Source organism: Ranitomeya imitator, chromosome 4 (genome assembly GCF_032444005.1).
Source record: "Ranitomeya imitator isolate aRanImi1 chromosome 4, aRanImi1.pri, whole genome shotgun sequence".
Classification (NCBI taxonomy): Eukaryota; Metazoa; Chordata; class Amphibia; order Anura; family Dendrobatidae; genus Ranitomeya; species Ranitomeya imitator.
This window is the reverse complement of record NC_091285.1, coordinates 645,080,147-645,224,325: the sequence shown is the minus strand read 5'-3', so window position 1 is coordinate 645,224,325 and position 144,179 is coordinate 645,080,147. Positions and strand designations below refer to the sequence as shown.

General features: G+C 44.8%; 2 protein-coding genes across 4 annotated transcripts in view; one reads left to right on the top strand and one right to left on the bottom strand.

The window, feature by feature from the left end:
• C4H8orf58 (chromosome 4 C8orf58 homolog) overlaps positions 1–2,556 on the top strand; it is a 17,086-nt gene extending 14,530 nt beyond the window's left edge. Inside the window, exons 6-7 of one of the 3 annotated variants that reach the window (XM_069766960.1) lie at positions 602–705; positions 797–2,556. In XM_069766960.1, coding sequence (XP_069623061.1) covers positions 602–705; positions 797–896 — 204 coding nt within the window. In that variant the 3' untranslated portion in view covers positions 897–2,556. The remainder of the gene's footprint in view (positions 1–601; positions 706–796) is intronic. The other 2 variants (XM_069766959.1, XM_069766962.1) reach the window with 2 other exon arrangements.
• Positions 2,557–75,382: 72,826 nt separating this feature from the next.
• On the bottom strand, positions 75,383–143,400 carry BIN3 (bridging integrator 3). Its single transcript, XM_069766958.1, has 9 exons — positions 143,334–143,400; positions 105,530–105,575; positions 98,929–98,969; positions 98,772–98,833; positions 98,544–98,680; positions 97,325–97,365; positions 86,513–86,654; positions 84,381–84,515; positions 75,383–79,167 (listed from the first exon to the last, which is right to left on the bottom strand). The coding sequence occupies exons 1-9, from the start codon at positions 143,339–143,341 to the stop codon at positions 79,021–79,023; spliced, it is 759 nt and encodes a 252-aa protein (XP_069623059.1). The 5' UTR covers positions 143,342–143,400; the 3' UTR covers positions 75,383–79,020.
• Between the last annotated feature and the right edge of the window lie 779 nt (positions 143,401–144,179).

Genomic DNA, 144,179 nt, shown 5'->3' with positions numbered 1-144,179 from the left:
TAAATGAGCCCCTTGCAGAACAACTATATATATACCTTAAATAGAGTTTCACAGACTTTTTATCGGTGGGTGACCCTAAATGGCGCCTGCATTTTCCTACTGTTTATATTCCTATAGGAATGACCACTTTTGATGTTGTGGTTTTGCAACCTGTGGCTTTCTAATGATTATAAAGTTACAACTCCCTGCAAGTTCTTATAACCTAGATCTGTTTGAGCATGCTGGGAGTTGTAGTTTTACAACATTTTGGAGAGTCACCGTTTGGAGATCGCCACACAAGCTCTGTAATACTCAAGGTTTCGGAAGAATGCTAACTCTAAAACTGGGGTTTTGGCTTGAGGAGTCACCAGTATAAAGGAAAATGGCATGAGTTGGATGAGACATAATAGGGGGGTCTTATACTACGGTTCCTGCAAGAATTTGAAACAATCCATGTGGTCTTTCCTAAATTTGTAGCCAGCGGGAATGATAGATGCTTTTACTTGGGTGCAAAGAATATTTTTTTCAGCAAGTCTTCTAGTAGTCCTGGTACTGTCGCGAATAAGAAAAACTCCTATATACAGATATGAATCGTAACAATGAACTTTCTTGTTCTCCGCAGACTGAAGCTTCGCAGTGGTATAAACTAAAAGATATGCTTTCTAAGTTAGCAAAGAAAGGTGCAGGATCAGTTCATGGGAGCGGCAAGACCGTAGAACCACACAGGTACAGTAATATACCATCGCATGAAAAAGTGATCAATATAGGCACCGGATGGCACCAGTTTTTCGATATCTAATCGTCCCTTCTTCCGTAGGACACAGACGATGTTAGAAGGAAATCCACAACATCCGAGAAGATTGTTCCTGCCTGGATTGGTCATCAGACCCCGCAACCATGGCCGACAGTTTCACTGAGTTTTCTGTCTTTCTGGGGGAAGAGACTGATCAAGTCGATTGCACCGTAGAAGAATGATTCACTATCAGTGTCCTGCTGAGAAGAGTCTAGAAGAAACGCACCAGTATCTGGGAAGAATAAAATTGGCACTAAGTGTCAGCAAGGGGAGATATCCTTGCCCCCATGGTCATACCATGCTTTGTACAATTCATCGATAATGCCTGGCTTCACATATATCCTGCCGAGGACATCACTACCTAGAAATCCTAGCCCCCATGGTCATCCCATGCTTTGCACCAGTCATCGATAATGCCTGGTGCCAGATATATCCTGCCGAGGACATCACTACCTAGAAATCCTTGCCCCCATGGTCATACAATGCTTTGTACAATTCATCGATAATGCCTTGGCGACATGTTTATCCTGCCGAGGACATCACTACCTAGAAATCCTTGCCCCCATGGTCATACCATGCTTTGTACAAGTCATCGATAATGCCTGGCGTCACATATATCCTGCCGAGGACATCACTACCTAGAAATCCTAGCCCCCATGGTCATCCCATGCTTTGTACAAATCATCGATAATGCCTGGCATCACATATATAATGCCGAGGACATCACTACCTAGAAATCCTTGCCCCCATGGTCATACCATGCTTTGTACAATTCATTGATAATGCCTGGCGTCACATATATAATGTCGAGGACATCACTACCTAGAAATCCTTGCCCCCATGGTCAAACCATGCTTTGTACAAGTCTTCGATAATGTCTAGCGCCAGATATATCCTGCCGAGGACATCACTACCTAGAAATCCTAGCCCCCATGGTCATACCAAGCTTTGTACAAGTCATCGATAATGACTGGTGCCAGATATATCCTGCCGAGGACATCACTACCTAGAAATCCTTGCCCCCATGGTCATGCCATGCTTTGTAAAAGTCTTCGATAATGTCTGGCGCCAGATATATCCTGTTGAGGACATCACTACCTAGAAATCCTTGCCCCCCCATGGTCATACCATGCTTTATACAAGACATCGATAATGACTGGCACCAGAAAAACCTGCCGAGGACATCACTACCCAACTATTGAGGACGTATAGACATTATTATCATGCTTAGAGGCGCAGAAGATGTATTTATACTGTATGTATATATGGGAAAAGATAAATTATAAATGCATGAAATATCGAAAGGAAAACATTAAGGTTATTTTTATGGATGTTGCTTTTATATGTAAATAAAATAATGATATTTTACTTGTGTAATGCACAGGTATTCATTGTGGAGGATGGTGCCCGACTTAGATTACTTATTTGGCGCCAATTACAAAGGTTCAACTTGGCACTTGCTGCCAGTTATGAGTTCCCAGCTCTGGTACCAGTACAACTCAGCACAGGTAGAAAGCATGGGTGTAGCTAGGGGGTGTCTGCTGGCGTATATACCATAGGGGGAGAGGTGACAACAGGCTGTAATCAAGCCATGGTGATTGAATACAGGGCAAGGGCAGCAAACTTAAGGAAAGTCCAGCTATGATTTTTATCACTGTAATCTCAATACTACTGGTATAACATTTCATGTAAGGAGCTCCCCTTAGTAGTGGAAGTCACAGGCATAAAAATTATTGAATTATTTAAAAGGTTTATTCCCACAATCACATTTCTTTTTTCACAAAGCACAGTAAATGCATACTTATTGTTACTATACAGAGTAAGCCCAACATAAAGATTATTTCTTGTACCATTGTATCATTTTTTTTGCATTGCTATCTGCCGTTCTCGGTTCCCAGCTTCACGTAGATGAATGGCCAGTCTTCTTCTTATCTGCTAAAACTACATTTCCCAGCAGCAATTGCTTCTCCTCAGTGCTGCAGTGCTCCTGACTCACCCCACCTCTCTGAATTATAATCAAGCTAAGTGTAAAATTCACCTTCTGCTCCTGTACAGTACGCTGAACAGCAAATTTTATCTTCTGCCATCTACATTAGTATAACTGTGTGATTTTTCATAATTCTTAGCAGTTTTCTAGCAGAGCTCAATTCTGCTGCACTCATCCACAACGGAGCTTATAATAGGTAGTCAGTGCAGAGTTGCATTTGTTGCTCTCTGATGAGAGATCAGTGATGTGAAACTGCAAATGCTTCTCTATTGATTCATATGGTAAAAGATTATCTTTTGCCATATGCATCAGCAGAGCAGCAGTTGCAGTTTCACATCGATAATCTGTAGCAGTAGACAACAAACACAGCTCAGCTCTGTGCGGCCTAGTAATTACAATCGCTTATGCGAAAGAGTGCAGGAAAGTTGATCTGTGCTAAAAACCAGCTAACAATCATCTAAAACCACATAGACAGCTATACTAATGAAGATGGAAGAAGGTAAAATCAGGTTGGCATAGTACTGTACAGGAGCAGAGAGTGTAGAGGAGAAGAGAGTGTAGAGGAGAAGAGAGTGTAGAGGAGCAGAGTGTGTACAGGAGCATAGAGTGTTTTCTAAAGTTAAAATACAGAGGTGGAGGTAAAGCAGTGTAATGGTAGCAGGAAGCCAGACGAGAGAGGCTGCACTGAGCATGATCGACCAGGAACACTGGGACTACTACAAGCAACTGGAGAATAGCTAGAGGCTGAAAGGGCATCTCTTGGGGGTGATATGTGCAAAATGGGGCAGATTTAAAAAATGAGTTATATTGGTACAGATGAATAAATATATGTCACAGGGCTACCACGACAGAGAGGTTCCAGAGAACCGCAGCACTCTGGGCCTCGTTCACACACAGTGAACAGAAGCTCTTCTCCTGAATTCTGACCTGGCTGCTTTGTGCCAGAAGTGCAGGAGTTAACCTTGTTGCTGAGTGGCTGAGAGCTGGGTCTCTCAGCTGAAGTTGATTTTGTAATCTCATCCTCTATATAGACCCAGCCTTGACTACAACTGTTGTCAGTGATCAGTTCAGCTGCCTGGCTTGGAGTGTGAAGGAGCGTGGTATTAGGAGCTTGGAGGTTTTTCTATTGAGATTGTTGTCTGCTTATTTGGTTGCATGTTAAACCTGTTTCCTCTCCTTAGTTGTTGTTCTCCTTTTTCCTACTCAGTGTTCCCTCTGTGGTTGTGTGAGCTTTTGGGGTATTTGCTATTTAAGCTACCTTGTCTGTATTCCCTGTCGTTTTGCTATTTTTGTGCAATCCACCTTCCTGGGGGAGAGGGGGCCACTGACAGGGTCTGATCAGGAGACAGGGATACGCTGGCGGCTCAGGCCTCCTAACCATTATAGGTACCCCTGAGATAAGGGCAAGTCAGGGTTCCTTTATAGAGTCAGGGACAGGAGCAGGTCCCAGTACGCCGTCCTGCCCCGTTATCGCCGTTTACGGCGTGACAATATATGTGTATATTAATATAAGACCATATTGTGATTTTGGGAATAACCCTTTACATGTGTGGCTTCTTCACCATAGCTGTGTTGTTACTGCACTATAGGCCATTTTCACACATCAGAGACCATCTGTGGGTCTCCTATGAAGCTGTCGCGTTTGGGTCAGGATAACTACACCCCAGTCCGTTCATCGTGTTCTGTACTTGCAAACCTAGATTTGTGAAAGCAGACTAAACGTTACCTTCACCTCTGCAGGGAGGAAATCTACATCTAAATTATTGTTTAAAGTCCCATCAATGCTTGTAACATCCGCTCTGTCCTATTTTCAAGTTAAGGTGAAAAAAACAAATTGCCCTGGAGGTCATTGACTTCTACAGGTAACACATTACTGTTTTACCTGATGTCCAGGGTGTATTGCCACTCGACATATCAGTACGAGAACAGATCAGGAAGCGTTTTATTGTCAATTGAGTAACGAAGTCCCAGCAATAAAACACTGCTGAGATGGAAATCGCCTGTCCTACACTCAGCCGTAGGGTGTGACCATTTATGCAATTCCCCAATTAGAGGAGATCATAGAATAATGAGACGTCATTTATAAAGCAGAGCAGGTGGAAGTGTCATTACCGACACACAAGAACATCCTCAGGGACTGAAAAATCCATGGGAAAAATGTCAACACCTGCAACTGTTCCTGGAAATTAAGGAAATTACAGGTACAGATCACTATAATTGAGGCATGAGTCACAGATATGATGGCCTCATACCAGGAGGATGCATTGTCAGGAACGTGCCTCATGCCTCAGTCATCTCCTTGCTTTTCAATGAATGGAGAAGTACATTGTTACAGGCCACCTCATAGACGAGCAGCGTGCAATGTGCTGCGGCACGGGTGCACGTACACTCTGCAGCACAGAAGAGAAGGTGCGCTCACTCTCCGTATCATCAGTGTCTTACCGGGTGAGAATGAGACCAGAGATACATTGTCCTAGAATTCATACAATTATGATTTCGTCACAAAATCCAAAAACATGGCTGCTTTCTCCCAAAAACAACTTGACCGAGACTGAACTGCAATACCCCACATAACCTGAGGAGAAGAGTGGCGCTGCAGCCCTGCTTTTTTAATGTCATACAAAACAATTAAAGGGTTGTCTTATTAGGACAATGGACAACCCCTTTAATTCTTCTTCTGAGGAGATAAAGGTGCCTCCACGGATAATGCAAGGAACTTCTTTAATTAAAAAGTCTTTAAAACAACGCGAGGGCTCGCCCTTCTTCCTCAAATGAAAAGACAAGACAAAAGGTTTGCAGTGTTTAGATAAAGCCAAAAAAAATGCAGCCAAAGTTACGTATACTCTATATAAAGCATCAAAAACATGACATCGCAATAATTGTAATTCAGCAAATGAATCTTACACAGAAGATTAATGAAAGCAATGAGGTAAAAACAAGATTCATTTAATAAATGAGTAAATAAATATATATAAAAAACACCTAGATATAAATGAACATTAGTGTACACCACTGGTCTAGCCAGGTGTGCTACCTAAATATTGGAGGTCACATTCACACTTGAGGGAATAGATGATGAAACTGGTCATACAGTTTAAGAATTTTGCTATATTGGAGACTTCAGTGGTCACTTTGCTAGTGACCGTGGTGATGTGATGCTTGATATTCATACATTTATGACAGTTACAGTATTCCATAGAATTCTATGAGCACCAATTGTCATATCTAAATAATGGGAAAATCTGTATTCACCTAGGGCATAATTTACTTGTGAACTAAAGATTTGGTGATTATTGAGTTAATTTCTTCCGTGACATCTAGATCCAAAAACTCAATACTTTTTCCAGAGTTAGAGTTAGTTATTATTAAAATATTTTACAAACTCAACAGTCTCCGGTGACGCACCTTTCCATAGCAGAATTAGGTCATCGATAAAGCATTTACATAACACAATATCATCAGACCATGTGTGTGTAGACAAATTGTGTGCCTTTTCAAAGGCAAAAGATTAGCAAAGGCGGGAGTAAAATGTGTGCCCATGGCGGTGCCTTTTTTTCTGGGAGGTCAGATTTTTCTTCAATCGTCAAGGTTTTGTGCTTTAAAGTTCATACTATCAAAAATGAATTTATTTTTTATAACTGGAAATAGTTTGTCCCTCTGGAGAAATCTTGCTATGGATTTTCTACTGCTGTATAATGTTGTACTGTATAGGCGGGGACACCTAAAGTCACCTCTCGAAAGGATGGATGCCAATTGTATGTATTCAAGATATTAATCAGATTTGTGGTGTCCTGAAGGTAAGAATCAAGATTTACTACAACTTTTTGCAGCTGCACATTGGGATAGATTGTAGGTGAGAGCTTGTACTCCAGCGATGATGGGTCCCTTTGGTGGGTTCAAGGAATCTTTATAAACTTTTGGCAGCTGATCGTATTTTTTTAATATTCAAATATTCTCTTTCTAATCTAGAAGGGTGTAAAAAAGGGTTGTCTGGTCTTAAACTACAAGTCTGAAGTCACTCTATGTGACTGCAGGCTTGTGAATCCTTTTATTGAGCGTGGTCCTGGCCATATAGTCGGATTGTGGCCAGGAGCATGCATATCGCAAACTTGCGGCCAGTTTGGCTGCTGACATCTTTCTGAATTCCATCTATCAGCCCTTTTTGTCACTTCCAGTTTGCATTTCATTGATGCATTCCATGTTTTACTCGGGGCCCTCAAAACCTGGAGCCGGCCCTGATCGTACCACTGAACACATTCTCTTTTCCCGCAAAAAGCAAGCTACCATACAGCTCCATCAGAAGAAAAATAAAAAAAGTGATAGCTCTCAGAATAAAGCGATGCAAAAATAATAATTTTTTTCTATAAAATAGTTTTTATGGTGTAAAAGCATCAAAACATTAAAAAAAATATATAAAATTGGGTATCTCTGTAATCATACTAACCCGAAGAATAAATCTGCCTTTCCAATTTTACCACACGCGAAACGATATAAAAAAACAAAAACAAATATCAATTCCTGAATTGCTGGTTTTTGTTCATTCTGTCTCCCAAAAATCGGAATAGAAAGCGATCAAAAAATGTCATGTGCCCGAAAATGGTACCAATTAAAAACGTCAACACGTCCTGCAAAAAACAAGCTGCAGGTTGTTGTTTGCAAAAAAAAAAATATATATATATATCTTCTGAAAGATATTTAACCAGGAATGTATGTGCTCAGCATCACACATTTTTTAAAAAAGGGGTTTATATAGGGCTAGAAACATAACATGCCCTACAATAACATGCTGATTCTAAATTGAAAAATTATGCGAAAAACACATTGAATACGGATGATGTGTGAGAAAAAATTGCATGGACTTTTCGAGACCAACATCAGACCGATTTTCTAAATGCAGATGAGTTTCAGCCCTCAGCCTGAGCTTATTGCTATTATTGCAATTTATTAAATCTGTAATTAATAATTAATAATTTTAATTGAACGTTGTGTTTAACATATGGTGTTAGGCAATAAAGACAGGCCAGGAGTTAACCACGTAAATGTTGTCCTGGTTATGATGATTTACTACATGCCGTCTTTTGTATGAGATATAATCCCATGGGAAAATGCTATGATTGTATATTTATATGCAACATGGGATTTGAAGTTTTATTTTTATTATGTGAAGGGTATAAAGGAGACATAATAATTAATTAACATCTAAAAATATAAATTCTTTTTCTGGAAATGGAAGAACAGGACCAAGCCTTATGATGTTCCACCAGATGCTGCTGCTGAAATCGCAAAGAAAGAAACATGCAACGATTCACCAAGTGAATTGGAACAAATTGAGGTGGATCTGATTGAGAAGTTGCCCCGACAGTCAGGAAGGGAAGACCTATAAAGATGACAAAACAACCTTCTAAGACTGTAAAAAGGAGATTCATGGATTTTTTTTTTTAGGGAAAAGCCTGGATCAGCAAAGCTTCATCCACCAGTCCCCAAATACAAAACCGTTGGGACCCAAGTAAGTGAGGAGGACCTCAGTGACATCCAAGTGGCCTCCAAAAGTGCGAGCACTGATCCTGTAATTAAAGTCTTGGTAGCCACACAAGTAGAGACAAGAGACCTAGAAATCATCTCGTGGATGTCACATCCGAGTGTCACCTGTAAAAATAACATATCCATCCTTCCATCAATAGAAACACCAACACTCAAAAGAGAGCTCTGCGTCTCTAAACCGCTGCCACCAATCAGTCGTCTTATTGTCGTAAAAGAAGCGAAAGCTTCTAACAAAGTGGCGAACATCTGAACATCTAGAATTGAAAAACATCAACAGCAAAAGTAATAACATCAAAAATAATCATCATACTTTTTTTGTCCATTAACTTCTGAGGATGTAAATGTGATCTTGGGTCACTTCACACATAAGAAAAGGACCTTACTCCTACCTCTACTCCTACCTCTGTAGTGCAGCAAGCTGCCACCTTTAATGCTCATTTTATCCCAAACTGTCACTTATGGTGATTTCAGCATTTCAGATGCCAACATGAAGAGATCCATGCAAATCCTGGAAATTAAGTTTTTGGCAAAATCCCTAAATGTGGGTTGTGGCCCACAGAATACGTCAGTGATTTGAAGCCAGAACCCCTGGGTCTGTCCATTGTATTCCTATTTAGGCCAGGGCACCATGTCACCTTCACTAGATATCAAAAATTAATAATTTTGGTGCAGGAGTGTTTTGTGCACTGGGACATTCACCAAGAAGTCTATCGCCATCACTTTTGAAAAGAGAGTGCCTGGGAAAAAGTCACGCAGAAGATACATTAGCAAGAGTGGACTTTGGCAAGAGCCAACTATCAAAACGGCAGAAGGGACTATAACTTAATTCCTCCATGTTTGTATCATTGTAAGTGTCTTAAGTTATCTCTTTGTTATTATCAAGAAATATTGAATTTGAGACCATAAATTGTTCAACACATATTTACTAAAATGTCCCTTTCCATCACAGGCTGCTACTAACGCAGCAGGTGCCGACTGTGTCATGTAGCCGGCATCTGGTTGTAACTGCTCTGGCTAAAGCGTGCTCCGATCACTGCAGTTCAACCATTTTACTACTGCTGTCGATCACTTACAGCAGCGTAGAAGTTACACATGCGCCGACATCCTATCCAGTCGGGGTTCTGCTGAAAGCTCCTGTGGCTGTCATCTTAGTGCTCCAAGGAAGCTCAACTATAGACTAAGCTTCATAAGAGAACATCATTTTTACTATTTACTTCAAAACAAAAGTATTTCAGTATATAGTGTAAGTGATCAGAAGATCGCACACCAAAAAAGACACCTCCCCCCCAAAAAATAAATAAATAAACCTGTCACCTGTACCCTGAGCATTAAAAAGGTGGTCTAAAGGCAAAGCATTTTTCCCTATTTAGTCCCATAAGCTAAGCTATTTTCAAACATATGTAACACTCCAGGGTCCTGGTTGTTACAGTGGCATTGCTTTCCTCATGGGGAGAGTGATGTCATGCTTGGAAGCAAGGGAAGATCTTTTCTATCAGGTAAACACAAACATGCAACATGTTCACCCTCCAAGCCAGAAGGGGGAGCTCTAAACCCGGTTCAAGGGGAACTTCCCTAGATATATATTCTGGCTTGGAGGGAAAGCAGTTAGTCTGTCAGGAGGACAGAGAAGAGGGTAAGGGTAGTCAGACAGTGAGTGTCGGAAGGACTGAAGGGGCCATGCAGCCAAAGGTGCTGCAGCGCCTGGGGAAAGAGAATACAGAAAGAAAGAACAGATAGTAGAGAGCGTGCAGGAGAGCGAAGCACAGGAGAGTGACACCAGGGGAGTACAGCAGCGTTTGGGCTACCTCCCTGCAGAGCGCAGATTCTGGTAGCCAGACAACATGCAACATGGCGGAGGGAGCTGAGCGGACACTGGAGTGTGGGGTGGAGCAGGAGGACTCCCCCAGCCATAACCTGCGAGAGCTGTACCCGTCACCGATGATGGATCCGGATCTCCTTTGGAGAGAGGTGGAAGAACTCACCTGGCAGCACATGAAGATGCAGCAGGAGACTGTGGCCAGGTGAAGGGAGGCCTTTATTGGAAGTATTGCCGGACAACTGCCAGCTACCCCGACCAGCACAGAGCAGAAAAGGAGATCCACTGCTCCAGAAGCAGAGGTAAGGGGCATGACCCTGACCCCGGCAGCGGAAGACCCAATGGATATTCCTGATTCCCCTCCACCGCTATATACACCTGATCAGGGTTTCGAGGCCCTCGATGAAATGCCACCGTACGCCGAGGGTTCCCTGGCCCCCAGCTCTGCGCAACCCCTGGGCTCGATGACACCCTGGTGGGTCCCCTTCCAACCCCACCGACTCCAAACGCCCGGAGGGGTACCTTACTGGCTACCTCAGAACCGGGAGGACAGTGGCCTGGCCCGGGTCAGATGGCAGCCCCACTTATTCCAACTTGTGGAACCCAGGCTATCTCTTCGGAACAAATGGTGTTCACAGAGGGACCCGCGGAGGAGGACATAATTGCGCTCCAGGGGGAGATCCCCATGATCACCTGGCGGGAGCATTGCAGGCGTCGGGAGGAGAGGGAGAGACAGGAATCCCTGGCCCGCAGAGCAGCTTTTGAGGAGAGGAATCTAGCAGGGAAGGCCCGGATGGCAAAATCCCTCGGGCAGAAAGGGGACCACTGCGGCAGGGGGAAGTAGTGGTCTTCAACCAGCGGAGAGGCTGAGGCTTCATCACAGAGACCGGTATGATTAATAAGATCTTTGTCAACCGGAGGGATGTGGAATCCCATCTCATGGAAGGACACCCTGACAGAGACCTAAACCCCGGTGACAGGGTGACCTAAAGCCGCCACATCAGTGAAAAAGGGTGGTACGCTCTGGACTGCAAAAGACATGTACCAACTTCGGTCCCTGCAGGCGCAGCAGGCCAGGCCAACTACCAAACGCCACCAATCCACCCAGACACCAGTGGTGGACCAGCAAGTAGGCACTGGTATGACGTCCCAGTGGAACGTTATGATCCATAATTTTCCCGGTCAGGAAGTAGCAGCCGCTCAGAGCTACCTTGGCAAAGGAGATAAACAGTTTATTCATTTTGAATATGACTAAAAAGAGTTAAGTTAACCCTGTTGGGATGTGTTATTGCTGTTCCAGTTTAGAGAACAGCGGAATCATGAACTAAGCATGATGAAAAATTTCTTGTACATAGCTTTCTACTGGTTTTACAAAGAACCGTTAAAGAAACAGTTGCTAATGTTGCTTACATTTTGATTTGGTTACAGACCTGAAGAAAAACCCATTTGGTGTGGCCGAAGACAGGGTCAGGATACTAAGCCTTGTAGCCCGCCCAAGACCTATGTTGGGGGTTTATGAAATGGGCAGGGCCGTATTTGCCACTAGGCACTCGAGGGCACGTGCCTAGGGCGGCGCGATGCAGGGGGGCAGCACCTGAGCAGGGTTTTTCTTTTTTTATTTTATTTACCTTAAGACAGCACAACCCCCCCCCCCCAGTTGCCGCTTATGACTCCGTGCTGGCACAGCCCCCATCGAAGACGTGACTGTCTGTCTGTCTCATACTCACCTCACCTGCTCCAGCGGTGCCGGCTGGTCTGCTCTGTGTGAGCGGTCACATGGTGCCGCCTCATTAAGGTGATGAATATCTGGGAAACCTGTGAAACACACATTCGCCAGAAGACTCGCTACACTCATCAGGAGGGCGTTAAACTAGAAGAAGAGGGGACGGGAAGAAAAACATTAGATTTGAACAAAGAAGACCCAGGAAAACATACTCAGATGGGAGGTAAGAGCATTTCTAAAACAATCCACAGCAAGGAGATTGGAACAAAACAAAATCCTCTAAACTGCATGCTCGCAAACGCCAGAAGCCTGACAAACAAGATGGAAGAACTAGAAGCAGAAATATCTACAGGTAACTTTGACATAGTGGGAATAACCGAGACATGGTTAGATGAAAGCTATGACTGGGCAATTAACTTACAGGGTTACAGTCTGTTTAGAAAGGATCGTAAAAATCGGAGAGGAGGAGGGGTTTGTCTTTATGTAAAGTCTTGTCTAAAGTCCACTTTAAGGGAGGATATTAGCGAAGGAAATGAGGATGTCGAGTCCATATGGGTCGAAATTCATGGAGGGAAAAATGGTAACAAAATTCTCATTGGGGTCTGTTACAAACCCCCAAATATAACAGAAAGCATGGAAAGTCTACTTCTAAAGCAGATAGATGAAGCTGCAACCCATAATGAGGTCCTGGTTATGGGGGACTTTAACTACCCGGATATTAACTGGGAAACAGAAACCTGTGAAACCCATAAAGGCAACAGGTTTCTGCTAATAACCAAGAAAAATTATCTTTCACAATTGGTGCAGAATCCAACCAGAGGAGCAGCACTTTTAGACCTAATACTATCTAATAGACCTGACAGAATAACAAATCTGCAGGTGGTTGGGCATCTAGGAAATAGCGACCACAATATTGTGCAGTTTCACCTGTCTTTCACTAGGGGGAGTTGTCAGGGAGTCACAAAAACACTGAACTTTAGGAAGGCAAAGTTTGACCAGCTTAGAGATGCCCTTAATCTGGTAGACTGGGACAATATCCTCAGAAATAAGAATACAGATAATAAATGGGAAATGTTTAAGAACATCCTAAATAGGCACTGTAAGCGGTTTATACCTTGTGGGAATAAAAGGACTAGAAATAGGAAAAACCCAATGTGGCTAAACAAAGAAGTAAGACAGGCAATTAACAGTAAAAAGAAAGCATTTGCACTATTAAAGCAGGATGGCACCATTGAAGCTCTAAAAAACTATAGGGAGAAAAATACTTTATCTAAAAAATTAATTAAAGCTGCCAAAAAGGAAACAGAGAAGCACATTGCTAAGGAGAGTAAAACTAATCCCAAACTGTTCTTCAACTATATCAATAGTAAAAGAATAAAAACTGAAAATGTAGGCCCCTTAAAAAATAGTGAGGAAAGAATGGTTGTAGATGACGAGGAAAAAGCTAACATATTAAACACCTTCTTCTCCACGGTATTCACGGTGGAAAATGAAATGCTAGGTGAAATCCCAAGAAACAATGAAAACCCTATATTAAGGGTCACCAATCTAACCCAAGAAGAGGTGCGAAACCGGCTAAATAAGATTAAAATAGATAAATCTCCGGGTCCGGATGGCATACACCCACGAGTACTAAGAGAACTAAGTAATGTAATAGATAAACCATTATTTCTTATTTTTAGGGACTCTATAGCGACAGGGTCTGTTCCACAGGACTGGTGCATAGCAAATGTGGTGCCAATATTCAAAAAGGGCTCTAAAAGTGAACCTGGAAATTATAGGCCAGTAAGTCTAACCTCTATTGTTGGTAAAATATTTGAAGGGTTTCTGAGGGATGTTATTCTGGATTATCTCAATGAGAATAACTGTTTAACTCCATATCAGCATGGGTTTATGAGAAATCGCTCCTGTCAAACCAATCTAATCAGTTTTTATGAAGAGGTAAGCTATAGGCTGGACCACGGTGAGTCATTGGACGTGGTATATCTCGATTTTTCCAAAGCGTTTGATACCGTGCCGCACAAGAGGTTGGTACACAAAATGAGAATGCTTGGTCTGGGGGAAATTGTGTGTAAATGGGTTAGTAACTGGCTTAGTGATAGAAAGCAGAGGGTGGTTATAAATGGTATAGTCTCTAACTGGGTCGCTGTGACCAGTGGGGTACCGCAGGGGTCAGTATTGGGACCTGTTCTCTTCAACATATTCATTAATGATCTGGTAGAAGGTTTACACAGTAAAATATCGATATTTGCAGATGATACAAAACTATGTAAAGCAGTTAATACAAGAGAAGATAGTATTCTGCTACAGATGGATCTGGATAAGTTGGAAACTTGGGCTGAAAGGTGGCAGATGAGGTTTAACAATGATAAATGTAAGGTTATACACATGGGAAGAAGGAATCAATATCACCATTACACACTGAATGGGAAACCACTGGGTAAATCTGACAGGGAGAAGGACTTGGGGATCCTAGTTAATGATAAACTTACCTGGAGCAGCCAGTGCCAGGCAGCAGCTGCCAAGGCAAACAGGATCATGGGGTGCATTAAAAGAGGTCTGGATACACATGATAAGAGCATTATACTGCCTCTGTACAAATCCCTAGTTAGACCGCACATGGAGTACTGTGTCCAGTTTTGGGCACCGGTGCTCATGAAGGATATAATGGAACTAGAGAGAGTACAAAGGAGGGCAACAAAATTAATAAAGGGGATGGGAGAACTACAATACCCAGATAGATTAGCGAAATTAGGATTATTTAGTCTAGAAAAAAGACGACTGAGGGGCGATCTAATAACCATGTATAAGTATATAAGGGGACAATACAAATATCTCGCTGAGGATCTGTTTATACCAAGGAAGGTGACGGGCACAAGGGGGCATTCTTTGCGCCTGGAGGAGAGAAGGTTTTTCCACCAACATAGAAGAGGATTCTTTACTGTTAGGGCAGTGAGAATCTGGAATTGCTTGCCTGAGGAGGTGGTGATGGCGAACTCAGTCGAGGGGTTCAAGAGAGGCCTGGATGTCTTCCTGGAGCAGAACAATATTGTATCATACAATTATTAGGTTCTGTAGAAGGACGTAGATCTGGGGATTTATTATGATGGAATATAGGCTGAACTGGATGGACAAATGTCTTTTTTCGGCCTTACTAACTATGTTACTATGTTAATATGCATGCATATTCATCACCTTAAATGAGCGTTACCACCTGACCTGACCGCGGCGCTCACACAGGACGACGAGGACGGTGCTGCGCAGGGACAGAGCGAGGTGGAGGAATTTCCGAGGATTTCGTTCTTCTGCTGCATGGTGTGTGAGGTGACACAGGTGACCGTGAGTATGATGACAGCCAGGGAGGACGGGGGGGGGGGAAGGGGGCCGGGGAGGATGTAGGAGGTCCGCGGTGGATGGGGAGCCATGATACAGGATGGGACTGGGAGCATCGGGGAGCCGGCGATGAGCCACGTATACAGCCAGACAGGCCCAGGACGGGAGATGAGCCACGCATACGGTGGTGGCGGGGGAGAGATGAGCCACGCATACGGCGGCGGGGGGGAGATGAGCCACGCATACGGCGGCGGGGGGGTTGAGATGAGCCACGCATACGGCGGGGGGGGGGAGATGGAAGATGAGCCAGTGCCTGAGCCAGCCATGCATGGGAGGGGGAGATGAGCCACGCATACAGGGGGGGATGGAAGATGAGCCAGTGCCTGCACCAGCCATGCATGGGAGGGGGAGATGAGCCACGCATACAAGGGGGGGGATGGAAGATGAGCCAGTGCCTGAGCCAGCCATGCATGGGAGGGGGAGATGAGCCACGCATACAGGGGGGGGGATGGAAGATGAGCCAGTGCCTGAGCCAGCCATGCATGGGAGGGGGAGATGAGCCACGCATACAGGGGGGGGGATGGAAGATGAGCCAGTGCCTGAGCCAGCCATGCATGGGAGGGGGAGATGAGCCACGCATACAGGGGGGGGGGAATGGAAGATGAGCCAGTGCCTGAGCCAGCCATGCATGGGAGGGGAAAAGTTGAGCCACGCATACAGGGGGGGGGGATGGGAGTTGAGCCAGTGCCTGAGCCAGCCATGCATGGGAGGGGGAGATGGAGCACTGTGTGGCCATTATACAGTATGGAGCATCATGTGTGGCCATTATACAGTATGGAGCATCATGTGTGGCCATTATAAAGTATGGAGCATCGTGTGTGGCAATTATACAGTATGTAGCCTCATGTGCGGTCATTATAAAGTATAGAGCATCATGTGTGGCCATTATACAGTATTGAGCATCATGTGTGGCCATTATAAAGTATGGAGCATCATTTGCAGCCATTATACAGTATTGAGCATCGTGTGTGGCCATTATAAAGTATGGAGCATCATGTGCGGCCATTATACAGTATTGAGCATCGTGTGTGGCCATTTGTTGTGAATTCTGTGGCTGAATTCACTCCTGTGGTCACAAGTGGTACTGCAGCTTCTGAGCTTCCTCCCTCAGGTGTTCTGGTGAGCTCGTTAACTGCTTCATTACTTAACTCCGCCTGATGCTGCTATCCTTGCTCCTTGTCAATGTTTCAGTGTTGGATCTGAGCTTCTCCTGATTGTTCCTGTGACCTGCTGCTCTGTATAGCTAAGTGCTTTTTGCTTTTTTGTTGCTTTTTTTCTGTCCAGCTTGTCTTTTGTTTTGCTGGAAGCTCTGAGACGCAAAGGGTGTACCGCCGTGCCGTTAGTTCGGCACGGTGGGTTTTTTTTGCCCCCTTTGCGTGGTTTTGCTTTAGGGTTTTTTGTAGACTGCAAAGTTCGCTTTACTGTCCTCGCTCTGTCCTAGAATATCGGGCCCCACTTTGCTGAATCTATTTCATCCCTACGTTTTGTCTTTTCATCTTACTCACAGTCATTATATGTGGGGGGCTGCCTTTTTCCTTTGGGGAATTTCTCTGGGGCAAGTCAGGCCTATTTTTCTATCTTCAGGCTAGCTAGTTTCTTAGGCTGTGCCGAGTTGCCTAGGTAGTTGTTAGGCGCAATCCACAGCCGCTTTTACTTGTGTTTAGGATAGGATCAGGTGTGCAGTCTACAGAGTTTCCACGTCTCAGAGCTCGTTCTTGTATTTTTGGGTATTTGTCAGATCACTGTGTGCGCTCTGATCGCTAAGCACACTGTGTTTCTGGATTGCCTTCATAACACCTGTCATTAGCATACATAACAGTAAAAAAAACCACCGTGCCGAACTAACGGCACGGCGGTACACCCTTTGCGTCTCAGAGCTTCCAGCAAAACAAAAGACAAGCTGGACAGAAAAAAAGCAACAAAAAAGCAAAAAGCACTTAGCTATACAGAGCAGCAGGTCACAGGAACAATCAGGAGAAGCTCAGATCCAACACTGAAACATTGACAAGGAGCAAGGATAGCAGCATCAGGCGGAGTTAAGTAATGAAGCAGTTAACGAGCTCACCAGAACACCTGAGGGAGGAAGCTCAGAAGCTGCAGTACCACTTGTGACCACAGGAGTGAATTCAGCCACAGAATTCACAACAGTACCCCCCCCTTGAGGAGGGGTCACCGAACCCTCACCAGAGCCCCCAGGCCGACCAGGATGAGCCGCATGAAAGGCACGAACAAGATCGGAAGCATGAACATCAGAGGCAAAAACCCAGGAATTATCTTCCTGAGCATAACCCTTCCATTTAACCAGATACTGGAGTTTCCGTCTAGAAACACGAGAATATCCATTGAAGAGCACAGACCCTGAATATCCATGTCCACACCTGTGTCCAGAATCACCCAAATGTCTAGGGGAAAAAAAAAGTGAACACAGAGCAGAAAAAAAAAAAATGATGTCAGAACTTTTTCTTTCCCTCTATTGAGAATCATTAGTTAGGCTCCTTGTACTGTTATGTATGCTAATGACAGGTGTTATGAAGGCAATCCAGAAACACAGTGTGCTTAGCGATCAGAGCGCACACAGTGATCTGACAAATACCCAAAAATACAAGAACGAGCTCTGAGACGTGGAAACTCTGTATAGACTGCACACCTGATCCTATCCTAAACACAACTAAAAGCGGCTGTGGATTGCGCCTAACAACTACCTAGGCAACTCGGCACAGCCTAAGAAACTAGCTAGCCTGAAGATAGAAAAATAGGCCTGACTTGCCCCAGAGAAATTCCCCAAAGGAAAAAGGCAGCCCCCCACATATAATGACTGTGAGTAAGATGAAAAGACAAAACGTAGGGATGAAATAGATTCAGCAAAGTGGGGCCCGATATTCTAGGACAGAGCGAGGACAGTAAAGCGAACTTTGCAGTCTACAAAAAACCCTAAAGCAAAACCACGCAAAGGGGGCAAAAAAAACCCACCGTGCCGAACTAACGGCACGGCGGTACACCCTTTGCGTCTCAGAGCTTCCAGCAAAACAAAAGACAAGCTGGACAGAAAAAAAGCAACAAAAAAGCAAAAAGCACTTAGCTATACAGAGCAGCAGGTCACAGGAACAATCAGGAGAAGCTCAGATCCAACACTGAAACATTGACAAGGAGCAAGGATAGCAGCATCAGGCGGAGTTAAGTAATGAAGCAGTTAACGAGCTCACCAGAACACCTGAGGGAGGAAGCTCAGAAGCTGCAGTACCACTTGTGACCACAGGAGTGAATTCAGCCACAGAATTCACAACAGCCATTATACAGTATGGAGCATCATGTGTGGCCATTATACAGTATGGAGCATCTTGTGTGGCCATTATACAGTATGGAGCATCATGTGTGGCCATTATACAGTATGGAGCATCATGTGTGGTGCAGCGCCCCAGAGACCTGGTCGTTGCAGTATGGCACTCTGCCGCTAAGGGGAGTGGCGGTACGTCTGATGGCACTAAGGAGTTCTCCTGACCAGGTATCACCAGAACACATTACACTTCACACTCCGGCCACTAGAGGAAGAAAAAGGCTTTATTTATTGGGCCACTCCTCACATTGGTAAAACTAGGGGCTGGGGAGGAAGTTAGTCAGAAGCTGACTGGGTTGGATTCAGGCAACATCCCGTGGCAGGGGGTGTTGCAGGGAGAAGGCACAGGGGGGTCCCTGTCAGGCGTGGGAACCTGGCAGGTGCCTAGCGAACAGAACAGAACGTAACGGAACTGCGCCTGCACACCCTGCGGCGGTATCCTAAGAAAGAGACACGAAGGGAAGGATATTGTGGAACAGTGTAAACGAGATCAAGCACAAAGGAGAGCCAGTAGGAGTCGTGCCGAGAGACAGAGGCAACATCTTACTGAGGCGCGTAGTCGGTGGCCGGAACACCGCAGGAGTAACTGACTTCAGGCCTTACTTCAAACTCTGCCGGACAGTTAATTATAGGTTGGCTGTCTACCTTACTACACCTACAAAGACATAGGGGGCAACGCGTGGAGAGGGGCGTCTCTAGGGTCCCGGAAGAGCTCCGAGCCTTCCCGTCATACGGGTGGCATCCTAGCCATAACATACCTGGGGGACGTTAGAAACTAGTAACATCTGGAACCAAAGAACGAGAGAGCTGTAGAGAACGAACGAGAACCGCAGTTGTGAGGACTATTCCGAATGCTCAGCAGGGTAGGACTACAACACACAGGCGCTAGTGGTAGGCAATGATTTCCATCTGCAAAGGAAACCCTGGATGTGCCCATCGGACCGGCCGGTCTCAGAGAGCCCTGTTAAACGTACTCTGGATTGAGGACCCTGAAGCCTTCAGTAAAGAGGTAAAGAGACTGCAACCTTGTGTCCTCGTTATTGCCTGCACCTCACACCATCACCATCCACCTTACTGGGAAGCCCTGGGGACATACTTCACCTGTGGGAAGTTATACCATCCAGCTGCCATTCCATCACCCCATCGGACCCCACAGCAGCGTCGGTCACCCTGACCGATCACCACAGGTGGCGTCACGAACCCCTGACAGACTGTACCACCTTTATTGGACGCCCCTTAGCAGGGTCGCGGACCAGGTCTAGCCACCATGGCAGCCTCAGCACCGAACCAGAGAGGCCCGGTACCGAGAACTCGTGGCCCTGTGTCTGGGGGCGCTCCATGTGGCAATTATACAGTATGGAGCATCATGTGGGGTCATTATACAGTATGGAGCATCATGTGTGGCTATTATACAGTATGGAGCATCATGTGTGGCCATTATACCGTATGGAGCATCATGTGTGACCATTATACAGTATGGAGCACTGTGTGGCCATATTTTTTTGGGTTATAATTATTGTATATGAAACAGTGTGATCAGCAGTGCTAAATGGGTGTGGTTGGGACTTGGATATAGATGTGACTAGTTGTGAAATGGGTGTGGTCAGAGGCGTGGCCTAAAATTTCCCTTCAATAGTTGGGAGGTATAGTACCGCATTTGCCAGATCACAGCAAGTGCCGCAAATCCCACAGGGAATGAATGAAGCCAAACGCAGTGTTGCTGTAAGTGATCCGTTACGCGGCAGATGCGAAAAAACTGCCCGATCTGCTGCAAAAGGCTATTTTCACAACAGCGATTCTTGCCAAAGTCACTGCCGATAGTGTCATACTCACCAATGGGGGAGTCAGCGCTAAAAGTGCCTAGGGCAGCAGAAACTCTAAATACAGCCCTGGAAATGGGTCCCCCTCATTGTTGTTGTTGTTGTTATTAATGGACTTGAATATTGGTTGCACAATCTAATACACTACCTCAATATAGAAAATGTTGAATATATTGCACTTTGAGATAGTGAAAACGTTTGGTATTGCTAGAAGAGAAATTTTATGCAGATAGTGTTGAGAAAGTATAGTAAGAGTTAGTAGATTAAAGTAAAGCTAATGTTTGTTTCTGCACTTTGATCAAAGGAAGCCTTAAAGTAGTTTGCCCATAAGGGTAGTCACTATTTCATAGTAAACAATCTATTTTTGAAAGTTATTTATATTTTTGTAAATATGTTTTTGTAACGTTAAAGCATCAATTACCTCCCATAAAGGAAAGCCTGTTAAACCTGTTTACAAGCATTTAAAAATATTTTTGTATGTCTTTTGTTCAAACCTGTATTAATGTTCTTCTTTTCCCAGTCCGGGAGTACTGGATTTAATGGGGGAGGGGGCACAGCAGAAAGCGGGACAGCTGGACTACATGTAACCTGTCCGCCCTAATACCCAGGAGACACAGTGGCGCATAGAGCCCGGGTCATGATAGAGACCCTGTAAAAAGGCTCGAGCCACCTTTACATGGGCGCCCAGAGTCACGGACTGGGTCGCCGCCACCGTGACTCATCCCCTTAAGTACCGGAACCGGTACTGAGTATCCCCAGGCCCTTCCGCTCCCTAACTACACTATCTAACTACTATTGTATTGTTTTTTCTCTACTTCCTATTTCTTTGAGTATCCCCAGTGCATGCTGGGATACTCAAAACATCCCTGGGGGGGCAGTGGCTGCAGTCATTGCCACGGCCCCTTCCCTCCTCATTGAAACAAAATGTCATCAGAGGGCAGAGCCTGTGGCTATTGTCACAGCCCCTTCCCCGCTCGCTGAAACAAAATGCCATCAGGGGCAGAGGCTGCGGTCAATGTCACAGTCCCTTCTCCCTCGCTGAAACAAAACATCATCAGGAGGCAGAGGCTACTGTCATTGTCACAGCCCCCTTCCTGAAACAAAGCATCATCAATACTGCTCGTTTCAGAGGCTGGTCCTTGAGTGTCTCCCTGGAGCAGTGTCTGTTCAACGCTCTGTGTGATGAGCGCGGCATCCGGTCTGCTATCTTAGATTAATATTAAAAAGGCGGCAGCAGAGCGGTGTCATTATACCCAGAAAAGATAACGAGGCTGAAGTTGGTTTCTTATTCGTTCAGTTTCTTATTTGGAGCTGAAGTTGGTTTCTTATTCGTTGGTTTCTAATTCGGCATTTTTTTCTTTTCTGTTTTTTATAGGTTTAACAACAAAAAAAAATCATTACAATAATAAAAGACAATGCAGCGAGGAGCCCTGATGTGAATACACTTAAAAACAGCTACAAAAACAATAAAACTGGTACAAAAATGGGCATCAAAGTGGGCACCAAAGAGCGCTGAAGAAAGGGTTAAATGCCTTTGGGCCACTGATCTCACACTGCAGACATATAGAACAGGGCGCCCCACATCAAAACCATTTTTTTCCACCCTGGCCCAAATGGGTTCTGGGCATCAGAACTGGCATCAAAGTGGGCAGACAGTCAATTTTGGCCATTTGAATAAGTAGCTGATGTTTTTAAGGGGTTAAATGCCTTTGGGCCACAGATATGACACTTACAATACACAGAAAGTGATTCCCTGCATCAAACCCAGGTCCCTTCAGCCTGGCCCAAATGGGTTCTGGGCACCAGAACTGGCATCAAAGTGGGCAAACAGCCCATTTTCACAGATTTGAATAAGTAACTGATGTTTTAAGGGGTTAAATGCCTTTGGGTCACTGATATGACACATAAAATTCACAGAAAGTGATGCCCTGCATCAAACCCAGGTCCCTCCAGCTTGGCCCAAATGGGTTCTGGGCACCAGAATTGGCATCAAAGTGGGCAAACAGTCCATTTTCACAGATTTGAATAAGTAACTGATGTTTTTAAGGGGTTAAATGCCTTTGGGCCACTGTTATGACACTTACAATACACAGAAAGTGATGCTCTGCATCAAACCCAGGTCCCTTCAGCCTGGCCCAAATGGGTTCTGGGCACCAGAACTGGCATCAAAGTGAGCAAACAGCCCATTTTCACAGATTTGAATAAGTAACTGATGTTTTTAAAGGGTTAAATGCCTTTGTGCCACTGATACCATAGTGCATACATATAGAACAGGGGCCCCACATCAAAAACTGGTCCCTTCAGCCTGGCCCAAATGGGTTCTGGGCACCGGAACTGGCATCAAATTGGACAAACAGCTCATTTTCACAGATTTAAAGAAGTAACTGATGTTTTTAAAGGGTTAAATGCCTTTGGGCCGCAGATCTGACACTTAAAATACACAAACAGTGATGCCCTGCATCACTCCCAGCTCCCTCCAGCCTGACTCAAATGGGTTCTCGGCATCAGAACTGGCATCAAAGTGGGCAAACAGCCCATTTTCACAAATTTGAATAAGTAACTGATGTTTTGAAGGGGTTAAATGCCTTTGGGCCACTGATATGCTGATATGACACTTACAATACACAGAAAGTGATGCCCTGCATCAAACCCAGGTCCCTTCAGCCTGGCCCAAATGGGTTCTGGGCACCAGAACTGGCATCAAAGTGGGCAAACAGCCCATTTTCACAGATTTGAATAAGTAACTGATGTTTTTAAGGGGTTAAATGCCTTTGGGCCACTGATATGACACTTACAATACACAGAAAGTGATGCCCTGCATCAAACCCAGGTCCCTTCAGCCTGGCCCAAATGGGCTCTGGGCACCAGAACTGGCATCTAAGTGGCAAACAGCCCATTTTCACAGATTTGAATAAGTAACTGATGTTTTTAAGGGGTTAAATGCCTTTGGGCCACAGATATGACACGTAAAATTCACAGACAGTGATGCCCTGCATCAAAGCCAGGTCCCTACAGCCTGGCCCAAATGGGTTTTGGGCACCAGAATTGGCATCTAAGTGGCAAACAGCCCATTTCCACAGATTTGAATAAGTAACTGATGTTTTAAGGGGTTAAATGCCTTTTGGGCCACTGATATGACACTTAAAATACACAGAAAGTGATGCCCTGCATCAAACCCAGCTCCCTCCAGCCTGGCCCAAATGGGTTCTCGGCATCAGAACTAGCATCAAAGTGGGCAAACAGCCCATTTTCACAGATTTGAATAAGTAACTGATGTTTTTAAGGGGTTAAATGCCTTTGGGCCACTGATACGACACTTATAATAAACAGACAGTGATGCCCTGCACCAAACCCAGATCCCTTCAGCCTGGCCCAAATGGGTTCTGGGCACCAGAACTGGCATCAAAATGGGCAAGCAGCCCATTTATACAGATTTGAATAAGTAACTGATGTTTTAAGGGGTTAAATGCCTTTGGGCCACTGATACCATAGTGCATACATGTAGAACAGGGAGCCCCACATCAAAAACTGGTCCCTTCAGCCTGGCCCAAAAAGGTTCTGGGCACCAGAACTGGCATCAAATTGGGCAAACAGCCCATTTTCACAGATTTGAAGAAGTAACTGATGTTTTTAAAGGGTTAAATGTCTTTGGGCCGCAGATCTGACACTTAAAATACACAAACAGTGATGCCCTGCATCAAACCCAGCTCCCTCCAGCCTGGCCCAAATGGGTTCTCGGCATCAGAACTGGTATCAAAGTGGGCAAACAGCCCATTTTCGCAGATTTGAATAAGTAACTGATGTTTTTAAGGGGGTTAAATGCCTTTGAGCCACTGATACCACAGTGCATATGTCAGGAAATAGGATGAAGTCCTGATTACTTCAATTACACATACAGCACTCTGAGCTGCAATTTCCTGTGCCTGCCCACACAAAGCTGGAATTCTAAGCCACTCTTTCTCCCTCCCCCCTCTATACAGCCGTAATGTAAGACGAGCCTGCCAGCGTCATTGAGAATTTATATGGCCCTGTGCTGCTGTCACGATAATGCCAAAAATTGTCATATTGTGAGTGTAGTTTAAGAAGGACATGGCTAACCACACACACACTCACAATGCAGCTGCGACCCCTTGCACTTCCCCCCACTCAGCTTCACTCCTACCCGAAACAAAGCCTATGATAGAGACTGGGCAACCTGATACTAATGGTGGGCAGGGTGTGGCTTTAAACTGCAGGTGACCAATCCGGCAAAGCCACCCGTTGTCCCTCCCCTCTCACTCAGGAATGCCTTTGTCTGAGACCTTGGAATAAGGTAAAGAACTATCCGATCAGTGCATATCATTAACCAGCCCTTTAGTGATGTCACAAGCTCAGAAGTATAAGTCACTATACTCTTAGTCCAGCCATCAGTCTTGGCCGGGAAGCAATCTAACACAGCTTGGCAAAGCTGTTCCATGCATCTGCATGTATTTATCCTCCTAAGCCACAGGCCAGCCAAGATAATAACGTTGTCTGCAGGATGTATTTTTTCCCCATAGACTAACATTACAGACGCATTGCCACACGTCGCAACCGTCGTGCGACGGTTGTGCCGTGTTGTGACAATGCTGCCTGCTATGTACTGGCTATTGGGCACACTGCAGCGAGGGCGATATAACTACTCCCACACAGGCGGGAACAATAATTATCAACGCTGCCATCGCTGCAAAGATTCCCAATCGCACAGAACAAAGTATGCTGCCACCAACTCCGATTAACGGGTCCGGAGCCAACCCAATCAGTAGCGCAATTCACTTCAGAGGACACAGTTCATTATAGAGCAGAAGAGACAAGCTAGCAATTAAATATTTTACACCATGAAAAATTAGGCAGTGTTTACAAAGTATAAAAAGATATTAGAAAGGAGACAATTCATATACAGTTAGGTCCATATATATTTGGACAGAGACAACATTTTTCTAATTTTTGTTATAGACATTACCACAATGAATTTTAAGCAAAACAATTCAGATGCAGTTGAAGTTCAGACTTTCAGCTTTCATTTGAGGGTATCCACATTAAAATTGGATGAAGGGTTTAGGAGTTTCAGCTCCTTAACATGTGCCACCCTGTTTTTAAAGGGACCAAAAGTAATTGGACAGATTAAATAATTTTAACCCCTTCAAGACCCAGCCTATTTTGACCTTAAAGACCTTGCCGTTTTTTGCAATTCTGACCAGTGTCCCTTTATGAGGTAATAACTCAGGAACGCTTCAACGGATCCTAGCGGTTCTGAGATTGTTTTTTCGTGACATATTGGGCTTCATGTTAGTGGTAAATTTAGGTCAATAAATTCTGCATTTATTTGTGATAAACACGGAAATTTGGCGAAAATTTTGAAAATTTCGCAATTTTCACATTTTGAATTTTTATTCTGTTAAACCAGAGAGATATGTGACACAAAATAGTTAATAAATAACATTTCCCACACGTCTACTTTACATCAGCACAATTTTGGAAACAAAATTTTTTTTTGTTAGGAAGTTATAAGGGTTAAAATTCGACCAGCGATTTGTCATTTTTACAACGAAATTTACAAAACCATTTTTTTTAGGGACCACCTCACATTTGAAGTCAGTTTGAGGGGTCTATTTGGCTGAAAATACCCAAAAGTGACACCATTCTAAAAACTGCACCCCTCAAGGTACTCAAAACCACATTCAAGAAGTTTATTAACCCTTCAGGTGCTTCACAGCAGCAGAAGCAACATGGAAGGAAAAAATGAACATTTAACTTTTTAGTCACAAAAATTATCTTTTAGCAACAATTTTTTTATTTTCCCAATGGTAAAAGGAGAAACTGAACCACGAAAGTTGTTGTCCAATTTGTTCTGAGTACGCTGATACCTCATATGTGGGGGTAAACCACTGTTTTGGCGCACGGCAGGGCTTGGAAGGGAAGGAGCGCCATTTGACTTTTTGAATCAAAAATTGGCTCCACTCTTTAGCGGACACCATGTCACGTTTGGAGAGCCCCCGTGTGCCTAAAAATTGGAGCTCCCCCACAAGTGACCCCATTTTGGAAACTAGACGCCCCAAGGAACTTATCTAGATGCATAGTGAGCACTTTGAACCCCCAGGTGCTTCACAAATTGATCCGTAAAAATGAAAAAGTACTTTTTTTTCACAAAAAAATTCTTTTAGCCTCAATTTTTTCATTTTCACATGGGCAACAGGATAAAATGGATCCTAAAATGTGTTGGGCAATTTCTCCTGAGTACACCAATACCTCACATGTGGAGGTAAACCACTGTTTGGGCACATGGTAAGGCTCGGAAGGGAAGGAGCGCCATTTGACTTTTTGAATGAAAAATTATTTCCATCGTTAGCGGACACCATGTCGCGTTTGGATAGCTCCTGTGTGCCTAAACATTGGAGATCCCCCACAAGTGACCCCATTTTGGAAACTAGACCCCCCAAGGAACTAATTTAGATGCCTAGTGAGCACTTTAAACCCTCAGGTGCTTCACAAATTGATCTGTAAAAATGAAAAAGTAATTTTTTTTCACAAAAAAATTATTTTCGCCTCAATTTTTTCATTTTCACATGGGCAGTAGGATAAAATGGATCATAAAATTTGTTGGGCAATTTCTCCCGAGTACGCCGATACCTCATATGTGGGGGTAAACCACTGTTTGGGCACTCGGCAGGGCTCGGAAGAGAAGGCGCGCCATTTGACTTTTTGAATGGAAAATTAGCTCCAATTGTTAGCGGACACCATGTCGCGTTTGGAGAGCCCCTGTGTGCCTAAACATTGGAGCTCCCGCACAAGTGACCCCATTTTGGAAACTAGACCCCCCAGGGAACTTATCTAGATGCATATTGAGCACTTTAAACCCCCAGGTGCTTCACAGAAGTTTATAACGCAGAGCCATGAAAATAAAAAATAATTTTTCTTTCCTCAAAAATGATTTTTTAGCCTGGAATTTCCTATTTTGCCAAGGATAATAGGAGAAATTGGACCCCAAATATTGTTGTCCAGTTTGTCCTGAGTACGCTGATACCCCATATGTGGGGGTAAACCACTGTTTGGGCGCACGGCAGGGCTCGGAAGGGATGGCACGCCATTTGGCTTTTTAAATGGAAAATTAGCTCCAATCATTAGCGGACACCATGTCACGTTTGGAGAGCCCCTGTGTGCCTAAACATTGGAGATCCCCCAGAAATGACACCATTTTAGAAACTAGACCCCCAAAGGAACTAATCTAGATGTGTGGTGAGGACTTTGAACCCCCAAGTGCTTCACAGAAGTTTATAACGCAGAGCCATGAAAATAAAAAAAAAAATTATTTTCTCAAAAATGATCTTTTAGCCTGCAATTTTTTATTTTCCCAAGGGTAACAGGAGAAATTTGACCCCAAAAGTTGTTGTCCAGTTTCTCCTGAGTACGCTGATACCCCATATGTGGGGGTAAATCACTGTTTGGGCACATGCCGGGGCTCGGAAGTGAAGTAGTGACGTTTTGAAATGCAGACTTTGATGGAATGCTCTGTGGGCGTCACGTTGCGTTTGCAGAGCCCCTGATGTGGCTTAACAGTAGAAACCCCCCACAAGTGACCCAATTTTGGAAACTAGACCCCCCAAAGGAACTTATCTAGATGTGTGGTGAGCACTTTGAACCCCCAAGTGCTTCATAGAAGTTTATAATGCAGAGCCGTGAAAATAATAAATACGTTTTCTTTCCTCAAAAATAATTATTTAGCCCAGAATTTTTTATTTTCCCAAGGGTAACAGGAGAAATTTGACCCCAATATTTGTTGTCCAGTTTCTCCTGAGTACGGTGATACCCCATATGTGGGGGTAAACTACTGTTTGGGCACATGCCGGGGCTTGGAATTGAAGTAGTGACGTTTTGAAATGCAGACTTTGATGGAATGCTCTGCGGGCGTCACGTTGCGTTTGCAGAGCCCCTGATGTGCCTAAACAGTAGAAACCCCCCACAAGTGACCCCATTTTGGAAACTAGACCCTGAAAGGAACTTATCTAGATGTGTGGTGAGCACTTTGAACCCCCAAGTGCTTCATAGAAGTTTATAATGCAGAGCCGTGAAAATAATAAATACGTTTTCTTTCCTCAAAAATAATTATTTAGCCCAGAATTTTTTATTTTTCCAAGGGTTACAGGAGAAATTGGACCCCAAAAGTTGTTGTCCAGTTTCTCCTGAGTACGCTGATACCCCATATGTGGGGGTAAACCACTGTTTGGGCACACGTCGGGGTTCAGAAGGGAAGTAGTGACTTTTGAAATGCAGACTTTGATGGAATGGTCTGCGGGTGTCACGTTGCGTTTGCAGAGCCCCTGGTGTGCCTAAACAGTAGAAACCCCCCACAAGTGAACCCATTTTAGAAACTAGACCCCCCAAGGAACTTATCTAGATATGTGGTGAGCACTTTGAACCCCCAAGTGCTTCACAGACGTTTACAACGCAGAGCCGTGAAAATAAAAAATCATTTTTCTTTCCTCAAAAATTATGTTTTAGCAAGCATTTTTTTAGATTCACAAGGGTAACAGGAGAAATTGGACCCCAGTAATTGTTGCGCAGTTTGTCCTGAGTATGCTGGTACCCCATATGTGGGGGTAAACCACTGTTTGGGCACACGTCAGGGCTCGGAAGTGAGGGAGCACCATTTGACTTTTTGAATACGAGATTGGCTGGAATCAATGGTGGCGCCATGTTGCGTTTGGAGACCCCTGATGTGCCTAAACAGTGGTAACCCCTCAATTCTAACTCCAACACTAACCCCAACACACCCCTAACCCTAATCCCAACTGTAGCCATAATCCTAATCACAACCCTAACCCCAACACACCCCTAACCACAACACTAACCCCAACACACCCCTAACCCTAACCACAACCCTAATTCCAACCCTAACCCTAAGGCTATGTGCCCACGTTGCGGATTCGTGTGAGATATTTCCGCACCATTTTTGAAAAATCTGCGGGTAAAAGGCACTGTGTTTTACCTGCGGATTTTCCGCGGATTTCCAGTGTTTTTTGTGCGGATTTCACCTGCGGATTCCTATTGAGGAACAGGTGTAAAACGCTGCGGAATCCGCACAAAGAATTGACATGCTGCGGAAAATACAACGCAGCGTTTCAGCGCTGTATTTTCCGCACCATGGGCACAGCGGATTTGGTTTTTCATATGTTTACATGGTACTGTAAACCTGATGGAACACTGCTGCGAATCCGCAGCCAAATCAGCACCGTGTGCACATAGCCTAATTCTAAAGGTATGTGCACACGCTGCGGAAAACGCTGCGGATCCGCAGCAGTTTCCCATGAGTGTACAGTTCAATGTAAACCTATGGGAAACAAAAATCGCTGTACACATGCTGCGGAAAAACTGCACAGAAACGCAGCGGTTTACATTCCGCAGCATGTCACTTCTTTGTGCGGATTCCGCAGCGGTTTTACAACTGCTCCAATAGAAAATCGCAATTGTAAAACCGCAGTGAAATGCGCAGAAAAAAACGCGGTAAATCCGCCATAAATCCGCAGCGGTTTAGCACTGCGGATTTATCAAATCCGCAGCGGAAAAATCCGCAGAGGACCAGAATACGTGTGCACATTCCTAACCCTAACCCTAACCCTAGCCCTAACCCTAGCCCTAACCCTACCCCTAACCCTAACCCTACCCCTAACCCTACCCCTAACCCTACCCCTAACCCTAACCCTACCCCTAACCCTACCCCTAACCCTACCCCTAACCCTAACCCTATTCTAACATTAGTGGAAAAAAAAAAATTTCTTTATTTTTTTATTGTCCCTACCTATGGGGGTGACAAAGGGGGGGGGTCATTTATTATTTTTTTTATTTTGATCACTGAGATAGATTATATCTCAGTGATCAAAATGCACTTTGGAACGAATCTGCCGGCCGGCAGATTCGGCGGGCGCACTGCGCATGCGCCCGCCATTTTGGAAGATGGCGGCGCCCGGGAGAAGACGGACGGGACCACGGCTGGATCGGTAAGTATGATAGGGTGGGGGGGGACCACGGGGGGGGGGGGGATCGGAGCACGGGGGGGGGAATCGGAGCGCGGGAGGGGTGGAACGGAGCGCGGGGGGCGTGGAACGGAGCACGGGGGGGCTGGAACGGAGCACGGGGGGGTGGAACGGAGCACGGGGGGGGTGGATCGGAGTGCAGGGGGGGTGATTGGAGCACGGGGGGGTGATTGGAGCACGGGGGGAGCGGACACGAGCACGGGGGGGAGCGGAGCACTGGACGGAGGGGAGCCGGAGCAGTGTACCGGCCAGATCGGGGGGGTGGGGGGGCGATCGGAGGGGTGGGGTGGGGGCACACTAGTATTTCCAGCCATGGCCGATGATATTGCAGCATCGGCCATGGCTGGATTGTAATATTTCACCCGTTATAATGGGTGAAATATTACAAATCGCTCTGATTGGCAGTTTCACTTTCAACAGCCAATCAGAGCGATCGTAGCCACGAGGGGGTGAAGCCACCCCCCCTGGGCTAAACTACCACTCCCCCTGTCCCTGCAGATCGGGTGAAATGGGAGTTAACCCTTTCACCCGGTCTGCAGGGACGCGATCTTTCCATGACGCCGCATAGGCGTCATGGGTCGGATTGGCACCGACTTTCATGACGCCTACGTGGCGTCAAAGGTCGGGAAGGGGTTAAATAAAATGTTCATTTCTAGTACTTGGTTGAAAACCCTTTGTTGGCAATGACTGCCTGAAGTCTTGAACTCATGGACATCACCAGACACAGTGTTTCCTCCTTTTTGATGCTCCTCCAGGCCTCCACTGCAGTGGTTTTCAGTTGCTGTTTGTTTGTGGCCTTTCTGTCTGAAGTTTAGTCTTTAACAAGTGAAATGCTGCTCAATTGGGTTGAGATCAGGTGATTGACTTGGCCATTCAAGAATATTCCACTTCTTTGCTTTAATAAACTCCTGGGTTGCTTTGGCTTTATGTTTTGGGTCATTGTCCATCTGTAGTATGAAATGACGACCAATCAGTTTGGCTGCATTTGGCTGGATCTGAGCACACAGTATGTCTCTGAATACCTCAGACTTCATTCGGCTGCTTCTGTCCTGTGTCACATCATCAATAAACACTAGTGACCCAGTGCCACTGGCAGCCATGCATGCCCAAGCCATCACACTGCCTCCGCCGTGTTTTACAGATGATGTGGTATGTTTTTGATCATGAGCTGTACCACGCCTTCACCATACTTTTCTCTTTCCATCATTCTGGTAGAGGTTGTTCTTGGTTTCATCTGTCCAAAGAATGTTCTTCCAGAACTGTGCTGGCTTTTTTAGATGTTTTTTAGCAAAGTCCAGTCGATCCTTTTTATTCTTGATGCTTATGAGTGGCTTGCAGCGTGCAGTGAACCCTCTGTATTTACTTTTGTGCAGTCTTCTCTTTATGGTAGATTTGGATATTGATAGGCCGACCTCCTGGAGAGAGTTGTTCACTTGGTTGGCTGTTGTGAAGGGGTTTCTCTTCACCATGGAGATTATTCTGCGATCATCCACCACTGTTGTCTTCCGTGGGCGCCCAGGTCTTTGTGCATTGATGAGTTGACCAGTGCTTTCTTTCTTTCTCAGGATGTACCAAACTGTAGATTTTACCACTCCTAATATTGTAGCAATTTCTCGGATGGGTTTTTTCTGTTTTCACAGCTTAAGGATGGCTTGTTTCACCTGCATGGAGAGCTCCTTTAACCGCATGTTTACTTCACAGCAAAACCTTCCAAATGCAAGCACCACACCTCAAATCAACTCCAGGCCTTTTATCTGCTTAATTGAGAATGACATAACAAAGGGATTGCCCACACCTGTCCATGAAATAGCCCTGGAGTCAATTGTCCAATTACTTTTGGTCCCATTAAAAACAGGGTGGCACATGTTAAGGAGCTGAAACTCTTAAACCCTTCATCCAATTTTAATGTGGATACCCTCAAATGAAAGCTGAAAGTCTGAACTTCAACTGCATCTGAATTGTTGTGTTTAAAATTCATTGTGGTAATGTCTGTAACCAAAATTAGAAAAATGTTGTCTCTGTCCAAATATATATGGACCTAACTGTATACCGTATTTTCTGGTGTATAAGACGACTGGGCATATAAGACAACCCCCAACTTTTCCATATAAAATATGGAGTTTGGGATATATTCACTGTATAAGATGAGGGTCATCTTATACGCCCAGTCATCTTATACAGCATGTGCGGTGCGGATGGTTCCCAGGGTCTGGAGGAGAGGAGACTCTCCTTCAGGCCCTGGGATCCATATTCATGTAAAAAAAGAATAAAAATAAAAAATATGGGATATGCTTACCCTCTGACGGCCCGCGGCTCTCAGTGGCGCAAGCGGCGACCTCCGTTCCTAAGGATGCATTTAACGAAGGACCTTTAATGACGTCGCGGTCGTGTGACTGGTCGGGTGACCGTGATGTCACCGAAGGTCCTTCGCTCAATGCTGTTGTGAATTCTGGTCTTGGGTTCCCTCCAGCTCAGCTGTCAATTCAGCAAAGATAAGTGTCTGGTTTTTGTTTCTGTGGCACACATGCAGTGTGCTTATATTCTGTGCTATTCATTTGTTTTTCTCTTGTCCAGCTTAGACTGTGTCAGTGTTTTCTCGGTCTTGTTGGATTCTCTGGAGATGCAGATATACGCTCCACATCTTTAGTTAGATGGTGGAGTTTTTGTATTTTCTGCTGTGGATATTTTTGGAAGGATTTTTAATACTGACCGCTTAGTATCCTGTCCTATCCTTTCCTATTTAGCTAGTGTGTGCCTCATTTGCTAAATCATGTTTTCTGCCTACGTGTGTCTTTTCCTCTACTACTCACAGTCAATATTTGTAGGGGGCTGCCTATCCTTTGGGGTTCTGCTCTGAGGCAAGGTAGAAATTCCTATTTCCATCTATAGGGGTATTTAGTCCTCCGGCTGTGTCGAGGTGTCTAGGTTTTGTTAGGCACACCCCACGGCTACTTCTAGTTGCAGTGATAAGATCAGGGTTTGCGGTCAGCATAGTTACCACCTACTCCAGTGAAAGTTTTCATGCTGCTCCAAGGTCACCTGAACATAACAAATGCATCCTTAGGATCGGAGGCCGGCCCTTGCACCGATGAGAGCCGCGGGCCGTCGAAGGATAAGTATATCCCATTTTTTTTTTTTTTATTCTTTTGTTTTACATGAATATGGACCCCAGGGCCTGAAGGAGAGTCTCCTCTCCTTTAGATCCTGGGAACCATACAGGACCGCTCCCTGCACATGCCGTACCTGGCATATAAGGACGACCCCTGACTTTTGAGATGCTTTGCAGGGGTTAAAAAGTCGTCTTATACGCCGGAAAATACGGTACATTACAGATTACAAAATTAAAAAGGATTAACGTTGAAAAGAGAACTTACAGGTTATGTCATGGTATCATCTTTGCTGGCCTGTGGCTTAGGCTACTTTCACATTAGCGTCGGGCTCGACCCGTCGCAGAGCGTCGGGCCCAGGTACCGACGCATGCTGTGGAAGCGCCGCACAACGGGGTCAGCGGATGCATTTTTTCCACGCATCCGCTGCCCCATTGTGAGTTGCGGGGAGGAGGGGGCTGAGCTTCGGCCACGAATGTGCGGCCGAAAATGGCGGACACAATGCACAAAAAAAGTTACATTGAACGTTTTTTAGTGCTGGCGGTCCACCACAACACGGCACAACCGTCGCACGACTGTTGCGACATGTGGCAATACGTCGGTAATGTTAGTCTATGGGGAAAAAACGCATCCTGCAGACAACTTTGCAGAATGCGTTTTTTCTCCAAAATGACGCTAGTGTGAAAGGAGCCTTAGGAGGATAAATACATCCAGATGCATGGAACAGCTTTGCCAAGCTGTGTTAGATCGCTTCCCGGCCAAGACTGATGGCTGGACTAAGAGTATAGCGACTTATACTTCTGAGCTTGTGACATCACTAAAGGGCTGGTTAATGATATGCACTGATCGGACAGTTCTTTACCTTATTCCAAGGTCTCAGACAAAGGCATTCCTGAGTGAGAGGGGAGGGACAACGGGTGGCTTTGCCAGATTGGTCACCTGCAGTTTAAAGCCACACCCTGCCCACCATTAGTATCAGGTTGCCCAGTCTCTATCATAGGCTTTGTTTCGGGTAGGAGTGAAGCTGAGGGGTGGGGGGGAAGAGAAAGGGGTCACAGCTGCGTTGTGAGTGTGTGTGTGTAGTTAGCCATGTCCTTCTGAAACTACACTCACAATAAGACATTTTTTGGCATTATCGTGACAGCAGCACAGGGCCATATAAATTCTTCAATGACGCTGGCAGGCTCGTCGTACATTACGGCCGTATAGCGGGAGGAGGGAGAAAGAGTGGCTTAGAATTCCAGCCTTGTGCGAGCAGGCAGAGGAAATTGCAGCTCAGAGCGCTGTATGTGTAATTGAAGTAATCAGGACTTCTTCCTGTTTCCTGACATATGCACTGTGATATCAGTGGCTCAAAGGCATTTAACCCCTTCAAAACATCAGTTAGTTATTAATATCTGTAAAAAAGGGACGTTTGCCCACTTTGATGCCAGATGTGGTGCCCAGAACCCATTTGGGCCAGGCTGGAGGGACCTGGGTTTGATGCAGGGCATCACTTTCTGTGTATTTTAAGTGTCATATCAGTGGCCCAAATGCATTTAACCCCTTAAAAACATCAGTTACTTATTCAAATCTGTGAAAATGGGCTGTTTGCCCACTTTGATGTCAGTTCTGGTGCCCAGAACCCATTTGGGCCAGGCTGAAAGGACCTGGGTTTGATGCAGGGTATCACTATTTGTGTATTTTACGTGTCGTATCAGTGGCCCAAAGGCATTTAACCCCTTAAAAACATCAGTTACTTATTCAAATCTGTGAAAATGGGCTGCTTGCCCACTTTGATGCCAGTTCTGGTGCCCAGAACCCATTTGGGCCAGGCTGAAGGGACCTGGGTTTGGTGCAGGGCATCACTTTCTGTGTATTGTAAGTGTCATATCAGTGGCCCAAAGGCATTTAACCCCTTAAAAACATCAGTTACTTATTCAAATCTGTGAAAATGGGCTGCTTGTCCACTTTGATGCCAGTTCTGGTGCCCAGAACCCATTTATTTGGGCCAGGCTGAAAGGACCTGTGTTTGATGCAGGGCATCACTATCTGTGTATTTTAAGTGTCGTATCTGTGGCCCAAAGGAATTTAACCCCTTAAAAACATCAGTTACTTATTCAAATCTGTGAAAATGGGCTGTTTGCCCACTTTAATGCCAGTTCTAGTGCCCAGAAACCATTTGGGCCAGGCTGAAGGGACCTGGGTTTGATGCAGGGCATCACTATCTGTGTATTTTATGTGTCGTATCAGTGGCCCAAAGGCATTTAACCCCTTAAAAACATCACTTATTCAAATCTGTGAAAATGGTCTGTTTGCCCACTTTCATGCCAGTTCTGGTGCCCAGAACCCATTTGGGCCAGGCTGAAGGGACCTGGGTTTGATGCAGGGCATCACTTTCTGTGTATTGTAAGTGTCATATCAGTGGCCCAAAGGCATTTAACCCCTTAAAAACATCAGTTACTTATTCAAATCTGTGCAAATGGGCTGTTTGCCCACTTTCATGCCAGTTCTGGTGCCCAGAACCCATTTGGGCCAGGCTGAAGGGACCTGGGTTTGGTGCAGGGCATCACTGTCTGTGAATTTTAGGCATCAGATCAGTGGCCCAAAGGCATTTAACCCCTTAAAAACATCAGTTACTTATTCAAATCTGTGAAAATAGGCTGTTTGCCCACTTTGATGCCAGTTCTGATGCCCAGAACCCATTTGGGCCAGGTTGGAAAAAACTGGTTTTGATGTGGGGCTCCCTGTTCTATATGTCTGCAGTGTGAGGTCAGTGGCCCAAAGGCATTTAACCCTTTCTTCAGCGCTCTTTGGTGCCCACTTTGATGCCCATTTTTGTGCCAGTTTTATTGTTTTTGTAGCCGTTTTTAAGTGTATTCACATCAGGGCTCCTCGCTGCATAGTCTTTTATTATTGTGATGATTATTTTTTGTTGTTAAACCTATAAAAAACAGAAAAGAAAAAATTGCCAAATAAGAAACCGACGAATAAGAAACCAACTTCAGCTCCGAATAAGAAACTGAACGAATAAGAAACCAACTTCAGCTTCGTGAAAAGATAAGTGATGACAACTGCAGGTGCAGCCCTAGTCCTCCTGCACCCAAGGTATAGCGACACCGCTCTGCTGACGGCTTATTACTATTCAGCTAAGCCGACAACAGACCGGACGCCATGCTCATCGTTGCGCAGGGTGCTGGGAGAGACACTGCACAAAGGAGACATTCCGGAACAGAGCAGGGACATGTCCCTGAAACGAGTATCACTGATCATGGGGGGGCAGGGGCTGTAACAATGACCGCAGCCTCTGTCCCTGATGATGCTTTGAGTATCCCCGCATGCACTGGGGATACTCAAAAAAATCATCATCAGACATGAAGTAGAGAGAAAAAAGCAAAAGTAGTTGAATAGGGCAGTTAGGGAACGGAAAGGAATTTTTAAAGCAAGTATATAAGAAAATAGCTTTGATTATGGGACTAAATAGATAGGGAAAAATGCTTTGCCTTCGGATAACCCCTTTAAGTTTCAAGGTCTCTTTATTGCTAAATGAGAACATTAGAAAAAATCCCAAAACACAAAGGCGCTATTGAGATTTTAACCATTTTACCCTACAAAGACTTGTATTCTTTTTTTTTTTTTTTTCAGTAGATGGTGGATGGTGTGTGAATAAGAACATGTATGAGAGTTGATCCACGAGCCCATGCTGAAAATCTCATTGTAGTGTTACCTCAGTCTATGCACGTAATAAATAATGTAACTTTTACATTTATTTAATGTCTAAACCTTAAATATTTTTAATTTAATTAGTTTGATGGATAATCTGGCAGCGCACGCTCCGGCGGAGTTAGGGGTGGGATTCAAATTTTTAACACCAGGTTCTGTGTTTGTGTGTAGGAAAACCACACCCATTTTTTAAGCCACACCCATTTACACACACCTTTTCCTCAAACATATACAATGTATAATGGCCACACATGATGCTCAATACTGTATAATGGCCACATGGTGCTCCATACTGTATAATGGCCACACATGATGCTCCATACTGTATAATGGCCCCACATGATGCTCAATACTGTATAATGGCCACACGGTGCTCCATACTGTATAATGGCCACACATGATGCTCCATACTGTATAATGGTCACACATGATGCTCAATACTGTATAATGGCCACACAGTGCTCCATACTGTATAATGACCCCTCATGATAATGGGTACAATATAATGGCCCCACATTATGCTCCATACTGTATAATGGTCACATATGATGCTCAATACTGTATAATGGCCACACATGATGCTCCATACTGTATAATGGCCACACATGATGATCCATACTGTATAATGACCGCACATGATGCTCCATACTGTATAATGAACCCACATAATGCTGAGTACAATATAATAGCCCCACATGATGCTGGGTACAGTATAATGGCCCCACATGATGCTGGGTACAGTATAATGGCCCCACATGATACTGCGTACAGTTTAATGGCCACACATGGTTACCCCACCCCCATCATTGCCTTCTCCATCACTATACTCACACACACCTTTCAACGCACTCCCTCGCAGCAGCCGGCAGTTTCCACTCCCGCGGCGCTGAATGATGTTATCCAGCCGCGCCGCACCACTGACTGCTCACGTCGCTGCAGCTCCGGTATGCCACGGATAAAGACCTCTCCGTGTCTCCTGTGCCAGTCAGTGTCAGAGCGAGGAGCAATATCTGCTCTGATCCGACACTGCTAGCGTCCGCTCCGTACACCTCATACACACACGGCTCCGCTTTGTACACCTTGCACACACAGCTCCGCTCTGTTCACCTCGTACACACGCGGCTGTGCTCCGTACACCTTGTACACACGTGGCTCCGCTCCATACATCTCGCACACACACACGACTCCGCTCCATACACTTTGCACACACTGCTCCACTCTGTACACCTTGTACACACGAGGCTCCGCTCCGTACACCTCGTACACACGTGGCTCCGCTCCATACATCTCACACACACACACACAACTCCGCTCCATACACTTTGCACACACTGCTCCACTCTGTACACCTTGTACACACGAGGCTCCGCTCCGTACACCTCGTACACACGCGGCTCCACTCCGTACACCTCATACACACGCGGCTCCGCTCCATACACCTCGTACACACGCGGCTGTGCTCCGTACACCCCGTACACACGTGGCTCCGCTCCATACATCTCGCACACACACACGACTCCGCTCCATACACTTTGCACACACTGCTCCACTCTGTACACCTTGTACACACGAGGCTCCGCTCCGTACACCTCGTACACACGCGGCTCCACTCCGTACACCTCATACACACGCGGCTCCGCTCCATACACCTCGTACACACGCGGCTCTGCTCCGTACACCTCCTATACACACGGCTCTGCTACATCCACACTGTAAACACCTCCTGACCTCACACATAAACTTACCCTCATCCAGCACCATGACAACCAGCAGAGTCCTGCATGCATACACAGAGGTCCCGATTATGTGACCCCTGACTCCTCCCCTCCAGTGACCTCATCACAGGTCCTGTGCGCACAGAGAAGCCATATATGTGGTGTGCTGCTCTGCAGGTGGAGGGAATGGATGAGGCTTAGGCTGACATTGCAGAGCGGGAAAACTAATGTCCCGCCCGTGACCGCGGAGAAGACTGTCAAAATCCGAATCGGGACTGCCCCGCTGGATCCGGGACGGTTGGGAGGTGTGCATAAGTACCGGATCGCGGCTCTGAATCTCCCCAGTTCGGGGAACAGGCTGCTTTTTTAGCAAGTGGTTCCATCGAATCGGGGAGAACCGGCCGAATGCCACACCTGGGCGGAGTAATCCAATAACCCTGAGGTGACTGACGGCTCCTCATTGGATAATGTAGCATTGCTGCCAGGCGCCCGAGACATCCGCACCACAAGTCATACACCATCCTGGAGTGAGGTCAAGATTTAAATTTAATTATTTTTTTTTTAATTTAAAAAATTGATATGGGAATATTAAAAATAACAACAACAAAATTGTGTTTATGCTGTTTATTTGGTTGTAGCGCTACATCGTCTTTAGGGGAAGAAAAATCATAAATCAAGGACCTAACCGTGTAGCCATGTTTACATCTACAGTGTCACACTCTAATAGTGGGTGTAGGAGAACCTCAGAAGATGACCAGGCTGCTGCTGAAAAAGTCTCTGTGATCTCTTATATGGTCTGCAGGACTGGTATCTGCCAATATATGGTCACCGTATGGCTGTAATGTCAGTGTTGGTCTTTGTGTAGAGATTTATTTCCAGTAACAACATGGTCATCTCCTGTTGTTCTCCTGTGCCCACGATTAGGGTGCATCGCCATAGTTGTATTCATGGTTATCTGCTTAGGGGCACACTCAGATGCTTCCCCCCATTTCCCTGAGGTGAACCCTAACCGCCTCTGCTCAGTGTAATGCCCCCAAACTGTATGATGCCTCCACAGTATTCCCCACACTGTATGATGGGTGCCACAGTGGTCCCCAAAATGTATGATGGCCCCATAGTAGCTTTCACATTATATAATGGCCTTGTAGTAGTGCCCACAGTGTATAATGGCCCAATAGTAGCCTCCACAATGTATAATAGCCCCTTAGTATCTCCTACATTGTTTCATGGCCCCCACACTGTATGACGATACCACACTGCATGATGGCCTCATTCTAGCCCTGACACTGTATGATGCCCCCACACTGTATTATGCCCCCACGCAGTATGATGGAACACATTAGCCTTCACACACTATAATGCCCCCTCACTGTATGACGGCACTCACAGAAGTCCCCACACTGTATGATGGCACACTAAGCAGCCCATACACTGAAGAAGGGCACCCTCAGTAGCCCCCAACTCTTTATGAAAGACCCCTTTGTAGCCCCCACTATGTATAATTGTACCTTAGTAGACCACACTCTGTTTGTGGGCCTAACTAGTAGCCTACACTCTGAAGGAGGGCCTGCTTAGTAGCCCCCACTCTGTATGGAAGCCCCCTTAGTAGTCCACACTTTGTATGAGGGCCCAGTTAGTAGTCCCTACATTGTTTCATCTCCTCCTTAGTAGACCTTACACTGTATGATAGCTCCCTTAGCAGCCCTCACGCTGTTTTGCAGAGTACCCCCAACAAGGCTATTTGGCAGGTACTCTGCAAAACAGCCTCTGTGGGGGAACTCTGAAAACAGCCTTTGTAGGGGTACTATGCAAAACAGCCTCTGTGTGGCTACTCTGAAAAAAAGCCTTTGTGGGGGTACTCTGCAAAACAGTCTCTGTGGGGGTACTCTGAATACAGCCTCATTGTGGGTATTCCGCAAAACAGGCTCTGTGGGCGCACTCTGCATACAGGCAGTGTAATATTCCGCTGGTCATTTAGGCCGTGTAATGATAAACGCATCAAATAGGAGACATGGCTGTGGTGCTGCTGGTGGTGGTGTAGCTGCTGCACGGAGAGGACATGGTAGATCTGTGCCTCTTATGTGCCCTTAAAGGCAACACCTTCCTCTGGTGCATTCCGGTCGACACAACATTCTGTGTAATTTCACAGGCATGAATGCCGCTATACGAATGGTAAGGCCAGAACAAGTAGAAGCGGTTTTAGATTGGGTGGCTGAGAGAGACTGCAGTTCCTTCGCTTTGTTTTCCATCCCGTTCCCGGCTGACAGCGCAGAGTTTGCACCTGCGACCCATGGGCATCTGTCTTCCACCTCACCCCCTTGGAAATCAGCCCCACGTCATGTAACATCACTTCTGCTTTTTGATGACTCTGCTGGCTGCGGCACCATATGCCATCCACCTGGCCCTGCCCCACAAGTGGTAGAGATTGATTGTACTTGTTCTGTCTGAGGATGAGTACGTAGGAGAGTTAGTGCAAACAGTCAGCTCACAGGCATCACTGGAGCATGGCTGGAGGGATAGAGGACACAGATGATACATCTCCCACCGAGGATAGCTTGTTGTTTCTGCTATACTGCTATCTAATGAGTTTGCCTTGTAGAAGTCTGTCCTCCCTCTCTCCCTGTAGCACTGATGTAAGTAACCCCTCCCTTCTTCCCCAGTCTGTTCGTCATCCATCTTGCTAGCATCATCTATACACAGCTCTGGTTCAGAATTGTCTTTTACCTGCTGTAATTGTGCATGAGCTGTGGTTGTATGTGCAAAAACATTTTGCAGTAACCCAAGATTGTTTTGAAGCTTTATAAACCATGCAGCATACTATCTTTACATCATATTCTTTTATGCAAAATCAGAAGTGTAGAAGGGTAAAGCAGGATTCATCCATCTCAGTAACAAATGATCTCCTATTGAAGCCATTCTCAGATACAACAATGACCCAAAGGTTAATGAGTTAGGACCCTCTCACAAAGTGTTCTTCACCACCTTCAGTGGTCCCATAGGGGCTTAGGTCCGAACCCCCTGCAAAATGTGAATTGGATGTATGTGCCGACAGGGTCATTAACTTTAATGGTGCCGATGGAATCAACTTGTGCTCTGTTGTGCATCATTTTTGGGTGTATACACTTACAGGAGGAGGACACTCAGACGTAGTAGACTGCGTCACGATGTCGGCCTCAAGTAGGTGTATACGCCTGAGAATGATGCATGACAGAGCACACAGTGACTCCGTGTCCACCATTATAGTCAATGACCTTGCCGGCACATACAGTTAGGTCCATATATATTTGGACAAAGACAACATTTTTCTAATTTTGGTTATAGACATTACCACAATGAATTTTAAACAAAACAATTCAGATGCAGTTGAAGTTCAGACGTTCAGCTTTCATTTGAGGGTATCCACATTATAATTGAATGAAGGGTTTAGGAGTTTCAGCTCCTTAACATGTGCCACCCTGTTTTTAAAGGGACCAAAAGTGATTGGACAATTGACTCCAAGGCTATTTCATGGACAGATGTGGGCAATCCCTTCGCTATGTCATTCTCAAGCAGATAAAAGGCCTGGAGTTGATTTGAGGTGTGGTGCTTGCATTTGGAAGGTTTTGCTGTGAAGTAAACATGCGGTCAAAGGAGCTCTCCATGCAGGTGAAACAAGCCATCCTTAACCCCTTCACCCCAAAGCCTGTTTTCACCTAAGTGACCGGGCCAATTTTTACAATTCTGACCACTGTCACTTTATGAGGTCCTAACTCTGAAACGCTTGAACGGATCCTGGTGATTCTGACATTGTTTTCTTGTGACATATTGTACTTCATGATAGTGGTAAAACTTCTTCGATATGACTTGCATTTATTTGTGAAAAAAAAAAAAAAATTTGTCGAAAATTATGAAAATTTAGCAATTTTCAAACTTTTAGTTTTTATACCCTTAAATTAGAGAGTTATATCACATAATATAGTTAATAAACAACATTTCCCACATGTCTGCTTTACATCAGCACAATTTTGGAAACATAATTTTTTTTTTGTTAGGGAGTTATAAGGATTAAAAGTTGACCAGCGATTTCTCATTTTTGCAACAAAATTTGCAAAACCATTTTTTTTTACGGACCACCTCACACTTGAAGTGTTTTTGAGGGATCTATATGACAGAAAATGCCCAAAAGTGTCACCATTCTAAAAACTGCACCCCTCAAGGTGCTCAAAACCACATTCAAAAAGTTTATTAACCCTTCAGGTGCTTCACAGGAATTTTTTTAATGTTTAAAAAAAATTGAACATTTAACTTTTTTTTCACAAAATTTTTACTTCAGGTCCAATTTGTTTCATTTTACCAAGGGTAACAGGAGAAATTGGACCACAAAAGTCATTGTACAATTTGTCCTGAGTACGCCGATACCCCATATGTGGGGGTAAATCACTGTTTGGGCACATGGTAGAGCTCGGAAGGGAAGGAGCGCCATTTGACTTTTCAATGCAAGATTTGCTGGAATTGAGATCGGAGCCCATGTCACGATTGGAGAGCCACTGACGTGCCTAAACAGTGGAATCCCCCACAAGTGACACCATTTTGGAAAGTAGACCCTCTAAGGAACTAATTTAGATGTGTGGTGAGCACTTTGAACCTCCAAGTGCTTCACAGAAGTTTATAATGTAGAGCCCGTGAAAAAAAATTCATATTGATTTTCACAAAAAATGATCTTTTTGCCCCAATTTTTTTATTTTCCCAAGGGTAACAGGATAAATTGGACCCCAAAAGTTGTTGTGCAATTTGTCCTGAGTACGCTGATACTTCATATATGGGGATAAACCACTGTTTGAGCGCATGGCAGAGCTCGGAAGAGAAGGAGTGCCGTTTGACTTTTCAATGCAAAATTGGCTGGAATTGAGATCGGAACCCATGTCGCATTTGGAGAGCCCCTGACGTGCCTTAACAGTGGAAACCCCCCAAAAGTGACCCCATTTTGGAAAGAAGACCCCCTAAGGAACTTATCTAGATGTGTGGTGAGCACTTTTAACCGTCAATTGTTTCACTAAAGTTTAGAATGTAGCGCTGTGAAAATTAAAAAATCATTTTTCCTTTCCACAAAATGATGTTTTAGCCCACAATTTTTTTTCCCAAGGTTAACAGGAGAAATTGGACCACAAAAGTTATTGTCCAATTTGTCCTGAGTATGCTGATACCCCACATGTGGGGGGGAACCACCGTTTGAGTGCATGGCAGAGCTCGGAAGGGAAGGAGCGCCGTTTGAAATGCAGGCTTAGATGGATTGGTCTGCAGGTGTCATGTTGCTTTTGCAGAGCCCCTAATGTACCTAAACAGTAGAAACTCCCCACAAGTGACCCCATATTGGAAACTAGACCCCCCAAGGAACTTATCTAGATGTGTTGTGAGAACTTTAAACCAACAAGTGTTTCACTACAGTTTATAACGCAGAGCCGTGAAAATAAAAAATATTTTATTCCACGAAAATGATATTTTAGCCCCCACGTTTTTATTTTCCCAATGGTAACAGGACAAATTAGACCCCAAAAGTTGTTGTCCAACTTGTCCTGAGAACGCTGATACCCCATATGTTGGGGGGAACCACTGTTTGGGCGCACAGGAGAACTCAGAAGGGAAGGAGCACTGTTTTAGTTTTTCAAAGCAGAATTGGCTGGAATTGAGATCGGACGCCATGTCGCGTTTGGAGAGCCCCTGATGTGCCTAAACAGTGGAAACCCCCAATTCTAACTGAAATCCTAACCCCAACCCCAACCCTAGCCCTAACCCTAGTCCTAACCCTAGCCCTAGCCCTAATGGGAAAATGGAAATAAATACATTTTTTTACATTTTATTATTTTTCCCTAACTAAGGGGGTGATGAAGGGGGGTTTGATCTACTTTCATAGCGGTTTTTTTTGGCGGATTTTTAGGGTTGGCAGCTGTCACACACTAAAAGACGCTTTTTATTGCAAAAAATAGTTTTTGCATCACATTTTGAGAGCTATAATTTTTCCATATTTTGGCTCACAGAGTCATGTGAGATCTTGTTTTTTTGCAGGACGAGTTGACGTTTTTATTGGTAACATTTTCGGGCAGATGACATTTTTGATCGCTTTTTATTCCGATTTTTGGGAGGCGGAATGAACAAAAACCAGCAATTCCTGAAATTCTTTTAGGGGGGGCGTTTATACCCTTCCATGTGTGGTAAAATTGATAAAGCAGCTTTATTCTTCAGGTCAGTACGATTACAGCGATACCTCATTTATGTAATTTTTTTATGTTTTGGCGCTTTTACACACTAAAAACTATTTTATATAAAAAAATAATTGTTTTTGCATCGCTTTATTCTGAGAGCTATAACTTTTTTATTTTTCTGCAGATGATGCTGTATGGCGGCTTTTTTATGCGGGACACGATGACGTTTTCAGCGGTACCATGGTTATTTATATCCGTCTTTTTGATCGCGTGTTATTCCACTTTTTGTTTGCCTGTATGATAATAAAGCAATGTTTTTGCCTTGTTTTTTTTTTTTTGCGGTGTTCACTGAAGGGGTTAACTAGTGGGATAGTTTTATAGAGCGGGTCGTTACGGACACGGTGATACCAAATATGTGTGCTTTTATTTATTTTTTTTTAATTTACATAAATAAATGGATTTACTGGGAAATGTTTTTTTTTTTTCTTTATTTGGGGATTTTTTTTAATTTTTTTTATACATTCTATTTTTTTATTATTTTTTACTTTCTACCATTGTCCCAGGGTGGGCCATCACTGTATTAGATCAGATCGCTGATCTGACAGTGTGCATAGCACTCTGTCAGATCAGCGATCTGACAGGCAAGTTTAGGTGGCTTTCCGGCGCCTGCTCTCAGCAACTCTCAGCAGGCGCCGGCTAGCCAGGTCATTTCATGACCCGGAAGGAGTCCCGCGGCCATCTTGGATCCAGGGACTCCTTCCGGATCACCGCGATCTCATCGCGTTGCTCCGGTGGGAGAGCGCAGGGAGCCCCCGTCCCTGCGCGATCCCCCTCTATGCCGCTGTCACTACTGACAACGGTATCAGATGGGTTAAATGCCCGCGATCGGCATTAGCGCCGATCGTGGGCATTGCTGCGGGGTGTCAGCTGTCATATACAGCTGACACCCGCACCCGATCACTGCGGCGCTCAGCACAAGACCGCGGTGATCGGTGCACCGTACTAGTAGTGCTGCTGGCACAAATGCAGTGCCGGCAGCGCAGTACTAGTACGGCGCATGTCGCGAAGCGGTCAAGCTGCGAAAACAGAAAAACCCATCCGAGAAATTGCTACAATATTAGCAGAGGCGTAGCTAGAGCTTTTGCCGCCCGGGGCTGTTCCCGAGTTTGGCGCCCCCCCCCCCCAGCTCAATACACACAAAGGTTACCAAAAATGGTTTTCCTGTTTTGTAGAACTTAAACTGGGCCTAATGGTGTCACCCCCACATGCCACACCTGTGACTTAATACCACCACACCATGACCAGGCCACATAGTGACCGAATAATACTACATACAAGGGACAAATACCACCGCACCATTTCCAGACCACATATTACCACCACATAGTGACTGAATACTACAATACTGATCAGTAATAAAAAAAAAACCACAATACTATCACCATAAGTGCCAGTATTCACAGGAGATCTGTACTTAGTATGCAGTGTCTGTGTAGAGGTAATACAGAGATCACTGGTGGTATTATACACAGGAGCTCTATATAGTATACAGTGTATAGTGTCAGTGTATAGGTAACACTGACTCACCAGTGACGTCTCTAGGTGAAGTCCTTCATCTTTCATCCAGCACAGACCGCCATCATTCATTCCAGCCAGGACTCGTTTCTGCAGGAAATAACACAGTTATCTCGAGCTCCGCTTGCAGAACACATTACTTAATTTTTCACAACTTCTACATTACACCACATGAAGAAAAAAAGGTGATATAGTGTCACTCTGCACAGTAACAGGACCGCCCCCCCATTTAAAACAGTATACTCAAAAAATAAAATAAATACATCACTGCAGTAACAATATCCCTTAATTATCCCCTATGGTAATAATATTCCCCACCCTGGCCCCGTTTATCTCATTCCTGGCTCCAGCCATATGTTGTCGTATCCTGCCCTCATGAGTATCCATTCTACCCCATATGATCTCCCCATCCTGCCCCACCAGCCTCCATCGTATCCGTCCTGCCCCATGATCCAATCCTGCCCCGTGTCTCCAATCATGCCCCGTATCTACATTCTGCCCATGCCTCAAGTCCTGCCCCCAGTGTGTCCAGCATATTACCCCCATGTTGTCCAGCAATCTGCCCCAGTGTGTCCAGCATATTACCCCCAGTGTGTCCAGCAGTCTGCCCCAGTGTGTCCAGCATATTACCCCCAGTGTCCAGCATTGCCCCAGTGTGTCCAGTATATTACCCCCAGTGTGTCCAGCAATCTGCCCCAGTGTCCAGCATTGCCCCAGTGTGTCCAGAAGTCTGCCCCAGGGTCTCCAGCATTGCCTCAATGTGTCCAGAAATCTGCCCCAGGGTCTCCAGTATTGCCCCAGTGTGTCCAGCAATCTGCCCCAGGGTCTCCAGTATTGCCCCAGTGTGTCCAGCATTCTGCCCCATGGTCTCCAGTATTGCCCCAGTGTGTCCAGCATTCTGCCCCATGGTCTCCAGTATTGCCCCAGTGTGTCCAGCATTCTGCCCCATGGTCTCCAGTATTGCCCCAGTGTGTCCAGCATTCTGCCCCATAGTCTCCTGTACTGCCCCAGTGTGTCCAGCAATCTGCCCCATGGTCTCCTGTATTGCCCCAGTGTGTCCAGCAATCTGCCCCATGGTCTCCTGTATTGCCCCAGTGTGTCCAGCAATCTGCCCCATGGTCTCCTGTATTGCCCCAGTGTGTCCAGCAATCTGCCCCATGGTCTCCTGTATTGCCCCAGTGTGTCCAGCATTCTGCCCCATGGTCTCCAGCATTGCCCCAGCCCCAGACAGTCAGAAATAAAGAAAAAAAAAAAAAAAGTAAAATCCTCACCTCTCCCGTTCCCAGCGCAGGTCCGGTGCAGTCAGCGTCTCTCCGGCTCTGCGACGCTCAGGACAGAGAGGCAGAGCGGCGCGCACAGTAGTGACGTCATCGCGCCCTCTGCTCTGAGACGTCGCAGAGTCAGAGGACGCTGAAGCCGCAGGAACCAGGAGAGGTGAGTATTAGAGCGGGGGGCGGGGGCGGGGGCGGGACCCGGGGGTGGGGGGAGCTGGCCCTGGTCGTGGCGGCGGACGGCGCCGCCCGAAGATTTAAAGGGGCGTCTTTTTTTTTTTTTATCTTCTTCTCCTGCAGCGCCGGCCGCCCCCAGCATTGTGCCGCCCGGGGCGGACCGCCCCCCCCCCCGCACCCCCCTTCCTACGCCACTGAATATTAGGAGTGGCAAATTCTACTGTTTGGTACATCCTGAGAAAGAAAGAAAGCACTGGTGAACTCATCAATGCAAAAAGACCTGGGCGCCCACGGAAGACAACAGTGGTGGATGATCGCAGAATAATCTCCATGGTGAAGAGAAACCCCTTCACAACAGCCAACCAAGTGACCAACACTCTCCAGGAGGTCGGCGTATCAATATCCAAATCTACCATAAAGAGAAGACTGCATGAAAGTAAATACAGAGGGTTCACTGCACGGTGCAGCCACTCATAAGCATCAAGAATAAAAAGGCTAGACTGGACTTTGCTAAAAAACAACTAAAAAAGCCAGCACAGTTCTGGAAGAACATTCTTTGGACAGATGAAACCAAGATCAACCTCTACCAGAATGGTGGAAAGAGAAAAGTATGGCGAAGGCGTGGTACAGCTCATGATCCAAAGCATACCACATCATCTGTAAAACACGGCGGAGGCAGTGCGATGGCTTGGGCATGCATGGCTGCCAGTGGCACTGGGTCACTAGTGTTTATTGATGATGTGACACAGGACAGAAGCAGCCGAATGAATTCTGAGGTATTCAGAGACATACTGTGCGCTCAGATCCAGCCAAATGCAGCCAAACTGATTGGTCGTCGTTTCATACTACAGATGGACAATGACCCAAAACATAAAGCCAAAGCAACCCAGGAGTTTATTAAAGCAAAGAAGTGGAATATTCTTGAATGGCCAAGTCAGTCACCTGATCTCAACCCAATTGAGCAGCATTTCACTTGTTAAAGACTAAACTTCAGACAGAAAGGCCACAAACAAACAGCAACTGAAAACCACTGCAGTGAAGGCCTGGCAGAGCATCAAAAAGGAGGAAACACAGCGTCTGGTGATGTCCATGAGTTCAAGACTTCAGGCAGTCATTACCAACAAAGGGTTTTCAACCAAGTACTAGAAATGAACATTTTATTTACAATTATTTAATCTGTCCAATTACTTTTGGTCCCTTTAAAAACAGGGTGGCATAGGTTAAGGAGCTGAAACTTCTAAACCCTTCATCCAATTTTAATGTGGATACCCTCAAATGAAAGCTGAAAGTCTGAACTTCAACTGCATCTGAATTGTTTTGTTTAAAATTCATTGTGGTAATGTCTATAACCAAAATTAGAAAAATGTTGTCTCTGTCCAAATATATATGGACCTAACTGTATGCTCAATTCATGTTTTGTGAGGGATTTGAGCGTAAGCCTCCGATGGGACCAACAAACGACAAAGTGCAGTGTGCAAGCACCATTATTCTCAATTTGTGTCTTCAGTAGAACACAACTTTCCAGTCTCTTCACTTCCACGCTGCTTGGAGGGTGGACTCTTCTCCTTGAGTGAGAGTTTTGGTTCAGTAGCTTTGTCCTACTGCTGAGCTTCGTTCTGCTACAGTTACACAAAAACCTGTGTCAGTGCTTGCTCTTAAGTCTTCACAGTTATCACTATATTTGCAAATAGATTTAACAATACCTTTGAACAAGCATGGCTCAAGTGAACAATGAATAGGAATACTGCTCTGGAAACTGACAATGTTGGGGGTGAGGGTTGGCAATTTTGCAAGATGGATAACAGCAGCTTGATCACGATCTGATAGGGAGAGGTGATTGAGCAGATAACTGCTATATAGAAATCAATTGGCTGGACAGAGATGACTGTAATGTTAGGAGTTACCTCCTATACTAGGAATGTAGCCACTGCTTGTACTGGGGAAAGCTCTGGTGTTCATATCATTGGCAGCAAGCTGTACACTACGTAAGATAAAAGCTCTCATTGCAGGAGAATCACAGCATATAGAAAAAAAGCAAGTCAATTGCAAACTTGCTTATTTTCATGTTGTTTAAATACATGCAAATATCCCTTTAATACATGAAAAGTCAACTTGAAAATGACTGGGTCTATTTATTATGCACTGATTCAAAAATTACCTAATATCTTATGGATGATATATCCTCTGAGCACAGTGAGAAGCCAGAATCCTAGATTAACAAAGAATGGTTAATTTCTCAGACAAAAATCTGTAGACAAGACCTTTTCAGTAACCTTAATAGGATGTAACAGAGGTTTACACACATGAAAAATATAAATCTGATGCTACTTATCGACAATAACGTTTACGAGATTGCTCAGCACAATACATAATGTTCCTCAACAGGTAAAACCAGCTGCATCTCCTCCTCACATTTGTTCCAGGAAGCCTTTGCCTCTCCACCATTTATTTTCTTAAGGGAAGGTGATAAACAAGAACTGTCAGTTTCTCCATCTATTTCGGGCTCTGTGCAGGAGGCAATAGAATCCTATACATGAATATGGTAAATATAAAAGGCCAGAATGGCTGTTTGTTTGTCTTTCTACAGATACATATCGGAACCATTCTTTTGTCCTGCTTTCTGTCCCCTTTACACAGCACCATCCAATTGACAAATATATGATATAATGAAAAGGATTTACAGACCCATAGTACATCAAAAGGTCATAACATGTGGGGGTAACCACTATGGAGATAAATTCAGACCAATACAGCCACTTAAGGTATATCAAGTATAACTTGGAACGATATCATAATAAAACAATAATATTTATTACAAAAAAAATCACAGCAGAAAGAGTACAAAACAGCCCCTGAAAACAGTTGGGGCAGCGTGGTTCAAACAAAGTGCAAAGGGCATGTACACATTATAAATTTGTTACAGAAAATACATCGAGTATACAAAAACCATGTGCCATTGTTGTCAGTAGAACCGCACTCTCCAGCATTCCAATGCTCGTTTCGCCTGTAGCTTCATCAGGGGGCACTGATGAAGCTACACACGAAACGCACATTGGGGTGCTGGGCAGTGTGGTTCTACTAACAACAATGGCACATGGTCCGTATTATTGAGTTATGTATGCTATATCCAGTAGCATCAATTGATTTTTTGTTTTCTACACCGTTCCTCTCTTTCTACTGTGATTTTTTTTTTTTTGCAATAAAGATTATTGTTTGATTAATTATGATATCGTTCCAATTTATACTTCATATACCTGTGGCGGTGTTGGTCTGAATTTTTCAACTGACACATATACTCTAGTAAATCATTTAGTTCTCAGTTTCAGGTTGAAAATTACACCAGCTGTCAAATGATGTTTAGTGAGAAGTGCTATCTAGATAAAAAGTGAGTGGATTTCACAAGGTGGAGCAAACATCTGATCCCATTTGGATGTGTGGACAGGTGGCTGGAAGAAGAAAGCCCATTGGTGTCCCCTAAGAATGGCGTTTACCTGCCGCACAGAAGTCATGGATGAGCTGTGTGAACAAGGCACAGGGAGCATTATTGTATGGTAATGGCATAAAAGCCACTGGATGACCCCTCAGGAGGATAAGCTGCTAATTAGCTCTTTAGTTTTTATTTGTATTTAGCATTGGTGTAAATTTCTCACTTCCCCTACAGAGAAAGAACAAAGCAGAGATTGCTGTGTATACTAATGTGCTGATCTCTACAGCCAATATCTTACAGGACAGCAGAAATCCCATAGATAAACTACAAAGAAATCCCACTAAGACTGCACAAACCTGAACACAAAAAATCTGATTACCGTAATAGTGCAAGCGGAAAAATGACATGGCGCCATAAAAGCCTCCATAGATATTAAAAGGGAGCTTGTCACCCCAAAACTCAGCTACTTATTAGCTAAGCACCCATAATAATGATCACACTGCTCGGGTGGCCAATTCAGACAAGAAAGATGGATGTGAGCATGCCAGCACTGACACTGTGCGCTCACTCGGTGGGCTCCTGTAGTGTCAGTGCGCATATGCAGGGCCTCAGCTCTCGCTGTATAGGAAAAACCAGCACTGGTGTGATCCGTGTTATGGAATAAAAGGCAGCATGGAAATTAAAGAGTGTTATGTATTAATGATGTTCAAAAATAGAGATAGTAATGAGGAGTAAGATAGATAGATAGATAATAGATATGATAGATAGATAGATAGATAGATAGATAGATAGATAGATAGATAGATAGATAGATAGATAGATAGATAGATAGATAGATAGATAGATAGATAGATAGAGTGGGCTCCCAAGTAATTTTCATAACCAGCAGAGTGAAAGCCGACAGCTGGGGGCTGGTGTTAATCACCTGGGAAAGGGGCTATTTAATACAATGTCGAATATGCTTTAATGCGTATCATTAGAAAGGATTCCACTGCTACTGCGAAACGCGTGTCGGGTATTGAGCCAGGTCCAGTGGGACATCAACTTTTACAACACGGGTAAGCACCCAAGCTAATGATATATGCTTTTGTGTGTTAAATCTGCTATACCACTATGATGTTATAGATTATATCCTATGGCAGTGGAATCATTTCTAATCTCTATACACATTAAAGAATATTAGATATTGCATTAAATACCCTTTTTCCCTTCTATTTTTTGGGGGTAAAACTTTACAAATTGGTGATTGCTTTTATACCATGTTTTGCAAATTAAACAATTTTGATGACTTTTTATTAAGATCAGCTTGGGGATTACTACCAACTACTGTTCATTGGGAAAAATAATAATAATAATCTTTATTTTTATATAGCGCTAACATATTCCGCAGCGCTTTACAGTTTTGCACACATTATCATCACTGTCCCCGATGGGGCTCACAATCTAGAATCCCTATCAGTATGTCTTTGGAATGTGGGAGGAAATCGGAGAATCCGGAGGAAACCTACGCAAACACGGAGAGAACATACAAACTCCTTGCAGATGTTGTCCTGGGTGGGATTAGAACCCAGGACCCCAGCGTTGCAAGGCTGCATTTGGGAAACATATACCGTAGGTTGTTTTGTATACTCAGGTCCTAGGTTTCTGTCCTTATTAAATTCCTTATATTGTGTATTTATAAAATAAAATTTTGATATTTTTATAAATTGTATCGTATTCCAATTTTTTTCTGTGCTCAATACATCATAGCAGCTTAAAATTATTAATCATCCATTTAAAACCATATGGGGGATCATAGATAGTTTTTTTTTTACAAAAATATGTTTACAGCCTTTTGGTACAAAAGAATTCTCTGTGAGTTTATTATTGCTCGCTGATATTAATAGACAGGGAATGTGCCATGGATATTGGCCCCCCCTCCCAGACTAATAATATCATCCCTCAGGAGCCCCCAAAATGGCGCATCAATAAGATAAGCCAAATCTGGCACTTAGCCTCTCTCTTACTACTTCCCCATTGCAGTGGCAAATGGGGTTATAGGTTTGGGGTTGATGTCAGCTGTTTTATGGCTGCTGACATCAAGCCCAACCTCAGTCATATTGTTAAAAATATACAGCCAGAATAAAGTCCCTTAATTGAAAGACACACCCTCTTTTACCTAATTATTAGTGTAAAATTAAAAAACACCATTTCCCTCAGCTGTCTGATGATAGTCCATTTGTCCCATTCCGTAATCCATCTCTACTTCATCTGGATGCCAGGCTGAGCAGTGGCATGCTGTGACCATTCAGTTTGACATCCGGCAAACAGTGAGCTGAGAGTCAGTTCACAGCTTCAATGACCTACGATGATGTCATTGAGGCTACAGCAGGTCACTGAAGGTGCAGTTTCCATGGGCAGCTCATTGTGAGCGGCTCAATGAACTGCGGTGACCTAAATGAGATCACCGCTAGCACCATTTTCTCACGGTGCTGTCATGAAGGTTACAGCAGTTCATCTGCCAGTTCAAACTGAACAGGGTGTGGAAACAGCTGTCTGTAACCGGCGTTAACCTCTATGACGTTACCGCTCGACACTGAAGCTGCGCTCTGACGCTCAGCTCAATGTCTCATGGATTCATTGCTGAGCAGTAGCATGATGTCATCTGTGTGTCATCAGTCTACATGTGTGCAGCACACATTTCGTCCATGGTGCTGGTAAAAAAAAAAATGGCATATTTTTGGATTTTTCAAAACCTGACATGTGCACAGCATTTAGGTTTTTCAAAACCTGACATGAGCACAGCACTACTGAATACAGTGGGTGGGCATGTGTCCACATTTGTGGGCCTTAAAAAGCGGACTGCATAGGGACATGAAAAACAGACGTGTGAAGGGGCAAGGGGGCCTAAAGCAAAGTGTGGAAGATGCTAATTGAGGGGGTGAAATGGTGCGCTGAGCCCTTGGACATGTCAAGTGTGCACTGAAAAGCCCTTATTTGCAGATGTACCATAATAAAATGCTTTTTATATAGAACAAAAGTAGTGAAATTGGGGAAAAACTGCTGCCAGAGGAGTATGGCAGCGGATTGCTCCACTCTCCCTTTTGAAATCACAAGCAATGCTCGGCCAATTATGCCTGTGTATGGGGAAGATGAGTTTAACAAGTTATTGGCTGACAGTTATCTAAGGTGTATGGGCATTTCATGATGGGTATAGGTGGTATAGAAGGGGCACATCTATCAGGAACAGCAGACATAGAAAACTTTATTTCTCAATTACAATGCACACAATTGCAGATTTCAAAACTTTAAAGGGAACCAAAGTCTCTTTAACTCCAGCTGGTGAATATCGACTCTGCCATCTTTGCCCAGCCTGCAGTCTGTAATGTATGGGATGGCTTGGTCCACCCAAATTGGTACTATAGAGCTGTATTACTACAACAAAACCCAGACTCATATTTAGGTAGTGTGCCAAAAGTGATGCAATTAATTACATATTACTTCAAAAACAATGTACCGTATCTCAAAAAGGAGGACAAATGGAGTTTTTTTTTTTAAATATGTACAAAAGCCTTTATTGACACAATAATAAACATACAAAAAGACAGATAAAACCACGTGCTATAAGGGACACCACAAAAAGTGTTGGCGTTCAGTACAAAGTATAGCTTAATTCACAGTAACTAACTTAGTAATGGTAAGATGAGGACTTGCTGGTTGAGCTCAGAGAGTCACATAACAATGCCCCCTGCTGTAGGCAAAAAGTACCACAGTCATTATATTATTCCTATGTCTATACTAATGCCCAGGGTTGCATGGTTTGTGGTCAAGAGCCCAGGGTCCAAAACCAATCTGATATTACAATCATCAAAGGTTCCCCAAGTTCATTTGTACAATACACAGTCAGAAAATCATCTTACCCCGTATTGAACCGCCAGCACCCAAACCCGGACACTCGTTTCGCTGTCTGTTTACTCTGCTTCCTCAAGGGGAAGTACTATTCTTAGTCAGGCTGCAGGACCTTTTATCTCCATAGTAACAGGTCATGTGACAATCACATGACAGGCCTCACATGGTAATGTATTAACGGCGAGTGCGCCCGCGGCCAAAACACCGCCGCACCCACGCCACCCGGCAAGCTCCCCAGACCCACGAGCTGAGGCGCGGCAATTGCCAAAGCCCCCGTTCGGGTGTCCGAGAGCTATATTACTGTAGCGCTCGTCTACTACTACACAATGTCTTGGCTTACAGCTGCCCTCTTATATTAATGCAATCTTTATGTCTCTGTCCCAGTTGGTCCCCTGTCACACCAACTAGTCTGGTTAGGCTCTAGATCCAGATTCCTCTCACTAGAGAAGGTCTTAGGATGACAAGTAGTGATGAGCGAGTATACTCGTTGCTCGGGTTTTCCCTAGCACGCTCGGGTGATCTCCGAGTATTGGTTAGTGTTCGGAGATTTAGTTTTCGTCCCTCAGCTGCATGATTTGCGGCTGCTGGACAGCCTGTACACATGTGGGAATTCCCTAACAAACAGGCATTCCTCACATGTATTCAGGCTGGCTAGCAGCCGTAAATCATGCAGCTGCGGCAACGAAAACTAAATCTCCGAACACTAACAAATACTCGGAGACCACCCTAGCATGCCCGGGAAAACCCGAGCAATGAGTATACTCGCTCATCACTAGTGACAAGCACATTCCCTGATGTGCAGTCTTCAGGCCTCCATCTGTAACTTCCATATTTACTATGTGCCATTTTCTGCACTCGATATATGACTTGTTGCGCTCCTGGTCTCAATCAGACTTTATATAAAGCTTTGCACCAGTGGGATAACAAAGCTGGTGGACCCCAATGTAAGTCCTTCCACAGGTCTGACAACTTTCATGGGCCTTTAACCCCTTACTGCCATAGGATGGAATAGTACGTCCAATGGCAGTAGCCCCGCTTTGATGTGGGCTTCGGTGGTGAGCCGGCATCAAAGCCGGGACATGTCAGCTGTTTTGAACAGCTGACATGTGCCAGCAATAGGCGCGGGTGGAATCATGTTCCACCCGTGCCTTTTAACTAGTTAAATGCCGCTGTCAAACTCTGACAGCGACATTTAACACGTGCTTCCGGCCATCGGGTCGGATATACGCGCACCGCTGACCCCGTCACGTGATCGGGGGTCATCGGTACATCGGCATGACAACCAGAGATCTCCTTGAGACATCTATGGTTGTTGATGCCAGATTGCTATGAGCGCCACCCTGTGGTCGGCGCTCATAGCAATGCAGGAATTCTGCTACATAGAGGTGATCTGAGCATTGCCCCTATGTAGCTGAGCCAATCAGGCTATGCCAGCCTCTAGCCTCCCATGGAGGCTATTGAAGCATGGCAAAAGTTTAAAAAAAAGTTTTTAAAAATATGAAAAAAATATGAAAAGTTCAAATCACCCCCCTTTCGCCCCATTCCAAATAAAACAAACAAAAAAAAATCAAACCTACACATATTTGGTATCGACGCGCTCAGAATCGCCCGATCTATCAATAAAAAAAGGATTAACCTGATCGTTAAACGGCGTAGCGATAAAAAAAGTCAAAACACTAGAATTACGTTTTTTTGGTTACCGCGACATTGCATTAACGTATCTGCACCAAAATCAGATCATTAAAAACGTCAGCTCAGCACGCAAAAAATAAGCCCTCACCCAACCCGAGATAACGAAAAATGGAGATGCTATGGGTATCAGAAAAGTGAGCAATTTTTTTTTTTTAGCAAAGTTTGGAATTTTTTTTTCACCACTTAGATAAAAAATAACCTACACATGTTTGGTGTCTATGAATTCGTAATGACCTGGAGAATCATAATAGCAGGTCAGTTTTAGCATTTAGTGATGAACCTAGTAAAAAAGCCAAACAAACAACAAGTGTGAGATTGCCCTTTTTTTGCAATTTCACCGCACTTGGAATTTTTTTCCCGTTTTCTAGTACATGACATGGTAAAACCAATGATGTTGTTCAAAAGTACAACTCATCCCGCAAAACAACAAGCCCTGTGCTTGGTTTCAACAGTCGTTTTGTTCTGACAGGCTCCCTTTAACACCACAATTTTCTCTCTCATTCAGACGTCCATTTTTTACATGCGTGTTTTAGACGAGCATTTCAGAGATTGCACACATAACATTATAGTCTATGCCAGGTATGGACTGGGGCTGAAATTCAGCCCTGGCATTTGAAATCATACAGGCCCATGTTGTCCCCGACCCCATGAACCAGATGGAATATATTACTAAATATTACCCTGGATGGAGGAAAGGAAGATTTTCTACAAGACCAATATTTCTAATGATACCTGTGGCCTGCTGGGGTAAGTGACAGTCAGTGACTTTGTATTCCATCACAACTCTTAACAGTATGGGTGTATTGAGAACACGGATTCTAACAATGTAGAAGACAAGGCGGCCCATGACCATACAGGCCCTTCTGGCATTTGCCAGAATTGCCAGATGGCCAGTCCAGCCCTGGTCTATGCGCATTTTCAAATTCAGGATTTATTATTATTATTATTATTATTATTATTATTATTATACAGCAGATTGACTGTGATCCCAAAAAAAAAAATTGGAGACATATTCACTTTTGATACAAGCCACGGATTAAAATGAATGAAACCGTACACAGATGCCATCCATATTTTGTCTGAGTGTTATCTTTTTTTTTAATTGGTTTAATAGGTAGAAATTTGGAAATCATTTTTCACATTGGCGAAAAATGTCTATCACCCCAATAGTTAAAATGCACCAATAACGGATAAAAATCTGATACAAAACGATGATGAAAAAATTAGTTTTTTCTCGTGCAAAAAAAAAATGGATGTCTGAATAAGGCATGTTTTTACCATAGTAATCAGTTTTTTAGTGGTTAGTGCTGCAATATTTTCTCTGTGTTCAGATTATTTTGTAGTTTACAATTACCATTAATGATTGGAAAAGCTCCCGATCTACTCACTAAAGTAACCCTCCGTTTGCTAACTCCGCTCACCTCAGGCTGTTTTTAGAAGCTGCACCTGTTAGAAAAATAATGTGTCTGTTTCACAATAACATGTGACTTTCTACTATTTCACAAAAGGAAAAACAATACAAGGAAAATATAAAAACTATCACATGTGTGAATTGCGTCATACAATGTACAGTCCTTGCCACATACTGCTGTAATGTTAGAGTTAAATAATGTGTCCTTGTATTAGGGAGGTAAATTGCACGTGCACCACTCCTTACCCGGATCTCCATAGGGCTGGAATCACACGTGTAGTTCTGGGAGCCAAACCCAAGAGCAGAGCCAAAAATAAGAATGGATGACGGATACTTTCTTCTCTTTTCTATACACAGTTGTGTTCGAATCGAAAACTGCATGTGTCAATCCAGCCTTGGGGTTTGTGAACATGATGTCTTTTAGACGCCGGCGTACCCGCATATGTTCATTTTTTGGAGTCCTTTTTAGCACTTTTTTTTTTAGACAAGTTCCTTTTGGGTAGATATGAACAACATCTTTTTCAGGTGGATTACGCCTGGAGACCACCTGAAAAAGCATTAAAGAAATGCCAAAAAGAATGAACATAAGCAAAAAAAATGTCAAACTTGCTGTGCACAGGTTCCATTTTTTGTAACATCTTTTAGTCATTTCAGACTTCCAAAACTGTGAGGCGGCTTAGGCTACTTTCACACTGGCGTTTTTTTTAATACGTCGCAATGCGTCGTTTAGGGGAAAAAACGCATCCTGCAAAGTTGTTTGCAGGATGCGTTTTTGCCCCATAGAGTTACATTACCGACGCATTGCGACGTATTGACACACGTCGCAACCGTCTTGCGACGGTTGCGCCGTGTTGTGGCGGACCGCCGGGAGCAAAAAACGTTAAATGTAACGTTTTTTGCAGCCGACGGACCGCTTTTTCCGACCGCGCATGCGCCACTGCAAAAGGCACCCGAAGAGAAGTCCAAAAGGACACTTTTGCCACTTTTTTATGCTGTTTGTATATGGGTATATTTTCTGCGTCAATTAATTCAGTGGTCAAAATTGGCAATTATTTTTCAAACAGAAAAGCCTCAATAGTTATCATGTTGCTTCTTTTTCCATGTAAGGAAAAAATAGCACCATATGCACTATAGGTGTGCTTTCCCATTGAAATTAATAGAAAGCTTAGGCAAGTGATGGCACATCTTTTAGAGACAAAGTGCCCAAACTGCCAGATATATAGGTATAGTACAATGCCAAAGATTTCACTTACTTCTTACATTACATGAGTGATATCTATTGTAAATTCTACAATAGCTCAGAAACCAACAAATCCTCGCAGTGCACAGCACTCACAGAGACTGCAGACTTATTATTTTAGACTGCAAACTGTTTAATCCTCCATTCAGTATTATGGGCACTGCATAGTCCTTGATACAGTATAATGTGCTCCATACAGTATAATGGCCCCAATATTGCCATACAATACAATGGGCCTCGTATAGTGCTCCATAGAGTATAATGGGCCCCATATATTGCTCCATACAGTATAAAGGCCCCTCAGTCTTACATACATTATAATGGGCCCCTATATTGCTCCATACAGTATAATGGGCCCTCTATATTTATCCAAACAGAAAAATGGGCCCAATATGTTGCTACATTCATAAATTAAACACAATCAAATGTTTAAACAAATTCTAACAGTCTATTCAGTAGGACTATCAGCTGTGTATCCACCAGACTTCTGCACAACACAACTGATGGTCCCAACCCCATTTATAAGGCAAGAAATCCCACTTATTAAACCTGACAGGGCACACCTGTGAAGTGAAAACCATTCCCGGGGACTACCTCTTGAAGCTCATCAAGAGAATGCCAAGAGTGTGCAAAGCAGTCATCAAAGCAAAAGGTGGCTACTTTGAAGAACCTAGAATATAAGACATAATTTCGGTTGTTTCAGACTTTTTTGTTAAGTATACAATTCCACACGTGTTAATTCATAGTTTTGATGCCTTCAGTGTGAATGTACAATTTTCATAGTCATGAAAATACAGAAAAATCTTTAAATGAGGTGTGTCCAAACTTTTGGTCTGTACTGTATATATATATTTTTTTTAATTAAGTGTATTTTGAGCAATTTTTGTTGTGGATTTTGGATCTTTAAAAATCCTAATTAAGGCTATGTTCACATTAGCGTTTTGCTTGTTTGCATTGGGCGACGCAGCGGCGACGCATGCGTCATGTGCCCCTATAGTTAACATGGGGGACGCATGGACATGCATTGTGCTGCGTTGTGCGGTGCATGCGGGGTTTTTTTGCCGCAAGCGTCGGGCGCAGAAAACGCAACAAGTTGCATTTTTTTTTGCGTCCAAATTTCGGCAAAAAAGGACGCATGCGTCGCAAAACGCAGCATTTTTGCGTGCGTTTTGGTGTGTTTTTATTTGCGTTGTGCATTGCGTCGCCGACGCAGCGGCGCACAACGCAAATGTGAACGTAGCCTTATACATATACTGATTCGCTCAGAATTTTGGAACATTTTGCTCAAAAAGTTTTAAAAGTGCGAGGTTTGTGTCAATTTTGCAAACAGGAGCATGTGAATTTATTGTGATTTCTGTGACAATTTTTGGTTCCCATTGTTTTTCCTTATGGGATTATTCACTACTCCATATTATAGATATTGTCACTCAGAGCCACCATTGGGCAAGAAGGACTGGTACTGTGATCAGAAGTCTGGTCACGAGGGTCACGTCTCCCCCTTGCTTCCCAACAGAGCCCCGTAAGGATTTTTTCCCAATCCTTCGTTTGACAATTTTAGAATCATTGCAACCAAAACTAAGCAAGTAAGATATCAGTCATTCGGCTCCATCCTCCATCGGTGACGTCTTTATAGTAGACATCAAAGCTTAGAATAACCTGTCCAGCAAGAACTCCGCCATCAGATAGTTACAGGACGTCCATAGTTATGCACAAAACTGAGTATCGCCTCTCCACTTTGCCCCATTGATCAGATACAGGGCCCATTCCACATCACATTGTCCAAAAAAAAAAAAAGTGGATTTCACCTTCTTTGTTATGCAATATGAGGACCTGTCTTAAATGGGTGGAGCGCGGGTATACAGGAAATCCGCCCCATCCACATCTGCTGTGCATTTCTATAGGGGAAGAAAGAACATTTGTGTTTTTGGGACGAAGCCAAAAAACAAGAAAAAGACATCTAAGAGATGAGAGTCTGCACAGTGGAAGATATTTCTGAAAATAAATATGCCCTACAATAGTAAAATTTTTTTTATTTTTTTTTGGGGGGGGATATAAGAGAGACAAACCACATATTTTACTTATGGACACCTGAAGAAGGCTGTAACCAGTCGAAACGCGTTGTGTATATTTTTTATTGGTATAATAAATCTAAATCAAGAGCACCTTTTAGGAATCATTTCCACACAGTATTCCCCATCGTGACACTGAAAGCGTCAAGTTCTAGTTTTTTCTCTCATTGAAAAATATCCAATATAAGGAAAACCCTGGTGAACTCCTGTCTCCTCTATTAAACCCACTATATAACTTTATATTTCTCGGTTCACAGAACGTCACTGAGTATAGGATTAGACCAACGGGTTAATGAAAGTTTGGCTTTATGTCAAATTTTTTATTGAGTCCAATCCTATGCTTACATTTTATTTTTTGGGGTTTAATCGTGTTCTGTTTTGACATTCTTTTGTAAATGATCACGTTTTTCGGGACAAACATACTCTTTAGAGGGAAATATGGTGGTTAGTAGTAAACCCAATTTGATTTATGAAAATACCACGGCACAGGTGTATTCCATGTGAAAAAGTGTTATTTTAATGGTACAGCAAAGAATGTCTATACAGGGTACGGGCCAATGTTTCGGCAGCAGCATATGCACGTCTGTCCTCCTAACTTCTCAATTATGACAGTAATGTGCTCCTTAACGACCCTGGTTGTACTCTATCCCAGTATCTGGGTAACTAAATCAAAGAAAACCAAAGGGGTTTAAGCAGATTTCAGAATTACAACAATGTAGCCCAATAGTGTAACCCCACATATAGAAGCAATTGGGATACTGGTAAAAAAAAAGGACAATCCGGGTATTAGTATAGGAAGGTACTAACACGTACACTATACTGCATAGCAACGTCTAGGGAAAGGCCAAAGAGGTCTGAAATTCCCCAATAGCCACCTAGAGAACTAGGGGGTACACATCGGGAAACTTGTACATTTTTTGGGGGGTCAGACTGACTGAACACAGCGACTGTGGCCTACTTACAAGATAGCGAAACGGTTTGGCGGGCTAACCACTTACCTTCAGCTTGGGGGCCTGGAAAGATGTGGAGTCACCTACTATGGTAAGTCCTCAAAAACACCCGGAGCTCTTGTCTCCCAGATTGGGAACAATTGGTAGCCACTAGTACTGCTCGAACGGTGCTTTCTATCCTATCCACTTAAGGCTACGACCTAAACAGATGGACCGAGAAACCATCCACTTGTAAAGAGTCCTGTAATAGGACCCCTGATTGATCAGTGGTCTCAGACCAGAAGGGTAACCCATCAGAGCCTACATAAGGTCTGAATACTTGGTCCTATGGCATAAATAATGCTATAAAAGAAGCTATCAGGCCTTGGCCCTACTGGTAGCTGAAAATCACTAATTTTTTTTGCTTTTAACTTGTTTCTGTCTAAAAAATACAATATAATGCTCTGCTGCCATCTGCTGTGAACTATCCATGCTGTTCAGTTTAATTTAATCATCTTTTCTGAAACCACCAGTTTATATTGTGTATAAGGAAACGTAATACCGATTATTCTGATTGTTGAAGTCTAATTCTACGCTCTGAACCTTAAATTCATCAATCGAACTGTCTAATAGCCAAATGCACCCTGCCGTAAAGACAGCAAGAATTCCACTTAGTGAATACTAGAGTTGAGCGACTTACTTTTTTTGTATCGAGTCGGGTTTCGCGGAACCCGACTTTGTCAAAAGTCGGGTCGGGTGAAATCGGCCGATTATTGCGAAAAGTCGGGGGCCGACTGAAACACGAAACCCAATGCAAGTCAATGGGGTATCAAAGTCGGCAGTGAGTGGAGGACAGGAAAACACCTACAGTGCCCATTTTAATGCTAAAAACATAGTAACATAGTTAGTAAGGCCGAAAAAAGACATTTGTCCATCCAGTTCAGCCTATATTCCATCATAATAAATCCCCAGATCTACGTCCTTCTACAGAACCTAATAATTGTATGATACAATATTGTTCTGCTCCAGGAAGACATCCAGGCCTCTCTTGAACCCCTCGACTGAGTTCGCCATCACCACCTCCTCAGGCAAGCAATTCCAGATTCTCACTGCCCTAACAGTAAAGAATCCTCTTCTATGTTGGTGGAAAAACCTTCTCTCCTCCAGACGCAAAGAATGCCCCCTTGTGCCCGTCACCTTCCTTGGTATAAACAGATCCTCAGCGAGATATTTGTATTGTCCCCTTATATACTTATACATGGTTATTAGATCGCCCATCAGTCGTCTTTTTTCTAGACTAAATAATCCTAATTTCGCTAATCTATCTGGGTATTGTAGTTCTCCCATCCCCTTTATTAATTTTGTTGCCCTCCTTTGTACTCTCTCTAGTTCCATTATATCCTTCATGAGCACCGGTGCCCAAAACTGGACACAGTACTCCATGTGCGGTCTAACTAGGGATTTGTACAGAGGCAGTATAATGCTCTCATCATGTGTATTCAGACCTCTTTTAATGCACCCCATGATCCTGTTTGCCTTGGCAGCTGCTGCCTGGCACTGGCTGCTCCAGGTAAGTTTATCATTAACTAGGATCCCCAAGTCCTTCTCCCTGTCAGATTTACCCAGTGGTTTCCCATTCAGTGTGTAATGGGGATATTGATTCCTTCTTCCCATGTGTATAACCTTACATTTATCATTGTTAAACCTCATCTGCCACCTTTCAGCCCAAGTTTCCAACTTATCCAGATCCATCTGTAGCAGAATACTATCTTCTCTTGTATTAACTGCTTTACATAGTTTTGTATCATCTGCAAATATCGATATTTTACTGTGTAAACCTTCTACCATTAATGAATATGTTGAAGAGAACAGGTCCCAATACTGACCCCTGCGGTACCCCACTGGTCACAGCGACCCAGTTAGAGACTATACCATTTATAACCACCCTCTGCTTTCTATCACTAAGCCAGTTACTAACCCATTTACACACATTTTCCCCCAGACCAAGCATTCTCATTTTGTGTACCAACCTCTTGTGCGGCACAAAACATCAATTCTTATTACTTAAGCTTGTCAATCTTAATTTACTTTATAATAATAGTTAGGCATTGAAAATTGGGGGTCATTTGGCTAAAGTTGTGGGGGGTAGGCATGGCTCAAGATTTTCGTGGGCCCAGGAAATGCGGAATACGTCACGGCGGTGGAGCAGGGAGAGGAACTTTGCAAGTGCTGTGATCCAGAGCAAGCAGGGGGGGCCCACTCGTTGGCACTGGCACAGGGCCCCTCATAGTACGGCGGTGTTTGACGGCGGGTGGCGCCTCCCACTGGCAGAGACACTTTTGCGTACTATGAGGGGCCCTGTGCCAGTGATGTCTCCAACGAGTATGCCCCCCCCACCTGATGAAGGAACCTGCACTTTCATCTGCACCTTCCGCTTTTCCCCCGTGTAAGGTGGTATAGTATGCGGGAAAGGGAACCTGACTTTCAGCAGGGTCAGATTCTGGCTGTGTAGAGTGCAAGGGGAATGTAGTGCTCTGGGTCAATGTACCAGCAGACTCATCTAGCAGTGGCTGGCCAATGGGCAGGATGAGGAGGAAACACAGATATAGGCCCAAATAATAAAGTAGGCTAAATGCAGTTCAAAATTGGTAACAGGACTAAACAGGCGGCATTGCTTTGTTCAGTGGAGGACAACTGTAATGAGTGACAGACACAGTTAATAGGGACGGGGCACCATAGTCTCAGCAGGGTCAATGGAACAGCATAATAATCTAGCTGTGGCTGTGCATCAGTGCACTCCATGTCCGATTCATCTTGTAATGGGCAGTTAACAATTTCCCTTTCTAACCCAGGCATGGTATGTGTAAAGAGCTCCATGGAGTAACCTGTAGTGTCGCCTGACGCATCCTTCACTTTTGGTTTGGGTGAAGGACACAAGGAAACGTCTTGTTCCTGACCGGGAGCATCCACTGACGACTAGCTGCTTTTATATTTGGAACTTTCTGAAGAGGAGGCGAAAAAGCTAGAGGCTGAGTCAGCAAGGAAAGCCAAAACTTTTTCCCGCTGCTCCGGCTTTAAAAGTTGTTTTCCTACTCCCAGATAAGGGAGCCTTTGAGGCCTTGTGTAGCCAGACGATGACACTGGCTCAACACCTCCAGCCTTAGGTGCTATTGTGCTTTTGCCACTAACACCAGATGCACCACCACCACCATCAGTACCAGCTCACAACCACCGCCCACGGCCTCTTCCACCAGACTTCCTCATTTTTTGGAAAATCTAACCAAAATAACCACCGTTATATGGTACTGTAAAACAAGGTAGAAGGTGTATATAAACTTGTTGAGAATTTAAATCTCTCTTTTTTTTTTTAGAGAGACTGCAACAAAACTCAGGCCCAGTGTATATAACAACGCAATCTAAGTGGCAGAAAGTGGCTGGCTGACATACGACAAACAGGACTGCAGTTTATCCACTTTGTGAGGATTTGAATCTCACTTTTTTGGGGGGAGACAACCAAAACTCAGGCCCAGTGCATAAAACAACACAATGTAAGTGGCAGAAAGTGGCTGGAAGATATATGAAAAAATACAAAGACTGTAGTACAATTTCAATCTCCCTACAATGATCTCAGGAAAAGTATGGCAGCAATAAAAAAAGACTGCTGCACACAAAAGTGTGGACAAATAAACAAGATAGCTGTGCAGAAAGGAGCAACAGGATTTTTGCTTTTAAAAAAGCAGTTGGTTTGCACAGCGGCGTACAAACAGCAATGCAGCTATCAGGGAGCCTTATAAGGCAGCCTAATAAGCTACAGAGCTGATGCACAAAAAAAAACTCCACTGTCCCTGCAAACAGATAGTGGTGTTGGACAGTGGAAATCGCTACAGCACAAGCAGTTTGGGGGTTAATCTTCCCTCCCTAACTATATCCCTTCTTCTGATGAAGCTGCAGCAACCTCTCCCTATGCTAAGATTGGCAGAAGTAAGATGGCGACCGGCGTGCATGCCCATTTATAGCCCCTGTGACGCCGCAGAAAGCAAGCCAATCACTGCCATGCCCTTCTCTAAGATGGTGGGGACCGAGACCTATGTCATCACGCTGCCCACACTCTGCGTCCTCCTTCATTGGCTGAAAAATGGCGCTGAAAGCGTCATACAAAACGCAACTTTTGCGTGCAGATCGCCGACCTCATGGCCGATCCCACACTAAGATCGGGTCGGGTTTCATGAAACCTGACTTTGCCGAAAGTCGGCGATTTTTGAATTTGTCCGATCAGTTTCGCTCAATCCTAGTGAATACTATACAGTTTCCTGGACTCAAAATCCCGGTAATACACAGCCAAAAATTCCTACCTTTCAAGAACACTGCCCAAAAAAGACCCCATGAGCCGTATCTCACAGACATCAGCCGCCACTATACTAAAAAGGAGTCTGCCAGAGACGGTGATCCCAAAAAAAGAATAGCCCCATTATATCCCCCGCAAAGGATCCTGAAGCCAGGATCTACTTTACGCTAGGTGTCCGAGCAACTGCTCTCCGCTATTGAATGCTTGCGAAACTTGTCTCATGGGGAAAATAGATGATGTTAAAGTGGATTGGAGTCTACTATCTAAAAAATAATAATGAGAAAACGGGTCAAAGAAGCGGAAATGCGCATCTTCACCTTAGAAGACATGTCAACCCAATAAAACAGCGACTTGAAAATCTAGAAAAGAAGTAGACCTATGGCATCAAGAAATGTGACGATTTTAAGAAGAGGCTCTGTCGTATCAATATCAGAATAAGTGGATTAGCATTATAAGTGGATTAGCACAAAAATCATAGGGCCCAAACCCGGCAGATTTCATTGCGAAGTGATTCAAAGGAATGTTCCCCGATGCAAACTTCTCTTCGGCCTTCATGGTGGAAAGAGAACATTGTGTCCCAACCAGAAAGCCTCCTCCGGCAGCGGCTCCCAGACTATTACCGGCTAGAATGCTCAACTGAAAGGACCGGGGGATCTCACCCTACATGTTGCCAGAAGAAAAAGGGAAATCCGCTGTGAAAATGCTTCAATCTTTCTATTTCTGGATTTCTTGGCTGAACTCTACAGGACATGGGCCACATTTGTGCCAGTGGTTACCTGACTATTTCTTATTCGAAATGATGTGTTACATCCTTCCGTTACTCTCCTTCTATTCTCATTTAACAGCGTGATTATTCCCACACACTTAGGGCTATGTTATAACCACCTAATTGGTAGCATACCCCTGTTGAATCTAATCAGCTAAGATAGATGAAGGGTGGGACATAAAACCTTGAATAGCACATTTTGTCTCTGAATTACCTACGATTTGGCAGAACCGGACTTTAGACTGTACCCATGCTACACCTTTCATAAAAAACATATCTGTGCTATAACCATCTTCTAAGATGAATCCCATATAACATTCCCCACATTATCAGCAGAGGACAGACAATGGCTAGACTCCGATATTATCCTTCCAGAAGTAGAGAAGGCAACTGCAGATTCGGCTAAAGGCAAAGCACCCGGCCAGATGATATCCCAATAGAGGTCTATTCTAAATATGCAAAATGTCTGTGTGAATCTCTTCGGGATATGTTCCGAAATGCTTTTAATTCAGGGTCTCTCTCTGACTCAATGTATGACGCTACTATAGTAGTACATCTGAAGGCAGATAAAAACCATTAGACGGTGGACCATACAGACCCATATCACTACTTAACGTTGACTATAAGATATTGACCATAATATTGGCGAATCAATTTAATAAAATTATCCATGATGTAATACACTCAGATCAGTCGGTCTTCATGTCATATAAAAGACCTCAGACAATACATGATGAATGCAGATAATTACTCAGATTGGAGTAATCGGAAACAAAAATTGAGCCTTGGTTTAACTTGATGCAGCCAAAGCCTTTGACTCTGTAGAATGGAGATACTTAATAAAATCCGGACGCAGACCGAAACTCCGCAAGACTATGTAAGTGGATTACCCTAATCTATAAAAGCCCCAAGAGGTAATATACTTGTTAATGATCAGCACTCTCCCGATTTTAAACCATGAGGGGTCACCCGCCAGGGTTCTCCGCTATCGCCCCTGTTTATTTGCACTAGCTGTGGAGCCATTGGCTCAGTACATTAGGAAAGATATGGTGCATCATGGAGATTTGGACGAGAAGACAGAATTGTCCTATATGCCGATCTTGATGTTATACCCCCATCTACTGTTGTGAATGTGACACACACGGGTAAAAGGCGTAAGGAAGACCTATTACAGGCAAAAGTCACAATCCACACCCTACTGGTCTCTGTACAGACTAGACAATCCCTAGCCGCAGAACAAAAAACACCACCTTGGATCTGAATCCCTCCACCAGCGGCTGTTAGTGGCACATGTGAGCTGTTGAAATCAGCTGACATGTGCCAGAAAGTTGCGGGCTCCGTGCTGGAACCCACATCAAAAGGGGGAGATCCGACATGCTTTGTTCTTGCACGGCGTATGTGTTCAAGGGCTTAAGCAAGTTGATGAAATGATCTCTAAAAGGCCTAAAGTTAAAAGATCACACATGGCTTCTTGTGTCACTGTAGCTTGGCTTTCTATGAATGGTAAGAATGAAAGCTATTAAAAAGGAATAACTGTCCCCTCTATCTATTATACAACTCCTTCCCTTTTTTCCTAGCACCTTCCCGAGAGGGAATCCTATGGGATCTAAAGGGTTTCTTATAAACGGGAAGTATGGGGAGGGGTCAGAAACTCTTCCTACCTGCTGCCTTTTCTAATAAGTCATCTAGCATAGACCCCAAATTGGGAAACTCCCTGGCATGAGATGGAGAGTTAGTGGGTCTAAGATGGAAAGTGTCCCTTATAATTTTTTAGCCAGAAGCAGTCTTGCAGAATTAGATAAGGCACAAACTCCCAGACATTTAATCTGACTGCCTCAATGGAGGTATGGGCTAAATAACGTGCCTTGTTCTCAATAGTGGGCAAAGTAGACAATAACTGTTCTCGGAGTCATTTGTTTTGGATCTGGCCCTTCATCTGACCTAATCGCACAAAAGGGACCTGGCCACACGTAACTGTATTTTTAGGTTTAAAAGCAGAAGCCACAGATTTTTGAAAAAAAAAAAAAAAGGAATCTTTAGATGTACCCAAGTCATAGAATCGTAGAATGGTAGAGTTGGAAGGGACCTCCTGGGTCATCGTGTCCAACCCCCTGCTCAATGCAGGATTCACTAAATCATCCCAGACAGATGTCTGCCCAGCCTCTGTATGAAGACTTCCATTGAAGGAGAACTCACCACCTCTCGTGGCAGCCTGTTCCACTCATTGATCACCCTCACTGTCAAAAAGTTCTTTCTAATATCTAATCTATATCTTCTCCCTTTCAGTTTCATTCCTTCTCGTGTTTCCATGTGCAAATGAGAATAAAGATGATCCCTCTGCAATGTGACAGCCCTTGAGATATTTGTACACAGCTATTAAGTCATCGAGGGGAAGCCCTGATATCTTATATAGTTTGGAAGTCTGCAATATTAATTATTGCCTGTTTTTCCCACATTTCACAAAGTTCTTCATCAAAGGGGTACTTACATTTATGCCCACTAGAAATATATGACCTATCAGTTGTTTTTCCCTTCTGATAAGGAGCAAGATGCTTTTTTTTTGAGTATAGGTACTGTGTATGTCGGTGTTCCTCCATGTATCTTCCACTGGGAAGCACTGATGGTCATTTTCACCTTCAGCTGAAGATGTATAAATACTATGTAGTTTCCCCATCTACAAGACATCGTTGTCCTCAAAACTAAACAGATTTAGAGGAATTAGGTTCCTTAGGATCATGCAACTTCCTCTCAATTTTTTTTTATAAGAGCTTAGAGAGACACATTCTACACAGAAAAGAAAATACTATTTACATTTCATGAGAAAACCTATCTTACCAGTGTTTCTCACAAAATTAGAATATCAAAAAGTTAATTTTTCAGTTCTTCAATACACAAAGTGAAACTCATATTATATACAGTAATTACAGACAGTGATCTATTTCATGTATTTATTTCTGCTAATGTTGATGATTATGGCTTACAGCCAATGAAAACCCAAAAGTCATTATCTCAGTAAATTAGAATACTTTATAACTCCAGCTTGAAAAATTATTTTAAAATCCAAAATGTTGTCCTACTGAAATGTATGTTCAGTAAATTCACTCAATACTTGGTCGGAGCTCCTTTAGCATCAATTACTGCATCAATGCGGTGTGGCATGGAGGCGATCAGCCTGTGGCACTGCTGAGGGGTTATGGAAGCCCAGGTTGCTTTGATAGCAGCCTGCAGCTCATCTACATTGTTGAGTCTGGTGTCTCATCTTCCTCTTGACAATACTCCATAGATTCTCTGTAGGGTTAAGGTCAGGCGAGTTTTCTGGCCAATCAAGCACAGTGATACTGGTGATTGTAAACCAGGTGTTGGTATTTTTGGCAGTGTGGACAGGTGCCAAGTTCTGCTGGAAAATGAAACTTCCATCTCCAAAAAGCTTATCAGCAGAGGGAAGCATGAAGTGCTCTAAAATTTCCTGGTAGACGGCTGCGTTGACTTTGGTGTTGATAAAACACAGTGGGCCTACACCAGCAGATGACATGGCTCCCCAAACCATCACTGATTGTGGAAACTTCACACTAGACCTCCAGCAGCTTGGATTGTGGCCTCTCCACTCTTCCTCCAGACTCTGGGACCTTGATTTCCAAATGAAATGCAAAATGTACTTTCATCTGAAAACAACACCTTGGACAACTGAGCAACAGTCCGGACCTTTTTCTCCTTGGCCCAGGTAAGACGCTTCTGGTGTTGTCTATTGGTCATGAGTGGCCTGACACAAGGAATGTGACACTTGTAGCCCATGTCCTGGATACGTCTGTGTGTGGTGAAGCAATGACTCCAGCAGCAGTCCACTCCTTGTGAATCTCCCCCAAATTTTTGAATGGCCTTTTCTTAATCCTTTCAAGGCTGCGGTTATCCTGGTTGCTTGTGCACCTTTCTCTACCAAACTTTTTCCTTCCACTCAACTTTCCATTAATATGCTTGGATACAGCACTGTGTGAACAACCAGTTTCTTTAGCAATGACCTTTTGTGGCTTACCCTCCTTGTGGAGTGTGTCAATGACTGCCTTCTGGGCATCTGTCAGGTCAGCAGTCTTCCCCATGATTGTGGAGCCTACTGAGACAGACTAAGGGACCTTTTTAAACGCGTAGGAAGCCTTTGCAGGTGTTTTTTGTTAATTATTCTAATTTACTGAGATAATGATTTTTGTGTTTTTATTGGCTGTAAGCCATAATCATCAACAGTAACAGAAATAAACACGTGAAATAGATCACTCTGTTTGTAATGACTATATAATATGAGTTTCACTTTTTGTATTGAAGAACTGAAATAAGTGAACTTTTTGATGTTATTCTAATTTTGTGAGAAGCACCTGTAGAAACTACCATGCTGGGAGCAGGGCTGTTTTTTTTTTTTGTAGGGTCACTCTTCGGTGTGGAAGGTCCACTATTACTAAAGTGCTACGGTTGGCTTGCCAAACTGCAGTGTCAGTCAAATATTGCGCAACTGAGGAACAAGTGCGTCTCCGACCGAAGGTCATCACATGACCCTGCGCACTACCTGCTTCCATCCCCATATGCAACATCCAGTCTTGCGGTTCCAGACAGTGGCGGCCAGGAATGAGTATCCAATGTGTCCATCCCTTTTCTCCAGGCAGCTATCATTGCAGCACCCCCCACAGGAGAAGCAAAGCATTACATTGACATTATTACAATGAATGGGCTTTCTTTAAAGAGGATCTTCCTTGTTGTCCCGAATCTGCGCCGCTCTAGTCCCGAGATATGGCCGCCCACATCTTACATGTAACCAACAGCCATTGTGGTCCTCAAATCTTCTCTGTGGACATTTTCTTGAGGACCAAACCGAGGTGACTAACGAGACTACTTTTACTTATAAAGGAAGAGGAGGCCATGTCTCAGGAACAATGACAAATTCAGAGCAACGACAACCACACCAGGAAGAAAAACAATGACATATTTCAGACAAGTGAAAGGTTTTCTTTATGCCACAGAGGCTGCAACACCATTAACAAGAGGCACCACTGACCGAACACCAAGAAGACCAAGGAGATCTCCAGACTAGTCAGGGACAAAGTATGAGACCACGGCTCACCCAGATCGGGCGCATCCTCTTATAAGTCCTACCGGAACGTCAGCGCACAATAACCTAAAATAAATGGGGCTTTTAAATCAAAAATACATTAAAAACCTGCCAAAAAAACCCCAAAGGCTGGAGATAACCACCATAGGCCGACGCGTTTTGGACCGTTATGCTCCTTACTCATAGCCTACGTTTTAGAAAATGCACATACACCTAGGAAGGTAAGATCTTGCCCTCCAAGACGTGTGTGTATCTGCTTCTTCACTTCTGTAAACAATGGGCTATGCCTAAGGACCAGAACGGTCAGAAACGTGTTGCCCAAGACCGATTTCTGCTCTTTTGCATCTATTTTAGTACATGCTTTTAATACACTAATGTATATATAATAAAGATCCTACTTATTGTATGGAATCATCTCCAGGAGTTGGAATTCACTGGTAAAGTATTCTCCAGCCTGCAATGTACTTTGATACATAGAGGCTGTAGAAACCAAATGAAGAACATTTTTCATGAAAGCAAATGGCAAAAAAAAGATATATACTGCATATTTTTTTTTTTTAGCGACAAATGCATATATCGAAGTTAAAAAAATGCCCCCAAAAGTGTCTATCTATAATAAAATATAAATGATGTACAAAAAGGCGGATTCATCGCAGCTATTTCACCCCGGAGGCTCTCTCGATGATTCAACGCTTTGTACTCCATTAAGACTGGCGTAGCGTGAGTGCGTGTTACGTTAGTCTTGATGCTTTTATATAAAAGATGAAGCATCCTTGGTACACGGTGTTTGGTGTTTTTTTGGGTTTTCTATAGGTCTTATAAATGAATATCCATATGGGGGATGTTTTTCTCTACCAATACTGAACACAAACCTTCCAGAAAAGAGCCGACATCACATCCCGATCCTTCCATCTGACAAGGAGATTTCTCAGATAGCATTTGCTAATCTTTAGATGACCAGTTTTGTCCCGATGGATCCCACTGTTACCCCAGTACGCCCTCTACTTGGACATGCAGGGTATTCAGAGCTGTCCGTCCCCATGGCCAAGACCAATGTTGGTAACCAAGTGCATTTAAGGGGAAATCTGTCAAGTTTTTGCTATGTGATCTGAGAGCAGCAAGATGTAGGGGTAGAGACCCTGATTCCCGGGATGTGTCACTTAGTGGGCTACATGTTGCAGTTTTAATAAAAACCAGCGTTTTGATAGCAGGAGATTATCACTACAGGACTGGGTGTCTGGTGCCTGGAAGTCCTCCTGCCCTGTGTAACCCCGCCCACACTCAGAAGGCTGCCAATCAGTGGCATGGACGGGGTTATACAAAGCTCAGCATTCAGAGCACTGCTAGATCCAGAGCAGAGAAAACAGGGATTTTAATTAAACTATAACAAGAAGCTCAGTAAGTGATACATTGCTGGAATCAGGGTCCCTATCCCTACATCATGATGATGTCAGATAACTTATCAAAAACCTGATGGCAGATTCCTTGCAAATACTGATACAGAACTTGGGTCATAAAGAGAGTCAAAAGTAAAACATATTTTGGTATTTTTATTAAAATAGAGACTTATAAGGCTCAGGCGCACGGTATTAAAAGACAGTATTTCAGTGTACAGATTAAGACATAGAATAAAATAACTATACGTGCATTAGTGGAGAATAAGCCCTGAGCCCGAATCCCAAGGATCGCCCATACTGGATCTCCACATACCGTAATCAGCTTCTGCTACAATCTCTGGTGTCAGCCGCCTGCAGACTCCTATGTGATGGAGCCAAGTAACAGTCTATGTGGCAAATATCGTGAGAACAGAGCCCAGTCCACAATGCAGACAGCGCAGGGCGTAATCAGTAATGTTACCAAGGAGCGTCTGCACCAGAAGTCCCAGCCTGTCAGCAGCGTCTGAGCTCTGTCCCCTGTCAAATGGCTGACCAAAATAATAGCTGTGCAGAGGACCGCTGCCAATATAAAAGGGATCGCTTGAGAAAAATAAAAAGGCTCATCTCCCCCCACCCCAAAAAAAAAAAAAAAAAAAAAAAAAAGCACCATCCTTGTCCATGGGCTGTGTCTGGCATTGCAGTTTTATCCCTTGCACTTGCATGGGACTCCCATGTAATACCAGCCACGGCCTATGTACAGAAGTGGCGCTGTTCTGCAGACCCTTTATACTAATCTCAAACAATCCCTTTATTGGAGCATTTTAGAGGAACCAGATTTTATTCCTGGTTTCCGGCATCTTCCAGTTTTAAAAATGAAATTGCTGAACGGAATTTTTTCACATGACGGAATGACTGTGCAGATGTGATAAATAAATAGCTGTACCCACGGATGATCAGCTGTATAAAATTACGAGCTCTGCTACATGTGTGTATCTACAAGGTCATTTTTATTATTGTAGTTGGACTTTTTTTTTTTCTTTTTACCTTAAAAAGTTAAAACGATCGTATTTTATGAAAGTTTCTGCAGTGTCCACAGGAGGGCGACAGAGGAGAATATCCCAGTGCAGCGTTAGCATAGATACTGGGTGGTGATAATGGACGGAGAGTGATGAATGACTGCATACATATATATAACTTTAGGAAATGGACCGGAAGGCGAGGTAGCATATACGAGTATATGGGTCACTCTGTACACTCACAGAGCGTAGCAGAATCTTACAAACCCAATGATCTGGAACATCTGAACTAAAAGATTCAACTTTTTAATTTCCTTTTGTTTGTGTGAACTTCTGCTTGCCGCCAACTGAAAAAGGGATTTTATCACCTTGCTTCTTTCTTTCGGAGCGCACTGCTCCCCTACCTTCCTGCTTGCGGTGTGCTCCTGAAGATTGACAGCACAGACCAGCGACCACTGCTCCAAACTGTGCGCGCTGCAACTGTGCAGCATCAGAGAAGAACAGAGACCCCGAGGCTGGACGGATCCAGCGACTGCTTCTAGACTGCAGGGTCCTCGACAAAGAGTAGTGAACTAGAATTAAAAACCTCTCAGGTCTTGAGAACAGAGAAGACTTATACTAAGGGGCAAGTTGCAGTCGCTCGTTTTTTTCCCAGCTCTGTGCAATTTTACCCATTTAACAAGATGAGACAGAATCTACAACTATCTGGTGGATAAATGGATGTATCTATCCAGCAATTTCCTGCTGTCATGTTGGGGTTTGCAATCTAAAGAGATGTGACCGCTGCAGCCAATCAGTGGCCTCAAGTCACATATACAAGCATCACCACTAAGGCAAGTGATTGTCTGCAGCGAAGACATGTCATCACCCTAAGAAAAAGATCTTACAGTGACCACCTATCATGGTGCGAGCGTCGGTGGAGTGAATATGTACAGTGGCATGTAAAAGTTTAGGCACCCCTGATTAAAATTACGGTTATTGTGAACACTTAAGCAAGTTGAAGATAACAAGATCTCTAAAAGGCCTAAAGTTAAAGATGACACATTATATTATATGACATTTTTGTCATATTTTTTAAATGACAAAAAGGAAAATGGGCCGATGCAAATGTTTGGGCACCCTTGGAGCTTTGTGTGCTCAGATAACTTTGACCAAGGTTTCAGACCTTAATTAGCCTGTTAGGGTTACGGCTTGTTCAGGGTCATAGTTGGGAAAGGCCAGGTGATGCAGATTTCCAAGCTTCATAAAAACCCAGCCTCCTCTAACCTTGTGCCAAAAAACAGCAGCTATGGGGTCTTCTAAGCAGATGCCTAGCACTCTGAAAATGGTGCAGGCCCACAAAGCAAGAGAAGGCTATAAGAAGATACAGTAGCAAAGTGTTTTGAAGTTGCCCTTTCCTCAGTTCGAAATGTAATTAAGAAATGGCAGATAACAGAACAGTGGAGGTGAAGATAAGGTCTGGTAGACCAAGCAAAATTTCATTTAAGGTACCGTTACACTAAACGACTTACCAATGATCACGACCAGCGATACGACCTGGCCGTGATCGTTGGTAAGTCGTTGTGTGGTCGCTGGGGAGCTGTCACACAGACAGCTCTCCAGCGACCAACGATGCCGAGGTCCCGGTGTAACCAGGGTAAACATCGGGTTACTAAGCGCAGGGCCACGCTTAGTAACCCGATATTTACCCTGGTTACCATTGTAAAAGTAAAAAAAAAAAAAAAAACACTACATACTTACTACACTACATACTTACTGTGAACACATCGCTGGATCGGCGTCACACACGCCGATCCAGCGATGACAGCGGGTGATCAGCGACCAAAAAAAGGTCCTGATCATTCCCCAACGACCAACGATCTCCCATCAGGGGCCTGATCGTTGGTCGGGGTCATACATAACGAGATCGCGTGACGTTGCAACGATATCGTTAACGAAATCGTTATGTGTGAAGGTACCTTTAGAGCAGCTCGTAGGATTGATAGAGAGGCAAATCAGAACTCCCGCTTCACTGCAAAAGACAATCAGTAAGATTAAGCAGACTCTGGAATTGTGGTGCATCACTACTATTCAGAGACAGCTGCACCAATATGGCCTTCATCAGAAGAAAACCTCTCTTGCGTCCTCACCATAAAATTCAACATCAGTAGTATGAAAAAGAACATCTAAACAAGTCTGATGCATTTTGGAAACAAGTCCTGTGGACCGACAAGGTTAAAATAGAACTCTTTGCCCACAATGATCATTGGTATGTGAGGAGAAAAAAGGGAACAGAATTTCAGGAAAAGAACATCTCGCATGGAGGTGGATCAATCAAGTTTCGGGGTTGTGTACAGCCAATGGCACGGGGAGCATTTCACGGGTAGAGGGAAGAATGGATTCAATGATATTTCAACAAATTATTGATGGAAACATAACATCTGTAAAATAAAAAGCTGAAGTTAAAAAGAGGATGGCTTCTACAAATGGATAATGATTCTAAACACATCAGAATCCACAAAAGACGACCTCCAAAAGGCGCAAGTTGAAGGTTTTACAATGGCCCTCACAGTCCCCTGATCTGAAGATCATTGTAAACCTGAGGCTAGATTTCTAAATTGCAGAGGACGCAAGACGAACACTAAGGAATATCACAGAATGAGAAGAGTTTTCAAAGGAAGAATCGAAGAAAAATCCCTCAAACAAGAATTGAAAGACTCTTGTCTGGCTACAAAAAGCATTTACAAGCTGTGATACTTGCAAAAAACGGGCGTTCTACCAGGTACTAACCATGCAGGATGCCCAAAACTTTGAATTGGCCCATTTTCCTTTTTGTAATTTTTAAAATATAAAAGATGAAAATGTTTTTGTTTTGTGTTATTTTTGCCTAAAATACAAAGGAAATGTGTCATCTTTAACTTTAGTCCTGTAAGAGATCATTTCATCTTCCAACTTGCTGAACTTCACAATAACAGTAATTTTGACCAGGGGTGCCCAAACTTTTACATGTGAAATACATTTTTTCTTCCCTGCAAGTGGTTATATATGCCCCTATAACAAGACGCTTTTAAGAATGGATGGAACATGACAAAATGTGTAGTAGGGGTGAGTTTACCACCTCTCAAGGCCTAAAATGCCTGTCGCCTAGTGATAATTATTTCCTGCAGGGTCCAAATGTATTGAAGCAACCAGAGTGGCATCTGAGAAATAACATGGTGCTTCGGTTCACCCATGTAAGCGTGAGCAAACAGTAATGGACAATGCAGGCGTGACGTTAGCGCACCAGTTATAGCTTTCTAGGAGACTAGTTATATAGCGGGAAGAACGGACCATATTATGTGCAGCCGGAAAAGAAAAAAAAAGAAAAGAACTCGGCCGACGGAAGGCTAAAATGTGAGAATGTCTGACGATGATTTTTTACAAAAGCACCTTATAGAGAATTCTGTCCAGGATGCCCCGCGTGCTTTTATCAAGCAATTAGAGGGTCCAAGCGGGAAGCCATGGGGGGTACTTGAGGACAGGGTAATCAGTAGTGCAGGCTCCAGTCTGTCCTATTCTGGATGCAGTGGTGCAGACATCCCCTGATGTTCTGTGTAACCCTAGCCTCGGCCCTTAGGTGCCATCTGCCATCAGTCATCGGCCACGATGGATAAGGCGCGCAGCTCGGCTAGTTTTGCCTCGTTTTCCTTCTCTCTGTCGGCGTCTGACAGCGGCACTTCATCCACCTGCAGAGCCAGCTCTCCAAACACCCGAGACATCTCGGTGTAGTACACCACCTGGGGAGAGAGGACATGAGCTGGATTAGAAGAAAGCCGGCCAAACAACTTCCCATGGCGGCCAGTAGAATGGAAATAAGCCGTGGCCATAACGTTCCTCTGCAATAGAAAAAGGATCCAACACGCCCAGTAGCGTAGATATCAGTGGGGGGCACAGGTGGTGGTCACCCCGGGCACAATCACAGGCGGACCCACCTGAAGCAACGACCACGCTTATCAGTATCGGTATGTATAGCAAACCAATACAGGTAATCTCTGTGGTGGAGCAGGGAGCCATGGTCTCCCTGCTCCGTCACTCTCTGTTCTGTAGGCCTGTGGCCCACAAAATGCACAGGACGTCAGAGTCCCCATACATGTGGCCTGATGACGTCACCGCACTGCTCCTCCAACATCGGGCCACTCAAAGTGCTAGCTGAACTCGGGGTAAGGAGAGTTTGTACATATACTGTATGTATTTTCTTCAATTTTCTGGTGCATTATTACTGTACGTGGGGGGGGGGGGGGGGGGAGGGGTGCGCTCAGAGACCATCATTACTGCATGTAGCGGGCCTCGGCCCATTATTGTACGTGGGGGGAATAAGTGGCCATTAATACTGTACGTGAAGGAGGATCAGTGGCCATTACTATTGTATGTGGGGGTCTCAGGGACCATTATTACTGTATGTGGGGGTCTCAGGGACCATTATTACTGTATGTGGGGGTCTCAGGGACCATTATTACTGTATGTGGACTGAGGGGCCATTATTACTTTTGCTGAAGCACTCAAAGCGTTATTAATTGCTAAGGAAGCACTAAGGGAATATTATTAGTTTATTAGTTTTTAGGGGCAATCAGAGGGCAACTTTAAATGTAAAGTGGGCACTTAAGATACATTATAGGGGAACTCGGGGTATTGTAACTGTTAAAGGAAGAATTATTACTTTCTGGGAGGCAAAGTGTGGCATTATTACTTTTTAGAATACTCACAGAAGGAATTAATATTTTCTAGGGACCAATTTTACCATCTTGGAAGGCCCAAAAGGGAGTTTCAACATGTAAGGGGCACAGTGGTGAGAATTATTATGTGGGGCAGAAAGAGGAGCCGTTATTGAACCACACAGGAGGTGCAGTAATAAGGACACATACGGCAGCAGCGGCTCAGTATTGGGGTATCAGGTGCAGTAATAGGGACACATACAGCAGCAGCAGCAGCTCAGTATTGGGGTATCAGGGGTAGTAATAGGGACACATACCCCAATACTGAGCCGCTACAGCCGTATGTGACCCTATTACTGCCCCTGATACCCCAATACTGAGCCGCTGCTGACGTATCAGGGGCAGTAATAGGGTCACATACGGCTGCAGCGGCTCAGTATTGGGGTATCAGGGGCAGTAATAGGGACACATACGGCAGCAGAGGCTCAGTATTGGGGTATCAGGGGCAGTAATAGGGTCACATACGGCAGCAGAGGCTAAGTATTGGGGTATCAGGGGCAGTAATAGGGTCACATACGGCAGCAGAGGCTAAGTATTGGGGTATCAGGGGCAGTAATAGGGACACATACGGCAGCAGAGGCTCAGTATTGGGGTATCAGGGGCAGTAATAGGGTCACATACGGCAGCAGAGGCTCAGTATTGGGGTATCAGGGGCAGTAATAGGGTCACATACGGCAGCAGCGGCTCAGTATTGGGGTATCAGGGGCAGTAATAGGGACACATACGGCAGCAGAGGCTAAGTATTGGGGTATCAGGTGCAGTAATAGGGACACATGGCAGCAGCGGCTCAGTATTGGGGTATCAGGTGCAGTAATAAGGACACATACGGCAGCAGCGGCTCAGTATTGGGGTATCGGGAGCAGTAATAGGGACACATACGGCAGCAGTGGTTCAGTATTGGGATATCAGGGGCATTAATAGGGACACATACGGTAGCAGCGGTTCAGTATTGGGATATCAGGGGCAGTAATAGGGACACATACGGTAGCAGCGGCTCAGTATTGGGATATCAGGTGCAGTAATAGGGACACATACGGTAGCAGCAGCTCAGTATTGGGATATCAGGTGTAGTAATAGGGACACATACGGCAGCAGCGGCTCAGTATTGGGGTATCAGGGGCAGTAATAGGGACACATATGGCAGCAGCGGCTCAGTATTGGGGTATCAGGGGCAGTAATAGGGACATACGGCAGCAGCGGCTCAGTATTGGGGTATCAGGGGCAGTAATAGGGACATACGGCAGCAGCTCAGTATTGGGATATCAGGTGTAGTAATAGGGACACATACGGTAGCAGCAGCTCAGTATTGGGATATCAGGTGTAGTAATAGGGACACATACGGCAGCAGCGGCTCAGTATTGGGGTATCAGGGGCAGTAATAGGGACATACGGCAGCAGCGGCTCAGTATTGGGATATCAGGGGCAGTAATAGGGACATACGGCAGCAGAGGCTCAGTATTGGGATATCAGGTGCAGTAATAGGGACACATAAGGCAGCAGTGGCTCAGTATTGGGGTATCAGGTGCAGTAATAGGGTCACATATGGCAGCAGCGGCTCAGTATTGGGGTATCAGGTGCAGTAATAGGGACACATATGGCAGCAGCGGCTCAGTATTGGGGTATCAGGTGCAGTAATAGGGACACATACGGCAGCAGCGGCTCAGTATTGGGGTATCTGGTGCAGTAATAGGGTCACATATGGCAGCAGCGGCTCAGTATTGGGGTATCAGGTGCAGTAATAGGGACACATATGGCAGCAGCGGCTCAGTATTGGGGTATCAGGTGCAGTAATAGGGACACATATGGCAGCAGCGGCTCAGTATTGGGGTATCAGGTGCAGTAATAGGGACACATACGGCAGCAGCGGCTCAGTATTGGGATATCAGGTGCAGTAATACGGACACATACGGTAGCAGCGGCTCAGTATTGGGGCATCAGGGGCAGTAATAGGGTCACATACGGCAGCAGCGGCTCAGTATTTGGGTATCGGCAGGATGAGGAGTTTGTGCAGGTTGGGAATAGATGGTGATGGGGCTGGAAATGTGAAAAGTGAAATGCGTCTTTGTTGTATTCTCTGCAGACGAGTCTTGCCTGGAAGAAGTTGTGTCGGTCTGGGACAGATGGAAAAGACGGGAAAAGTGAACGATTCCATCAGAAAGAACATCAGCGGTAAGTCATTATCTGTAACTGTGCAGTGATCTCTTATACAGTGGGGCAAAAAAGTATTTAGTCAGTCAGCAATAGTGCAAGTTCCACCACTTAAAAAGATGAGAGGCATCTGTAATTTACATCATAGGTAGACCTCAACTATGGGAGACAAACTGAGAAAAAAAAATCCAGAGAATCACATTGTCTGTTTTTTTATCATTTTTTTTGCATATTATGGTGGAAAATAAGTATTTGGTCAGAAACAAACAATCAAGATTTCTGGCTCTCACAGACCTGTAACTTCTTCTTTAAGAGTCTCCTCTTTCCTCCACTCATTACCTGTAGTAATGGCACCTGTTTAAACTTGTTATCAGTATAAAAAGACACCTGTGCACACCCTCAAACAGTCTGACTCCAAACTCCACTATGGTGAAGACAAAAGAGCTGTCAAAGGACACCAGAAACAAAATTGTAGCCCTGCACCAGGCTGGGAAGACTGAATCTGCAATAGCCAACCAGCTTGGAGTGAAGAAATCAACAGTGGGAGCAATAATTAGAAAATGGAAGACATACAAGACCACTGATAATCTCCCTCGATCTGGGGCTCCACGCAAAATCCCACCCCGTGGGGTCAGAGTGATCACAAGAACGGTAAGCAAAAATCCCAGAACCACACGGGGGGACCTAGTGAATGAACTGCAGAGAGCTGGGACCAATGTAACAAGGCCTACCATAAGTAACACACTACGCCACCATGGACTCAGATCCTGCAGTGCCAGACGTGTCCCACTGCTTAAGCCAGTACATGTCCGGGCCCATCTGAAGTTTGCTAGAGAGCATTTGGATGATCCAGAGGAGTTTTGGGAGAATATCCTATGGTCTGATGAAACCAAACTGGAACTGTTTGGTAGAAACACAACTTGTCGTGTTTGATGGATGCAACTCAGTATTCTTTTTCCTCCAAACACCATACCTACTGTAAAGCATGGTGGTGGAAACATCATGCTTTGGGGCTGTTTCTCTGCAAAGGGGCCAGGACGACTGATCCGGGTACATGAAAGAATGAATGGGGCCATGTATCGTGAGATTTTGAGTGCAAACCTCCTTCCATCAGCAAGGGCATTGAAGATGAAACGTGGCTGGGTCTTTCAACATGACAATGATCCAAAGCACACCGCCAGGGCAACGAAGGAGTGGCTTCGTAAGAAGCATTTCAAGGTCCTGGAGTGGCCTAGCCAGTCTCCAGACCTCAACCCTATAGAAAACCTTTGCAGGGAGTTGAAAGTCCGTGTTGCCAAACGAAAAGCCAAAAACATCACTGCTCTAGAGGAGATCTGCATGGAGGAATGGGCCAACATACCAACAACAGTGTGTGGCAACCTTGTGAAGACTTACAGAAAACGTTTGACCTCTGTCATTGCCAACAAAGGATATATTACAAAGTATTGAGATGAAATTTTGTTTCTGACCAAATACTTATTTTCCACCATAATATGCAAATAAATTGTTAAAAAAACAGACAATGTGATTTTCTGGATTTTTTTTTCTCAGTTTGTCTCCCATAGTTGAGGTCTACCTATGATGTAAATTACAGACGCCTCTCATCTTTTTAAGTGGTGGAACTTGCACTATTGCTGACTGACTAAATACTTTTTTGCCCCACTGTATGTTCTGCAGGACCACCACTGTATGGGCACTGTATAGTGGTAATATCGGTCATGGTCTTTGCAGCGTTTATCGTTTTCAGTAACAGTATAGTCATCTGCTGCAGTTCCGCTTTAGATGTAAATATGGTTACTTAGATTAGCCGATCACTCATATGTGTTTTTTGCCCCTCTCCACTGTGCTAAACCCGCAGCTACCTGCCATTGAACACGCTTGATCACTCTTTACCCTCCCTATCCGCCACGAGTCGGTACAACCTTCTACAATCGATGGTCAGCCAAAACTCGACAGGTTCGGCTGATTGTAATCTAATGAGTAGGCCACCTTTGGGAGTAATACTTAAAAGTGCGCACGTTACAAAAATGAGAAATAAAAAAAAAAAAAGACAAAATGTAGAAATGATGAAGAACCGATCTCATTCATACCTGTGCTCTGATCAATGACTGGAAGCTGGGCTTGAAGAAATCGATACGACTGTTATAAAACTTTGGCATCTCATCCAACAGCTGGCGGTTCTTCACCTCAAAATCCTCCCGGATGGGGCGCAGCTCTTCCCGGGCCTGTGGGTCACAATCACAGCACCATGGGAATCTGGTGACTTCAGGGAGTTCAGCGTCATAACACTAGATGGCAGTGTCTGGCATCAGACAAAACTAAACTTTCAGATGCGAAGTGTCGAAATCGCACCGGAATAGCAAGGACTTTAGTGTTTTCTTTCTAAATGAGCACATTACCCTATACACCTCGTCATCCATGGCTGTCTATCGGCTCATTCAAAACCAGCATGAATATAAAAAGTCTACACACCATGGGTTAAATTGCCAAGTTTTTGTAGTGAAATCAAAAACATAAGAATCATTGCAGAACTTTTTCCACCATGTATCTGTACAAATCCATTTGGAGAGAGAACATAAATAACCAAACTAAAATAATGCCATAGAATGTAGTCCGCAAGGACAGGGTCCTCTCCCCTCTGTACCAGTCTGTCATTGTAAATATGTTTACTGTAAATGATATCTATAACTCTGTACGTAACCCCTTCTCATGTACAGCACCATGGAATTAATGGCGCTATATACATATATAATAATAATACAGTTGTCTAAGTGTGAACATCCTCTTATATTTGGGGATTTGACTGTATTCAGAATTAGCAGCCGTGAAAGCCATAGGTCGCCGGAATCGTTGGTCATCCTGTTATCGTTTCCGCCTCCTGTCATCCTCCCTGTCCCCGCCTCTCGTCATCGTCCCCGCCTCCCGTCATCGTCCCTGTCCCTGCCTCCCGTCATCGTCCCTGTCCCCGCCTCCCGTCATCGTCCCGGCCTCCTGTCATCGTCCCGGCCTCCTGTCATCGTCCCGGCCTCCTGTCATCGTCCCTGTCCCCGCCTCCTGTCATCGTCCCTGTCTCCGCCTCCTGTCATCCTCCCTGTCCTCGCCTCCTGTCATCCTCCCTGTCCCCGCCTCATGTCGATATGAACATGAAGAAGACGTCAGTTCAGCTGCAGCCCGAACTTCCTCTTCACGTTCAGTTTGTACGAGGGCGGGGACAGTGACGCTAGCGTTGAGTGGACGCTGGGCACCATGTGTCACAACATCGCATCACAGCCCCGGGACCGCGAGTGCCGACATCGCTGTAATGGCGCCAGCACGGGAGACGAGTATAGGCTTTATTATTTCAGGGGAGGGCAGATGCACCACTGGGCTTTCAGGGAGAAATCTACCAGGTAATAACCATTTATGTGACATGGTGTCTTTGTTCACTAATGGTCAATATCATACATTATTTCACCATATCACTGTGTTAAGGGCCAATGTTTTTGGGTCCCTAATATTTTCATGATACAATTGCCCATGGTGTGCGTCACGCCCTGATGTGTTTTTTCAGTATATAAATGTAATTTTATCCCTTGTCTGTCTTGACCTGTCAGTGTGTATTTAAAATAAGGATTTAATAAACATTATATATTTTTATGACCTTGTGTTTGTCCCTTTGGTGGTTTATCCCATCTCCCTGTTTTTATTATTTCAACAGGGCCGAACATTTAGTTCAAGAAGGGGCTGTCCTAGTAGTGGACAACCCCTTTAAGAAACCGACTTAAGAGATTTTATGACATTTACTTTTTCTTTATGGGGAGAAAACCCCTTTAAGTATGTAGTAAACAGCGGTTAAACACATATTCAGCATACAGTGAACGGCCAGGGTGGTATCTGTTCAAGAATTGAGAGAAATGTGAGAAAGGAGAAAGCATTTTGTGCCAAAGGTCAGCGCTGAAACAGGAAGAAAGAGCCGGTAGAATGCGCCCTCCCCTCCGCGACCGGTGGCCGACACCAAGCCCACGATCACTACCCGTCACATGCTGCCATACTCTCTAGGGAACATTTATAGTCACTGATGGGGGGAATGGCTGCCTGAAATAGGCTTGAGAAGGAAGTGGCATAAACAGAAACTGTAACCACAAGTTAGAGATGACAATCCTGTCTAGTGCCGCTACGTCACCCATTACTGCTGAGGTGTGACACTGGGACAGCAGCCATGACACCACCATCTACCCCTCACCTGGTGCAGTTTGGCTATCACTTGCCCCGTCCTTTCCTTTTCTTCGTGTTTCTCAACTTTTAACTGAAGTCTCTTGTATTCCTGCAGCGCCTGCTCCCTGCGCTTCACGGCCATGTTCAGAGAGGGGAACACACTGCTATACCTGCGTGGAACAGATCCGAAAAATTCTATACTATCCCAATACATGGAGGTTATCACTCAGACTGCCCCTGTACATTGTAAATCTGAAAAATGTGACAACACCCCTGCTTCATCAGAACTGATTACCAGCGGTGAAAGGGAGGACGCTGCTGCTGCTGCTGTGGCCCTTGTGTATCGCTAAGGAATCGGACTCTGTATGCCGCATACATCAGAGCCACAGCAACAGCAGCATTCTCCATTTCACCGGTGGTAATCAGTTCTGATGAAGGTCCAAGTCTAGGACCGAAACGTTAATTACAAACATTACCCAATAAACAAATCTTTTCATTCACTGCAAACCTTCTGAATGCCAAGTAATTTTCTTGAATAAAATCAGTGTTTTAACCCTGATTTTGAGAATGTTTTTTTGGGACATATTGTACTTTAAGACAGTGGTACCACTTGTTCAATATGACTTGTGTTTATTTGTGAGAAAAAAAAAAATCAGAAGTTTGGGGAAAAAAAAGTTAGAACATTTCACAATTTTCAAACTTTTATACCCTTATACTTATTATTAACTATTTGGAAACTATTTGACATAACTAACACTTCCCACAGGTCTACTTTACATGAGAACAATTCATGAAATATAATTTTTTTTGGTTAGTAAGTTATAAGGGTTAAAAGTTGACCAGAGATTTCTCACTTTTCCAACAAAATGATTTTTTTTCTTTTAAAAGGACCACATCACATTTGAAGTGACTTTGAGGGGCCTTTATGACAAATACCCAAAAGTGTCACCATTCTAAAAACTGCACCCCTCAAGGTGCTCAACACCACATTCAAGAAGTTTATTAACCCTTCAGGTGCTTCACAGGAATTAACGGAATGTTGAAGGACAAAATGAACATTTTACTTTTTTCACAAAATTTTTTACTTCAGACCCATTTTTTAATTTTTCTTTTTTAAAGGGTAACAGGAGAAAATGGACCCCAAAATTTGTTAAGCAATTTCTGCCAGAGTACATCAAAACCCAATATGTGGGTGAAATAGGGATTTTTGTGTACTCACCGTAAAATCCTTTTCTCCGAGCCATTCATTGGGGGACACAGACCGTGGGTGTATGCTGCTGCCAATAGGAGGCTGACACTAAGTGATACAAAAAAAAGTTAGCTCCTCCCCTGCAGTATACACCCTCCTGCTGGCTCTCAGCTAACCAGTTCGGTGCAAAAGCAGTAGGAGATCAATAACAATATATGAGCGTATAGCATGTCATATTCTAAAAAACAAGCATAAGCTAATAACAGGGTGGGAGCTGTGTCCCCCAATGAATGGCTCGGAGAAAAGGATTTTACGGTGAGTACACAAAAATCCCTATTTCTCCTTCGCCTCATTGGGGGACACAGACCGTGGGACGTCCCAAAGCAGTCCCTGGGTGGGGACAACAATAGATCAGGCCCTGTGTAACCGCTACTTACAACTGCGCCACTGCGGCCTGCAGAGTCCGCCTGCCCAGACTCACATCTGTGGAAGTGTGGGAATTATAGTGCTTCAAGAATGCATGCGGACTGGACGAATCCGCAAGCTTGCAGGTGTGCCTTGCTGACGCCTGGTGCCTAGGACCCTTGATAGACAGGGAGATAGGCTGACATCTAGCACGGAAGGACTCCTGGATGGTGAAAATAATTCACCATGTTATCATGGTCGATGAAACGGCTAAACCCTTCCTGAAAATGTCAGGAAGCCTTCCTCTACCGTCAGGAAGCCCAAATAAAACGTCCAACCTTCAGAAGGACGCCGTCCTCAAGACGTACCTACTCAGAGCACTCACTTCGTCCAGCATATGGGGGATCTTATTCCATTTTGTGGACTGGAGCCAAAAGAGATGAGGGAAGAACTAAGCCCTCATAACAGTGGTAATACAGTACCACCTTGGTAACAAGGGATGGAGATGACCTGAGGACAACCTTGCCTCGAAGGTAATAAGGGAAAAAAGTCTGAAAGAGCAGAGAAGCTAGCTCCGAAGACTCGTCAGAGAGAGAATATCGCAGAGGAGAAAGGGATGACTTTCCCTGATAGTAAAGTCTGCCCGGATGAAAAAGGAGCCTACTGTAAGGCTCCTAGGAATAATAAGGTCCCAATGATCTAACGGTATGCGATAGGGAAGAACTACGTGTGAAAACTCCCTGTGAGAAAGTCCCTACTTGCAGTTGTGCTGCGATAAGGCGAGAAGATACTAGCTCCGCAAACAAAAAACGGACGTGCTCAGTGCGGATCTCTGAGGATCACTGGGGCCCCTTTCTGCTTCCGAAAGGCTTTCGGAAGCAGTGGAAGGGGAGTTATGGAAACTGGTACCACGGCAGAACCAGAGCATGGAGAGCGATGGCTCTTGGATCTCGAGGCCGAACCACGAACTCAAGTACATTGGCCTTCAGTCTGGATGTCATCCCACCTACAACTGGAGAGCTCCAGTAAGGACAGATCTGATGGAAGACTTCGGGGAGAAGTTCCCACTGACTTGAGGCGGAACCCTGACGGATGAATTTGTTTGCCATTCAGAGTTCTACTTCTGGGATATATACTGCAGAGATCACCGAATAATAGACTTCGGCCCATCAGAGAAAGTGAGGTACCTCGGTCATGGCGCCTGACCGTGGGTACCTGCTAGATGACTGACGTAAGGCACCGCCGTGGCATTATCCAATTGAATTCGGATAGGGTGACCCGCCAGAAGGCAGTGGGCCTGCCGTAAGACTACCGTTCGGATCTCCAGAACAATGATGGGGAGAAGAAGACTGGCATTGGTAGTTACTAATAACCATTGAACCGGGAGAAAGGCCCTGGATGAAGAAGGAGCTCAGAGACTATTGTCTGAAAGTCTGTTTGACTTGCTGAAAACGAGCGGAGCGAAGGAAACCGCTTCCATTGTCGTCACCATTTTTCCTCAGAACTCTCTTAGCAAATCGAATGAAATGAGCGGGTGAGTAATCAAGTCCTCAGAACTCTCCTTGCGCGAGGTCCCTGTTGAAGGGCCATGACCTTGTCTCGAGGAAGAATTACCATCCTTCTAGAAGTGTGCAGGATCATCCTCAAAAAGGATATCTGCTGGGCTGGAAATGAGAACTTGTCTAAGTGTAGCTGCCAGCCCAGGAGAGAAGGTATCGCAAGAGATATAGACGACTCAGCGTAGTCCTGGAAGGGCGGCTAGACAGACCAAACAGGGCAGGACGAGCACGCCTCTAGAGTGCAAGAGAAACATGACATCCGCCATGACCCGAGCGAACACTCTGGGTGCGGAAGCAAGGCCGAAGGACAAGGTTGTGACTTGAAAATGCTGCTGACGAATGGAAAGGCGAAGGAATTTTTGCAGAGGGCAAGCAACCCGAATGTCGATGGATGCCGGAAACTGCACCTTTTTCTGTTGAAGTAATGGCTGAGCGGAGGAACTCCATCCAAAGAAGGAGGACCATGTCAAAGGTTGTTAGAAGTTTGAGGTCCAGGGTCGATCTTACTTTTCGTTCCCCTGTTTGGAACCAAGATCCCTTAAATCTAGACTGTGCTGGACAATCCTTATACAATCCTTTGTCAGTCTCCCGCTCAAAGGATTTGATTGGCCAGTTGTTGCTGGTGTGAATCAAGGTAGTTAAGGTCTCCAGCCAGGAGACCATTGCTCTAGCAATCCCTGCGGCCGCTAGGGAGGATAGAGCGCTGGACCCGAAGCCGCAAGACGGAACGAAACAGATTTGCTATCTGACAGTCCGTGGTATTTTTAATTGATGACCCATCAGGTAGGGATACTGGTAGGTATACCACAGGAGATTATACCCGGTTAATCTGCCCCATGGCAGAATGTGCGGCTGCATCCAGCAGGTCATAGTCTCTTGCCATCTCCTCTTTTCACGGTGCAGAGATAAAAATTAGGAACCCTCGATCCATCAACCTCTTAACAGGGAAGTGGAGAGGAATTGTCCGCCTTCTTGCATCATCCACTAAATAGTGGTGATGCAGAGGGGGGAGCTCGTACGCCAAAAAGGGTGCCTCTATATGTTCCACAGAGTACAGGTCTCCAGGTGGACAGGAGAGGTTGTCTGGCGTTAGGCCTGGATGCAGAAGAGGAAACATGGAGGCGACACTCCGTGTGCTCGTCTGTTGATGGTGTGGGGAGATCGGTGCCCTTTAAAGGACCCGTCGCCCTTAAAAAACAGGCCAGGAATGGCATCCCACGTAGAGGCTTCTGTCCAGTGAATCGCTTATCCGAATTGAATGGCAAATGCTCTCGAGGGAGTTTAGTCTCTGAAGCCCTGGCAAGCTCAGGCAATATCCAATCCATATTCAGAGCCTTGTTGTCATCAAATCATTGGTGAGGGAGCAGGAAACGAAAAACTTCCGTTTTCTAGATGCCTGTATGTTTCTAGACGCCTGCACGTTTCTAGAATACTTGCGGCCCCTGCTAGCCGACGGCTCCCATGTAGGATAGGGACCATGTATATTGGTCCTGCGAGCACTCCAAACACAGAGGGTACACAGAGGGATTCAATCTCTTGGTCAGAGAACCATGGATTGGTCAGTGAAGAAGTCCACTGAGGGGAACTAGAGGATAAAGCTGGGGTCGGCGGCGGAGGGCTCCTCGGACTGATCAAGCGCCTTTAAGACCAGGGGATACTGGTCACGCGCCTTTAAGAACAGAGAATACTGGTCATGCACCTTTAAGACCGGGGAATACTGGTCATGCGCCTTTAAGATCGGGGAATACTGGCCATGCGCCTTTAAGACCAGAGAATACTGGTCGTGCGCCTTTAAGACCAGGGAATACTGGTCGTGCACCTTTAAGACCAGGGAATACTGGTCGTGCACCTTTAAGACCAGGGAATACTGGCCGTGCACCTTTAAGACCAGGGAATACTGGTCATGCACCTTTAAGACCAGAGAATACTGGTCATGCACCTTTAAGACCAGAGAATACTGGTCATGCGCCTTTAAGACCGGTGAATACTGGCCATGCGCTTTTAAGACCGGTGAATACTGGTCATGCGCCTTTAAGACCAGAGAATACTGGTCATGCGCCTTTAAGACCAGAGAATACTGGTCGTGCACCTTTAAGACCAGGGAATACTGGTCGTGCACCTTTAAGACCAGGGAATACTGGTCGTGCACCTTTAAGACCAGGGAATACTGGTCGTGCACCTTTAAGACCAGGGAATACTGGTCTTGCGCCTTTAAGACCAGGGAATACTGGTCATGCGCCTTTAAGACCAGGGAATACTGGTCATGCGCCTTTAAGACCAGGGAATACTGGTCATGCGCATTTAAGACCAGGGAATACTGGTCATGCGCCTTTAAGACCAGGGAATACTGGTCATGCGCCTTTAAGACCAGGGAATACTGGTCATGCGCCTTTAAGACCAGGGAATACTGATCATGCGCCTTTAAGACCAGGGAATACTGGTCATGCGCATTTAAGATCGGGGAATACTGGCCATGCGCCTTTAAGACCAGAGAATACTGGTTGTGCGCCTTTAAGACCAGGGAATACTGGTCGTGCACCTTTAAGACCAGGGAATACTGGTCGTGCACCTTTAAGACCAGGGAATACTGGTCGTGCGCCTTTAAGACCAGGGAATACTGGTCATGCACCTTTAAGACCAGGGAATACTGGTCATGCACCTTTAAGACCAGGGAATACTGGACATATGCCTTTAAGACCAGGGAATACTGATCATGCGCCTTTAAGACCAGGGAATACTGGTCATGCGCCCTTAAGACTGGGAATACTGGACATATGCCTTTAAGACCAGGGAATACTGGTCATGCGCCTTTAAGACCAGGGAATACTGGTCATGCGCCTTTAAGACCAGGGAATACTGGTCATGCGCCTTTAAGACCAGGGAATACTGATCATGCACCTTTAAGACCAGGGAATACTGGTCATGCGCCCTTAAGACTGGGAATACTGGACATATGCCTTTAAGACCAGGGAATACTGGTCATGCGCCTTTAAGACCAGGGAATACTGGTCGTGCGCCTTTAAGACCAGGGAATACTGGTCGTGCACCTTTAAGACCAGGGAATACTGGTCGTGCACCTTTAAGACCAGGGAATACTGGTCGTGCGCCTTTAAGACCAGGGAATACTGGTCATGCACCTTTAAGACCAGGGAATACTGGTCATGCGCCTTTAAGACCAGGGAATACTGGTCGTGCGCCTTTAAGACCAGGGAATACTGATCATGCGCCTTTAAGACCAGGGAATACTGGTCATGCGCCCTTAAGACTGGGAATACTGGACATATGCCTTTAAGACCAGGGAATACTGGTCATGTGCTTTTAAGACCAGGAAATACTGGTCATGTGCCTTTAAGACCAGGTACTTCCTTACCCGGGTACTGATGTAGAGTCGATGTGCCCCTTTGATGCAAAAATACTGTCACCCCAGTGTGAGCTGGCCGGGTGGACCAAGATGGCCACCGGGAGCTGCAGAGTTGATAAAATCTCGCAGAGAGCGAGAAGCGCCAATTTGGGGGGCGGAGCCACAGACACGATGTTGAATAGGCCTAAGCCGGGGCCTAAATTTCTGTAGCCAGCGGGCGACACCAGCGGGGCGTTCCAGGCAAGACTTCCAGGATGCGGCCTACAAATCGGCCGAAGCCGGGGACTAAATTTTTGCAGCCATCCAGAGCGTTACCTCAGAGAGGTGGGCCACAGGGAAGTGGCTGAGGCTGCCTGTCAGCATGTGAATATCCCACTGAAGATGGATCCACTCACCATTGGTGCGCATCCCGGCATGGAGCCGCCGCGGATGTGGGTTTCAGCGCTGTTCTGTGCAGCGTGGACGGTGCAGGGATAAGCCTCAATCCATCATCCGTTTGTTAGGGAGGTGGAGAGGAACCGTCCGCCTCCTTGTGCCATCCGCTATCACAGTGGTGGGACAGTGGGGGCTGCTCGGACGCCATAGAGAGGGGCCTCTGTACAGCCACGGAGTTCAGTCCGGGTGGACAGGGCCAGTTGTCCGGCATTAGGCCTGGCTCCAGGAGAGGATACATGGAGGCGACACTCCATGTGGTCGCCTGCTGCTGGTGTGGGGAGATCGGGACCATGAAAGGAACCGTCGCCCCTGAGGTGAGCTCAGGCATGGCTTCCCACGTCGCAGGAAAGGGTACGGGGAGGTATACTCGCCGTGCTCGCCTGTTGATGGTTCGGGGGAGATCGGAACCTTGAAAGGAACCGTCGCCCCCTTCACTCCGTTAATTAAAAAATAAAAATTTACAGAAAAGTAAAAAATAAAATAAAAACGTTGGGGTCTGAAACAGACCCATGTGCCTCCTACAGACACTAAGCAAGAACTGGTTAGCTGAGAGCCAGCAGGAGGGTGTATACTGCAGGGGAGGAGCCGAGAGCCAGCAGGAGGGTGTATACTGCAGGGGAGGAGCTGAGAGCCAGCAGGAGGGTGTATACTGCAGGGGAGGAGCTGAGAGCCAGCAGGAGGGTGTATACTGCAGGGGAGGAGCCGAGAGCCAGCAGGAGGGTGTATACTGCAGGGGAGGAGCTGAGAGCCAGCAGGAGGATGTATACTGCAGGGGAGGAGCTGAGAGCCAGCAGGAGGATGTATACTGCAGGGGAGGAGCTGAGAGCCAGCAGGAGGGTGTATACTGCAGGGGAGGAGCTGAGAGCCAGCAGGAGGGTGTAAACTGCAGGGGAGGAGCTGAGAGCCAGCAGGAGGGTGTATACTGCAGGGGAGGAGCTGAGAGCCGGCAGGAGGGTGTACACTGCAGGGGAGGAGCTGAGAGCCAGCAGGAGGGTGTATACTGCAGGGGAGGAGCCGAGAGCCGGCAGGAGGGTGTATACTGCAGGGGAGGAGCTGAGAGCCGGCAGGAGGGTGTACACTGCAGGGGAGGAGCTGAGAGCCAGCAGGAGGGTGTATACTGCAGGGGAGGAGCTGAGAGCCAGCAGGAGGTGTATACTGCAGGGGAGGAGCTGAGAGCCAGCAGGAGGTGTATACTGCAGGGGAGGAGCTGAGAGCCAGCAGGAGGGTGTATACTGCAGGGGAGGAGCCGAGAGCCAGCAGGAGGGTGTATACTGCAGGGGAGGAGCCGAGAGCCAGCAGGAGGATGTATACTGCAGGGGAGGAGCCGAGAGCCAGCAGGAGGATGTATACTGCAGGGGAGGAGCTGAGAGCCAGCAGGAGGGTGTATACTGCAGGGGAGGAGCCGAGAGCCAGCAGGAGGGTGTATACTGCAGGGGAGGAGCCGAGAGCCAGCAGGAGGATGTATACTGCAGGGGAGGAGCCGAGAGCCAGCAGGAGGATGTATACTGCAGGGGAGGAGCCGAGAGCCAGCAGGAGGGTGTATACTGCAGGGGAGGAGCTGAGAGCCAGCAGGAGGGTGTATACTGCAGGGGAGGAGCTGAGAGCCAGCAGGAGGGTGTATACTGCAGGGGAGGAGCTGAGAGCCAGCAGGAGGGTGTAAACTGCAGGGGAGGAGCCGAGAGCCAGCAGGAGGATGTATACTGCAGGGGAGGAGCCGAGAGCCAGCAGGAGGGTGTATACTGCAGGGGAGGAGCCGAGAGCCAGCAGGAGGGTGTATACTGCAGGGGAGGAGCCGAGAGCCAGCAGGAGGGTGTATACTGCAGGGGAGGAGCCGAGAGCCAGCAGGAGGGTGTATACTGCAGGGGAGGAGCCGAGAGCCAGCAGGAGGGTGTATACTGCAGGGGAGGAGCCGAGAGCCAGCAGGAGGGTGTATACTGCAGGGGAGGAGCCGAGAGCCAGCAGGAGGGTGTATACTGCAGGGGAGGAGCTGAGAGCCAGCAGGAAGGTGTATACTGCAGGGGAGGAGCCGAGAGCCAGCAGGAGGGTGTATACTGCAGGGGAGGAGCTGAGAGCCAGCAGGAGGGTGTATACTACAGGGGAGGAGCTGAGAGCCAGCAGGAGGGTGTATACTGCAGGGGAGGAGCTAACTTTTTTTGTATCACTTAGTGTCAGCCTCCTATTGGCAGCAGCATACACCCACGGTCTGTGGAGAAAACCACTGTTTCGGCATACAATTTTTTCTTAAATCAAAATTGCCTGGAATCAAGAGCAGTATCCTCCACAAGTGACTCCATTTTGGAAACTAGACCCTTCAAGGAACTTCTCTAGATGTGTGGGGAGCACCTTGAACCCAAAAGGTGCTTCATAAATTTAAATTTATAAAGTTGAGCCGTGAAAACAAAAAAAACAAAAAAAAAAACCTTTTTTTTTCCACAAAAATTTTCTTTTAGCCCTAAATTTTTTACTTTCACAAGGGTAAAATGAGAAAATGAACTACAAAAACTTTTGTGCAATTTCCCGAGTACGCCGATACCCCATATGTGGGGGAAAACTACTATTTGGGCGCACAGCAGGGCTTGGAAGGGAAGGAGAGGCGGTTTGGAGTGCAGACTTTGATGGTCTGGGTGTGCCATGTTGCTTTTGGAGAGCCCCTGATGTGCCTAAACAGTGGAAATCCCCCACAAGTGACCCCATTTTGGAAACCAGACCCCTGAAGGAATGTATCTAGCGGCATAGTTGTAGTTATGATAATAATGCTTTTGGTTCTACTGGTGTATGAATTTATTAATGTGGTGTGATGTGTAAGCTGTGCGGAGTATGTCAGATTATAAAAGTGTTTTGAGTAAACAGTGTAAAAACTAATTTTATTAATTTGTGGATGTGTGGTACGCTTTGAAGAAATCCTTAATGCAAAGGCCAGGTTTCACAATGGTAAGTTGTGTCCTTTCGGTTTTCCCTCTTGGAGCATGCTCCATACTATGCACCCTTTCTGTGTTCATCCCGTCTTTGCTCTTTGGGGAACCGCTCCTGGAAAATGTTGATCCGGTACGATACGGGCGCCATCAGTTTCACAGCACGTCACGTGTTTTTTTCTTTTGTAACTTTATTGTGACATCACTTTGATTGGCGATCGCCAACGCGGAGAGGGGAAGGAGGAGGTACAGCCCCCAGGACAACAAAAGGGATGGCCTGCTGTCAGTGACGGCAGACACCTTAAGTTGGTCACAGCGCGATGCAGAGCCGTGTATATATATGGCACATGTCGGGAAAGAGTTAATCAGCAGGAGATTATCACTACAGGACTAGGTGTGTCTTGTGTCTCCTGGTCCAACCACGCCCCCAGCACTGATTGGCTGCTTTCTGTTAATGTACAGAAAGAGCACCCAATCAGTGGGTGTGGGCGGGGTTATACAAAGTTCAGCAGAGAAAACGGTGATTCTATCACAACTGCTGCAGTCAGTAAATTAAGTGATACATTGTTGGAATCAGGGTCTCTGTATCACCCTAATGCTGCTCTCAAATGCATAGCAAAAACCTGCTGCCAGATTCCCTTTAAAAATGTTAAACAATTTTGTATCCACAGCTACAATGTCTCCTTTGGGTCTCCAAGGTAACAGACTACGCTTTAGACCCAGTTTACTACTTCTTGCGATATGCCTGAATTCATGTATATTAGAAGGTGATATATAAAATGGGATAGGACTACAAGGTCAGACTACATAGTGTTTGTTTGCAGTTTGTAACTATGGAGACACATAACTTTGCCTTTGAACTGCAGACAAGACTTTCTTACAAGCAAAACTGCTTTATATTTTTGACATTCCTTGAAGGGCATATTCACCCCTTACAACCAAACGAACACGTACAACAAGGAGCAGACTTTTCGTTTACCTCTTCAATGGATCCATCACAGTTTTCTGAATTTGGTTTACCTGGAAAAGAGGAAAAGCGACACGAGTAAAACAGGAGATCTCTAGAAATGCATTCAGCACCCTACATCTAGTACCTACATGGGGAAACATCTAATCACATGAAATACTGGTTTCCCCCAAAAAATGTTGAAAGACTACCCTAAGGTTTTTTTGATTGTTTTGAACACAGATGCTGTAAAATGATGTAAAAAGCATTATATACAGTATGTTCTGGACTATAGGATGCACTGGATCACAGGACGCACCTAGGTTTTAGAGGAGCAAAATAGAAACAAAATTGAAGCAAAAAAAATGTGGTCATGGGGGGGGAGCTGTGCTGACACTGCTAGAGGTGTAATATACCCTCTATCCAGAGATATATATATATATATATATATATATATATATATATACATACACACACATACATACACCCACGTTCTAATATATATCCCCCATCCCATCCTGCTATACATGGCCCCCCCAACCTGCTATACATGCCCCCCCATCCTGGTATACATAACCTCCCCCCATCTTGGTATACATGCCCCCTCCCCATCCTGGTATACATGACCCCCCCCATCCTGGTATACATACCCCCGATCCTGGTATTCATACCCCCCCCTTCCTGGTGAATATATACACCCCCATCCTGGTATACATGGCTACCATCTCCACACTGCTATATACGGCCACCGTCTCTATCCTCTATTCATGTACCCGTCTACGGGGCTGCAGCGGTGATGTCTGGTCTAAACACATGATTGCTGCAGACAATCAATTGGGCTAATCACAAGGATTGGCTGCAGTACTTATGTGTTGTTACTGGGAAGTCAGAGCGGCAAACCAAAAGGCTTATTTTGTTATTATCGAGCTTCATCTACTGCCCCAATCCTTGCCCAAAACAGAAAAGAGGTTAAATTTAAACTAAAAGAAAGAGACAACAAATCATGAGACCTTATGAGGCTGGTGTATTTATTTTGAAAAACCCAAGTGGAAATTAATACATATAACACAATTGCAATAAAAGGCCTGAGAAAATAAAAGAGCATTTTATACAGCGATTTAGATATGGATTTTCAAAGTAAATTCCCCAGTCTCATCAGGTCTAAGATCTGTTTAATAATTTATACAGTTTATATTGTGAAATCTGGTGACGGATCCACTTTGAAGGCCGCTCATACAGATTAGTGAATTACCTTTTCTTGGTTAAAAGCATCCATACGTTTCATTGCCGTGTCAAGGGCGGTCACCATTACCAAGAAATCCTGGTCCGGCTCACACAGGGGATTGCCAAGAAGGTCGGAGGTGATCCTGACAGCAGACTTGGACATGGCTGAGGGAAGATGCAGAAACGCACAAGTATGAGGACAGGAGGAATATTTCTATTACTGAGCAATCTGACTTAGAAGGAGAAGACAGTACACCTAGGTCTGCCTCTATACTCTTCTTCATGTCTTTTTGGAGCTTTTTGGTTTGGTCTTCCAACCTGTGGAGGAATGAGAAAAGATGGAGACATGCAATCACTGGGCGAGACCAAAAAGCGTAGAAGTGAGATGGAGGGTATCTTAGTAGACTACTCACTGCTGGAGCTTGCCACATTCTCGCTCAAAGTCCCTCTCTACCTGAAGGAAAAAAAGAAGACTCATGAGCGTCTCCGTTTGTACAAAGAAGAATAAACTACAATTATTCAACTAAAAACGCACTTCCATCCTCCACTCTGCCCTTCCCGATTTGCTACATTCCCAAGATGATCACTTTTGATCAAAATCAGGGATCAAGACAGTGGCACAGGTATATATCCAGGGTGTTCCAGTTTCCTTCGGTCAATGTCAACAGCCCTAGTAGGTCCCCAGACACGCTTTCTTTAGGTATCTGTGGCAAAGGCTTTCCCTAAATACCCAGTTCCCAGACATTGGAAATATTCTCATACCCCTTGATTTGAATGCTAAAGAGCCAGGGGGTATATCTGCTTTTTATACACCCAGTCACTAAGTAGGAGATGCTCCTGGTCACCATTTTTTGTTGAGGCCATATGGAGGACACTAAAACCCTCCCTATCAGAGGAGGATTGGAGCGAGGCCTTGACCTCCCCACAATATGTTTCACCGGCAATTAATAACAAGCTGACCCAAATGTATAGTCCATCAATGCTATCTGACATCTAGCAGGTTATATGACCTGGGTAGATCCGCCACTGCAGATTGCCATAGGTGTGGGGAAGAGGCGGCAGATTTTATACACCGGATATGGTTTAACCGGTTGTGCGTTTCGCTTATAGCTTTATCAGGGAAGCTGACTTACTATATAAGCGAAACGCACATCAGGCGCGTTCTCTTGGGTGAGTGCAGACTTATTACTGTGTGTGTTCAACTCTGTCTGCGGACATATGAATCAGACATAAGTAGCTAAAGTATTTGCCACTAATTCAAAGCATTATTTTGGATTATCATCGTCAATGCAGCAGGGATGTAGAGTCGGAGTCTGTCTCCATTTTGGTGGAGTCAAAGTCGGTATAAAAAGGACCGACAGACTCTTAAAATATATAAGAAATTGGGTACACTAGTAAAATGCACAATGTGCTGTCACTTTTTTTCGTAAGAATATGTGAAAGTTATGGAATGTTCTATAAATGTCTGTTCCTGATCTGAGGATCTGGGCGTTTAGTTGAGATGAATCTGTGCTGCACTTTATGTACATGCTCAGTAGTGACCAGTGCTGTGGGGTTGAAGAGGAGATGAATCTGTGCTGCACTTTATGCACATGCTCCGTAGTGACCAGTGCTGTGGGGTCGGAGCTGAGATGAATCTGTGCTGCACTTTATGCACATGCTCAGTAGTGACCGATCCTGTGGGGTTGGAGGAGATGAATCTGTGCTGCACTTTATGTACATGCTCAGTAGTGACAGATACTGTGGGGTTGGAGGAGATGAATCTATGCTGCACTTTATGTACATGCTCAGTAGTGACCGATCCTGTGGGGTCAGAGCTGAGATGAATCTGTGCTGCACTTTACGTACATGCTCAGTAGTGACCGTTGCTGTGGAGTTGGAGGAGATGAATCTGCGCTGCACTTTATGCACATGCTCAGTAGTGACCGATCCTGTGGGGTTGGAGGAGATGAATCTGTGCTGCACTTTATGTACATGCTCAGTAGTGACAGATACTGTGGGGTTGGAGGAGATGAATCTATGCTGCACTTTATGTACATGCTCAGTAGTGACCGATCCTGTGGGGTCAGAGCTGAGATGAATCTGTGCTGCACTTTACGTACATGCTCAGTAGTGACCGTTGCTGTGGAGTTGGAGGAGATGAATCTGCGCTGCACTTTATGCACATGCTCAGTAGTGACCGATCCTGTGGGGTTGGAGGAGATGAATCTGTGCTGCACTTTATGTACATGCTCAGTAGTGACCGATCCTGTGGGGTTGGAGGAGATGAATCTGTGCTGCACTTTATGTACATGCTCAGTAGTGACCGATCCTGTGGGGTTGGAGGAGATGAATCTGTGCTGCACTTTATGTACATGCTCAGTAGTGACCGGTGCTGTGGTGTTGGAGACAGGGAAACTCAGTCCAAGTCTGAGGTTTGGCTTACCGACTCACACATATATACATTATTGGAACACATCCATTTGACACCAAAATTCTTTTTCTGTCTGATGTATGTTTTTATCATTTTTCACTATGCAACAGTAAGGATTATTATACATATTTTACATTTAATTACTGAGTTCAGCACTCCTTTTTGATAGGTTATTTAGTAATATACTAACCAGCTACCGTCATCCTCTTATCAGCGCCGCTCCAGGTGTCTTCTGCTACTTGTGACCTGCCGGATGGCTCCAGTGTTTGCTGGGTGGGCCGTAGGTCACTTCTCAATGTAAGTCTATGAGCCAGAACAAGGTTATCATAGAATTACACTGAGAGCTAGTAACCGGTACCCAATGACAAGGTGGTGGAGTGGGACCAGAGTGGCACAGGGAAGAGCAGTAGATGGCAGCTGGTAAGTAATTCTGAATGACGCCATTCCCTTTATGATACAATGCAATGAAAAATGGGTAAAAACAAATCCAAAGTGATGGAAAAAAAAAATGCAAATTCCACCATTGTTTTTATATATATATATATATATATATATATATATATATATATATATATATATATATATATATATATATATATATATATATATATATATTTATTTTACGTGTTTTGTGACACCATTCTCTCTTATTTTTCCATGGATGCAAAGTGACATGGCATTTATTATTAGTACCAATCTCATCAGTTTTTATTTGCAGTCTTTTTTTGTGTGAGAAGTGATAATCTCAAAAAAAGAAAAAATAAATTCTGCAGTTCTGATTTTTTTTTCCTTTATGGCATTTACAGTATGGATAAAATAATTTTATAGGTTTGATAAACCTGATGTGGCAAAAACCAAAGATGCTTATTTTTCTAATTTATTTTAAAAAAAAGGGGAGGATTTCAATTTTTTTTCCCCTTCAACTGTTTTCACACATTTTTTATTAGTCCCAAAGTATTCAACCCGTGATCATTTGCATTATATATTGTAATACTTTAGTATATAGTGAAATTAGCAATCTCACCAGATGTCGGTAACAACCCATCCAATCCACACAGTCAAAGAAATTACACCATAGATGTTCATAAAGTAAGTTTTGTGTAATAATGAGAAAGGACACAGGGAAAAAGTATTGAATACATGGAGAGAGATGCAAAAAGCCAAGGAAAGTCATGACACCAGCTGAAGTAAGTAATTAGAAAGCAATCCTAAAATAATATCAGCTGGTTCACCTGATGGCCTATAAAAAGGTGTCTCATTACCAAGGTGCCACACAAGAAACATCTCATGATGGGTAAAAACAGAGCTGTCTCAAGAAATTCACAACCTTATTGTTGCAAAACATACTAATGGCTTTGGTTACAGAAGAATTTCTAAACTACAGAGGGTACCAGTGAGCACTGTTGGGGCCATAATCTGGAAGTGGAAAAAACATAATTTCACCATCAATTCGGCCACGACTATGTGCTCCCCAAAAGATGTCAGACAGTGGAGTGAAAATAATTATCAGAAGAGTTGTCCAAGAGCCAAGGACCACTTGCAGAGAGCTACTGGCAAACTTAATAGAATTGAAGGAAGGATGAATGGACAAATGTACGGAGATATTCTTGATTAAAATCTGCTGCCATCTACCAGGATGATGAAGATAAAAAGAGGGTGGACATTACAGCAAGACAATAATCCAAAACACACAGCCAAGTAAACTCTACATTGGTTTCAGAAAAAAGAAAATAAAGCTGCTAGAATGGCCGAGCCGATCACCGGACCTGAATCCAATAGAAAATTTATGGAAGGAACGAGTGCTGAGAGTTGATAGAAGGAGAACACGGGACCTTCAGGATTTAAAGAATGTTTGTGTGGAACAATGAGCCCCCCAAAAAAACACATCTGAGCAATGCCTGCGACAAGTTTCTCCATGCAAGAGTCGTCTTGTAGCTGTCATTACCAACAAAGGCTTTTGTGGAAAATATTAAATAAATTTCAGTAAACGTGCTCAATACTTTTTCCCTGTGTCATTTCTCATTATTACACAAAACTTAATTTATCATCATCGATGGTTTGATTTGTCTGTGTGGATTGGGTGGGTTATTACCAACATCTGGTGAGAATTTAATAACAGCACTTTTAGAAATACAGTTACTTAGAAAATTGGTGACGTGTTCAATATACTTATTTCGCCCTGTGTATATTATATTTATATTGTGGTAGGTCGTCTCACTCAAAGAGGTAGTCATTGGCACACTTTACGTTTTACATTTTCAGCTGGTTTATCAAATACGTACTGCATAAACCAGTGAAAAATTATGTAAACAAACAAAGCCCTTTTGGCATAATGAGAAAAACAAACAGGGGATAAAAAACACAACAAACAATGCTCAGTTCTCGAGATATCATCTCAAGACACACCGAACCCTTAATGAGTCCAAAGGCTCCACATTTACCTTTTGGACCACAACTGGGTTGGAGATATGGTGAACAGCCTCCCACCCACTCTTCAGCTGCTGACAAAAACCCCAGACCTTAATATGGCCGATTAACCCCTCTAAGCACATAGCATGCTGGAGCATTTTTTCCAGGTTTAGATCACACATATATTTATATATAAATATATAGTTATGACTGTGTCTCTAGCCAGTTACCACTGATTGGACAGTGTCAGAGCGTGTAAAGGTCATGGCTCAAAAAATAGTAACATCCAGTTGTCCATTTATTCCCATATTTCTGGGAGGGAAATCAATGCAGAGTTATGAAGAAAAGATTTGCTGATATAATGGGGAATCTGATTCCTTACTAAAATAGATGACAGCTCCTGTTTACTATGACCGACCTTCATTCTCTACTGTCTACATCCGGTCTCAGACACATTTAGGCAAATCTGCCAGCGGAACAATACTAGTGATTACTTCACAATCCCCATTGTGTCGTATCCGACGGATTAGCAAATATCTATGTTCCATGACAGCAAAACTGAAGCAGAACTGTGTAGTGAAAGGCAGTAATGGGAAGTGCCGGGTAATCTCTGTGTCCATGATGTCAGAGCTGCGCCTGCCCACTCTCCGGTGACAGAAAAGCTGGGATGTCTGCAGATGATGTGGGTGAGAAGGTACACACTTACACACAAAGGGAGGCCTTGTGGAAGATGGGAGTAAAAATCCCAAAATATACAGACGGCATCATCTACCCACTGTATGGTAGAAGGGCAAGCGCCCACCAGATCATGGGCATGATGATTACGCTGTCAGTGTATGGAAAGGTCCTGGGGGCTTATCAGACCTGATAGCATTTCATATATAGTCATTACTAGGGTTGAGCGACCTTTACTTTTATAGGATCGGGTCGGGTTTCACGAAACCCGACTTTCTCAAAAGTCGGGTCGAGTGAAATCGGCCGATCCTATAAAAAAGTCGGGGTCGGGGTCGGCCGAAACCCGAAACCTAATGCATTTCAATGGGTTACTATGGTTCCCAGGGTCTGAAGGAGAGGAAACTCTCCTTCAGGCCCTGGGATCCATATTTAAGTGTAAAAGAAAGAATTAAAATAAAAAATATTGCTATACTTACCCTCTGACGCGCCCTGGTACTAACCGGCAGTCTTCCTTCCTTAGAATCAGCGCTTGAAAGACCTTCGGTGATGTCGCGGCTTGTGATTGGTCGCGCGACGGCCCATGTGACCGCTCATGCGACCAATCACAAGCTGCGACGTCACCGAAGGTCCTTCAAGCGCTGATTCTTAGGAAGGAAGGCTGCCGGAAAGAAGCAGGGCGCGTCCGAGGGTGAGTATATTCTTATTAGGTATATACTCACCCTCGGACGAGCTACCTCTGCTTTCAGGGATGTAACATCCCAAATCGGGCGAGGGTACGGCCTACTCTTGGTGACAACCTCTCCATCCATGCAGTCTGAGATCAGCGGCATGGCCCTCTGATGATACCTCCTTCCGGGTAGACCAGGGGTCATGGTGAGCCAAGCACTGAGCTCTGCCTGCCATCTCCCTGCCCGCTCCACGTGGGATCTATGCCCGCTGGTCTCACAGCTTCTTTATTTATCATCATGTCGTAAGGAAGCTGCAAATATAGGCTGCAATCCCCTGCAGAGCAAACTCATGGCAGTGCATACATGTGTACGGTAGTGTCAGGCAAGTGGCAGAGGACGATGGCAGGTCTATATAGGTGGCTCTCTGTCAGTTTCAGAGATATTCAGAGGAACAGTACAGCCCATTCCTGTTTTGTGGATAAGTGGGGACAACACCGATTTAACCCCCCAGAAATTAATCACTTATCTAGCTTGACGTTAGGTTATAAGCTGTGATTCTGGGGACACTATTTCAAGGATTATTCTACCAACTGGTAAATACGACCATGATAAACCTCCTAGAACCAGAATGTGGGGACCCTAAACTGTTCCGGGCAGCAAGCTGAGGGGTACACTGAGAACCCCATCTGCACAGACTAGGAAAGGTCGACATGAAACATGTGCACAATAGATAAAATGAGCATCAATTGGCTCTCAGAAGACTGAAAACTTCAGGACGACTGAGGTTATAATACTGAAAAAAAATAAAGCATTGTGATTTATTAGATCTATTATCTTTTATTTACTTACGGCTTTAGGAACTATCTGCCTTTTGGGTCCAACCTTAAAAGGGTTCCTAGAAGATATAAGATAACAGGTATGAAAGCAAGAAAACATACGGATAAAGGTGGCGGCTGCAGGTGGCAAGCATCTTATTTTACTGTATGTTATCAATCCGCACAGCATTTTTGAAATATAATATATTTATTTATTTTATCCCATGGTCTACAGTGTGAGGACACTTCTGATTCACCACCTCCAACCCTTTCCTAAACATTTGTTCCGGCATCAGGCTTCTGACCAGAGAGCGAAAAAAAAAAAAAAAGGCACACAAGAGACATTCGCTTTTCTCTCATCTTTGGTGCAAAATATACATCTACACTAGGTCCCGACACCTGTACTGCGGGGCATGCATGGAGAGACTGTGTATGCCAGGGCCAGATGTGGCAGGATGGGCCGACTGCCCACTGGACTATGGATCTGGTTTGCAATTGTGAAGCCACATATTAGAATTAAAGGGGTTTGTCCACGACTACGATATTGATGACCTTTTCTTAAATTAATCAAATTCAGATTGGTGCAGACCATACTATATTCCCTAAATAGAACCTATTTAAAGGGGCTGTCCCACCTGAAGCAAACTTTGCATATCCACAGAATATGCCAGAAATGGCTGATGTGGCCCCAGCTGTATGATTCACATTTATTTTGAGATTAGGGCTCCGATATGTGCTGTCAGGAACAAAGAGGGGACTGTTAGAGATTATCAAAAAGATTCATAGGACCCTGGTCCAGCGGCCATATTGGTAGTCTATGGCCGCCTGACCAGTGACCTACTTGCCGGCGTCACCACCTCTTCTTGTGATTAGTAGGCCTGGAGTGGTGTCATCATTGCAGTATAACACACGCATGAGGTTACGCCGAGGTGACTAATCAGAAGATCAGCACCATTAAAAGGATAAGAGACTAGAGGACTTGCTGCAAGTATTTTTTTATTTTGACCCGGAGTCAAAACAGATATGGCCCAACGTTTTGATCTTGAGTGGTCTTTGTCAAGGACTTGAGGGTAGCAAGAGCTGGGAACCAAGAAATACGGCCTGAACCTTGCACAGGCCCCGCACCTTGCACAGGCCCCGCACCTTGCACAGGCCCCGCACCTTGCACAGGCCAGCACCTTGCACGGCCCCGCACCTTGCACAGGCCCGCACCTTGCACGGCCCTGCACCTTGCACGGCCCCGCACCTTGCACGGCCTCGCACCTTGCACGGCCCCGCACCTTGCACGGCCTCGCACCTTGCACAGCCCCGCACCTTGCACGGCCCCGCACCTTGCACAGGCCCCGCACCTTGCACAGGCCCCGCACCTTGCACAGGCCCCGCACCTTGCACAGGCCCCGCACCTTGCACGGCCCCGCACCTTGCACGGCCTCGCACCTTGCACGGCCCCGCACCTTGACGCATTTCCTGGGCTGAGATCAGTTCGTCTAAACTGAAAGCTCCATCAGTTTATGTCTTATGAGTATTGTCACTTCGCATCCTACACTTTGAATTAGGTAAAGCTCCAAATTATTCACCCCCCACCCCACGGCCGGTAGATGAATGAATTCAGCATTTTTTATATTATTTTATAGGGGGATTTCCAGTCGTGACGCTGCATTTATTAATAGATTACATTCCTGTATTAACACATCTCACCTAGAAATCCTCTATAAATATCTACGCTAGTAACTAACAATACTTTCTTTTCCATTACACCGATGTTGTAAGAAGCTCAAAACGGAAAAGCAGAGCAAGCGTGGAGAAAAGAGGAAGAGGGGTGCGAGTATTACCGCACCGATAACACGCCGTTAACCCTAGCTGATCTTTTCCTGTCTGCACTTACACAGTGGAACAGATCTGGCCGGGTTTTCCTAAAGTAATGTCTGCTTACTTATTATGACGCGAAAAAAAAAAAAAAAATTTCTAAATAAAGAATATATACAAAAAAAAGCTTTACTAACAAGATGTGGTTAACTTTTCAGATGTATGCAAAATTAGATGAAGCAGTCTGAAAATTCACCAAATTCATCACAATGACCCATTCCAGAAGACACCCCCTTGATGCCGCCTCTCGGGTGACCTTCTTTGCTCCACTTCTGGCAGCTACAATTAGTCGCCATTTGGCAGACATTGTCACATTTAAGCCTAAACCATTTGCTGAAAGCAACAGCCCTTGTCAAAAAGCAAAAAATGTAAAAACAAATACTAAAAATGTACTAAACTTTAATGATGCAGACATTGTTGCTTGTCAGACACTATTTTCGACATAATTCACCTATTTGAGGCAGGCGACCATGTCTTGGCATCTGCCTCAAATAGGTGGATGCTGGCGAAAATTATGTCCGATCAAGAACACTGCATCTTTAAAGTCAATGGCTCCATATGCGAAAAAAAATCTTCAGACATAAGTCTCGATGGGGCATCCCACAGTAGCCTAAGGCTACTTTCACACTTGAGTTTTTCAGCTTCCGTCACAATCCATCGTTTTTTGATCCTGCATTTTCCCATAGACTTGTATTAGCGACGGATTGTGACGGATGGGCGTCCATCGCGTCCTGGATGCATCGTGTTTTGGCGGAATGGCATCACGAAAAAAAGTTCAATGTAACATTTTTTTCGCACGTCAGATCCGCCATTTCCTATCGCGCATGCGCGGCTGGAACGCCGGCCCCTCCTCCCCGGGACTTTAGAATGGGCAGCGGATGCGTTGAAAAACTGCATCCGCTGCCCACGTTGGGCCGAATTTGCACAACGTCCGTCGGTACGTGGCGCCGACGCTTTGCGACGGCCGCGTACCGATGCCAGTGTGAAAGTAGCCTAAAACACAATGTGAACACAGCCCAACGCATGGAGGCAAAATTTGGCCTAGCTCGTGAAGAATGGTCTCTACCAGAACGACGACCATGTATCCCCCTAAATGATCAACTTTGGTGGTCCTAAAGATTGTTTTGTACTCGGTTAACATCTGTGTTGGTCGATTCCATTGTTCTGCTCCATAACACTAACATACAACTAAATTGACAGTGTGCCGGCTCCATTGCACAAGGTAAAAAAAACAAAAAAAAACGGAACATGCAGCAATTTTTATTTCATGCAAAATTTGCAATAGAGACTGTTGACAAAGACGTGAATGAAGTCTCGGCAAAATTATTTTTTATTATATCACAGAAGAGTTGACAAATCTCCAAAGGTGTTTCTCTGGAACGTATACGAATAGGAAACCTTTTGGAGAAGCCGATTTTCTGCCATCAAATAGGGGCAAGAGGGGGCAGGGTATAAAGGTCACTAAATACATGAATCACAATTTCATGTGTGCTACTGCCAAACAATGTGGACCTTGTCTTGATGCCCTTTGAAGAGGCGGTCAACTTCAGAAACCCATTCAGCTGCTTTTTTTTTTGGGGGGGGGGGGGGAAGCAGCTATCTAATGAAAACTGCAACTACCGTATTCATTTTTAGGTGCCCCATGTCGTCTTTTCACTTACACAATCTAATATTTATAATATGCTTCTGTCAAAATTAGCTAAATATAAAAAGAAGATTCTTGAAACCAACTCCACACCAAAACCACCACCATAATGAATTGGACTCAAACCTGTTTAAGGGTCAGATTATCTGACAGAAGTAAATGCAATTTAATAAAAAAAATGTGGAAATATAATCTAAAAAACAATAAAAAAATAAATCTGTATTTCTTTGCAGAAATAATATTTTCTAGCTTAGAAGTATGGAAATGTGGCACAGGAGAGATTCACTCAAGCCTATGCCAAAGCGACATATCCTGAACACATGGGTAACAATGATATAATGTAAAAGTGCTGTAATCTGGTGACAGATGGTCCGGAAATATTACTATACTGCTAATCAAGAACGGAACGGGAAAAAAAAAAATCCATGTAGAGAATAGCCTTAAGGGACCCTAACAAACAAATACGATTGGCTGCCGCACACGATCATGTGACATTTATTCAGAAGAAATAAGTCGGTATGCACAGAAGTAAACGGAGGACCATCATCAGACCCCACAAAGTAGTATAGGAATGAGAACAAAATACACAAAATTAGAATATCAGCAAAAAGTTAATTTGTTTCAGTTCTTCAATACAAAAAGTGAAGCTCATATTATATAGAGTCATTACAGAGTGATCTATTTCAAGTGTTTATTTCTGTTAATGTCGATGATTATGGCTTACAGCCAATGAAATCCAGAAGTCAGCAAATTAGAATACTTTATAACACCAGCTTGAAAAAATGATTTTAAAAACCAAAATGTTGGCCTACTGAAATATATGTTCAGTAAATTCACTCAATACTTGGTCGGGCTCCTTTTGCATCAATTACTGCATCAATGCGGCGTGGCATGGAGGCGATCAGCCTGTGGCACTGCTGGGGGGTTATGGAAGCCCAGGTTGCTTTGTTAGCAGCCTTCAGCTCGTCTGCATTGTTGGGTCTGGTGTCTCTGATCTTCCTCTTTACAATACCCTATATATTTTCTATGGGGTTAAGGTCAGGCGAGTTTGCTGGATAATCAAGCACAGTGATACTGTTGTTTGTAAACCAGGTGTTGGTATTTTGGCAGTGTGGACAGGGGCCAAGTCCTGCTGGAGAATGAAATTTCCATCTCCAAAAAGCATGTCAGCAGAGGGAAGCATGAAGTGCTCTAAAATTTCTGGTAGACGGCTGCGCTGACTTTGGTCTTGATAAAACACAATGGACCTACACCAGCAGATGACATGGCTCCCAAACCATCATTGATTGTGGAAACTTCAAAATTTACTTTCATCTGAAAACAACAACTTAGACCACTGACAACAGTCCAGGACTTTTTCTCCTTGGCCCAGGTAAGACGCTTCTGGCATTGTCTATTGGTCATGAGTGGCCTGACACAAGGAATGCGACACTTGTAGCCCATGTCCTGGATACGTCTGTGTGTGGCGGCTCTTGAAGCAATGACTCCAGCAGCAGTCCACTCCTTGTGAATCTCCCTCAAATTTTTGAATGGCCTTTCCTTAACAATCCTTTCAAGGCTGCGGTTATCCCGGTTGCTTGTGCATCTTTCTCTACCACACTTTTTCCTTCTACTCAACTTTCCATTAATATGCTTGGATACAGCACTCAGAACAGCCGGCTTCTTTAGCAATGACCTTTTGTGGCTTCCGCTCCTTGTGGAGTGTGTCAGTGACTGCCTTCTGGACATCTGTCAGGTCAGCAGTCTTCCCCATGATTGTGGAGCTACAGAAACAGACTAAGGGACCTTTTTAAACACTTAGGAAGCCTTTGCAGGTGTTTTTTGTTAATTATTCTAATTTACTGAGACAACGACTTTTAAGTTTTCATTGGCTATAAGCCAAAATCATAAGCATTAAGAGAAATAAAAATGTGAAATAGATCACTGTTTGTAATGACTATATAATATATGAGTATCACTTTGTATTGAAGAACTGAAATAAATTTACTTTTTGATAATATTCTAATTTTGTGAGAAACACCTGTATAAAAGATGTCAGGAGAGTGAAAACTCACCCCTATGACTTCTATACACCCCAACAGGGTACATAAAAATGGGTACTTGATATAAGGACTCTGCTGACAACTGCACTAAATTCTAAGCTCATGGAGTAGAAGCTAGCTACTGTGATGCTAGTCACTACTCATGGACAGGCCACAAGGCTGGGTAATCAAAAAGGTCAGAGGTCAAAAGCCAGGAGGGGACGTCATAGACAGGGGTGACACAAATGAATAGTCAGGTCACGGTCCAGGAATATAGCGGATCATGCAAAGGGTCGAGGCAAACAGATGGTCAGAGCGTGGTCCTAGGTCAGACAGCAGTAGATCAGAGCACTTAGCACAGTGAAACAATGCAAACAAACACCAGTGAGAAAGAAGCTACAACTGGCACTAGTCTGAGGCAGAGCTGGCTAAATAGCCAGGTAATTATCCGAACAGAAGACACCTGGAAAAAGCTCAGGCAACACCCCACTCCGATTCGATGACTAAACGGTCATACAAAACAGTGACTGCTCAGTACGCCCCAGGATCCAAATGGGCACCTGAGCTGTCCAGCAAATACTGACAGCACAGCACACCGCTGCTTCAGATTTAATGGCAGACAGTAATTCATTGCATTCTGACACACTAAAAGGTGGAATCATGACAGTACCCCTTTTCTAGGGAGGGCCACAGGACCCCTATATTTCCCAGTAAACCTACGATGGAAGGCGCTGACCAGACGGCTCGAGCTGGAACCCAGGATCTCTCCTCTGTTCTGTATCCCTTCCAACGGATGAGATACTGGAGGGAATTATGGACTTTCCAAGAATCAACAATTTTTTTGTACCCCGTACTATAAATTGTCACTGACAGAAACTGGAGGAGGATAAGGGACAAACTCCTTTAACAGTGATCTGTGAAACACATTCAGGATGAGAAAAGATGGAGGGAGTTTTAATCTAAAAGCAACCGGATTAACTACAGTCAAAATTTCAAATGGACCAATAAACTTGGGACACAACTTCCCTGAAGCCACTTTCAATCTAATATTTTTGGATGACAACCAAAGTTTAGCACCCATTTTCAATATGGCAAATCTATCCTCAAATTTCTTCCCCCCCAAAAAAGCTCTCCAGAACTTGGAGACAAATTGCACCTTCCTATCAGACACAAATGTTCAAAGGAATTCCGTGCAATCTCACCACATGACTGATAAACAACCTGGACAGTGTCTCAGCATTGGGTGACCCTGATAAAGGAACAACATGAGCCTTCCAGACAAAGGCAAAGCCGTAACGAAATCCATGGACAAATTAGTCCACGTTCTTTCTGGAATTGGCAATGGAGTCAATCCCCAGGCTGGCCGGTTATGACAGACTATAGGACGAGCGCAAACCTTACAAGCGGATACAAAATCTGTAATATCATTAAACGTGGATGGTCACCAGAAGAGTCTAGCAATAGCTTTCAGCGTGGCAGTGACCCAGGGTGACCACTCAAGATGAAATCATGAAACTCCTGCAAGAGGCGTAATCTTAGATATACAGGCACAAATAATGTAGATACTGGAGTAGCGGAAGGAGCCAAAGGAACCTCATGGATTTTCAGCATAAGCTACGGTACATTTTTATGATCCGTCACAACATCTTATGATCCTGCTTGAGAATTATGGTTGAATCCTCCAAGGTCATTTCAATGTCAGGTAGAGTGAGGTTACTAGAGGGAGGAAACACAAGAAGTTCAGTTTTGGAGAGATTCAGTTTCAGATAGAGGGAGGACATGATGTTAGGGTACCGTCACACAGTGGCATTTTGATCGTTCCAGCGATATATCCGTGACGTTCCAGCGATCTCGCTGTGTCTGACACGCTCCTGCGATCAGGGACCCCGCTGAGAATCGTACGTCGTAGCAGATCGTTTGAAACTTTCTTTCGTCGTCTAGTGTCCCGCTGTGGCGGCATGATCGCATGGTGTAACAAAGGTGTGCACGATATTGTATACGATGTGCGCATAGTAACCAACAGCTTCTACATCGCACATACGTCATGAAATTATCGCTCCAGCGTTGTACATTGCAAAGTGTGACAGCAGTCTACGACGCTGGAGCGATATTGTTACGATGCTGGAGCGTCACGGATCGTGCCGTCGTAGCGATCAAAATGCCACTGTGTGACGGTACCCTTAGAGGCTGCGGACAAACAGTCCTTGGTATTTTGCAGTAGGGTGGAGGGTGATGTCAGGGGAAGAAGTGTATACAGCTCTGGCAAAAATTAAGAGACCACCACATCAAAACCCTGTCATGGGCAGCCCAATCTCCAGACCTGAACCCCATTGGAAACCTCTGGAATGTAATCAAGAGGATGATGGATAGTCGCAAGCCATCAAACAATGAAGAACTGCTTACATTTTTGCGCCAGGAGCAGTGTGATAGACTGGTGGAAAGCTGCCAAGACGCATGAAAGCTGTGATTATAAATCATGGTTATTCCACAAAATATTGATTTCTGAACTCTTCCTTAGATAAAACATTAGTATTGTTGTTTCTAAAGGATTATGAACTTGTTTTCTTTGCATTATTTGAGGTCTGAAAGCACTGTTTTTTTTTAAATTTTGACCATTTCTCCTTTTCAGAAAAAAAATTACTAAATTTATTGCTTGAAAATTCGGAGATGTGTCTGTAGTTTATAGAATAAAAGAACAATTTACATTTTACTCACAAATATACCTATAAAAGAAAAAAAAAAAATCAGACAAACTGAACATTTTGCAGTGGTCTCTTAATTTTTGCCAGAGCTGTAATTGGGTGTAGTCAGAATAGATATGCTACTGGAAACTAAATCTACTAGTGGTTTGTCCAGTAAGAGCTGTGTATAGAGAGAAGAGAAGAGGGCCTGATGAACCCCGATAGTAAGGGGACGAAGAGAGGAATTAAGATTTAGCAAAAGACACAGGGCAGAAGCGGTCAGAGAGCTAGGATGAGTCCTTGATAGAGTGGAGTATGTGAGGCGGAGCTGGTGATCTACAGTGTAAAATGCAGCAGAGAAATCCAGGAGAAACAGCAGAGAGAGTAGTGACCATTATATTTAGCTGTTAATTGATCGCTAGACTTTAGTGAGGGCAGTTTCAGTAGAGTGTAAATAGCGGAAATCAGATTGTAGAGCAGGGGTGGGCAATTAATTTTGCCATGGGGCCGCATGAGAAATTGGGAAGGTTTTAGAGGGCCGGACTAATATAATTAACTCATTTTTACCCAATACTGTAGTATACATATGCTATCTTTTCCCCCACTTTAGGTAGTATTCTCCATGTAGCCCCCAATTATTGTGTCACCCTGTGTATTCAACACTCCTGTGTCACCCTGTGTATCCTGCACCCCTGTGTTTCTCTGGATATTTTTCACCCCCATGTCACCCTGTGTATCCTGCACGCCTGTGTCTCTCTGTGTATCCTGCACCCCCGTGTCGCCCTGGGTATCCGGTGGCTGCACTATATGGCTGTGTCCCCTATATTACCCTCCGCCTCTTATAAGTACGGATAAGAGATGCCACCTCTGCCATTCACCTCCAGCCCAGAACACACGTGCTTCCTACAGGACTGGGCCCTGCTGATTCTGCGGATTGTTTTGGTTGGATTTCCCTGGGAGCAGATATGGACCCCAGACACACAGGCTTCAGCTGCGGATTAGTGTCTCGTCATACCCGTGTCGTGTCCACCTCGGCATTAGGTAGTACATGGACGTGTACATTCCCCGGGTCTGCACCGTTCGTCTTCCCATCACACATCCCCGCTGGCCTCCTCTCCATGGCTCCACTAGAAAATGCAGGAATCCTGTCACTACCTAATGCCAGAAGGGCCGGCTCGGCCATGGGCGTGTGTGAATCGCTGTCCCCGATCCGGTTTTCTTTGTCAGTCAGGGAGCCGTTTTGCTCCCCCTTATGAAATAACTTGCACTTTTAGGTGAGATGAATAATTTACATAGGAATCCTCCCTCACTCTCCCCAGCAACACAGGGACCCCCTCTACCCCCGACAGCGTGGCTACTCACCCGAAGGAGACCACCAGCCAGCAACTTTCACCGCAGCACATCCCGCATGGCGGTGGAGTGACGTACAGGGCCGGCCAGTGAGCACCGCCCCGCCCACCCACCAGCGTCGCCCTGACCGCCGATGCAAGATCACATGGGGCCCCATATGATCAACGCATCAGACAGCGGGCGGAGTCAGTGGGTATGGCAGGGTGCAGTCAAATGACCAACGCACTCCGGCAGCCATCTTAATCATGGGCTGCTCAGAAGCGTCTGGCCGAGCGGTGTCGGGGGCGGGCCGTTTAAAATCATCAGGCGGGCCGGATGCGGTCCGCGGGCCGCATCTTGCCCAGGTCTGTTGTAGAGGGTCAAGAAGAGAGTTATCTGAGAGAAAGTGGATCAGACAGGAGTGGACCAAGCATTTCAAGGGTTTAGATATGAAGGAAAGATTAGAGACAGGTCTATAATTAGCAGCACAGTTCTGGCCGAGGGATGGTTTTTTAAGTAAAGGGGTAATGATGGCATGTTTAAATGAGGAGGGAAAGCTACCGGAAGAGAGAGGTTAAATATTTTAGTTAGGTGAGTGGTGACAACCGGTGAGAGAGACTGCAGGAGAGGTGAGGGAATAGGGTCACTGTTGCAGGTTGGCCGAGAACAAGCGAGGAGCCGAGTAACTTCTTCTTCTGTAACAGGCTCAAAGATGGCTAGTGAGCTTGAAGTGTGGCAGGGAAGGGGATCCAGGCACTGAGATATTCGCTGAGGTTCATGATGGGGGCCTGTGCTTTAGGGCTCAAGAGGGGGTGTATGGTTTCAAAAAGTCGTTTTGGATTGTTATATAGTGAAGTGAAGAGGGTGGTGAAGTAACATTGTTTGGCCAGATGAAGCGCAGAGTTATAAGTTTTGAGTATGAACTTATAGTCGATGAAATCCTCTGCTAAAAGCAATTTTCTCAGCAGGATCCATCTTAAAGCCTTCAGCAGATACAATGAACTCCAGGAAAGATATTTCTTGAACAGAAAAAGTACTGTAAGTTTTTCCAAATTTTGCTAAGAATTTTCCCTGAGCTAATGTAAAACAAAACGAACATGTCCATAGTGCGAATCCAGATCAGGAGAAAAAAAATTGAATATCATCAAGGTATATCACATGAACCTTCCAATAATATCAGAAAAATGTCATTCATAAAATTTTGAAAGACTGCTGGTGCATTGGTTAAACCAAAAGGCACAATAAGATTTTCATATAGACCCTCAGACATTAAAAACGCTGTCTTCCACTCATCACCCTTCCAGATACGTATCTAATTATAAGCCCCTATAATATCAAGTTTAAAAATCACTTAGCTCCAGTAAGCTGATTATATAGGTCGGGGATAAGTAGAAGTAGGTACGGTAAGTATTCTTTACCGTAATTTTGTTTAGTGCACGGAAATCGAGAGAAGGGAGAAGCCCCGCATCTTTCTTTTTCACAAAAAATGAAAATAAAAACAACAACTACAGGCGAGGAGGAAGGACGGATTTGATCCTTCCGTAAACTTTCGCTTACATATTCTTTCTTGGCGGTACGTTCAGGTCCTGAAAAATTGTACATGTGAGCTTTATGCAATTTAGCATTAGAGATTAGATTAATGAAACAATCATAAGCAAGATGCGAAGGTAATATTTCTGCCTCTTTTTCCGGGAACACATCTCCAAAGTCTTTCAGGGTAGACCCTCAAGACCAGTGGAGCAAATCTGTGCAGAACTAAGACAATTGGCAATGGCGACAATTTGAATGGGTCTTTCTAACCTAACTGTCCCTAATCCTAATTTAAAAAAACAGTCTTGATTCAATGAAGTTGGCAGCAGATTCACAGTCAATGAAAGCAAGTATACAGTGGGTACAGAAAGTATTCAGACCCCTTTAAAATTTTCACTCTGTTTCATTGCAGCCATTTCGTAAATTCAAAAAAGTTCATTTTTTTCCTCATTAATGTACACTCTGCACCCCATCTTGACTGGAAAAAAAACAAATGTAGTTAGCAAATTTATTAAAAAAGAAAAACTGAAATATCATAGGGTCATAGGTATTCAGATCCTTTGCTCAGACACTCATTTAAGTCACATGCTGTCCATTTCCTAGTGATCCTCCTGGAGATGGTTCTACTCCTTCACTGATAGGACTTGATTTGGAAAGGCGCACACCTGTCTATATAAGACCTCACAGCTCACAGTGCATGTCAGACCAAATGAGAATCATGAGGTCAAAGGAACTGGACAAGGAGCTCAGAGACAGAACTGTGGCAAGGCACAGATCTGGCCAAGGTTACAACAGAATTTCTGCAGTACTCAAGGTTCCTAAGAGCACAGTGGCCTCTATAATCCTCAAATGGAAGAAGTTTAGGACCACCAGAAGTCTTCCTAGACCTGACCGTCCAGCCAAACTGAGCAATCGTGGGAGAAGAGCCTTAGTGAGAGGTGAAGAAGAACCCCAAGATCACTGTGGCTGAGCTCCAGAGATGCAGTAGGGAGATGGGAGAAAGTTCCACAAAGTCAACTATCACTGCAGCCTTCGACCAGTCAGGACTTTATGGCAGAGTGGCCCGACGGAAGCCGCTCCTCAGTGCAAGACATATGAAAGCCGCATAGAGTTTGCTAAAAAACACATGAAGGACTGCCAGACTATGAGAAATTATGAAACCAAGATAGACCTTTTTGGTGATAATTCTAAGTGGTATGTGTGGAGAAAACCAGGCATTGCCCAATACAATCCCAACAGTGAAACATGGTGATGGCAGCATCATACTATGGGGGTGTTTTTCAGCTGCAGGGACAGGACGACTGGTTGTCATTGAAGGAAAATGAATGCGGCCAAGTACAGAGATATCCTGGATGAAAACCTCTTCCAGAGTGCTCTAGACCTCAGACTTGGCCAAAGATTCACCTTCCAACAAGCAATGACCCTAAGCACACAGGTAAAATAACAAAGGAGTGGCTTCAGAACAACTCTGTGACCATTCTTGACTGGCCCAGCCAGAGCCCTGACCTAAACCCAGCTGAGCATCTCTGGAGAGACCTGAAAATGGCTGTCCACCAACGTTCACCATCCAACCTGACGGAACTGGGGAGGATCTGCAAGGAAGAATGGCCGAGGATCCCCAAATCCAGGTGTGAAAAACTTGTTGCATCATTCCCAAGAAGACTCAGGGCTGTACTAGCTCAAAAGGTGCTTCTACTCAATACTGAGCAAAGGGTCTGAATACTTATGACCATGTGATATTTCAGTTTTTCTTTTTTAATAAATTAGTAAAAATTACTACATTTCTGTTTTTTTTCAGTCAAGATGGGGTGCAGAGTGTACATTAACGAGAAAAAACTTGATTTTTTTAATTTACCAAGTGGCTGCAATGCAACAATGAGTGAAAAATTTAAAGGGGGTCTGAATAATTTCCATACCCACTGTATACTTGCTTTCATTGACTGTGAATCTGCTGCCAACTTCATTGATTCAAGACTGGTTCTTTAAATTAGGAATAGGGACAGTTAGGTTAGAAAGACCCATTCAAATTGTCGCCATTGCCAATTGTCTAAAAGTTCTGTACAGATTTGCTCCACTGCTCTGACAATCATCAAGACTTAGGCATTTCCCACCGCCTTGCTTGTCTGTGGGCGTATCATGCAGTCCGGAAGAGAATGCCCTGTGTTGGAGTGGCCCGAGAGTTGGTAGCTCCAACCTCCAAAGGCTCATCACGCCTTTCCCGAATTCTGCAATTCAAATGAATATCTTGGGTCATGGTCTCCTTCAAGAAACTAGGTGGAGCATGTAGAGCCAGAGCATCCTTGAGTGTACCTGAGGGCTGCATCATTGCACAGCACGTCAGTGGACCATTGCCAGAATTTGGTACAGAAATCCTCAGCGGTACGATCCCCTCTGTGTCTTTGCCTCTGCGACCTGGACCCTGTAAGGTGCGTCATACATTATCCCTGAAGTGTAAAAAAAAAAAGACCGTTCTGGGGCTAGTGGGGACAATGTGCGCCCAAGTCTTAGGGCCTCCTCGCAGTAGGAACATGATTATTCCCATACGTTGGGACTCATACTCTGAAGACTGGGGTCGCAGTGTAAAAAATAACCTACAGCTCTCCCTAAACACCCTGAACTGATCTTTCTCCCCTGAAAATGTATCAGGGAGAGGAACTTCTGGTTCGGAAGAGACCAGTTGTACATCAGAAGGTAGAGTTGTTAGAGTTCCTGCTGGCAGCGGAGGGTTCTGGATAGCATCCATAACACTAGTAAGCTGAGCCTGCAGTTGAGACTGGTGCTCTCTGGCCAGATCCAGAACCACCCGAGTCAGATTCCTCACTTGATCGCAAAGTGTGCGAATTGGTTCCATATTGGCGGGAGGAAAAAAAAAAGGAATATGGCCAATTGTAATGTGACGCTAGCCACTACACGCGGACAGGCTGGGTAAACAAAAAGGTCCATCTGACACCTGGTCGCGACTGTGCGGTGACGGTGACATATAGACGACAGGCTCCACACCTTCCCATCTACATGGCGGCTTTTCTACAATGATGTGACAGCCCATGGCGTGTGGTGGAATTCAAACAATGCTGAAGTCATCGACCAAAAGGACTTCCAGGACGATTGTGTGACTTGCACAGGGGTTTCGGCCATCTTTTCTCCAAATCATATGTACAGCAAGTAGCAAATCAACTGGACAGACAACATTCCCTTGCGTCAGACGTCTGGCTGGTTTCAGTAGTAACAGCTGCCCTACCTATTCCCAAGTAACAACGGCTCCCTCCCCTCTCCTGCTTAAAGAATAACTTTTGGATTTTAATTTTTATTTCATAAATCAAGAGTACTTAAGAAACAAAGCAACTTTGTAATATTTTATCATGGAAATCTGCTTCTTTCGCCGCCTGGGTTGATCTTTCTCTCTCAATTCAGCAGTAAGATCTGTGTTCAGTGAAGATAGATTTTCCCATTACCGAGATGGGAAATGACAGTTGGTGCTTTTAAAATTCAACAGAGTGGGCGGAGCTAGAGGCCGACAGACGTTCTGCTGCACGTTCTCCTAAACTGACAGTGCGGCGGATTTGACACTGCGGATCTGCAGCTTATTTTCCATGCATTTTACAGTAGCATGTAAAGCTATGGAAAACCAAATCCGCAGTGCACAGGCTGCGGAAAAAAATGCTCAGAATTGCTGCAGTTTATTTTCTGCAGCATGTCAATTCCTGGTGCGGATTCCGCAGCGTTTTACACCTGTTCCTTAATAGGAATCCGCAGGTGTAAAAACGCAGGTGAAATCCGCACAAAAACTGCACTAAATCTGCATTAAATCCGCGGTAAATCTGCAGGTAAAACGCAGGGCATTTTACCTGCGGATTTTGCAGAATCCGCACGGAAAAATCCGCAATGGAATCCGCAACGTGTGCACATACCCTTACAGGTCTCCATAGAACTTTATGAGCACCAAAATGTTACCTCTGAATTGGGAATTCTGAGAATGGATGATCAGTCCAGGGGGAGAAAGAGGCAGATTTATCCAATAAGAAATATTACAAAGTTGTTTATTTTCACATGTACCGCTCATTTATGATAAATAAAATTAAAACAATGGTTACTCTTTAATATTCACACTGGCCCCCTCTTCATTAATAAGAAACAGCAACGCTAGCTTCTGGGATCCCCACAATTAGCTGGAGCGCCACCACAGGTCAGCTGGAGCATTACATGGTACTCCCTGATAGACTACGCTAGGGATACTGGATTGAACAAATTACACACTGAGCAAAGCAAAAATTATATGAAAGTGTACCCATCAAGTGATAATGCAAATTATAAATATAATATAGTGCGATGCTCGTTATGGAATGAATGGCAGACCATTCGGAAAGATTCAAATAGAAACAAGGAGGTAAAACCGAACAAAAAGGTCCAATAAATGAGGGTGAGAACCAAGAAATAATTAAAGTACAAAAATTTATTCAAGACAAAAAGAAGGGTAGTACAGGATGATAAGATGACAACAACACCAAGTGTATAACTGCCCGCTATACAGAATGACCTATATATATATATATATATATATATATATATATATATATATATATATATATATATATATATATATATATATATTATATATATATTAGCTGAAGAGCCCGGCTTTGCCTGGGCATAGTAAATATCTGTGGTTAGTTATAGCACCTCACTTCTCTTATTTTCCCATCACATCTCTCATTTTCCCCCTCACATCTCTCATTTTCCCCCTCACATCTCTCATTTTCCCCCTCACATCTCTCATTTTCCCCCTCACATCTCTCATTTTCCCCCTCACATCTCTCATTTTCCCCCTCACATCTCTCATTTTCTCCCTCACTCCTCTCATTTTCCCCCTCACATCTCTCATTTTCCCCCTCACATCTCTCATTTTCCCCCTCACATCTCTCATTTTCCCCCTCACATCTCTCATTTTCCCCCTCACATCTCTCATTTTCCCCCTCACTCCTCTCATTTTCCCCTCACATCTCTCATTTTCCCCCTCACATCTCTCATTTTCCCCTCACATCTCTCATTTTCCCCCTCACATCTCTCATTTTCCCCTCACATCTCTCATTTTCCCCCTCACATCTCTCATTTTCCCCCTCACATCTCTCATTTTCCCCCTCACATCTCTCATTTTCCCCCTCACATCTCTCATTTTCTCCCTCACATCTCTCATTTTCCCCCTCACATCTCTCATTTTCCCCCTCACATCTCTCATTTTCTCCCTCACTCCTCTCATTTTCCCCTAACACTTGTCATTTCGACCTCACATCTGTCATTTTCCGATCACTCCACTATTTTCCCCTCACTCCTCTCATTTTGCAGCGCTGCAAGGCTGCAGTTCTAAACACTGTGCATTGCTATTCATAATGTTATTCCCCCATCACTAAAAGTTATCATCATGCACAAGTGCACCACGGCTCCATTCATCTTCTATGGGACTGCCAGACAATGCAGAGTGCTGTCCTCGGCCATCTTCCCCACTCTTATAGAATGAACGGAGAGCCCCATCCAGACAGGGCATTTCTGAGTCGCATTGGTAAGTGATAATTTCTCCATAAAACTAGACATCTGTTCAGCTCCTCCTGCCAGACACCATGATAATCGTCCCTTTAACATGACATCAAGGCCACAAGCAAGGTCTCCTGCTTCTGTGTTTGGGCACATATGTCATTGTTTCAGATTAAAATGTAAAAAAAAAAAAAAAAAAATCAAACTAAGCATGAAGCGAGGCGATGCCACCCTCAGATTTTACAGAAATATTTTATTACTCATAAGATAAGTGGGTCATACATTGCTAAGCTTTTTAATAAACAGGGCAGAGCAGCAGATCTAGTGATGGTTATACACCCACGGGAAGATGAGACTTCACAATGAACGGCGGTGAATGAGAGGATGAACAGAGCCGTCTACGCCCGTGTACAGGGGCATCTCCAGCGACCACGCTTTATCTGATCACCAGATATCCGAACGACGATAACAAAATGTAATAAAACAGTGAAACACGCGAGCCGTGTCGGCACCAAATACAGCTTGGCGTAGTTTGGAAATACACGAAGTGTGAATTTAGCCTAAAGCCCACTGCTGACTCCAGACCATGCAGTGCGGGGTGTTTAAGGGTGGATTCACAAAGTTATACACCCCTGACAAATCTACTGCAAAATACAAATGTCTTAAGCTGGCTATACACATTAGATAGTGGTCAGCTGAACGGTCGTTTGGCCGACAGTCATCTCTCCTGATTTTCCCATACATGGGGGCACTCAGCACTGTCAAGCGTTTCCACTTCCCTCTATGAGACAGCCATTCCCAGAATAATCGTGCATTAGCTTACCTCCAAAAGAATAAAAGGATCAGGCGATTAATCTGTCACCGTTTTGTTGCTAGGTAACCTGAGAGCAGCATGATGTAGGGACAGAGAGCCTTATTCTAGTGATGTGTCAATAACTAGGCTGCGTGTTGTTGTGTTAATAAAATAAGTATATTATCAGCACGCAATTATCACTACATGACTAAATTTCTCGTGCCTCCTAGTCAACTGCTCTGTGTAACCCCGCCCCCACCACTGATTGGCAGCTTTCTATGTACACTGCATATTGACAGCCAATCACTGGTGTGGGCGGAGATATACACAGTTCAGCATTTGAGCCCTACTAGATCGGCAGCAGAGAAAACAGGGATTGTGTCAAAATGACAGAAAGCATCACAGCAAGTGACATCACTGGAATCAGGGTCTCAGCCCCGGCGTAATGCTGCTCTCAGATTACACAGAAAAAAACTTACTGACAAATTCCCTTTAAATTCCAATTGCACGATCCTTATGTCCACCGACATCATCTGTCGGAAGACAGTCAAGAGGCCACCATACACAATAGATGAAGATAATATTTGTTTCACCCAATCCACAGCGTAAAAATGTTTCAGTCCATTAGACTCTCAGAAATACATAGAAGAATAAGGTAAACTGGGAAGAGATGCAGAAGAAGAAATGTGACAGCCGTCGTTACGGAATCTCTACCTAGTTTGCGTTATTCTAGTAAGAATCCATGCAGGTCTGTGGACGGTCACAAGGATCGAAATGTCACAGTATAAGAAGTTTAGCATAAGCTGCATATGTTAAGCAAAGTCACAAAAACCTAATCTTGTAGAGATCGGGAGTTACTGTCAAAAATCGTCCGTTTGATGCTAGAATCAGTCAACACAGATCTAATCTCAGTATTCTGCAGCTGTGATTAGGCTACGTTCACATTTGCGTTGTGCGGCGCTGCGTCGGCGACGCAACGCACAACGCAAATATGAACGCATGCACAAACGCTGCGTTTTATGACGCATGCGTCGCTTTTTGCATGGTTTTTGGCACAGGAAAAACTGCATCATGCAGCGTTCCCTGCGGCTTGACGCATGCGCTGCAGCGACGCATGCGTCGCAAAATGCAAATGCAATGCATGTCCATGCGCCCCCATGTTAAATATAGGGGCGCATGGCGCGTGCGTCGCCGCGGCTGCGCCCGATGCAGCCGGGAGCGGCGCAAATGTGAACATAGCCTTACTGGTGACATAGGGAGGCCTCGTACGAGGACTGGGGAGTAGAAGACTAGAAAGGACACTTCTGTATCAGGCCGATGCACAGACTGGCTGCAGATCTCCTGACCAGCGGAGGTCAGAAGATCTGCCAAGTTCAGGTGGAGACCTGCAGTCAGTCCAGAGTACATACAGTCCTGAGGGCTAGCTCCATTAAGGACTGGCAATATGTTTGTGCTGCACTAATAATCTCTCCTCCTGCCTGCCATGTAGTAGATTGAGCTCCAGGCAGGCCAAAGACTTCCGATCACTTATTCCTGGCTCGGTCTCCCCCTCCTTCCGCCTGGGCCCACAAGTCATACAATTATGGGCAGGTAATCGCTGGCTGCGGCCTGGACTCCTTCCTGTTTATTGTTACAGCACAGGAGGACACAGACTACGTCACTCATGGGGAACGCCAAATAAGATCCCGAGGATTGTCCCCAGGTCCTCACACTCCTTCACTGCCAAAATGTCAGGAAAACCATCAATGCCACCAACTCCTCCATGGGAAGAAACCTAAAAGAATCAAACACGTTGCATCAGGCTTAAGCCACCTAGACTACAGGGGTGCGATCTGGACGCCCCTTACTGCGCATTATTCCTGAGCCGTCAGACATCAGAATTTACCACTCAACTGACTGAAGGCTTAAAAAGGGGTCTCCAAGAAAAGAAAAAAATAATTGTCAGTAGGAATAAGAGTAAGATGCCCCAAGTCACCCCCCACCTATAATATGATGCCTCCATAACACCCTCACACAGTACGATACCCTACAGCATAAGGCGCCCAGTCATCGATCCCACCCCCCACACTTTGATTTCTCCATAGCATCACAGCACCCCATACAGTATGACTCTCCAGAGCCCCCCACACAATATGATGGCCCCCACAGCCCTCTCACACACCGTATGATTGCCCCACAGCCATACACGCTTTATGTTCCACAAGTAGTGACCAACAATAAAAAACAAAATACTACTCACCTAGTCCCATTCCACCGTGCGATGCGCTGGTCTGTGCTGTGTGTGGACTGAGTGTCCACGCAGCAGGCACAATCTAGTAACATCACCAAGCCTCGAGACTCAGACACAGGACTGCTAAGGTAAGAAGAGGCTGCTCACACTGCTGTCCACCCTGTCTATCTGATCTAATACTGGAGATACCAGAGGTGCTGAGGTAAGAAGAGGCTGCTCACACTGCAGTCCACCCTGTCTATCTGATCTAATACTGGAGATACCAGGGGTGCTGAGGTAAGAAGAGGCTACTCACACTGCAGTCCACCCTGTCTATCTGATCTAATACTGGAGATACCAGTGGTGCTGAGGTAAGAAGAGGCTACTCACACTGCAGTCCACCCTGTCTATCTGATCTAATACTGGAGATACCAGGGGTGCTGAGGTAAGAAGAGGCTTCTCACACTGCTGTCCACCCTGTCTATCTGATCTAATACTGGAGATACCAGAGGTGCTGAGGTAAGAAGAGGCTGCTCACACTGCTAGCCACCCTGTCTATCTGATCTAATACTGGAGACACCAGTGGTGCTGAGGTAAGAAGAGGCTGCTCACACTGCTGGCCACCCTGTCTATCTGATCTAATACTGGAGATACCAGAGGTGCTAAAGTAAGAAGAGGCTGCTCACACTGCTGTCCAGCCTGTCTATCTGATCTAATACTGGAGATACCAGAGGTGCTGAGGTAAGAAGAGGCTGCCCACACTGCTGGCCACCCTGTCTATCTGATCTAATACTGGGGATACCAGAGGTGCTGAGGTAAGAAGAGGCTACTCACACTGCTGGCCACCCTGTCTATCTGATCTAATACTGGAGATACCAGAGGTGCTAAGGTAAGAAGAGGCTACTCACACTGCTGGCCACCCTATCTGATCTAATACTGGAGATACCAGAGGTGCTGAGGTAAGAAGAGGCTGCTCACACTGCTGTCCACCCTGTCTATCTAATCTAATACTGGAGATACCAGAGGTGCTGAGGTAAGAAGAGTCTGCTCACACTGCTGTCCAGCCTGACTTTCCAACAAGAAAGCAGTTTTAACTAACTATAGTGTTTAGAACCTTAGACAAAACAAATGTGATTTGCTAATTAAAAGGCATTTAAGAATTGATTAATTGACAATACTTTATTATTTTTACTTTTAATTATCGATAAACCTATTTAAAAAAATAAATCAATTCATAGTCAGAAATGCATGGCACAGTACTTTAGAGCCATGTTTACATGTCAGGGTGAAATCCAAAGCTGGCCTACTTATTTCTACTGTAGATTTGCATGAAAATGTTCCGATGCATGTGAACCAAATTGCAGAGACCCTATTAGCTTTCATGCAATGCAAATTTCACAAATTTTGGCCAAAAATTAAAATCACTGTGAAATAAATGCTATTTGGACATACTCTATATGACTGCAGACTACTGAATACTCATGGTGCGTGCACCACACGCTATCAGGATTCTCTGGAGCTGAGAGTGGGCGGTTACGTGCAAACTAGATGTGCGCGGCCTCACTCAAGTCACTTGCATTGAATGAGGCCGTGAATATCTAGTCAGAATCTGGCCGGAATTGTGTAAATCGCGTACTTGCGGTCATACACACTCGCCGCCATCACCGGAGAATCCTGACAGTGTGTGGTGCGCACAATGTGAAGATTAGTCCGTTGTCACGTAGAGTGACAGCAGACTTTCATCCCAAATCTGGACAAGCTCATTAAAACAGTTAGTCCCAAGATAGAAAGTTATCACCTATCCAGCGTTCCCAAGAGTAGTGCTTTGGAACTCGGGAACCAAGCTCTGCAAAGCCCCATCTTGAAAGGAAGCTTCAGCTACATTCATGGTCAATGGGTCTTTTGGAGAAAGGGGGGCAAGGCACATAGCAAGTGGAGCAGAGATCCAGCATGCACATACTCCATTTGAGATGGGACGCTGCAGAACTCGGCTGCCAGTTACCAGAGTTCCGTTCTCGGAATTGCAAATGGATCGTAGCGGTTGGGAACTCCATCAATAAAGAACATATCCCCTATCCTATCTAGCTTGAGATTAACCCTTTAAAGGACGATAGACTAGAATGTACTATAAGGGACTGCACTGTATACAGTCAGGCCCGCTCTCCTATTAAGCAAAATATATTGTGCCATTTTGACTATTAGGATTTCATGAAAAAATACTCCAGTCTCAGAACTTCATGAGTCCAGAATATTCTTAAGGAGAGTGCTCCCTATATGTCAATCTCACAGTGATTGACAGGCTGCGGTGAATGCACATATGGGAGAGGGGAGGAATGGAGAGACTCATAAACTGAGTGTCTGATCGATCCTACTAGCCACCGTTCTCTGTGCAGAGGCCGGAGATGAATGTGCTCAGTAGCGTCCGCTATATCACTCCTCTGTCCCCTACATCCTGTATAGACATATTACACCGCGCATCTGCGCCCATCACTAACCATAGACGTATCACCGCCACCTGGAAATAGACTTTCTATAAACATCGGATCAGCTCACCGTGGATAACAAGCGTATAGTTATAGCAGACAGGAAGGGGAAAGAGATCGAGGAGGAAAACAGGAACAGACTGAGGTCTGACCACTAATGATTACCTATCGACACGGCCAGACCGACACACACACACACACACCATGCCTACCATAGGGAGCACTAGCCTCAGCATCTGTACACACCGTCAGTATATACCGTGTATAACACTGTGTACACTGTCATTATACAGAGATCAGCACACCCCTGACGGCGCTCGGGTCACATCTCCTCCACTTCTCACAAGTTTAGTCTTCATTCTCTCTCGCCATACTCTTCTCCCCCCCAACAGTCGGGATGTGCCCGATTCTGGCACCGTCCGTTATCTGGCAGCAGCGGATAATTAAAAAGAAAAAATAATTATGAAAAAACAAAAAAAAAAGAAAAAGAAAAAAACCACAGTAGATATGCACATGGCAACGAGCTCGTCGTCAGCCAATAGGGTGTCGGCGGTGGCTGGACGGCGTTTCGGAGGCTGGCTATGCCTCGGTATATTTAGAAGGCCTGACTCACAGCTTGTTTACAGTACAGATCTCCAGATGGACTCGTGGAAAGCACAATCCACTGCAGGGAAAATACACAGATATATTACTGCTTTTTAACATCTCCAGAAGAGGGCTGCGTTAACCCCTTCCCACTAACGCAAGCATTGTGATAGCACAAAAACCGCACGTTGTTAAACGCCTGCACAGGCCCAGTTCACGAAAACTAAATCCCATGTAGGGGAATCCGTGACGGAAGTGGCACCGATAGCCGTCCCAGGCTCCTCAGATCAGCCATAAACTAGGGATAAAAAATTACCACCCCTACAAGTCCAAAAAAAAAAAAACCTCTCGAAATCCAGGCGCTCAGATGCCTGAAATCAGAGTGGTAGCAGAAATGGACGGGTGAGGCTTCTTCCATGGAAATTCTTGGCATGGCGGAGGGCTGCAATCTGTTCTCTGAGAGGAGTAGGATATAGCAGCTTGTGGTAACGTTATAATGTATGGATCATGGCGACATCTCAACGCAAAAAAAAAACGCAACAGCCTAGCAAATTTACATCTATCTGTTAACGCCAAAGAGCTCTGTTACCAAAAGTGCAAGACCTCGGGGGCTTGGGTAGACGACCTACTCAGCCCTGTCGGAAGCTGGGAACTAGATACCCAATGCGTCCCTCTGCTAAACTGCTGAGATGACCACACAAGACAGACCAAAGTTGGCTGAATTGCCCATTTTCTGCGGGGCTGGGTAAGGCTACTTTCACACTTCCGTCTTTTCCGATCCGTTGCAATGCTAGCGGTGGATACCCTGTCTGGAGGCAGTGCCCCTCACCCCGAACACCAGCGCTTTCAGCTTGTGGGTGCTACATTCTGATGTGCGGCCATTGCCCCACCATTACAGCACTCTAACTAAGCTCTATTTTACCTCCATTCTCTATAACGCAAGCTGTGGCGGCGCTTTTTTGACTGATGAAAGCCCTTATGGACTGAAACGTTTCGAGTGCTACAAATAAATCAAATCTTTCGCCGCTTAAGTTGAGTGCTAGACTTCTTTCTATTTGTATTGAAGGTCTGGGAACCTAGTCTAAGCACCACAGTATAGCTGTGCACATGGTGTTTTCTCTCATGTGCCATAAATATTGACCGGACAATCTATCCATTCGAGCCTCCTTTTATTTCCACCATTACACACATTAGCTAAACCTTATTAGGCCATGTATTTCAGTTTATAGGCCCCAAAAGGTCGCAAATAATGTAAAATGTTCGGAAAAAGTACCAATTTTGTCCCCATGCTCAGCAACAGTATATAGTAAAAAAAAAAAATTGTTGTGTTGTACCAGGATGGGGCATGGACAACACATTTTAGACGTATTTAAGCTTTATGCCAGAAAATGTCAAGTTTGGGCCTAGATCAGCACTTGCAAGTAGGAGGTGAAGAGTTCATTTTCCAACTTTCGGTCAGTCCAAAATCTTCTGAAAGTATTAAGACAAATAAGACTTGAATTAAATTTGGCACATTTTACTCAATTATAGTTTCCTTTATGTCTGGTATAAAACAGCTGTCTTCGTAATCTTCCCCAATAAATGGTGGTTCAGAGCCCTATGAGCTCAGTGGGCTTGGCTGATGGTAAAGGCATTTGTTGTTTTTTTGTTTGTTTTTTAAGATTCAGCAAAAGTGACCAAAGTAATTAGTAAAATGCTGTACGATAATGCACTGAAGAGTCAAGTGGGCGTCCTGCTTTGTGCAAGAGTCACACTGTCTAATGCCAACTCATGCCCATCCAATCTTAACGGACACCCCTCCCAGCCCCGGCAGTCACCAACAGGCTCACTTAACTCTTTGGCATGTGCTCACCTAGGGGTAGTGCACCTAGGTATAGGTTTTGTTTTTGTTTTTTTTATTTTCTCTGTTTTGCTAAATTGGAAAAAATCAGATGCGGGACGTTCAAAAAAGTGTCAGGTCATCTATTATGGCATGGTGGCAATACAAGGCAGTCAAATGAACCGACAAATCCCCTATAGGGGTATGTGCACACGTTCAGGTTTTTTCACTTTTTTTCACGTTTTTGCGTGATAAAAACGCATTACAAACTACAGACATATCCATCCTATCATTTAGAATGCATTCTGCAATTTTTGTGCACATGATGCATTTTTTTTCCGCAAAAAAACGTATTGCGGTAAAAAAAGCAGCATGTTCGTTAATTTTGCGGATTTTTCACGTTTTTCCCTCTATTCTATGCATTTGGGGAAAAAAAACGCACAAAAAAAAGCACCAAAAACGCATGCGGATTTCTGGCAGAAATGTCGGGTTTTTTTCAGGAAATTTCTGCTAGAAAATCCTGACGTGTGCACATAAAGGTATTTTCACGGATTTATAAACAACTGGCCAAAAGCAGGTTAAACAAAAAAAAAAAAAAAAAACACACACAACCCAAGAAGAACAATTCTTTGCTGACCCAGTGCAGCCTCTTCAGTAGTTGGACATCATTGATGTGACCACTGCAACCAATCACTGTCTCTGCCGGTTACATGTCGTATATAACGGGGCTGTGGAACCGCAGCCCATTTTGGTGGAGCCGGTGTCATGGAAATTGAGGAGTCGGAGATTTGGCTTATGGACTCCACAGCCCTGGTATATAAGAATATCACTACTGTTCTTTAATTAACCTTTTCCCTGCTCTTTTCCACCTTTTTGAAAAATCTTTAAAAAAAATTTTTTTTTTTTTTAAAAAAAAGGTAAAAGAAACCTGGCTGGATTCTACTAACATTTTCTTGTTTCTTCAAGAGTGTTTGTACCGCCACATATCCCTGTGAAAAAGTGCCCGGCCCTCATTCCGTCCAAGGTGCCGCTGCCAAAAGCCGGGCCATAACGCGGATGATCCGATATGGGTGAATGCAGAACTAGGTGAATCAGAGCTCGGAGAAGAACGAGGCAGGAGGGGACTTCGTATGGATGCTGTTTGCGGAACATATTTGGCTACATAAGATATTTTTCTCTAGGAGCTGGAGGGTGGCCAAAAATACCCAAGAATGGGCTGTGCAGAGCGTTCTGCGCTGTCAAAGCTGTGTATCTCTTGTGCTGCCAAAAAACGCACATCTCCAGGCATGTAAAAATGCCCTGCTTATTAAAAGTATCAGTTCTTAAAGGGAATGTTCTATGACAATCCCTTTTTTAAAATTTACCGTAACTTTTGGGACAAGTAAGAAAGAGCTCGGTGTCCCTATTTTTGGTTTGGATAAGCATGCGCTGCCCCTATCAGAAGAACAGGGGGCGGAAGAAATAGCATTTACCAAAAAAGTATCCTTTGGGCTACATTCTCCCAAAGTATGTAAAACAAGTTCTATTGGTGCATATTGCAGAGGTATTTTTTATTGTTTGTTTTTTTTTAAAAAAACTGTATGGAGCCTTTTTTCTATCTTCTACCAAACAGGACCCAGGGGGTGACACTTGCCTCCCTCTGTGCCTGTATGATGGAAAACATGGGCGATAAACTGTGCATGAAGGAGAGAGAAAGAAAAACAAAACTTAACTTTGTTGGAAGAATTTAACATGATATGAACTGAGCCTTAGCAAAATGTCACAAAAAGCTCAGACTCCCTCAAAGAATTAGGGAAGGTTCACACGATGGCGTCGATCCTCGTTGGCATTATTATGAATGCAATTCCTGTTTAGCCACAAAACCGTGAAGCAATTAGTTTGATAACTGCACTAATTGTATTAACATAGAATGCCGGCGAGCTACAAAATTCCCGTCCGCATCATGGCAGCTTCACGTGGCCTTACCCTAGTAGACCCAATCCTGTGGAGATGTTTGTTTCATTCTGAGCCACTGAATCAGATGCGAGGCCCGAACTGACTGGCAAGGAATTCATGCAGCAGATGGACACTAAGGCCATGTTCACACAGTGCGTTTTTTACTGCGGAACCGCAGCGGTTTTGCCGCTGCGGTTCCGCAGCTGTTTTCCATGCAGGGTACATAACAATGTAACCCTATGGAAAACAGTCACTGCTGTGCACATGATCCGGAATTTCGTTTAAAAAGCCGCGCAGAATAGCTGCGGCAAAAAAGAAGGAGCATGTCACTTCTTTTTCCTGAACCGCAGCGGTTCTGCACCCACAGACCTCCATTGTGAGGTCAAAACCGCAGTAAAACCCGCAGATCAAAAATATATCTGCGGGTTTTACTGCGATTTGATGTGCAGAACCGCTGCAGCAGGAAGTGCGGGGGAGCGGGCGGAAGTGCGTGGGCGGAGTGTGGCTGCCCCCCCGTGCTCCGATCCCGCCCCCCGTGCTCCGATGCCCCCCCCGTGCCCTAATCTCCCCCCCTTATACTTACCCGGCGTCCCGGTGTCCGTCCGGCCGTCTTCTCCCTGGGCGCCGCCATCTTGCAAAATGGCGGGCGCATGCGCAGTGCGCCCGCCGAATCTGCCGGCCGGCAGATTCGCTCCAAAGTGCATTTTGATCACTGAGATATAACCTATCTCAGTGATCAAAATAAAAAAATAGTAAATGACACCCCCCCCACTTTGTCACCCCCATTGGTAGGGACAATAAAAAAATTAAGAATTTTTTTTTTTTTTTTTTCACTAAGGTTAGAATAGGGGTAGGGTTAGGGGTAGGGTTAGGGGTAGGGTTAGGGGTAGGGTTAGGGGTAGGGTTAGGGTTAGAAAACTGCATAAAAAAAAAGGATCAAAAAACGCATCAAAAAAGGACAAAAAAAAGGACCTGCGTTTTCTGCCAAGAGCTGCAGTTTTTTAAAAAAACAGTCCTGAAAAAAAAAGGATGGAAATCCTGAACGTGTGAACATACCCTAAGGGTTTGTGCACACGTTGCAGAATTCCTGCAGAACTGCAGCTTTTTTTTTTCGCGCAGAAACGCTGCAGATCTGCAAGTGATTTACAGTACAATGTAAATCAATGGCAAAATAAAAATGCTGTGCTAATGGTGTGGAAAATTCTGCACAGAAAGCGCAGCAGATTCAAAAAAGGACCATGTCCATTCTTTGTGCAGAACTGCTGCGTTTCTGCACCCATTCCATAATAGAAATCTGCAGGGGTAAAAAAAGGAAGAAATCTGCAACGTGTGCACATACCAAAAAAAGGTGCAGATTCTGACCTGCGTTTTCTGCCAAGAAATTCCGAAAATTCCACAGTCAAATCTGCAACGTGTGCACATAGCCTAAGATAGCTGGGTAAAAAACACACGTTATAAGGGTATGTGCACACGATGCAGATTTAGTGCAGAAACGCTGCAGAACTGCACTGTGATTTACAGTACAATGTAAATCAATGTGAAAAGAAAAAAGCTGTGCACATGGTGCAGAAAAATCTGCGCAGAAACGCTGCAGATTTCAAAGAAGTGCACGTCGTTTCTTTTGTGCAGTTCTGCAGCGTTTCTGCGCAGATTTTTCTGCACCATGTGCACAGCTTTTTTCTTTTCACATTGATTTACATTGTACTGCGCAGAAACTGCACAGAAACTGCGCAGAAACTGCACAGAAACTGCACAGAAACTGCACAGAAACTGCACAGAAACTGCACAGAAACTGCACAGAAACTGCACAGAAACTGCACAGAAACTGCACAGAAACTGCACAGAAACTGCACAGAAACTGCACAGAAACAGCATCAAATCTGCAGATGCAGATTTGGTGCAGAAAATTCTGCACCACATTTCCTACGTGTGCACATAGCCTAATTACACCAAGCAGTTTTGCTCCCTGCCCTTGATGTGTTTAAGGCTATAGTCACACTTTGCGGATTTTGCTGCGGATCCGCAGCGGATTTGAACGCTGCGGATCTGCAGCAGTTTCCCATGAGTTTACAGTACAATGTAAACCTATGGGAAACAAAAAACGCAGTGCACATGCTGCGGAAAAAACCGCGCGGAAACGCTGCGGTTTACATTCCGCAGCACGTCACTTCTTTTCTGCGGATTTTCATCTGCTCCAATAGGAAACTGCAGATGAAAATCCGCAGAAGAAACCGCAGTAAAAACCGCGATAAATCCGCAGTAAAAACCGCGACGGGTTTTCACTGCGGATTTTGGAATTCTGCTGCGGAAAAATCCGCAGTGGAATCCGCAAAGTGTGAACATAGCCTAATGCTTTAAAGCCTGTGTACTTCCATCAGATGCCAAATAGGCTGAGCGTAAAATCCACACTATCTCCGTAGGTGTAGGACTCACAGACCACCCCAGCTGTGCCGACATCAGAGGTCCAATACTATCTCAACTACTTCCGTCCTGGGCCGGCTGTGCCTACCGGAGAAGCAAGAGCGATGGGCCTGAGTACTGGGGAAGCGCTAGTCTGCCGACTGGAAATGTATCGGGTCATATTACTCCACGGGTGGCAAACCTTAAAAGCTTTTGTGCTACAGTGGTAAAGTGATCATTGGGAAAATTGGAGGGGGACGTAGAGAGCGTACTTTAATCTTCCCCCTGTCGCTCCTAAGTTATCTACTGGATAGTTGTTGTCGTGTTATATACATGTTAGTTTGGACAGAAATCAAAGAGACCCTTAACCATCTACAAGTCCAAATAGACATTAAAGGGAACCTGTCACCCCCAAAATCGAAGGTGAGCTAAGCCCACCGGCATCAGGGGCTTATCTACAGCATTCTGTAATGCTGTAGATAAGCCCCTGATGTAACCTGAAAGATGAGAAAAAGAGGTTAGATTATGCTCACCCAGGAGCGGTCCCACTTCGGTCCGGTCCGATGGGTGTCGCGGTCCGGTGCCTCCCATCGTCTTACTATGATGTCCTCTTTTTGTCTTCACGCTGCGGCTCCGGCGCAGGCGTACTTTGTCTGCCCTGTGGAGGGCAGAGCAAAGTACTGCAGTGCGCAGGTGCTGGGCCTCTCTGCGCACTGCAGTACTTTGCTCTGTCCTCAACAGGGCAGACAAAGTACGCCTGCGCCGGAGCGGCAGCGTGAAGACAAGAAGAGAACGTCATCGTAAGAAGATGGGAGGCGCTGGACTGGACCGCGACACCCATCAGATCGGGCCACAACGGGAACGCCCCTGGGTGAGTATAATATAACCTCTTTTTCTCATCTTTCAGGTTACATCGGGGGCTTATCTACAGCATTAAAGAATGCTGTAGATAAGCCCCTGATGACGGTGGGCTTAGCTCAACTTCGATTTTTGGGGGTGACAGGTTCCCTTTAATTTTCACAAAAACTGACCGATATTCTCATCCCATTATTTCTCCTCTAATGATACACCTAGTCTATATGTTGGTAACTTCCCGTCTGAGTAGCTGCAACAGCAACTCACATTCTGAGGGATTTCCAGGAGTTCAACTCCTTCCTGCTCCACGACATACTATTACATAAGGGTGCAGGTGTATGAAGTTGGTCCAGGAGCAGAGACTACTCCACACAGGGCAGGTGCGTTACAGTCAGCACCTACAGTACTAACAGCAGCAACATGAAGTAGTGCCAATCACTGCTGTTTAATCAATTTAATGCCACTGTCAAGCTCTGCCAGCAACAATGAATTTGTGCCATTTCGGCGACAAGTCCGTTTGGGCCTCCTTACTACATGACTGAATGATTGGTGGTTCAATTGCCCTATGGGGACTAAAAAAAAAAAAAATCAAAGAAGTTGTCAACTACTTGGACAACTTCTTGTCATACCCCTCGATTGGCCCCAATAAAACCTATACTCACCTCCTGTGCCGGTGCCGTTCCCATGGTGTCGGCACTCGCTCTCCCCAGGGCGCTCTTGTTGTGCCATGTGACACCGGCGCCCAATCAGCGTTGGTGTCACTGTCTCCGCCTTTGGACAAATCAAACATGAAGATGAAGTCCGGGATCAGCAAATTATGATCGATTTGTCTGAAGGCGGTGTCAGTGATGCCCGCACCGATTGGGCGCCAGGGTCACAACACAGCACGAGAGCTCAAGACAAAGCGACTGCCGACGGGTGTTGGACCAATTGAAGCGCCATTGTGCGCTAAATTGACATCGTCCATTTTTGTACCTGCATTCTCCTGCATCCATGTTTTAAAGGCTTATTGAACAAGGAAAAACTTTTATGGGATTGCGAGAGACGCCAATTTTTCATCTGGATTGCTTTGGAAATTAAATTACCGTAGTCTAGATCACATCGTCCATATTAAAGGCAGCATTTTAAATGTGAACTGTCCATGTGAGGCCTCATGATGTCCACCACACTACCCGGACCATGGGGATCACACGTTGAATGTGTGATACCAAAAGTAACCATCTAGTTTCAAATGATGATAATCATTTTTCTATATTGATACCCTCTTATATGTGAGACAGTAGCAATTTTAGGGATTTTCTCATGAACGTTGCACAATTTTGGCCTCCGCAGTAAAAAAAAAGGACATGAATGTGGGTACAGAGAACAGTGACCTTGGTTATTATGGGAACGGGTGACCTGCAGACACTAAGAAAGGTTATCAAACTTAGGGTTATTCATTTTGCAAAACGAAGGCTTAGGGGCAAGCTTCTTAAAATGTACAAATATGAGAGGACAGTATAGTCTATATAATGATGATCTTTTGACACTTAGGCCTGTGACAGTGACAAGGGGGCATCGTCTAAAGGTACCGTCTCTCCAGCCACCAACGATGCCGAAGTCCCCAGGTAACCAGGGTAAACATCGGGTTACTAAGCGCAGGGCCGCGCTTAGTAACCCGATGTTTACCCTGGTTACCAGTGTAAATGTAAAAAAAAACAAACACTACATACTTACATTCCGGTGTCTGTCGCGTCCCTTGCCGTCACCTTCCCTGCACAGTGTAAGCGCCGACCGTAAAGCAGAGCGGTGACGTCACCGCTGTGCTCTGCTTTACGGCCGGCCGGCGCTGACACACGATGCAGGAGGAGTGCAGGGAAGCTGACGCCGGGGGACGCGACAGACATCGGAATGTAAGTATGTAGTTTTTTTTTTTTACATTTACTATGGTAACCAGGGTAAACATCGGGTTACTAAGCGCGGCCCTGCGCTTAGTAACCCCATGTTTACCCTGGTTACAAGTGAACACATCGCTGGATCGGCGTCACACACGCCGATTCAGCGATGTCTGCGGGAGATCCAGCGACGAAATAAAGTTCTGGCCTTCTAGCTCCGACCAGCGATGTCACAGCAGGATCCTGATCGCTGCTGCCTGTCAAACACAACGATGTCGCTATCCAGGACGCTGCAAGTCGCTCAGTGTGAAGGTACCTTTAGTCTAGAGCAGGGGTGGGCAATTAATTTTGCCATGGGGCCGCATGAGAAATTTGGATGGTTTTAGAGGGCCGGACTAATATAATTAACTAATTTTTACCCAATACTGTAGTATACATATGCTATATTTTCATGAACAAACAGTATGTTAAACAATGCAGAGATTATCCAGGCCCCATAATGTCCAGATTTCATTTGTGCCCCCATAATGTCCAGATTTCATTAGTGCCCCCATAATGTCCAGATTTCATTAGTGCAGATAATAACCCAGTGCACAAGTACAGGGGAGCAGATAATAACCCAGAGCACAAGTACAGGGGAGCAGATAATAACCCAGAGCACAAGTACAGGGGAGCAGATAACCCAGAGCACAAGTACAGAGGAGCAGATAATAACTCAGAGCACAAGTACTGAGGAGCAGATAATAACTCAGAGCACAAGTACTGAGGAGCAGATAATAACTCAGAGCACAAGTACTGAGGAGCAGATAATAACTCAGAGCACAAGTACTGAGGAGCAGATAATAACTCAGAGCACAAGTACTGAGGAGCAGATAATAACCCAGAGCACAAGTACAGGGGAGCAGATAACCCAGAGCACAAGTACAGAGGAGCAGAAAACCCAGAGCACAAGTACAGAGGAGCAGATAATAACCCAGAGCACAAGTACAGAGGAGCAGATAATAACCCAGAGCACAAGTACAGGGGAGCAGATAATAACCCAGAGCACAAGTACAGGGGAGCAGATAATAACCCAGAGCACAAGTACAGAGGAGCAGATAATAACTCAGAGCACAAGTACTGAGGAGCAGATAATAACTCAGAGCACAAGTACTGAGGAGCAGATAATAACCCAGAGCACAAGTACAGGGGAGCAGATAACCCAGAGCACAAGTACAGAGGAGCAGATAATAACTCAGAGCACAAGTACTGAGGAGCAGATAATAACCCAGAGCACAAGTACAGGGGAGCAGATAACCCAGAGCACAAGTACTGAGGAGCAGATAATAACCCAGAGCACAAGTACAGAGGAGCAGATAACCCAGTGCACAAGTATAGAGGAGCAGATAATAACCCAGAGCACAAGTACAGGGGAGCAGATAACCCAGAGCACAAGTACAGAGGAGCAGAAAACCCAGAGCACAAGTACAGAGGAGCAGATAATAACCCAGAGCACAAGTACAGAGGAGCAGATAATAACCCAGAGCACAAGTACAGGGGAGCAGATAATAACCCAGAGCACAAGTACAGGGGAGCAGATAATAACCCAGAGCACAAGTACAGAGGAGCAGATAATAACTCAGAGCACAAGTACTGAGGAGCAGATAATAACCCAGAGCACAAGTACAGAGGAGCAGATAATAACTCAGAGCACAAGTACTGAGGAGCAGATAATAACCCAGAGCACAAGTACAGGGGAGCAGATAACCCAGAGCACAAGTACTGAGGAGCAGATAATAACCCAGAGCACAAGTACTGAGGAGCAGATAATAACCCAGAGCACAAGTACTGAGGAGCAGATAATAACCCAGAGCACAAGTACTGAGGAGCAGATAACCCAGAGCACAAGTACAGAGGAGCAGATAACCCAGAGCACAAGTACTGAGGAGCAGATAATAACCCAGAGCACAAGTACAGAGGAGCAGATAACCCAGAGCACAAGTACAGGGGAGCAGATAACCCAGAGCACAAGTACTGAGGAGCAGATAATAACTCAGAGCACAAGTACTGAGGAGCAGATAATAACTCAGAGCACAAGTACTGAGGAGCAGATAATAACCCAGAGCACAAGTACAGAGGAGCAGATAATAACCCAGAGCACAAGTACTGAGGAGCAGATAATAACCCAGAGCACAAGTACTGAGGAGCAGATAACCCAGAGCACAAGTACAGAGGAGCAGATAACTCAGAGCACAAGTACTGAGGAGCAGATAATAACCCAGAGCACAAGTACTGAGGAGCAGATAATAACCCAGAGCACAAGTACTGAGGAGCAGATAACCCAGAGCACAAGTACTGAGGAGCAGATAACCCAGAGCACAAGTACAGAGGAGCAGATAACCCAGAGCACAAGTACAGAGGAGCAGATAACTCAGAGCACAAGTACGGAGGAGCAGATAACACAGAGCACAAGTACTGAGGAGCAGATAATAACCCAGAGCACAAGTACTGAGGAGCAGATAACCCAGAGCACAAGTACAGAGGAGCAGATAAGCCAGAGCACAAGTACAGAGGAGCAGATAAGCCAGAGCACAAGTACAGAGGAGCAGATAACCCAGAGCACAAGTACAGAGGAGCAGATAACCCAGAGCACAAGTACTGAGGAGCAGATAACCCAGAGCCCAAGTACAGCGGAGCAGATGACCCAGTGCGCAAGTACTGAGGAGCAGATAACCCAGAGCCCTTACCACCGACCACCGGCACCGTCCGACTCCACAAGTGACCTCAGTACAGCGCTGCAGTGCCACACAGAATACCGGCGCAACGGAGCAGAGCAGCAGCATGTGTCACGCTGAGGGACGTCACCTGCTGCTGGCGCTTCCCTGATGCGGAAGTGCCAGCGGCGGTCAGCGCCTCTCAGCGGACAGGAGTTTGAATGCAGGGCGCACAGGCGCAGGCGTGGCTGAAGGGAAGGGGAGCCGAGCGGTGCCTCGGGCGGCAAGGGAAGGGGAGCCGAGCGGTGCCTGGGGCGGCGGGCGGCAAGGGAAGGGGAGCCGAGCGGTGCCTGGGGCGGCGGGCCGTTTACAACCGTCAGGCGGGCCGGATGCGGCCCGCGGGCCGCATCTTGCCCAGGTCTGGTCTAGAGGAATGAAGGCTTAATAGTAATCAAAGATGGCTCTTTATTGAAAGAGCAGTGACGCTATGGAACTCTCTGCCACATGATATTGTAATGGTGGATTCACTACAAAAGTACTAGAAGGGCCTTAACCCCTTCCCGACATGCGCTGTACATGTACTGCTCTGCGGGAACGTTCCCGCAAACAGCAGTGCATGTACGGCGGCACGATCGCGCAGCCTCACGCTGAGCGCTGCGGCGATCGAGTGCGGGTATCAGCTTTGCGTGAGCGCCGACACCCTGCAGCAACGCCCACTATTACCGCTAGCACTGATCGCAGGCATTTAACCCCCCTAATGTCGCTGTCAGTAGTGACAGCGACACAGAAGAACATCGCGCAGGGAATGACCTTCCATCAGGACGACGTGATGCGATCATGTTGTCCTGATAGTCTCTATGGAGACTCCAGGGCAAAAGATGGCCGCGGGGTCCCGCAGGGAAGATGGCTTCTGAGCTCCTGCTGAGAGCAGGACCTGAGACACCTCCTTCCAGATGCTGATGTGATACTATGCAGTGTAGAAGCATTGCAGAGCATGAGATCAGCAAGCTGAAAAATATTTGTTTCCTTTTTTTTCTGTATTTGGGCATCTTAAAAAAATATATATATGTTTTTTTACACTTTTTAATACATACCGGTATATTTTTTTTTACATTGTCCCATCCTGGGACATCACTTTGTAGTATCACAGTGATGTCCCAGGATGGGACAATGTAAAAAAAAATATACCGGTATGTATTAAAAAGTGTAAAAAAAAATATATATATTTTTTTTAAGATGCCCAAATACAGAAAAAAAAGGAAACAAATATTTTTCCAATAAGTACATTTATGTAAATAAGAAAAATAAACAATAAAAGTACACATATTTGGTATCGCCGTGTCCGTAACGACCCACTCTATAAAACTGTCCCACTAGTTAACCTTTTCACCGAACACCGAAAAAAAAACCGAGGCAAAAAACAAATTAACAAAAAGTTAAATAAAATGCGATAAAAAAGATGAATGTAAAAAAACGGTACTGCTGAAAACGTCATCTTGTCATGCAAAAAAAATAAGTCGTCATACAGATCCGTCAGCAGAAAAATACAAAAAGTTATAGCTCTCAGAATAAAGTGATTCAAAAATAATTGTTTCTATAAAAGTTGTTATTGTGTAAAAGCGCCAAAACATAAAAAAAAAAACTATATAAATTGGGTATTGCTATAATTTTACTGACCCGAAGAATAAAGCTGTCTTAGCAATTTTATCTCACATGGAACGGTATAAAAAAAAAAAAAAAAAAAAAACAACTCCTGAATTGCTGGTTTTTGTTCATTGAGTCTCCCAAAAATCAGAACAGAAAGCGATCAAAAAATGTCATGTGAACGAAAATGATACCAATAAAAACGTCAGCTCGTCCCGCAAAAAAAAAACAAGACCTCGCATGACTGTCGGCTGAAATATGGAAAAATTATAGCTTTCGAAATGTGGTGATGAAAAAAATAGTTTTCGCAATAAAAAGCGTCTTTTAAACTACGTTCACATTAGCGTTGCGTCGGGCGCAGCCGCGGCGACGCATGCGTCACATGCCCCTATATTTAACATGGGTGCGCATGGACATGCGTTGTCTTGCGTTTTGTGACGCATGCGTCATTTTTGGCGCAAGCGTCAGGACGTAGAGGACGCAGCAAGTTGCATTTTTTTTGCGTCCAAAAGCAAGCCAAAAATTATTATTATTATTATTTATTGTTATAGCGCCATTTATTCCATGGCACTTTACATGTGAGGAGGAGTATACATAAAAACAAGTACAATAATCTTAAACAATACAAGTCATAACTGGTACAGGAGGAATGAGGACCCTGCCCGCGAAGGCTCACAATCTACAAGGGATGGGTGAGGATACAGTAGGTGAGGATAGAGATGGTCATGCAGCGGTTTGGTCGATTGGTGGTTACTGCAGGTTGTAACTTGTAGGCTTGTCACTATACCTACCAGACTACCATACCATACCCTCAAAAGGCCACTACAGGCTAAGTATAATAACCTAACCGATACTTAGCCTGTATTTGGGCAGATATGGTCCTAGTCTGGTAGGCATTAGCTGGGACAGGTGCTCTCCATTGTTATTCTATCAAAATATATATATATATATAATTACTCTTGATATGATTGATGTATTATCTTGATTGTTCTTTTTCTGGATGCGCCCTGTCATTCACTCCAGCCCTCTCAGGTGCCAACATATATTATTACACCTTAGTCTGTGGGATATGTCTTGTATTTTCCCGTCATTTCGGGCATTTTTGTGCTTTTAATTGTTTTTAATTGTGTTGTTTGCTTACTAGGTTGTTTAATAAAATACTTTTGATACTTTGGTACTATTTAGTCCTGTTGATCTCGTATACAACATGCCCTTTTTCTATTGGTTCTATGATCAAACAGAACATTTACCTCACACATATCTGATGCCGATCATTCATTCTGATCAATAGAAGTGCGGAAAAATTACACTCCAAGCGATCTGCTATTGATTAGGTCACCGGTAGTTTAAGGGGTTGTCCATTTTTGGGGACACATTTTATAAACACAGTCCTTTATTGCAGTGTACGGGGCATACAGGGGGTGCGGGCAATCAATGGACGGCGGCAGTATCGCGTCTGCTCTGATGCTTCCACGGGTTTATTCGGGGCTAAAAATTATTTTTTGCAATTAATTAAAAGCTTTGCCCCATTTCCCTCCTATAGCCTCAGTGTTGCACTGTCTAATATATATTGACTGCAGAAGGAGTTAACGGAGAATCAGTCAGTGAACTCACTGTAATGCTCTCTCATCTCTTTCTCTGAGCTCCTCCCAGTTGACTTATAACCACTTCATAGTTGAATGTTCAGAAAAACAAAGGGCATCTTGCTTATATGCGGCTTATAAAGGGGATCAGCTGTCAGCTGCATTTCCCAGAGCTCTGACCTGCTGTATCGTCAGACTACTGACAAGTGATAGTCTGGAAACATAATATCATGTTATAAATATTACAATGGGATGTAGGACTACAAGTCCCAGCACCTCCTGCCCACCGGACGGTCATATACGCCGTACAGATCGCGTGAGACCACACACAAGCGCAGAACCAGGCGGCAGACATGTCAGTACTCACCAACTCATCGTTCTTCCCGAGCTCTTCTGCTCTTCTTGTTGTTTTCCTTCTATAACTTCCGGGTTTGTGTCGGTCTCCAGGAAGTGTACATTCCTAGTTACGAACAGAGCGGATATGACGTCGACCAAGGGGGCGTGGTTTAGCAGCGCAACGCTGTGTGAGCCGCAACTAATAGTGCGCATGCGTCCGGCTAAAGGCGCGAACTGTAAGTGTTGAGGGAGGAGGAATGCGCAGACCGTAACTAATGGCGCCCTGTTTCTAGCGCTCCGGTCGCTTTACCTTGGTTTATTATTAATCATTATTTCTACCAAATTTACAAAATTATCGAACCAACATTTGAAAAATATATTATTTTGTGTGTATGTGACAGACTAACGGTTTGGATAATTAAATGACAGGTCAGCTGACATCTGTGAGGTATTAAAATGGCTGAATGGCCTGTCCCACTGTACCCTGCATTGTGTGCTACAGTCCTAACAGTATTGGGGTCCTAAGGATGCCGATACTGGTAATTGTGACTGCCACCAACGCCGTCACCCCAGCAGACTTCATTTTAGACAGTGACCTGCTGGAGGTCAGCACCCCGCAGGGGACGTTGGGGGTGCGATGATGCCTCTGCATCGTGCCACTAGCGTCCACTGCAAGGGCGGATAGAAAAATAGACTTAAAGGGAACCTGTCACCCCCAAAATCAATGGTGAGGTAAGCTCACCGTCATCGGGCTTATCTACAGCATTCTGGAATGCATTCTGGAATGCTGTAGATAAGCCCCCGATGTAACCTGAAAGATGAGAAAAAGAGGTTAGATTATACTCACCCAGGGGTGGTCCTGCTCCGATGAGCGTCG

What these genes read in the sequence shown, in the direction of transcription:
- BIN3 (XM_069766958.1), bottom strand. An exon ending in GAATGTGGCAAGCTCCAGCA is followed by an intron (nt 98,834 to 98,928) that starts GTGAGTAGTCTA and finishes ATTCCTCCACAG; the next exon opens with GTTGGAAGACCAAACCAAAA. An exon ending in GTGATGGATCCATTGAAGAG is followed by an intron (nt 86,655 to 97,324) that starts GTAAACGAAAAG and finishes TGTTCCACGCAG; the next exon opens with GTATAGCAGTGTGTTCCCCT.